Source organism: Phalacrocorax carbo, chromosome 2 (genome assembly GCF_963921805.1).
Source record: "Phalacrocorax carbo chromosome 2, bPhaCar2.1, whole genome shotgun sequence".
NCBI classification, from domain to species: domain Eukaryota; kingdom Metazoa; phylum Chordata; class Aves; order Suliformes; family Phalacrocoracidae; genus Phalacrocorax; species Phalacrocorax carbo.
In genome coordinates this window covers 27,205,811-27,349,989 of record NC_087514.1, presented here as the reverse complement: position 1 = coordinate 27,349,989, position 144,179 = coordinate 27,205,811, and the positions used below count along the sequence as shown (strand labels likewise).

Sequence of the window (144,179 nt, the reverse complement as noted above, 5' to 3'; positions counted from 1 at the left end):
TTTTGCGTGATAAGAGGCACAAGGAGAAAGATGGCCATAAACAAAATAATTTTCTTGATAAATAAATAATGACTTGTTCCTGGGTCAAGAGGCTCAAAAGGTTAAATATATTGAAAACGAAAATGAAAATAAACTGATAAACATTAAGATAAGACAAACGCTGAATAAACAGCTTTTCAGCATGCAAATTTCCACTGTAACCACTCTATAGGTGTCAGAGTGTTTAACCCAAGTTAATTCTCTCTAATTTTCTACGTGCCTGTTCTCAGCTTGCAAAATCCAGGTAATGGGAGACCACTGCAGCCCTCTTTCTTTCAATTTGTGAGTAACCAGGAAAAAGAGCCTGGTCATCCTCCAGAGAGGTTGGGTTCTGAACAATATTGCAACCTGGCAATAATGAAATACCTTCATCCTCTTTAGTGTTTGCACTTGACAGTGAAATTCAAAAACTCTCCATTGCTGGAACCTGGAAATCTCAGTGTGCTTCAATATCAATCACCACTGCTGTCCCAAGAACAGCTTTTGGAGGAAACACAGGCAAAGTCTGCCTGTCCCCTCTCCTGTGCCTGAGCAATATGGGGCAGTGAAATCTTACAGGGTAAGGGAAAGAGCAGGACTGCAAAGACAGCTTGGACTCTGTCAGAAATTCTCTTTTACCAACATTTTTTTTTCAGTTCCCTTGGTTCTGCTTAGAAAAATACTACTTTCCCTCACATTTATCTCCATCTTCCTCTCCTTTTAAATAATTGCAGGAAGGAGGTTAAGCAACCTACCCTGAGGGAACCCCTAAATCAAAGGTTACCTTCAGGGCTATTTCTTTAAATTTATTTCCATAAAAATATACAATGGAAACAAGATATCTATTCTGCAACATAGAGGAAGGGAGAGCTGCAGCCGTATGAGCTCAGAGACCTGGCATGATGCAGGCTTCAGAGGGAAACCACCCCCCCCCAACCCTCACTCCAGAGCACTGAGGAAGAAATGAGCCCCTCCCTGCTCCCCCAAGTCCTGCCTGTGTTCAGCTTTGCAGGAGCTGGCAGGAGCATCGCTGTGGGCTTCTGCAGAGCCAGAACTTCTGCCCAGGATATGAGATTCAGCACAGCGCTGTTAAACACATCCTGAAAATCTGCCACTTCTGATGAAAAAAATGTTGGAGGTGGTTTCTCCCTTCTCCTCCGCAGTGGAGGGAAGCTCTTTGCACCATTTGTAATCCAAATATCTTCTTCAAACAAAATATTTCCCTCATGAAGCATCTCAGCCAAAAATCTGGAGGAAGCCTTGGTACAACTTTCCCTCTGAGATGACAGTCCTTACTGGAAAAATAAGAGAGTGTAATTCTGTGACTGGGGAAGACCTTGACATCAGCAATGTGGGATGCCAGAGTGGTGAAGGGAAAATATTAGTTGAAATGCTATTGTTTCTAAAATAAAAACTGGTCTTTGTACTTATTAGCCTTTTTTAAAGAACTGAAGAAGCACTCAGATTTTTTTTACGTATACATATGTGTAGCTAGATAGATAGATAACTTACACAAATATATTATGTATGTTAGGTATTAAAAGCCTAAACAGAATCATAGAATCATTAAGGTTGGAAAAGACCTCTAGAATCATCAAGTCCAACTGTCAACCCAATGCTACCATGCTTCCTAACTCATGCCCTGAAGTGCCACACCTACACATCTTTTAAATACCTCCAGGGATGGCGACTCTACCACCTCTCTGGGCAGCCTGTGCCAATGCCTGACCACCCTTTCAGTAAAGAAATTTTTCCTAATATCCAATCTAAACCTCCCCTGACGCAACTTGAAGCATTTTCCTCTCGTTCTATTGCTAATATCTTGGCACAAGATGCTGTAGAAGTTTGTTGATTTTACCCAGAAACAGTAGACTAAGATCCTTGAGGGCATGGAATTTTCTTCTCAGTCATACAAAGTTTAGCACAAGGAGTCCTGGATAATACCAGAGATTCCTGGGCAGCACAGTGGTATAAAAGATAGCAGCTTACCCTTCTTGTCCCAGTCCACTTCTTCCTATCACTTGGGCTGGTAAAGGCATTCCCATCTTTTCTTCCTAGTTACTTCTCAAAGCTTTTCTGCTCTTGCATTCAGATAAACATGTCATCAAACTAATGAAGAGAATTTGCAGTGCTTTGGAAACCCAACTCCATTGGGCTCTCCGCTTATGGTTGTCATACAGACAGCTGCTTGTCCTTTTCTAACTGAGGTGGTCACACTCAAGAGACAACAAATACAAATGTTGAAGCTTTCCACCCCTTCTGAAGTAAGAATTTCTCTAAGTCTGCTGGCCTGTGAGCAGCAGAACTAGCAGAGCCTTTTGTCCTAAACACATATGCCCAACAACCCACACTTACTCTCATAATGACCACAGACCTTCCCACAATACCCCCAGTTCCTCGTTCAAGTCCTCCCAGTTATTACCAGGTCCCATACCCATCAGCTGGATGAATCAGTAGTAGTTTATGTGGTGGCTTTTTGTGAAATAGGCATGCAGGAATTTGTTGAGGAATACAGCTCTGTTATTTTGCTGGTCAGCTACAGAGCACATAGCTGCTGGGCTTACGCTCCAGACACACTCTGGAGGTATTAATTTTGGCTGTCCTCTTCTACCTGCTTGGTGATTTTCATAGATTTGGTGCATTCCTATCTTTGAATTCAATTTTGGTAGAAATTGGTAAATGGGTTCGAAAAGTCAGGGGAGAGGAGAGGACTGAGATTTCATGAATGCTTAGGTCCTTTCACATAAAGCTAAAACTGCCTACTCTTAAAAAACATATTTTAAAAGACATTTTATCCACCAAATTTTCCATGCAAGTGGTTAATGTGCCACAAGGAGCAGAAAATCTGGAAAAAGATGTTTTCAGACTACTTTTCTTGGGCCCAGCGTCTGTTTTTTCATTTCCACATTAAACAAAAGAGCCAGTCATATGTAGGTTAATAAAGTGAACACAAGGGAGATGTACCTCCAAATTGGAGCCAGACGATGAATAACATAGCAGGAATGTACTTAAACCTCGGTACCAGCTCGTGACAAGGTCTGCTCTCTGTCTTAGCCCTTGGATTTTGGAAAAAAGCTTCAGGAGCTAAGAGAAAAACTTTCAACCTGACAAATACTCCTTGGCTGGAAAAGGCTCCTGTTTTAATTCAGCACAGATGTGACTTTTAATTAAAGCATTATGGCTTTCCAGCTGCATGGATGATACAAACCTTTTTAAAGGAATAGATGACTCAAAATGCTTTATTTTCACTGCACCATTATGCTTGACCTTTGCTGGGGTACAATCCTAAAACCAGCTACAATGCTGTTTATGGTTACCTGTCTCTTATCCAGTCTAATCTTGGGAGAAACAGGGCAGACTGACTCCTGATATATGAGAAAATAGAATAGCTCATATCTCCTGGCTGGGACCCAGCACTTTGCAGGATTAGGTGCTGGGTGAGTATAGATGCCAATGGTAAACAAGGAGGAAAAAAACTAAATGGACTAGGCAGCTAACACCAAAGAAATACTGGGTCACATTAGCACAGAGTCACTAGATAAGGCTGAAAACTAGGTCAATGTGAGGAACGCTGGGAGCTTTTTCTACAGCAGTCATTCTCCAGAAATTAAGCTGGATCTAAGGGCTGGCTGTTTGGCTCACATTCAGACACCTGCTTCATGCAGGCACAGGGGTAAATTGTAAACTTAATTTCTTCCCTTTATTTCATGTCTTAAGTCTACTGGGCAAGAGACAAGACAGATACTTGTGTAACAAGCTTTTTTTATATTTAGTCAGGTAGCATCATCTTCATCTCACCTAACTTCTGTCTGATCAGAAGAGAGTCTGCCTCCACAGAGCAGCATCTCTGCGGGTAATTCACCACACGTACCCTAGGATGGGATAAATCAGCTCCTAGAGAGAGCCTGTCTCTTTCCACATAAAGAAGCCCAGACTAGACAGTTTTCAGATAGCCATTAAGGTGCAGCAAATCCCACCCTTATTATATATGACCCCAGTGAGCAATTTAAAAAAAAAAAAAAGCCAGAAAAATAATGAAGATCAAGCAAATCTTTTCCATCTCATGGAACAAGCACTATTGTTCTAAACACACAACTTAAAGTTACTGTTAATTAAGCCTGTTTGGTCCATCTTCTTTCTCGCTATTGCTTCTGTATGCACATAATTCTCCTGATTTATTTCAAATTTGTTCCCCTATATGGAAGAAGAAATCAAACCCCTGTGGTCAACATTTTCTTTCAACCAACATGCCCTGGACAGACACTGCACTCGTCTGGCCCTGATTCAGCCGAGCACTTATCCATTTATTTAAGGACAGCTGAATCAAGGCCAGAGGTACCATCCTGTGCTCAGCAGTGAACTAATAAGCCAAATCCTGTGGAGTCAAGTTCGACATGCTGACAAATTCATATTTCTCAACTTGGATTCCTGGAAGCCTCCACATTACTGTAAAAATTTGAACTTCCACTGATTATACCCTTTGTACTGGAAGTGTAATATGTTACATCTTCTTACTGGCTCAGTGAAGTTTTAAAAAATATTTACCAATATTCATATACAACACCAGTACAACCAGTAATTGACCCATAAAATGTATATAATATGCAGAGCGCATGGAAATAAAAGAAATATTGTAAGAGAAATGTTTATTTCCAAGGGTAACAAGAAAAGGAAATAGGAGGACCCTGGACAACTGATGAGAAAGCCCTAATCAATTTTGTTTAAAGGGAGAAAGTTTAAAATTATTATTCTTTAGCAAATCATCCTGAATGAAATTCATCATTCTTGATTCAGATGTGTTTTTTTGACACTTTAATTATGAAGAAATTGTTCCTGAACCATACAATATGAACAGAGATGCCATAAGTTTAAGTAAAATGCTATTACCTCCTCATTTTGCAAAATTCACAGGCTCATTCAAATTAAACAGCATTTCTCTGCAATAGATGAAATGAATATTGCAAAAATGAAATTGTATGCATTGTTGAGGAACATTTTAATCATTTTATGTTTTATATACATATACATGTGTATGCGTGCACGCGTGTGTGTATATATATCAAGAATGGCATGCTGGCAACTTTGCAGTTTAATGAGTATGACTTTTTTCCATAGTAACATACCCTGTTATCTTCTTGGAAATGAGAAACATTCACTACAGCAGTATAATGAAGCAACGTTCATTAAAACAGGGTATGTAGGTAACGGATTTCTATTACTGTATCACACCACCCACTTAACTAAAATACAGAGCATGCTATGCATTCACCTAATTTTATTGCTTGTACCCTCCTGCTCCCCATTTATTATTGAGCTACCACATATATAACTCATTTGGACAAATTTGCTCCAGAATAAAGCACAACCAATCTGCTCAATACAATGTTTACCTCTTACCCCTCCTCTTTTTTTTCTTCTACCCTCCTTTCCCATTTACAGTCACAAATCATTCTTACAAGCTATGGCTGATTAGCTGTCAGTTTGCTCCCCTTTTTAAATTTCACACAAAAAAAACTTGATCTCAATTTGTATATGCTTCTGAATAATGCAGGGTGAGCAGTTACTTCAGGTATTACATAATACTCTAGCTCAATTGATAACATTTTAAGCCTGTAAATCAGGTTTTAAATTCGCATGACAAGTACAGCACATATGACATTTAAGCTAATGACTTGCTTTACAAATTTATGGACTCTTCTCATTCCTATAATGCTAGAAAAACAGGAAGCTTTTGTGCTAAAGTATTTTGATTCCAAAATGTTGCAAACTCTGTGTTTCACATTTACGGGATCTGTGTTCCTCTGCCATGCAGTAAATTTTCAGGCAGTAAAAGGGCACTGCAGAGGGTGCAAAACTTAAAAAGAGACAGACCGTAACAAGCCCTTTTCAACACTAGCCAGAAGTAAACCGGATCATTTTGCTCTATTATGTATAAAGAAAAACACCTTAAAAGAATCTTTCCTTAGGGGACAGGGCAGTCATTTGTAGAACTTGTTTTCTTGTAAGGTGTCCTTAGCTCTCTTGGCTGAGGGAGAGGAGCAAGATGACAGTTGCTGAACAGAAGTGAAAGCACAGCAACAAACCAAATGTCCCGCATTACCTCCATTCTCTATTTTCACAATCAGGGTAGATGAACGAGAAAAAAAAAAAAAAAAAAGAAAAAGAAAAAAGGAAAAAGCAATCTGGCTACACTGTAGGTAAATATGCAGATATTTTTGTCCCACTGGCATTAGGGCAGTTAGGTTTTCACTGAGTTACTTAGTTCGTTACTGTACATCCTTTGTCCAGCTCTATTAAAACACAGAACATGCATAAGTATATTATTTCAGATTACATAGTTGTGTATACACATACTGACCTGATTTATAAGAACAGTCTTCAGTAAGTACTTAACACCTTGAATCTCCAGCTCAGCTGCACTCAAATGACTTGAATTGGACTCAATTCTCACCTCAGCTTGCTCAAATATAAAATTCCCTGTTGTTCAGGAGGCTGGTGGCTAATCAAATGCCAACCAATTAATGAAAAATAAGAGGTAAGATACCAGATACATTGAAAACCACCAGCCAGCACAACAGGAAACAAAGCTGAGTGAAATTATAATTTCAGAATGCTATTATTAATTTGCAATTGAAGAAGGAAGACTAGTCTTGTGTTTAAGGACCTGTAATAGGACTTGGGATCAGATACGTGATTTGCTTCTTGGCTATGTTGAAGTCTCCCTAAATAACTTTTTACTGGGTCAATTTCTCTTCCATGACATTTTCCCATATATGACATGATGATACTCAGACCTGTTTCTCTTCCTGTCTCCCTGTCACCTCCTCACCTTCATCCACGGAAGCACTGGAACAGGAGTTGTTCTGTCCTAAATGTCTGTTACATACAGTTTCTATCCTACTAGAGATTTTCTGTCTCTATCATTATCAAAATGGAGTTTTGATTCTTTTTCATTAAAAAATCCCCACAAGGTATAGGTTAAAGAAATCTGAAATATAAAATTTTACAATACTACTGTTTCAAAGAAATTCTATTAGCATTGCTAAAGAAAAACACTATCTGAGGATTCAGTAAAACTGTATCTATCTGCTAATCATAAAACACAAATGGTATGCACATTAAGATATTACCTATATATTTCAGCACTATCTAAACTTACCATATCACAAGCTCGAAGCTTGACTCTGTAGCAATACTTTGTTCAGTAATATTGAACTGTACAAAATCTTCTGCAGAATAAATAGAAACAGATATGAATTAAACATGATTCAATTTTAAAGAAGTCTGCATATATAATTTTACTATAAAATCAATAATATTTTCTCTTTTCCTATTAAACAATATAGTCAGCATTTTTCTCTAAGCAGGGCTGTCTTTTGGTGATATTCTAGGGCTTATATTATGCAAAACATCAAACTACATGGCCCACTTCACGAATATACGTACCTTTTCTTCCAGCGTCTTCAGCAATTATAAAACTTTTTACATTTTTTTTTTTACTCTACACAGAAATGCATTAATTACATGGACAATATCCATGAGTGTTAAACCAAAAGGGGCTGAGTGACTAGACAAAAGCCTTTTCTACCTGTATCAGTTGGCCTACTGAAAGACTTACTTCCCTTCACATAAATATAAACAATAAAGGCTAAATTGAACATTATTATTTATGACAAAAATGCAGAAATGCTTGCGTACACCCATAAGAAAATGTAAATTCAAAATGTTTTAAAAATAGCTTTCCTTTACTTTAGCAGTATGTACAGCATGGCATATCTCAACACATTAAATACATTAATATATGTGTGCGTTAATAGATCAATATCCAGAACACACTTGTTCATAATGCGTTACAGATGGCTTTCCTCTAATTATTTACATATTGCTATATGGAGGCTATGATGCTTACTGCTCTGACGGTACTTTGAGTTACTGTTTTGATGACTGTATAACTTTGAAACACTTCAAGGTGATGTTGCGTTCCACTTACAAGTCCTCTCTCGTTCTTATATATGTGCTTAGCATACAAATTGGAAGATTTCTATTTACAGGTCAGACACTAAGTGAACAACAATCTGTACTGGATAATCTAAAGAATATACTAACATATATTTCATGTTGATTCTTTATATAGCTGACCAGCCAGCTTAATGGTTCAAAATTTAAGAATTATTTCTCTGCTTGCAATGTTTGTGGTGCTTTCTTAAGTCTTTGTGAATAATTATGCTCAACAACTTTTCAAAGTGTTTCAGGAATAAATCTCACACCAACCCTCTGATCTACCCTGTTCTACTGGAATGACTTAAAAAAACATTAGTGGAAGCATCATTCTTTGTAGATTAGTTCTTTCCATCCAAAATCTTATTTTTTGAAACAATAGATACTTCAGAAGAGAAAATTATATTATTTAATGCAATGGAAAAGAAAGAGCCATGCTATATTAATCTATAGTAATATAAATAACTGATTTCAACATTCAGAATAATCTTCCAAGCTTATACATTTTAAAATATACCATTTCCATTGTTTAGATATAAGTATGAAGACAATTTAGATTTACATACATTTTTCTGATTTCCTGAACAAACAATGATACAAATCAGAAGAGTGAAGCACTTTGGAAATGGTCTTGCAGGAGTGGAAGAAGAGACTTTTTTGTAGTTTAAAGGTGGAAGAAGGCTTCTGCAAAAACTTTTCCAAATTACTTTGTTCCTCTGAGTCAGTTTAATCCCTTGGAGAGAATATCTTCTGGAGTGACCTTCTTGAACTTTTGTGACCAATGCAATAAAACACTGAAAGACCTAGAGATTAGAAAAGAGAGCCTTGAAACTAAAAAGAGTGTTCCTCAGGGCTATAAGTTACACCAGCAGAGTGAGAATGAATCCCAGTGGGAAGGGAAGATCCTGTATCCCTACCATTAATTATCTGCTTCGTAATCTACTCCCATTATAATTGTAATACTTTCCAAATGCAGCTCTCCTTTCTCATGCCTGCAGCAATGCACATTGTTCCCTGTCTGACAAAACCCCCCTTTGTTTGGGAATCGCGAGCTATGTAAACTGCATAATAGTCTTTAAGAAAAGAATCGGATCTTTGTTGTGTTTATGCTATACATTTCTCTTCTGTGTTTTGTACAAATGTTTTGCCCATAGAAACTGCGTGGATGTTCCAATAGCATAACTTAAGAAACACTGATCTACATGTCTAAATGCTGCTTTATTCTGTGCACAGCTTTACCCACTGCATGTGTCTTCCTTAATTATGTTTGTTCCTCCCTGTTATTTAAAAATAAAGAAAAACAATTTTATTCTTGGGTACAATTGAGGACACCAAAGTCTTGCTCAGAATTATCCACAAGAATCATTTTGACCATAGGCAAATACAATGCATATTTTCATACATATACAGTGCATACATTTATTCCCACAGATCGTACAATTCGCCTCCACCTCATATGAAGAGCATTGTCCATTGGTACAACAGGAACTGCAAACTACACTCCCACACAGGCCGGTCAGAGCCACCAGAGTTGTATCCTCTGCTTTGCCACCTGACTATCCCATGCCACACACTGTCTAAAGCCAGAAGACAGGCTCCTGGGGGAGGGACTAAATGTTGTGGTCTCTAGTTGCAGAAGACCTCCCTGCCTTGCCAGGGTTGCTCTGGCTATGTTACTGCACACACACTGATAATGGAGTATTTCTCACAGCTTCTTGATCCCAGGCCTTGAAAAATATAGGACAAAGAAGTGTTCAGAGAAGGTAATAAGACATGAGGTGCACAACTGCAATTTCACAACAAAGTCAAACTGTATTTTATGCCTATATTCTACATGGCCATATATAGTGCACACCAGTTCTAGAAGGTTTCATCATTTGTCATTCATGTTTTTTCCTTTTCCCAAGGGTGCAAAATTACTAGAGCACTAAGACTCCCTCAGTCAGCATTGCTGAGTACAGTCTTTGCTAAAGCTTAACTCCTGAGTATATCAAGTATAATTCAGCAACGGCTCAGTTGTTAATGAAATGCAAGAAAGATCCCTAAAAAAAAGAATGAGGCCTATGGTTTATGAAAGGATTTGTGGGAATTGGGGAACAATTACCATTCACTAACATACTTGCTTTGCCAGCTGCATACATATATTCTATCCCCATGAAGACCCTAATCCACAAAGCTGAAAAAATCTTTCAGGGAAGGCCAATATTTTGAGGGGTTCATCGTTACAAAGGCAAGCAAGATAATCAAGAACTAGTCATTTATAATCAGAGCTTTTAGTAATAGACACACTGTTTTGAATCAGGAATGATTCTAAATTACTTCATAGTTATTCATTATCCTTCCTCTTCTTTGCTTTGAAATGAATTTTTTTTTAAATATTTGGGTCAGATTTTATCTTTAAGTTCTGCTGTTTAATTTTTTAATACTTTTAAAGCACAGAAGAAAAGTGGTAATAGAGTAATTATTTTACATTAAGAAACAGCAGAAGAGTAATGAAGTGGAATCACAGTGTTCAAGTCCTTCATTTACAAAACACTCTTTTATCCCAAACACCTGCATCTTTCCCCAGGCTGAGGGAGCATTTTGACTTAAAACAGAATGTTAGTAGCTCTAGTGCATTATCGCTTCGAATCACCTACAGCCAACTGTTTCTGGGTGTCAATTAATGTTATTACCACCTAATCAAATGCTACTTAATGCAAACTGTGTGCTATACCCTTGGCTTTGTATACAGCCTGGGATTCATAGTTGAAGAAAAGAAGCTGTTTGCAAAGGGCAGTTCACAGAAACCGCAAATATTACACTAGTTTCTAAGCCAGACAGAGAATTAAAAAGAATCATGTGCATTTCAAGGGGGAAGTTTTAGTGTACTTACTTTCAACATATTACATGCAAAGGCCATGCTGTCTAGAGTTTAGAGGTTTCAAAAGCATAAAGCCTTTATATTAGGTGGCACTTCCCCCCTGCTCTATAAAAAAAATTCCCAAAACTGGAGTTGAGGGCAGGGTGGACTAGCTGATCTCCAGAGGCACCTCCCAACCATAGCTGTTCTGTGATTCTCTAATAAGTAGGGTTAGCCTTCCAGAAGTGGGCATGGAATTATGATACAGAACTAGCTATGGTGCACAACCTTGTACCTTCTCACAGTCATGTGAGTGGTATCTCACATACTAAATCCAGGGTATCTTCTGTTTAACCTTCATCTTCCTGAGAACACACCTTAATCAACAGATTGTAATCTAAGGTGACATCTTCTGAATTCCTCCTATCTTGTTTGTAATCATTAGTGCAATATCCACAGTAAGAGACCAGACATACAGAGTGTGGGCCTCCTGTGCTCAGTAGAAAGCCCAGACACAGAAACATTAGCCTTTGCTACAATTATGATATCATATGAAATTCCAAAATATGCACTTCAACATGTTTTGGAAGTTGGGGAATTTAGTATTTCTTCCCTGGATGATGCCAGGACCACTGAGCCTCCTTGTTCTTTCATCCCGGTAACTGCCAACCTCTCACCTCCAGATCCTATAAAGGCTGGCATTTACAGCTGTCTCTTGGGGGCCTGCTGATAGAGCATGACGTCCCTGCAAATGAACAAGGAGGAAGCTAAACCCTTTTCCCTTAGGGTTGGACTCCAGTTGCTGACACCCTGAGTAAAGAAAACAGAGCACCAGCTCTCCCCACAGGCATGAGCATTGGTGACAGCATGAATTAGACCACCACATCAGAGCTCACTAAAGAGAACATGGGCAAACCTGACCCTGTAAATCCTGGTGGGGCAAAATCTGTGGTAGCCATATGACACAATGAGCTAATCCAGCTGTTTACTTCCTTTTCCCAGTCCAAATTCATTCAAAAGTTCTGACAAAAATTTCTCACAACCTTACTGCCATATTCTTTGTTCTGCCAGAGGAACAGTAAAGCCAGCATAAAAATACCAAGTCTAAACTCTGGACTGAATGCTTTGGTTAATTCAACAGAAATGTTCACATATGTTTGATCCGGATCATATTCTGTACCATGCACCCACAACCTTCTTGCAAAGGGGAGTAAATGCTTCTCACGTTCCCTGTGGACACCATCCTATCAACCTGCTTTGGTCAGGATTTTTTGGTTCAGTGTAACAGTATGCTTCTCCACCTCTGATGCAATATCATAACATCTTGCACACAAAAGTACCAGAATACAGACTGAACTCTTCCAAAACCTCCTCAGCAAACCATTAAATTTGGACGGGAGCTAGGCCTGTATAATGTGTTGGGTTAGTTTTAATCCTGTCACACAATATGTGATAGCTATCTGATACATTATTTGAGACCATGCCAAAACACACTTGAGAAATAAGTTATCTTACAAATGATTTCTGAAGAATTTCTTTTCTATTGTAATTAAAAGCCCACTTTATATACACTAGGCATCTTATTTCCTTAATTATTTTCAAACAGTTCCTGAATGGTTTATGCATTCATCCCCAAACACACCAGTCTGTATTTCCCACTGGAATATAACATATGCTGAAAATTAATTATTTGAGTATCCAAATGACAAATATTCTTTTCCAATATCTATTTGCTGACCAAACTTTCCATTATGCATTAAGCATGGCTAGGGAAGTTACCTATTATAAGAAAAGAGCAATGAGGTAACACAGACAAAGACTAATTTATGGTATGAAATGGTCATACAGCCAGATCTGTGCTACAAGTTGCATGCTATGTATGGCTTGAGTACAGAACCCTTCAGGCCATACAACTGCAACATTTCCACTTGACATCGCTGCCTAGGGCTCTCCGGCAGGAAGGGCAATGTCCACCACTAGACCTCACTGGAGCTCCAAGTCTTGCAGAATCTTATCTCCAGGCTGTGTTTGATACAGTCTGTCATGCCCATACCCTGACTGCTGCCATCCTCTAGGTCTCTGTGGTCGTCTTTGCTTACCTTTGCAAGCCACCTTGAGCAATTTCTCTCAGCTGGTCACAGCTACGCCCTAAGTTTTAACGTCTACTGCTTCAATTCTTCTCTTTGGTATTAGTTTCCAGTGAAATATAGACACAACCATCTACACTTAAACAAAACCATCGTTACTCTCTTCTGAACAAATGCCAAAAGCTTTAAAATTAATAGCGTTCAATCCTTGAGTAACACCTTTCTTCGAACTTGAACATGGCAAAGAAACACTTTCAGCTTTCAGTTTTAATAATTTGGATTTTATTTCTGTATTGTGCATGGCAACAATCTCAATAAAGCAGGAAAAAAATTTTATTACATAATTTCTTGGATTTGTAACAAATCAAATCCTGTTTGGTAAATCTTCATGTATCTCTCAGGAATCCTAAAATAAACTTTGAATTGCACAGAAATAAATTAATTTTAGTTTTAACCAAGAGAAAGACAATATAAATCTGGGGTTTTTGTGTGCTCCAAACTCATATCTAATTCCCAGTCTAACTGCATGAGGTCAGTGCCTTGACTCTAACCTTCAAAGAAGATAACAGATAAAGTCATTGCCATGTTAATAACTGCTTTCAACTCAGAAACCACCGAGGTAGCTGCTCTTCTATGTGCTAAAGCTCACTGTAAATGGTTGTGACCATAATGAAGGCTTTTGAAATTTGGAGGTAATATATCTGAAGTGAAGGAAGCTGTGAAAACAACTCCTAGAAACAGGTCAGAAAAATGCAAAGTGCAACTATTTTGGAATATAACTCCGTATTCAAGGCCTTCTTGACTTGAACGTGTTTTTGCTGTAACTTTTCCCAATGATTTAAGAGGTACAAGTGTAAAAAAACTTTGTCCCAGAAAAACATAACCAGACAGTCAGACTGGGAAAAAAGGGAAAGAGTAAGAGAGGTGTTTTAAATGCCAGTGTTTTGAATGACCAATAAGTTAGTAATGCAAACTGCAGAGCAAAGTTTCAAAATTTTCAAGCCTTCTGAAGTTTTGGGTTTTGGTTGTGGTTTGATGTGTGGGGTGTTTTTTTTTGTTTGTTTGGTTTGGTTTGGTTTTTTTTTTAAGGTTCTAGTTGCAACCTATGGAGGAATTATAGGCTTGCTGTAACTATAAATAAATTCTAAATGTCACTTCTAAAAAAGAACACAACTAGCTACTTTTAAAGTGATATAAAAGACAAGTCCATGAAAAAAAAAGTTATATCTTGATGTAATAAAATGTTGGCTGCAGAGTTTCTTAAGAGAATGCTCAAACACAAACAAAAGTTGCTCAGGAGATGGATTTGTTTTAATGAGCTTCCAGGAACGTTTATGACATATCTACCCCAGTGACCACAGGTGGATGTCCCTGCTGGTAACACTCGGCTGCTCCTGAATAAAACAAGAGAGAGCAAACAAACAGAAGAGACAAAAGAAAAAAAGAAGATATTTATGTCAGGATACACTTAATGGACACCTGCACTTCACAGGCCTGGATGCCTATTTACCACCTTCTTCCCTCCAGATAAATATCTACTAAGAAATTACTCCTCTTCCTGTATCACTGACAAATTAAAAAGAAACTCTTGAACAGTGCTTGGAGGCAAACTACGCACAGGTTAATTTTCCTTTTTTTGTATGCCAGGAAAATAATCATCACGGGACCACCTAATTAAAAAGAACCCGACCCTTTGTCTGCAGTCATGCTTGTTGCTTCATAACAGAATGACTATCTGGACATGGAGAGTGCAGTTAAACAGAGCTTCCAACTTCAGTGGTCCAGCTGGTTGGGATCAGAGAACCCTAACAGTTATCCATCAGAAAATCACCAGTATAAACTTCAAACTGGCCACAGTGAGAGAAATCACAAGGTATTATTACATATGGGAGAAAAGTCTCAACATCCTTTGCTTTACTGCCAATTTAGGAACTTGGCCCATTTGTCCAGATCTGCCTTCCTTCCTCTCCTCATCTGCAATGAGGATTTATGCATGGGCATGCTGGGCCTGTGCAAGGCATTTATAAGCCCAAAACAAGCTACCCAAAGAGGCTAGTAGCCTATGATCAATCCTTGGCACTTTGCGGCCTGGATGCAAGCTATATTTTCAGTCCACATGCCACAGATAATGGGGGCTGTCACGTACAAACTCCCCATCCCAAGAGTGCTCAAGAGCTAATTCCACAGAGAGTGTAGAAGAGCAGCCAAATAAGCAATGCATTCTAGATACTGTTCAAAAAAAGTTCCTTTCAGAGCATGGAAAACAATCACTCTCCATTGCACACTGAAAACCAACTGGTAGCAGTTCAGCAAGGTGAGGCTGTAAGTTCCTTCAGAGCTGCCCAGACCAGAAGCTGAAATTCTGTCATGTCCAGCACACTGCTGTTCACAGGCTGAAATCTGTCCCTAGGACAGTGTGCCATGCTGTCCATCAAATGCTTGTGTAAGCCACCAGTGCCCTTCTGGTATGAAAAATATGGATGCCAACAGAGGACAACCTGTTTTTCAAAGATGCTCACCCAAGGACTGACAGGAATCTGGAATAGCTGAAAAATGAAGTTTAAAGGCTAGAGGTAGCAGTCACCTTATTCAAATTTACTTAGGTGTTTAATCTAAATTAGCCACCTTAGCATATCCAGGAGGCTCATCCCACTGAGCTTGCAGTCCTGACCATAGGCTGGGATGGCAGTTCCTCGGGAGATGACTGTTCCTGTTCAATGAACGTAAACGGAAATTAGACACCAGTTTGGAATAGCCATGGAGTGTCAGACTGTTTAGACTTGTTTTAGATTAAGAGAGTTGCATTTAGGCACTCAAATGTGCATGTCCTAAACTGAATCCTGCCCTGAATTCTAGCCAGCCTAGGAAAATATTTTCTTCATGGGTTGAGGAGAAGCTACACCTGGACTAATCTTCTCTGAGTTCTGCAATCAAGCAGAACTCTGTGCAGTCATTTTTTAGCTCCTGAATAATCCAAATTGGTCATTTTCAGATTTTCAACTTTTACAAGCAAAGAGCAACTCACAGCACAATCATAGAGCAGATCTTCCTCAGTTGTTAAACTCTTATTGCTTTTTATTTTTCCTTTAAAATATCCCAGAGGAAATAATTTCTTTCTAGAAATATTAGTGCTCTTTCCTTCATTCTTTCTGTTCATTTCAGTGCCTTCTTTACTTTCTGCTACACCATAAATGATAGTGGTTTTGATTTGTCTTCTCTCTCTCCTTGTTTCATAGCCTCAGATGGCTCCTTTTATAAGTCGTTACACAATCTTCTGCTGCGTTGCCCTGGATCTGAAGAAAACAGACCTTGTATTCTTTATTTTAAATGCTATACAAGGAGCAAAGGGATGAAAATTCTATGTGCAAAAGAGTCTTCACTCAGATTTCTATATTCTAACTAGTGAACATGCATTTTCTGCATTGTCAAACTTTGGCTACATAGTCAGAACACAATATTTAGGGAAAACAGCAGTACTGGTATTATTGCATTAACGTCAAAACAAATGTTCCATGCTCTGATGGCAAGAAAGTCAGTCCATCACCAAGGGTCAACTGCTTTTGCTAAACATGGCTTAGTTGTCATTAAAACAAATACACTGTTGTGACAAAAGCATCATAGGAATTATGCTCTGTGCCCCTTACAAAAGGAGCCTTGACATGCTACAACAAAACTAGACCTTCAGTACAAAAGGCCAAAAGCTTCAAATACTCTGTGTATGACAGAAGAGAACAGGAGAGGTCAAAGTGCACCTCCTGGTGTCTTATGTCCTCATAATAGCAGCTAGTGAAAAAATGGATTATTCTAGGAAATGGACCATATACTATAAAGGCAGAAAAGCGGCTCTCAATGTTCTTTGCCAGCCTGACCAGGGGAAATGCTGACCCCACGTCCCCGGTGTGTGAGTGGAAGGGTACCCAAGCTGCTTCACAGTCAACTTGGGACACCCACTGTGCCCTCCCCAGCATCCCAACTCTGACAGGGCCTAAACTCCAGCACTATTGGGAGGCATATTCAAGAATGTGGGATTCTGTCTCATTTGGAAAGCATGAATTTGCAGATTCTTTCAAACATATTGCAAGATGTTTATCTCACAATGTGTTGATACCAGAAAGATACCCACTACACTGTAGTCTTCATAAACAAAACAATCTATTGCCTCAAACTGAAAGTAAGACAGTAATTCGATAGAGAAATTTATAGACAACATGCAACACTTGAAACCATTTTAAAGACTGCACTTATAGTCCCCCTTGGGTTAAAACCTTTCTAACACATCGGGGAGAATCAAGCAAACAAAGTCTATATTTTTGCATAGAGTGTTTTATGTTCAATACTTCAATATTTATGTGTGGCGTTATTTACCCTACACAAAAATATAAGCTTTGTGTCTTTCATTTGTTCAACACTTCAGAATTACTAATACCCACGGGTTTATTACACCCACAGGTTTATTTCTCTGACAATCCTTACCTCAGAAAAATGAAATTTTTACATTTTAAATTAAAGCTAACTCTAATTTGCAATTGTAATGTACTGTAAGAGATTATTATACAGTATGCGTGCCAAAGGAGCTGCCTTATGCTGGTAAGGTACACTATAGTAAGGGCTGCTGTGAATGAATGTGACACATGAGAACAGGGGGAAAAATAAATCAAGTAACTCAGGTTAGTAACTATAACAACTCCACTCTGCTAAAGTAATTTCAGACATGGCTGATAATCTCTGGAACCCACTAGTCTCTCCAACCTGGCAACAAAACATCACTCTCACACTCTCACCTGCAAAACAAACAATGTCTTTGTAACTATGCAGAAAAAGTTATGTCCCCAGGGTATCTGCCTTTTTTGATTGCTTTGGTATTAGCTCTTCTGTTTTAGAACATTTTTTCAAGGAATCTTTATGGATATATTGCATAAACAGAAAATCCACAGTGCATCAGTTACAAATGTGCACCTTCCTATTCAGCCTAGATCTATTCCGGGTGTTGATGTCAATGTTCCCTATTCCAAAAAGACACTCTGAAACGAAGATGTTAATGCTCTTCCCAGATCTCTCCGAATTGCTAGCCTGCTAAGCTACCTTTGTTTAGTTCCACTCCCTTGCAAGGAAGCCCCTGCTCCATCACCATCTTCCTCTTCCTTCACAGGTAGAAGCAGGATACCAGCTGTAGCTTGGCTATACCATCTCCAGGACTCAATTCTATATTGTGATTAGTGAAACAAGGAAAGATTCACTCAGGATGATGCTGTACTACCTTATAAAGAGCTGCCTGATACATTTCAAGCCTAAACTACTTGTTCCCCACATCCCAGAGATCACTTCCACAGCCCAGCTACAGGACACAGAAGGTGATAAATCTTCAGAGTCCTACCATTTCTCAAGGTGTAGCTTGTTGTCAGTGCAGCAGGAACAACAGAGCTCATGCTGTTTGACAGTTTTGGTGTCCTGTAGAAAGGGACTGCACATCCCTCACGAACAACCATGTTCATGAACAACTAGGTTCATAGGATTTGTGGTCTGAAATGGGCCAGATGTTCCCACAGAACACTTTGAGAGGTCAGAGGCACTGGTTATGTGCACTGTCTGGCCCTTTATTAGAACTCACACCTACAAATGTGATACTCTTCTACATGAAGGTCCAGAAGGAGGATCTGGGGAACTATAGGCCTGTCAGTCTGACATCGGTGCCAGGGAAGGTCATGGAGCAGATCATCTTGAGGGCCATCACACTCATATACAGGACAGCCACCTGATCAGGCCCAGTCAGCATGGGTTTATGAGACAGGTCCTGCTTGACTAATCTGATCTCCTTCTGTGACAAGTTGACCCACCTAGTGGATGAGGGAAAGCCTGTGGATATTGTCTACATAGACTTTAGTAAAGCCTTTCACACTGTTTCCCACAAATTCTCCTGGAGAAACTGGCTGCTCATGGCTTGGATGGGTGTACTCTTCACTGGGTAAAAAACTGGCTGGATGGCCAAGCCCAGAGAGTTGTGGTGAACAGAGCTAAATCCAGTTGGTGACTGGTCAAAAGTGGTGTTCCTCAGGGCTTGGTACTGGGGCCAGTTCCATTTAATATCTTCATCAATGATCTGGATGAGGGGATCAAGTGCACCCTCAGTAAGTTTGCAGATGACACCAAGTTGGGTGGGAGTGTTGATCTGCTTGAGGGTAGGAAGGCTCTGCAGAGGGACCTGAACAGGCTGGATCGATGGGCTGAGGCCAACTGTACGAGGTTCAACGAGGCTCAGTGCTGGTCCTGCACTTGGGTCACAACAACCCCATGCAACGCTACAGGCTTGGGGAAGAGTGGCTGGAAAGCTGCCTGGTAGAAAAGGACCTGGGGGTGTTGGTCAACAGTTGGCTGAATATGAGCCAACAGTGTGCCCAGGTGGCCAAGGAGGCCAACAGCATCCTGGCTTGTATCAGGAATAGTGTGGCCAGCAGGACTAGGGCAGTGGTCGTGCCCCTGTACTCAGCACTGGTGAGGCCGCACCTCGACTACTGTGTTCAGTTTTGGGCCCCTCAGTACGACAAAGACATTGAGTTGCTGGAGTGTGTCAAAAGAAGGGCAACGAAGCTGATGAAGGGTCTGGAGAACAAGTTTGGTGAGGAACAGCTGAGGGAACTGGGGCTGTTTAGCCTGGAGAAAAGGAGGCTCAGGGGAGACCTTATCACTCTCTACAACCACCTGAAAGGAGGCTGTAGTGAGGTGGGTGTTGGCCTCTTTCACCAAGTGACAAGCAATGGGACAAGAAGAAGCAGCCTCAGGCTGTGTCAGGGGAGGTTTAGGTTGGATATTAGGAAAAATTTCTTCACTGAAAGGGTTGTGAAGCATTGGCACAGGCTACCCAGAGAGGTGTTGGAGTCACCAACCCTGAAGGTATTTAAAAGATGTGCAGATGTGGTGCTCAGGGACATGGTTTAGTGGTGGACATAGCAATGTTAGATTAACAGTTGGACTCAATGACCTTAAAGGTTTTTTCCAACCTAAAGTATTCTATGATTCTAAGAGTGTCTTAAAAAGGCATGTATGAAAACAGATCCCTTTGCCATCCTGTCTCAGCCTGTTTGACAGCCAGTGACTGTGGCATGCGAATTACTCTCCCTGATGTGGTCTATCAAGTGTTTCCTGCTTAAAACCAATAAGCTGTGAGAGTGTTACTTGTTCTCCCACCTCTCACTTTTTTTAATTTTCATTGCAAACACAGCTTATTTACACTCTGTCTCTTTTAAAAATCAAGTGTCAACCGAGTGCTAAACTGCTGCTATTTGCCAATGTTTCATTAACACCTTATTAGCTTCCAACAGCTGAAGGTGACTGGACCCTCACCTCTGTTTATTTCCTCAAAGTAACAGTTAACTGAAGCATCAGGATAGAGGCACCCCTGTAAATATGCCTGAAAACAAATATGCATGCAGAATATAATCATGCACAACTTCAGCCAGATCTGCTAACAGACACATCTTGTTAATTTTATGCACAGTCACATACTATCAGGTTTGGAGCTCAGATTCTTATTAGAGAAGATAATAAAGATCTCTATGTGCTTTTTTCCTCTTGTCTATATCAGAAACTGGCTAAAACAGAAATACAAACCCTGTACAAATTATGCCACTAGTAGTTTGTCATTTCAGTTTAAATACCAGGTAGGAAGGTGTGATCCTCTTGTCATGTAAATCAGCACAGCTCCACTGACTCCCATAAAGCTAAACCTCCAGCATGTATGTACACATTCTTCTGTACTGAATCCCAGTCCACATATGTATAACTGTAAAAGGAGGGGTGGGGGGGGGAAGAAAAACCTTAGAAATTACTCCCACAGCAGGAAGACCAGAAACATCCTCCTTCAGAGGGATCTCTGAGGGATTAAAACCTTTCTTTAGCTTTCCCCTATTCCCCTGCCCTAGTGTCCTTAGTTTTTTTTCCTTTCCCTATTCTCATCTACTTTGAAAGAAATGGGACAGGACAGCTGAGATATATGTTTGGTATCTCCCTCTCTTCCTGTTTTTCATTTTATAAAAAATCTTTTCTGATGTTTTTTCTCTCACACTTTCAGACCAGCATTCTGCACACCTGGAAAAAGGAGACAGCTTGGTGGAAGGCAATTAATAGAGATTTCTACTACCCTGTCCCATCAGGAGGGCCTTTTGAACTACAGGTTTTGCTAACGCTAGATGAGCTGGAACTCTTCTGGTTGTTCTCCAGTTCATACTTCTATTTTTGATGGACCATTGATTTCTACAAACACATTGCACTTGTATTAATACTGGGAGCTTGGTTATCAGAGGGCTAGTTACCACTCTTCAACATCCAAACGGGAAAAATTCAGATGTTTCCAATGACCTAAAAAGGGGAATATCTCTTCCATCATAATAGGCATTCAAGAAGAACTTGAACTAATCTTTTCTGATTTTGGTAATAATTCTCATATCAACAATAAAATTTTTATAGTGTTCTTCATGCATATAATGAAAAAATTGTTTTCTGAAATATTGTCTGAAAATCTGACAAATCACAGAGAAGCTAAGGTGGAAAGAATAAAAAGAAAGGAATTGGCAGGTATTTGGAACAGAAGTACAAAGAATCATATGGGTGATTAAAAAAAATGAATAAAGTAAATAGGATGTTGGTACCGCTAATAAAAGTACTGTACCCAGGTCATTGCAAGGCTGGAACCTTGAATTATTCTTCTCATCTCAAAATACTGTGTTGAACTAGAACGCTTTAAAAATAATTGCTAACTCATAACTTGAGCATTCTTGTAGCTTATCTGATATATTCAATGTCGTTTTGCATCCACCCAGGAACACTCCCAGGTTTTACTAGTTTTGGTATAGGTTAGTGGATAAATTTTAATCTGTTATTCTTTTAGTGTTCACTCTGTTTATTCTTATTGTTATACACAGAGTTCTGTTCAAAGATTTTAAAAGGTCTGCAGGGCAGTATATTTTACTTGAGGAATGGAATCAATGCTTTGCTCTCAATTCTGTCTCTGCAAGTACATTGGACCAGATTTTGGTCTCATTAGCACCAATATAAATCTGGAATAGTTCCACTAGTCTCTGTAATGTTACTCCCAATACATGCTGATTTAACTGAGATCACAGGCTGGTCCATTGACCTAAGTGGTGTCAGTGGGGATGTATTGAGAAGAAAATTTGATCTACTAAATTCAAATCCTTGAGGTGTTGTTCTAGCAGCCAAGTTATTTAGAAAGAAAATACTGAACTTGAATGTTGACCCTCCATCCCAGCTGGATCTCCATGTAAACTGTGCTCCTGCTGTAGCATTTTAAATAGATCAGCAATTTACATTTTAAACAGATCAGCAATTCAAGTTAGTGAGATGCCAGAATGTAGGTAGCATGGAGGGGGCAGAACTTACTGCTACCTGAAATTTCATCAGCGTTCAACAGTGTAACTCTCCATACCTTTTCTGAGAGCAGGGACTGGATGGGGTGTAAGGATTCAACTACTGCACATCTCTTCCCAGAGACAGCGGAAGTGGCTGTTATGTAAAGAATGGGCAGACACAGACATGACATCCCAGATCTTGACCAGACCTTGACTGGCCATAGCAGGTGGGCTCAGGCCCGAATCTTACTGGGGAGAAACTGCCAAGGAAACAGTCCAGACAACTATGGGAGACAGAGCCATGTTCTCGTCTGGTGTGATTTGCTAGTACAGCTGTGGCCCAAAAGTCTAATCCAGAAAGTGGGATAACCTGAGGTGAGCAAAGCATACAGAGCAGGGACGCAATGACCCTGCTGCTGATGCTGGGCCCCAAGCCGACACAGGCTCATGGGTCAGAGAGCCCAATCATGATCTGGTTGCCTCTTGGCTGCCATGCACAAGCACAAGATGATGGCTTTGTGCTCCATTTCTTGCTCCTTTAAATGCCCAAATATTTCTGAGAACAGGAGGTGTTTGTTCCCTGGAGCTCTGGGGTCTAAAATGGATATAGGTGCCTCTAGGGTTAAGCTGCAATGGCCTGTAGGTTTTTAAATCATATGCTTGGATTTTAGCACCAAAGTAGGTGGTCTGAATCTCACCAAAGATAAATTATTGGCAGTGAGAGTAATGCGTAAACATAGGAAAATGTAAATGGAATGGCCAATGTAAATCTGTATGACTATGTGGCGTTTTCCTCTGAAGGCCCTGGCTAAAGCCAGTCTATGTTACACAACAGCTCATCATGCCCTGCCAGACAGAGATCTGTCCTTATGTCTTCCTGTGGAGCCACACAAAAACAACAGAGTCAGTTGTCAATGAGGGCCCAACCTGTGCTCCTTACAACAGGCTTGTGGGATTATTTGATGGTTGGACTTGATGATCCTAGAGCTCTTTTCCAACTTTAATAACTGTATGATTCTATGATTTTATTTGGGAGTTAGAAGCAGCCAGTTCTTCTGAACCAGTTGTGGGAAAACATAAGACTGACACAGAGTGAGACTTTAATGAGATATTTGTTTGTTTGTGGCTTTTTTCTTTGCTTCCTCATTTATTTGTCTCTCCCTTCAGGTATTTAACCATTGCTTCTGGGCACTGAAAGGACGTTGAGCTACATTATCCCCACCTTTGACCTTCAGTGCTGATCTTTCTCAGAACACAATGGATGATTTTTGGGTGATAAAATGATGCTGCAGTTCTCAAGGCTGGGATCATTTCCCTCTCAAGAAACGGTGAACCCTCAGTCCTAAGTTCATCTTCATCTATTGCTTCACATGCACAAACAGCCTTTCATTGCTGTCTCCAATTAAAGGCATATAAAACAGGCATACAAACCCTGTCCCTGTGGTACTGGGTCTCGCTGTCCTTTGCTGAAGGAATACCATTGCATTTTATCTGCCTGCCTCACGCCCTGACACACAGCATACAGCAGTGTCACGCACTTCAGAGTCTGCCTTAAAAAGCATCTGCGCCGATCACAACACAATTATTCTTAATCCCTCCAGCTCTGATATTTGTTCACCTCATGCCAAGAGGAAGAATAAGGGGCAGTTGCTTGGGATAAACACGAATGACTGTGGGAGATCCCCTCAGGAGCAGCTCTGTCACCGAGGACGTTTGCCTCACTGACAGCCCCGCTCAGCCTGTCGGCTTGGCTGCTGCTCTCCGCAAGAGAAATGGCAGCATTTCAGGCTGTTAAAGGTGTGATTGATGGGTGCTGTCGGTCCTTACCTGTCAGCCCATCACACTGACAGGAGTGAGATCCCCCCAAGGGAGACAATACAGCCCACCCATCCTGTTCAGTGAGACCCGAATGTCCTGCTGCAGCACTCCTGGCAGGTGGTAATCTGCTCAGCAGGGTTGTGGAAGGGCAGGCGAAGCTGGGAGCTCTGTTTTTGCTGGCAAGGGCAGTGACATCTCTCTCAGAAATACCTGGAGACACCAGAGCAGGGCTGCAAGTGCAGCCGAGGCTGGCTGGCTGCTGCAGAGGGCTGGTTCAGCCCGGGGTTAGGACGGATCCTGCTGCCGTAGCTGCAGCTGTGTGGACGTCAGTGGGAGAAACTTGTGGGATGCTGGCACGACTCCACAGCTTTGCATGTGCAACACTAAACACGTGCAGAGGGTTTGCAGTATCTGCTCCTGAGCCCAAGGGATGACAGAGGTGATACAACCATTTAGCTCTGCTTGGAGGAATCCCCCATGGATGCACACGGCAGTGCTGCCACAGGTAGGTGTGAATTCCTCACCCTGCAGGAGCGAGGCTCAACTTCATCTGACTGTTCGTCTGGTTTTGCATCAACCTAAATAAAAGTATCCAGTCAGAATAACAAATCACCCTAGGAACCAGGGATTTTTTTTCTGTTTTGTGTTTGCCAGCAGGAGATTTAAGGCTGTTTTTCAATTTTGCATTTCAAAGATGATCTTTTCATCCACAAGAGCATCTAAATCAAACCTCAGCCCATTCAGCCAGTGTCAACACAAGAAAGCAACAGCAAGAAAATCCAGTTACGTTTCAGCAGTCCCTTTCCTGTCTTGCTGTCCCCTTCTCCTCCCCACCCTCTGCCCTTCCAGGCTGGTAGTGGTTAACCTTTGTGCGTCTTGACCTTGACGTGCCTCTCCCTGCATCTGGCTTACAGCAGCACCAGGGCTCTTGGGCCAGGAAACCCCAGTGGGGCTGTCCAAAGCCCTCTGACGTCAGTGGAAAGGCTCCCACTGACTTCAGGGGAGGCTGCATCAGGCCCAGGTTGAAGGAGAGCCATCTTTACTTCAAAACTTTTACTTGACAGTTCATGACAGTACTTGACTGGCCACGCATTAAGACTTTTGGGGACTTGCTGCAGCGCCTGCAAGACAAGCGCTGACGCCACTGCTGGATCGCTCCTTTCATCTGTGCGTCTCACAGCTTCCCTTTCCCCTCCAAATCAAAGGCAGCGACTGCAGCTGCACAGACCAGCGAGTCTGTTTAGTTTCTGTGGGCCAACAGCCACCAGCTGTAGAGGCTGCTCTGCTTTTTGCTGGATGGGAGCTTTTAATTCCAATAGACAATGTGTACAAATATTTCCCATATCAAAATTGTTCCATATCTTCCTAAGTTAATTAAATGCTAATTTTCTAATGAGGTGACAACAATGGCAACAACCTGTTATCAGCATGCTAGCTAGTGCCCGTAACCACTGGGTGAACACAGAACCCTTGTGCTGTTATTAAACTGCATTCCTATATTAATTAATTAATTTTGCAGCTGTATTATTCTGAAGCTGGACACAAATGTGGATATTAATTAAATGAAAAGAACATTTACATTATTAGGAGATTGCAGAGGTGCTTTGTGGTATTTATTATTTCACAGTGTTGTTATAGAAACCTCTCATGCGTTTTCATGCCCACTGCATGCTAGTTTAGCGAGAAATGGTGGAAGAAAAACTCAGGATAAAAAGTGCTGTTCAATATATGTTGAGCATAAATTAAGGTATAAAAATTTCCTGAGTTGTGCAATAAGAGTGAAAAAGCCACTCAGAGTTCAGATTGAAGGGTGGCCATATATCTGTCACATCTTTGTACTCAGAAAAGGACTTAGGTGCTTAAAACCAGCAGAGGTGGAATTTATGTGCTTACATCCAAAACAGATATTCTGCTGTCTACGCCAGGTTTCCAAACCCTCCCTGACCCCAGCTGCCAGAACAAAAGCTCCCCAGACATCTTGAATTCTGGTGATACCCAAGAGCTCTTCAGTTCTAAAAAGCTCAAGTTTCCCAACATGCAGTTCAAGCACCAGCTTAGTTGGGATCCAAAATATATGTTCCTCTGTTTATCTTCCCCGAGGGCTGGTTTGAGCACTCTGAAAATTCCTACCAAACAGCTCTGAAATTGGATTTACATAAAACACAATGGCAGCTATCAATTTCTTTTGAAATAAGGCTGCTGGAGTCCTCCTCTTTTCTAAGCTACTGCAGTATTTGAACAGGATATGAGAGATACAGTTCAATGCCTCACTCTGCCTGGTCAGAGCTCATTCCTCCTAGAGTGATACACTCTGGCAGGATCTTCATCTCCTTGGAAGTCAGTGTGAGATTTTCTCATCCCTTCTCACAGAAAAGGAGTAATTTCCATCAGGACTGTGATTTAGAGATGTGACAGCTGCCCCACCTTTGACAGAGATGGTTTAGGAACCTACCATCAAAAGAGCATTCAGATGGCGGGGAAAGGGACAAGTCTTCATGATGGCACAGAAATTCAAAAGCTTATTAAAGAGCCATTCAAAAATGGGAAGGGCATGGGATTTCAGATGGGCTCCTGGCATCCACATCTCTGTGTTCTCTGATCAGTTAAGGCAGCGTGCTCCACCCTTGTGCACCTGCATGTGCTGTTCACGAGCCCTGGATACCCAGCCACGGATCAGGGAGTGAGAAATTGCACACTGCAATGCTAGAGTGTTGCAGTGGGTAAAACCTTCGTTGGTCTTGAATCCTCTTAAACCGTGAGGTTTGTATTTGGGAACTTCCAAATATTTTTCTCCCATCACCCAGCATGTTCCAGAGGCACAAAGGACAGACTTTTTTCCCCTACTGTTGGAGAACACGCTATGTTAACAATGACCGATACAGATTTTATTAGGAATTAATTGTATGCACCATGTTTAGATAATCAGGTAGCAGATTTCCATGTAGAGCATTTTACAGCCATTCTTCAAATGGTATGAATCTTGTCACAATGAGCAACAGGTGAGATGCACCTGTAAACCATTTCTCTGAGTGCTTCACACAATCAGTGTAATGATGTCCTACAACTGAATAATAAAGTCAGGAAAATGAATCTGCAATGTGAAATTCATGTTCAAAACTGTTTAAAACAATTTGTTTACTGAATTCAGACAAAAACCCCCAAACTGTTTTCATTACATTTAGTGCTGGCAGAGCTAAGGCAAAAAATACAACACTGATAATCAACTAATGATAAAAAGACAAATACCGTTGCTGTATTCGTGTTCTTCTTTCTACTCCAAATGTGGATTAAATAAATTCTTATTATTTACTTCTAGCAGTTGACCATGATCATGATAATAATAATAATTACAATAATAAAATAGTTTACATTTTAATAGGATGCTTCTTTCCAAATCATTCTACAAACTTTGTAAAATGATGTGGTGGGACAATTTTATACAGTTATTGAAATGCAGCCACCTCTGGGGTGAATCACGACACCTGCTTAAGCAAGGATAATATCATTCTGTGTGACAGATTAGAATCAGGAGAAGGGAGAGGTACTATAACTAAGTCATAATGAAAGGGAAATAATTTCAGCTGAGGTTTGCATGAAAACCAAAGCTAAAAGCCCTTAGCTTTTGAGAAGAGTTCTACAGTGTTTAGTTATTATTAGGTTCTTGAGATTTGCCTCATCCTAATGGCAAAATCTTAAACTGTACAGCTACCCCAACACCATGCTGCAGGAACGGAGAACCTGCCAGTGATGGGACAGCACTGCAGCTTCCTAATGGCTCTGAAATGTTTTCTGAGCAAGTCTTGCGATGAAGCCTGCCGGCACCAGGCAGTGAATGAAGTGAACCGCTTTTTAAGATGCCTATATTTATCCCAACCTGTCACTTTTATCATAATGAATTTAGTATTATTCAGTGAGGTGGATTTAATTAAAATATTTTAAAGTATTTAAATTATTAATGATTTAATAATTAGAAAGAAGTGTTTTAATCCAGGACTGAATAATGTATACAACTATTCAATTTATTTTTTGGAAATGAGGGTCTAGGCTTATTCTTTTCCCTATATTTTCAATTCAGAACTATTCAGAAGTTGCAGTTCTGCCATTCTGGCTTCCTGCAAAATATAGCGAGTACAAAAAAAATCTTGTTTAATGCAGTCCAAGAAAACACATGTGTGTGGGAGACAGAAAGTGATACAGTCTCCTAAAGTTCTGCTAAAATCTCAGTGGTGGTTAGAGATACAGCTGTGTGAAAAACATCAGGAAAAAACAAGTCACAAGTCATAAACAAAAAGGAATAATTACACCAGAGCAAATTTAGAATCTTTACACCAAAACTTGAATTACTTTGAACATGCCCACAGAGTCTTTCTCAGTGCAATATTTGTGCATATTCACATTTCATACAGCAACAAACACGGGCTATCCTGGGAGCAGCTGGGGATAGCCCTTCAGAGATCACGGGGCCACAAACTCGAGCACATGCAGAAGTTTATATTGCCACGGCGTGAAGTGGGTCAGTGTGTTACCCGACAGGTGATTGTAAAAGCCGCCTGTGGTCCCACTGTGGGCAGGGAGCAGACGGCCTGGAGGGCAGCAGCCCTTCGGAGGCACATGCACACTTCTGCGACTCCAGACTGCCTTCTGCCCTCCAGAGACTGCTGATGTGGGCAGTTTTTCCCTGTACATTCAGGATCAGCCAAGAATCAACCCTAAACCAGACCGATTCCTAAATTCCCGTCATTTCTGACTGGAGTTGGATTTAGACACTGTCCCTGGAGGGCTGATGCAGTAGCAGGGAGCACCACCAGCCACCCTGCCCTGCAGGGACTCAGGACTCCCAGAGCAGGCAATACCACTGGGAGAAGAGTGTCACGAGGGCATAACCATGAACAGACTTCTGCCTTCAACACAAGCTGCCCTGCCGGAGGCGTTGCACCCACCTCTATGAGCAAGAGCGATCTGTGCCAGCTGCAGTGAATCAAGGCACTATCTGCGTGGGCTTTTTTTTTATTTTAATGCAGCTGCCATATATCCAAAAAACAAGTCATTAAGAACATTACAGTATTAGTCAAATCAACTTTGTTTTTCAGAGGGATGAAAGCCAGTGACATAATTCACAAACAGTGGGTGTTGGTGGGTGGCAGTATTACGCAGAGGTTTTCAAGCTCTTTTCTCCTGTGTGAGCAAATTTTCATTCCTGGAGAGACATCCTGTGTAACTGCGGTTGAAGAGTCACACAAGGTTTGTTTTTCCCAAGCTCCCAGGCAGAGTGAGCTGGCTGAAGGCTTGGGCTTAGGATGGTGAGGCACTGCTGCTCCTTTGGGCCACAGCACTGCTGTGGATTTGAGGCTCTGGAAGAAGAGGCTGCTCCGCTTGCTGGTTGCTGTCCTCACTTCAGGACCTTCACAGCCTTCCACATCACTGGCTATCCGTCTACCGGGACACAGGCAGCCCAAAGCATTTTCCACTGTGCTTTCCAAAGAGGAACAACAGTGTTTTTCCTGGACTACTTTATTCCAGTTCTACCTCCAAGGATGGCTGTGATGTCTGCCTCTAAATGATTAAGACTAGCATATAGTAGAGATTTTACAGAATCTCCTGTTTTTCATGCTCATTAGCCTGCCAACTCCAGCTCTCAGCCTATGCTAAGGTCAAGGAACACTTTGTGAGAGGAGCAACATAAGACAAAATCTCTCACACATGTGACAGTCTCTGTATTCCTCAAGACTTCTGAGACACAGGAGAACTTGACAGGGCAAGAATATGTTGCTGGTGCATCTGGTTTTGATATTTGGCTGTGAGGCACGTAATAGTGAGGTATCCATATAAGCTATGATTGAATTAACTGAGAGCTTTATTTCTGCAGCTCTCTAAACTGGGGTAGTTAGGTAGCCTGGTGTTCTGTAATCCTGTTTTACTTAATTAAAGTATTCCTGTTGGCTGGGTGGAAGGATGTGCTACCCTGTTACTAGCACATGATGAAAGGAGACACACATCATTAGTGTACATGACTGCTTCCTCAGACCCCATCAGAGCTAGGGCCACTGTAGTTTCTCTGGAACAGAATTAAAATATTTCTCATTGAAATTTGTTGTGTGTTTTTTTTTTTTTTTCTCTCATATTCAGCTGCATAGATTTCCCCATTACAAGTATTAAACTGTTTGGTTATCCGTAATGTGCCTAGATTTTTGTGAATGTCCATTTACAAATGAGCCCCTGCTGCTAGGTTAACGTTTTAGCACTTGCAGTTCCTATAATCTTGAGTTGTTAATGAATTCACCAACTTTTCATCATCCGTAGCATGAGAGGTACTTCTCATGATCTCAACTCTTACTCCTGAAGAGTAAGATTGCACTGGGGTCCTCTCATAAGTTTTCTTGGGTTTGTGCCACTGGAGGAGGGAGCGCATAAGAAGAAGCATCTGGCAGTACATCTGCATCCAGTCCCTGCTGACATCCTGAGATCCGTCTGTCTGGGCTCACTCCTCCCTTTGTACAGAGCTTGACATATCTGGTACCTGACTGCCAGACAACCTCAGCAAATACTTCTCTCTCAAAGGGAGGCTCAGTCACTTTTTCAGTGTCTTCATCTTGTGTTATCTCATTGCTCACCTGATGGAAGAGTATGCAGTCCCCTTTCAAACTGCTCGTGGCTCTCTGGAAGGAGTCTGCTGAAAAGCCTTGATCTGAGCAAACTGGAAGGCCTGATCTAGGTGCAAAGATCGAAATCAGCGTTCTCCACACCAGTGACCCTGAAGTTCTAATTCTTTACAAAGGACATGAAAACTAAGATGGTAACTGAGATAAATGTTGGTGAGTGGGTGTGACAGATCTGTTCCTCAAGGCTTTGCAATGAAGCAGCAAGGAAGTGTTGCAGGCCCCCAGGCCAGCTCCATAGTTAGCTGATCAGCTGAAAGTCAATTATATTTTTTTTCTGTTGTTCTACATCACTTTGCATTATACATACATACCCTCTGGTAGACGCTTTCAAAGCACCTGAATAACTCAATACTTAACAAGTATACTTTAATTTTCTTGTTTATGTTCTGGGAAATACAAGATGATTTTTCATTCTGAGTTGGCAATGGCGATCCCCAAACTAGTGAGCTGTGGAATAGGGGAAATGATAGCTTTGTGGAAACTACTCTAGAGATCTGTACTGTAAGGAATGATGAATATATGACAGAGGAGTGAGGCCTACTTTTATCTTTCATAAATGTGCAATGTCATGAAAACTTCCTTTCTGTATTTGTATTATCTTTTAAATTTAACACGTTTTATGTCTACGCACAGTTCCTGTGCTGCAGGAATGATTCTTGTTTCCAAATGCCCTTGCTCACAGGCAGCATTTTTTCTTTATTCTATCTGTGTATTTTACATAAGGATGTGTAAACCAGAAGTTATCTTCTTCTGTACATAGCAATTCATTTAGTAAGAGACACCTTTTCTGTGTGTAAGAGCATAACATAGCAGAAACACTTGCCCCCGTGAGTTTGAGGGTGCAACAATCACAAGCAAAGTAGATTGTCTCAGATGCGTTGCTTCTCCATCACCCCGTAACACTGACATAGTCCAGTAACAGCAGTGTGTATAGGACAGGTTGAATAATGCATGTGAAGAGTCTCTTAAGCATTTATTTTGTTCTTTTCAGTTGTCCTTCATCCATTACCCGCTCCATCATGATACTGAAATTTCCTAATACAGAAGGTAAAATTCATTGGCAAGGAAAAATTTCAAAACCATTGCTCTTGTTAGAGCGATAGATTTGATATTTCTGTGGAGAATTTACCAAATTTCAGCATCACAGTTTTTGGAAAAAGCTATACAACTAATTCCTATTTTGCGGCAACCCTTAACCAAAGGGAGGTAATTATCATTCTGTAACATTTCAGATGAGAAGCCACATTTGTCCAAAGTGTATCACCCACAAACAAAGCCACTTTTCTATTAATTAGAAACAGCTGATGACTGGTTTATGAGAAAAAAAAGTCTGATGTATTCTCATGATTAACACAATCATGTTTATAACTTGTCTTATTTTAAGGTGAACTCACAAGCCTTCATATATAAGGGCAAGGACTGTCAAATGGCATTCGCAAGAAGACAGCAATTTTTAAAAGGCCGCTCTTCAAAATAAAAATCTATATAGTGCACTGGGAAAATTTCCCCCACATATATTGCCTAACCTTTTATCAATTTGTGGCTTTGGTAATGATCTGAAGAAGCCGCTCTACTCTATTCTCTGTTCAGCACATCCCGTTATTACTGGAGCAGCAGAGACACAGTGGCACAAAGGTAAAGTGCTGCCTGTGAAGGGCAGCTCCAGAACGGCTACGATTAATGAACAGATAAACACAAACACGATTGTCTGCCATTTAAGAAGGAACAGTCACGAGCTCATTAGGGTAGTGAGAACCCATGATACCACTGTTAAAACAGCCCTGCTTTAAGTATACAACCCCAGCACCTCAGCTCATCTTTTAAATGAGAAGCCGAAGGAAGTAATCAAAAAGGAAGCATGCAAAAACCTGACTTTCAATGTGCAGGCTGCTCTGAAGCCTCCTCTGGCAGGAAAGGCTAAATAAAGCTGCCCTGAATTCAGGATTTGCTGTCCTTCCCAGAGAGCCAGGCGAGAGCAGGGGAGATGGCAGGTCACTCCCCCGACCCTCCTTGCGAAAGGATAATGTCTACAGCTTTCCTACCAAAAGCAGTAGACATGAATGAGCATGGCATTCTTTGACTGGAAAGCAGTGCCATACACACTAAGGGAAATAACTCTGCAGAAACAAGTTTCAAAAGGACAACGAAAGACAATTTTTCTGGCACCTCCCTGAGAACCTAGTAAACAAAAGTAAAATGACTGAACATCTCAGCTTCTATTTATTTGTGGTAACAAATCAGGCACCAGTGATGGTAGGAGACTCACCCTGTAGGTTAAGCTCTGCTCTGTACTTTTTTGTAGCCTGTCCAAAGCAATCCAGGTCTGCAGTCCCACTCTGAACACCAGCAGCTCCCCACTGAGCAGGGGTGATACTTTCGGAGTGCAGAATCAGCAAAAGGGCTCCCCTGCCATTTCCCTCCCAGTCCCTCCCCTCTGCTGATGGTATCACAGAGGAAGAAGGTGTCCCTAAGAAAAGGGGACATTGCTAGCACCAATCCATTTACAATTAACACAATAACAGACACACAAAGCTACGCTAGCTTGGCATAATTTGACTTTTTTTATACATGAAGACAACAGCAATTATCCTGATTTATGCTTTGTGTAGATCCCCCAAACCCTGTTTATTCCTTACTTAAATAAATGAACTATTGATCCAATGAGAAGCTGCTTCGTTTCAAACATCTTTACCTCCTCCTGGCCCTTTTTTTGCCCTATGAAAAATAAATTGAGGTAGCTGTGATTTGATATTGGATTTAGCTTTTCTTCCACCCTCTTCTTGAGCAACATGGTGAGCTGTGAAGTGGTGTTCTCCTGGAATAAATGGCCTTTTTACTTCTGTTTTCTTCCACTCCTGTTCCTGGAGGAACTCCGATAGGAGAATGACATCAGTTTGTCACCAAACTCTGTACTCACCTCCTGTGGCTTCAGTCTTTGAAATTCCTACAATTTCTTTGTGAAATGGCAAACTCCCAAAGATCTATATGCTGCTCAGTCTTTCCAAGGTTCAGCAAAATGAAGGTCTTTGGAGCTCACATTTATAACTGCCTTGAACAAACACCTTTTAGGAAGTATTTGGGCAAGGCATGATCTGTGCTGCAGGGCTGTCAGCTTATTTCTGCTTTTTTAGTGATTCAGAATAAGACAACAGAATCAAGCCTATTGTTTGACTAGTCATGTATTTATTTATGGCTTTAACATGCAAAACCAGTATAACAATTATAGAAGTTAGAAAAAATATAGCACTGAAAAAAGTATTCATGCAGAATGAGGCTTCTACTTGAACTATCCTCCACAATCACCAGTTAGTTGATTTGTCCCAATATTTATAGTTCATCATTACAACTGCCAAAACTGGCAACCACCAGGGTTGTTGTCTCAATTAAGGACAGTAAACAGATTGTCCCATTTTTTAAATGAAAAAAATCTAAAATGTAATACTTCACAGTTTAACATGTTTATTCATTTAAACGAGCTAAAAAATAGTGGTGTGACATCTGCTTGAGAGACACTGGTACCTAACATTTTGGCTGTCTCCCCACCAATTTGGTTGTGATTAAGGGGGGATAAAAGGAAGAGCAGAGGATTCTGTCAATTAAATGCACTGATGAACTACAAAAAGTATTTTTCCACTCTTGGAAAAGTGTAGAAATACATCTACAAAAGAATGTATTACAGCAAACCAAGAGGATGATGAGGAAAAGTGTTGCAAAATATCTCCATCGGCTCTTTAAGGGAAAAATACTGTAAGCATAAGATCACAGACAATCTTTGCCAGTTTATTCATCTCATGGACTCATTTCCCAAAGTGCAGGCATAATCCACTACAAAATCTTTTAAGAAGCGGTTCCAACACCACATTTCTGCTGTCTTATTGATGTGCCATATTGTTATTTTCTTAGTCATAAGCACCACTAATTATTATGCTACTGTAAGTAAAACTTGAAATGTGATCAAGATCTGTAGTATCTTCTTTGTTGGCACTCTAACTTGCCTAGTCTGCACTTCAAGTACAGTCCTTTGCTGAGAATTGTCCTGAATGCTTTTGACCTTCACCAACTGGCTCAGTTGTGCTTATAGGCACAATCCCATATCAAAGCAAAATGAATCAACGCTCTAGTGGGAGCTGCTAGCAGCATTTTCTTCCCTGAAAGGGCAGCATTCAAAACTTGGCCCTAAGTCAGCAGATAAGCCTCTTCCATGGTAGCAATTTTCATGGAAGTGGGATGAGAGGTTTTGCAGAGCTTTCACTGTGCCTTCATTTAGTAGGGTTGTTTAAAAAACGTTTGTTTTCAAACATAACTTGTCAGGTCAACTACTCTAGATGACACCTAAACAGATGAGTTTGCTCATGTTGCGTATGTTCACAGTTATGTGTTGTGGCACAACCTCACAGTCTACATGTCATCCCTGCTACAGCTGGTCTGATGCATGGAAGGAGCTATGACAGATCCTGAATCACATGATGTCTGTATGATATGCAACAGTGAACCTTAAATAAAGCGTTCTTCAAGAAAAGTTTAAATATATCTCTAGGGTCCATTAGGGAAATGCTTAACATGCCTCCTAAGTTTCCAGTAAAATATATTTATGGACTCTAGGAAGTAGAGTTAAAGCCTTTCCTTGGCAATGTTCACCAGCAGCCCTAGTAAAACTACTATATTGAGGCTTCTGTCCTGAGATGGTCTACATGCTGGTTCTGCTTTTGCAAGATCAAAGGGAAAAGGAAAACTGCTGAGGGAAGATTTAGTGAGCAAATTGACTGCTGGAAGGCTGTCACACCTTCCTAGCCAGACTCTTCCAGATGGGACATCCGCTCCCACCCACGGCGCAAGGACTTGGTGCAGGCATCTCCTCCACAACCTCTGCTGGAAAGAAATTCAGTTTACTCCACAAGCAGAGGGCAGCAACAATACTGATATCTACCCTTTCCCTACAGGTGAATATACTTGGAAAAACCTGCCCCCTTAAGCCAGGGCTGCTGTGTAAACAGTTTGATCAGCAATCTTTCTTTGAAACAAGCATATAGAAGTATTACTTTTATAATAAAGTCAATCTGTCTGAAGTTGACTGGAGCTACAAGGAACACCTTTGTCTGCAGAAAGAGATCTGCTCTATTGGTATTGGGTAGGATGCCAAAGGAAGTTCTCTTTATTGTCTTTTAAGTATTCATAGGCTATGCTCAGTTTTAATATGAGTTTAGGGGCTAGAACTGCCTAGAATAATCCAGATAATCTAAAACTGGTATCACTGCTCACATTTTAATATTGTGCTGTGTAGATTGCTTTAATGTCCTTTCAAATGTATACATAATTCAGTGTGACACATCCAACATTAATAAGAGCACAAAAATAGTAAAAATACATTTATTATTGAAATAGACACTGAGCAACTCATACAAAGATAAGTGGTCTAAAAACCAAGAGGCATTCAATCTCAGATATAATTAAGGGCAAAATAAGCCACGTTTGCAAGATTAAAATCAGTCTCTACTTTAAAATATCAGGCATGGACAATGTAGCACGCCAGAAAGCAGAAATAACTTCAGGTCAGATTCTGCTTTTCCCTTGGAGTAAATGAGCTGTAATTTCAGTGAACTCAGGGGAATCATAAATTAGTAAGCTCAGAATCAGACCTCATTGTGAATAATGTTGTGCTTGTGCCTTTTGGAAAACCAAGGATGAATAATTTTATGAAAAGTGGGAGCTTTTAGCTTTAAAAAACTATTGACATAGTCCCGTTAGAAATTATTGTACTGATAAGAGAAAAAAGTGTATTTGCTGCAAAATTTGCAATGTATTTCTGTGCACACTGAACAAAAGTCTATCCAGCATATCTAAGCGAAAGGAAATTTTCTTGTTACATGAGAATATCTCTCATGTAAATGAAAACGCCTAATCTAAACGAACCCAACAGACAAACTATGGCACTTGTGGGCAATATGGACTGATAAGCCACAGATCAGGGAAGCTGCTTCAATCAAACATATACGTGCTTCAGATTTTGTCTATGAGTCATAATTATGGGAAATGCAATCTTCCTTTTCTCGGAACTTCATAAATCTGACAGTAAGAATAGCTTGCTTTTTCATGTAACTCATTCAGAAAGCAAGTTACGAGACAACCTGCATGAAGAGGATAACTACACATCATTCCCAGGCCACACATCACCCAGAAGAGCTACGTGCAGACGTTAAAAAAACAATCCTTCCAGCACTTTATGGAACAAGAAAATTGCTCATGCAGAGTAACAGAAGAGGTCTGCAGCTTCTGTGACATGTGGTGTGGCACTGGTGAAGCGAAAGGCATGTCACATCCAAGGAGACAGCTTGTGATATGCTTTTTTCTCCACTGAAAGTCGGGCCATGTGTCAGACAATGCTTCACCATAAATGCAACATGTTGCTAAGCATTTGGTCATGTGTGTGAGCCTTAGTGGACTATAAGCCATTGGAATGCATAAATGTTAGGATTTTGTGTTGGTAACAGTCATAATTAGAAAATGAGAAATATTTGCACATACATGTTTATGCTTCTCTCATATTTTTCTTGGAAGACTGCTATACTCTGAATTTCTAGAGGAGTTCTTTTGCATTGTACAAAGTGAATGAGGAGTATGACAGGTAAGAAGTAGATCCTTAGAGACTCGTAATGTATATGGTCATAGTTACTATATGGTTTAAAAATTAACTGCATTGATCTAAGTTCCTTAAGTGGTGATAATGGGGCTGTGTCAATTTAAAATGAATATATTTTCCATTATAATATTTGCTATGATTTGTATCCCTTTGTCTTCAAAATCACTATAAGAAATCTTAGCCAGGCATTTCTGGAACAAGTCCATAAATATCTCAGTTGCAACTAAACCTAATGTTCAGCCCTGAAACTGGTATCAAAGATAAAGCCAAGCTAGTTTGCTACAGAATTTCAGAATTATGACAACTTTTCTGGAAGCCAGTCTGCCTAACTCCCTTGCCACATTCAGCACCAAGAGCTCTATATTTTTCTGGGTGTCAAAGTGAATCTGAACTAGAGAAAGACTGACCATATTTTTAAAAGGAACAAAACTGAACCTTTACAACCACAAGCTCAGATACATGCCAAACCCAAAGCAGAACAGGATAAAGCCAGAATTTTACAGCTCCCTGCAGCTGCTTTGACATACCAACTTCTTCAAGTGGCTTCTGGTTAACAAAGGGATGAGAACTGTTATCTACAGCGCATATTCTGAAAGGTACTTTGCAAGAACTGAAGGATGTCATGAGGCCAAGATTTTTCCAATTATTAGTATACACGAAAAAAAGGTTTCTTAATACTTACAACTTCTGACATTAGTCTGATGATTAAAATGACTGTATAACTGGAAAGCAATTTTTTACAACATCCCCATAATAAGTAGAGCAAGTTGATACCACAACCAGCAGGAACAGTATAATTAAAATACAATTTTGACTGTATATTAACAATAGAGCAATACACTAATTAAAACCAACATCGACTGAACTTTCTATTTACACTAGTTCAGACAGCACAGGAGGCAAAGAACTGTGTTTCAGAGGCATATGCGAATGTTAGAGCTTCTGTCATCCAGGTGCCATTTCTGACAGAACACATGTGTGCTGAACAGTTGGCAAAAGAATGAAAAAGATTACTGCAGATATATGGGCACACAGAATCTGGGATGACATAAAATTAAGTCCATATAGGAGGTGACAGACTGCTTCTAAAAAGATATTTTCTCCTACAGTTTCTTCCATCTTTGTGCGTGCGCGTGTGCACACATGCACAAGAAAGATTAAAAGGGAGAGAAAGGATGAGGGTTTTTGGATATATTTTAAATACAAACCAAGAAAAGACTTTTTATTTGGTATTTCTGCTTTCTTTTGGGAAAGGAAAAGGAAACTAATTTGTCTATTAGGAAGCTTTGATTCCTAAATTTAGTCAAGGCAGACTCTCCTCCTGTGAAGTCAGCATCAATACCCATGATAATAATAGCACCTGTCTTTTAACATCAAAGTTCTCTGCCTGAGAAAAAAATAATGTAAACAATAAACTTCATGTATTGTACTGCTGCTCCCGGCTTTGGCGTTAACCAAAAACACCTGCCAGGCACGAGTTTCCTCTTATTTTGGAGATCTGGAATGTAAAAGTGACTGACGTATTGCAAAACTTTCTTATGAATTTGGACTGCACGAAATGGCATCATTTACTGTCTCACAGTGAAGGGACTGTGTGTTCCTACGTAGTCTTGTTAAGCTGAAGAAATGTTGATGATAGACTCATTGCATCTGCTAGTTTTCATCTGGATCCAGATCAAGGTCAACCTCGTTGGAAATGTTAAGATAAAAGAAAGCATAGAAAGCCAACAAAAACACCAGTATAGCTGCAAGGACAAGGGCAACTTCCTGTAGAAATAAGAGAAAACAAAACAAAACAAAACAAAACACCTGTTAGAAATAGTATAATATTTTCAGATAAATCAGGAATAAATATTATTTCCATTCCATAATGTTCATCAATATAACATCAGACATATATAATTGCATAAGGTATTGACGCTTTGATGATTTCTTCTTTGTGATTACCATTTCAGAATGTTATAAAATCCATTCACTTAATAAAGATTTTAGCAAGTCTGATACACTGCCAGAAATAGGATATTTGGCTTAAAGATCTTTGGTCTGACCTAGAAATAGGAGCTTTACATCCTTTTATTATGCTATTCCTTCTTTTTTAAAAGAAAAGACAGAATTCACAAACCACAGTTTTGAACACAAATTTAAGTTATGAATTTACACTGTGAATTTTGATGTTTTCTAGCAATATGTTACTGCTTTTTGCCAACAAATTTGTAATTTTTTAATGAAGCAAACACAGTATGGTGGAAGTCAATGAAAATTGCTACCTCTACCTCCCAACCTCCTGGCATGCATTACAATATGGAGCTACAAAATCCGTCAGAATTGGACGAAACTTTTCTTCCTTCCTCTCTGCAATAAGGCAAAAAAAAGCACAACAATTTGCACTTGCACTTGCCTCTTTTCCCATAAAATATTGCAACTTGCTGCATCTTCCTTAATTAACATAAAAGAGTCTTCCAAAGCATACATGATTTATAGCAGCTTTCAGAAGCAGAAAAATGTTTTTGTACTACACGTCATACTCATTATGTGGCTGCCTATCATCATATTCTATCTTAAGGCTGGACCCTGTTAAGCTCCAATTTTAGATCTCAGATACAATAAATCATAGTATGATTATCCTCTTTATAACACTACCTCTTTCAAAGTCCAAGTATTTCACATTTTTAAGTTTTTATTTTCCTGAAAAGCACAGAACACTTCCTGTAGTGTTGACTCTCATTTTGCTAGACAATGAAGGAAGAAATACACATTGGAGAAAAATCCTTATGGTCCTTCAGCTCACAGAAAGTGCCACTTCCACAGCTAATAACATGCACGGCTCCCTTCCGTATCATCATGATGTATTTTTAAACTCATGCACTGAGGTGCGCAAAAGGAACAGGTTAGTTTGTACTCCCCAAAACTGTTTTCCCTCTAAAAAAAAAAGAAGCAACAACCACCCCTCCAAATCTCAGCTTCATGTTGATCTACAAACCATCTGCATCAGAGCGATCCAGCTGTATACTTAAAAGGAGGGAAGAAAAACAGTTTAATGACTTTATAACAAGATATAACTTTATATCTGAATTGGTACAGAAGATACCACATCAAATCTACTCCGCTGGTGGGACAGAAAGGAGGTGCCCACAGCACAACCAGACAGTCAGCCACCTTCTACTGTCCAAGGAGAGCATCTGACCCTCTTTGGTGTAAGATACATTGTGTCCTCTAAATGAGGCCAGGTGCATTCTTCCTTAAAAATGCCTATTTCTCCCCTTAGACTAGAAGGGGAATGGAGATGAAACCTCTGATGTGGAGACCTGCACTGTAGGTTTAATTCCATCCAGTATCTCTAGATTGGTGGTGGCTTTGTGACCAACCTTGTGTCCACTGCCATGAAGGAGTTAAAACTTTGCTAGCTTCATTTTTTGAAGTCTAGCCTATAATCTGGCATTCTTCTATAGAACAGCATTTCATTTGCATTTACATGAATGCATTATATAGTTTATCAGAATGTTGGATCAATAATTCAACATATGCCATCTAATAAACTTTGAAATACTACTGCCTAGTTGGCGTATGCTCTATAGGAGTCTTTGTTCTATAGAAACCTTTGCTTTACATTTTATATGGATGATTAATTGAGATGTACTTTATATTTATTTTACCACATTAAAATTGCTCCTGTAAATTTGCTGAGGCTGTTTGCTGCGGATTTCAACTACATTTTCTTCTTAGAATTATAGCATCCTCTGAACCTCATCCTCCTGATTTCATATGATTTGATTAAAAAAAAGAAAGTACATCTAATTCACTAATATATTAAAGGAAAGTGATTTTTGCTTTGTTGCAGTTGCAACATGTCAGCATCTCACAAAAGGGCATGGCAGCATCAGACAGGTTTCATTTATTTCCTTGTATCCACAGCTGTGCTCCCAGACCCATCTGGCCACACAGCTACTAATCTTAAGAGGATGTAATAAACAAGTGACATACAACTGCAAGCTCCATCTGCTCAGGAGAGTGGACAACAAAACCGTACAATGCAGGCACCATTCACACTTGACACAGAGAGCAAATTCATTCCAGTATTAAAAAGTTTTTTCCCTTGTTTGGATGCCACGCTTGCCATGCTTTCTGCTTCACAATGGGTTCACCTTTCCTCTCCCTTCTTCCCAGGCTCCCTTATGAAACGCTGTGGTAGCAGCAGCAAAATTCTGGGGAGTGCTTGCATTAAAGATTTTTTTGCTAGGAAGTGGGACTGGGAAAATCTTGATTTTTATTCTCAGGCTGCCCAGTATCTGCATTGATGGGAGTAGTTCTTTAATTCCTCTGCCTAACTTTTACAGTGAATAACACTGAGATGACAATACTACCCTCCTTACACAGGCATTAGGAACTGGGTGGCTGGATGAGTATTTATTAACCCTGGGAATGAAAAGCCTTATTGAAATTCCAGGTTTGTGAATTATGCAAGAACCTTAATTTTGAGTTACTGAAGAAGGCAGAGTAACAAAAATCTAAAATAAACGGCCTAACAAAGGACACCTGGCTCTCAGCTAGGGATATGCAGTCTCTTAAGAATTGCATCCAGTTTATGAACTTTTATAAACATAAATTTTGCAATGTAAATAGCAAATGAGATGCTACAACACTATACTGTCTTTGCAACAACAGTATATATTGTCATTATAATTTGTTTTATACTTATCAGGCTTTGCTATTTGTATTTTAAGCCATGCATAGAAATGAAATGTTAGAATACTCCTCGCTTGGCATATATAGTTTCCTTTCTTTTGCACTTTATGGATCATCCCCATCATCCCTCTGCCAAATCCATTTACTCAGAGGATTTCACCATGAATAATTAACCAATATAGAAAAAGTCCTATAGAAATAAACTTAAAATGATCACAGGGCTTTTTCTCCTTTTTTTCTTTTATAACACAGTACAGAATGCTAGGAAATAACACCCCTGCTCTCAAATCCCAAAGAACAGTCAAAGAAGCCTTTAAAAAGGAAGAGAATTTTCTATTATATTCTCTTATATTTAGAATAATGTCTGTAGAACCCTACTGATTTCAGCTTGGTGAAGTTTTCAAGAAACTTTTTGATAAACACATGCCATTACAGCATAACAAAGATTTAATTCTCCCATCATTTCTTGTCAATTTTATGTCTCTCATGCCAAAATACTTAGATAATGTCCTCAGATTCACCCTGATGGAGCAAAGTTGCAGAGTTGGGACCTAAATAAGATTAATCAGGAGATGAAAAAATAGGGGTAAGGAAAAAATGTTGGCTATAGTAACACAAATCTGGACACTGTGTATGGCAGCATCATATCCTACACATACAGAGAAATCTCATACTTTCAAGAAATTTTGGATTTTTAACATATTTTTTATTGTCTTCCAAAGAGAATCGTACCTATTTTAAGCTGAAACCAGCTTAAAACTAGGTGAAAGAGTACCACAAATTGCTGTCTTTGACATGCTAAACTATCCCTGGCTATTTCTGAAAAGAGATGACAAGAAAATCATGCTGACCAAGGACACCTGTAAAAATAAAACAAACATACATAGACTTGACAATCAGCCTTTTTATTCCACATAATTTCCAACTGGAAGACTTTATAAGGACATTCACTGTGACCATTTTTTAGGGCTTCAACAAAATCATATTTAAAAATGGATGTTTACTTCCTTAATGCAGCACATTCTACATTTAATACAAGGTAACAAAAGTAATTTATAAACTTTTATAAATAATTTTTACGTTATAAATTTTTAATTGTAAAAATTTTAGATGGAACAAAGATCATTATTGTCTCAAATAATGAGAACAAGGTACTATTACAGAGTCATCTAAAGGGCCTGGCTATATGATCACAAAGCAACAGGTTTCATTTTAATATAGCTAAATGCAAGATAATGTATACAGGTATCACAGATGTGGATAGTACTTACAAAGTGGAGGACTCTGCCTTGAAAAACTGTGGCTCTAAAAAGCCTTTGGATTTAAGGGGTAACCGCTCCCTTAGTGTGATCTCTAGAAGTGCAAAGGTGGAGGGACTTCCAGTAGGGAGACGACTGGTATTTATTTTATCATAGAGAAGAATGAGAGGTAGTTTGGTTAAAGCATATAACTATATATGCCATACACCTGTATTTAAGTAAGGCACTTCGCAGTGTGAGGCCTTTTTATCTTGTTTACAAGAACCTCTCAAGGTCCAGCGACAGTTAGATAAGCTCAGTTTTGAAATAAGATGCCATTTCCTAGGAGCAAGAATGACTGAACATTCCAGTTACCCCTTTGGAAAAATATGGACTTCCATGGCTGTGCCTCTTTTGCGGTCAGATCTCTCAAGAAAAAGTACATTTTTATTTAGCTATTAGGAAGAATACTTCAACCTGGGCTTGTGTGAAACAGAGGTCCCGGCTGCCAGCCTTGGAGTTGGCAAACTCAGCCCTCCAGACGGCGCCCCTCCTGCAGGGCCCTGGGAAGACTGGGCTTACTTACATGGTCAGTGTTATGTTCTGAACCCCTAAAGTACCAGATTGCTAAAAGTAATGGCACCTCATGCTTCAGTGCTTCAGGCTTTTCTATGTAACATCAAAAGAAATTTTCGTCTTTTTTGGGAAATTTTCCTCCAACTGTATTGATTTAATTTCTGGGATTTGAGGTCTTGTTGTTGTCAACAGTCCTTTGAAGTGTTAGGGATTGGTAGTAAGGAGAGATCAAAGAGATGGACCACTGCTCCGAGATGGTACAGAAAATGCTCCTAACCTCCTGCTTGGTACGTCTTGTTCACCTGGCCAAACCACCATGATTACATGGTACTTACGTGTACAGGTCAGGCCAGGGTCAGATGGGAGCCATCCGATTTTGTTTTTCTCTTTGTACTGGTTTTTTCCCCTCCCTTCCGTTTCAAGGTCAGGGATCAAAGTCTGACTACTGGGATCACTGGGAATATCACGCTTTGTTCACTGGTGGCACATTAAGATGCCCTGCTCTTTATGTGAGGCATTTAAGTTGGTTTGAAGACCCAGTATTTTGGCCATTATAAAGTGCTTGGACTTCCTAGAAAGTATTTGGACGAAATTTTATGATCTGTAGCATACAGAGGGCCAGATCAAATGATCTAATAGTCCCTTGTGGCCTTAATTTCTGCAGAGCTATGAAACAATATTCCCAACTTATCTTGGCAAATGTGGTTCACTAACTTAGCGGATTATGAACAGCATGAAACCAGAGAATACCCTTTGCCAAAATACACTAGGAATGTCTTGTTATCTATTCATACATAACTTGTTCCAGATGAGATAAACTCTCGCTAGTGAGCTAGCTAGCTACACAATAGATTAAGTAGATATGCAAAAGAATGACAGACAGTAAGCTCTCACTTTTTTAGGAAACAATTTTTCCTTAGCTCAATCCATGTAGTATGCTGCTAATAATTCTCTATGGAGTGGTATTCTGCAGTCGATTATGTCTTTGCAAGTGGGTGTAAAATACTACTGTTCAGATTTGCGCCTACCTTTCAACAAGAGAGAAAACTTCATCATCTATCCCATGGATTAATTCTCGCAGCCTGTGAAAACAATCTCTCCCCAAGAGCTCCCATTAGTTTTGGCCTCTGCATACCAAACCCCAGCTATCTGGGGCTGAGCTTCACATTCCTCAATGCATTTTTTGCCTGCCGCCCTCCCGCTCGCACCTCTTCCTCACCCACTGAGAGCAGAGTTAGCACCGATGTTGCAGACCCCTTGCTGCTCCACCTGGTAAGGACGAGCAGGTGGGCTTGCACCAGCATGAGCCCCCCACAGGGGGCAACAAAGCAACCACACGGAGAAGGTTCAGAGGCTCCCTTTTTGGTACCGCTACAAAGAATTTTGTCTTATCCAAACACCAGGAGACATACAGCACACTGCTTTCTCTCCGAGTTGTTTTTCGAGACAGGGGTCCTGCTTTTCCAAGAGACACCATATATTTTTGCACTGTCTGCATTCGTGTCACATATACAAACAGAGCCAGCACAATAGCTCTGCTACAATATTTAACTTTTAAACATGTTTAAAGAGCAAATATTACACACCAAATAATATCATGGTCACCCTGCTTGAACTAACTTTTGATAGTTATTAGTGCTTAGCTGCTTCTCTGACATTATCAACACAGATAAAATCTCTCTTTGGGGAAATTAAAAAGTACTAAATGCCAGTGACTGAAAGAAACTTTGTTACTTTAAACCCTGCATTAAAATGACAAGGCAATCAAAGTTTGACAAGACAAGCTAATTAGTATGCCAGCGATGAAATGTGAAGGATCTCCAGGGGATTGGTTCTGAAAAGTTTTATGTCGTTTATAGGGCCTTTTTTTTTAAGCGAATGTTGTCAGCTCTCATGGTGAAATACGCAACAGTTGAATTTCATTGTCTTCATAGAAATTAAGGACTAAAATTCCTTCACTGTTTTCCAGTCTTCTTGTTTTTTTCCCCTAAATACTACATCAAGCCTTAGTTTACAGCCAGGAATATAGGCTCTTCAGGATACTAGTGCAAAACAACTCTAGAGGTATCAATGAGCACTAAAAATCCTGTTCTAAGTGGCAGTACGGTACTTATTCTGTTAGTTATTCCACAGAATTATAAAAATATTCCTTTCCCAGAGAGCTTGTACTTTTACATATATGATAAGGATATCCTTCCTCTACAATATTTTTATTAACTGTAACGTAGTTTTTTATAAGAAAATGTTAATATAATTTGAAATGCTGCATACTGCATCATGTAATGAAACCTGGAAAAACAAATAAAATATATGGTAAATACACATATGTCTGTGTTTTCTCAAAGACTTACAAAAACTTTGGACATTTCTATTTAATGCTTACTTATTACATCGCACTGTAGTGACACCACTATACCAGCTACAGTGAAGAAAATTAACTCTATCCCAGCCAAAACCATGACATTCCTCAACACAAACTGAAGTTGATCAACTGTCACAGCACAGAATCAGGACCTACATCATATAAAAAGGTTAAAATCCCAGCCTTTGGAAGGTGAATCATGTTGCCTATCACCATCAGAAAACTTTGTTAGTATGAAGTGACAACTGTGATGATACCTTCCTGAAGGAAAATCTGAGGCACACTCAAAAGCTCTGAATATTAGGAAACAATTAAAGGAATGCACACTCAAGCCTCAAAATAGTTTCATGAATGTACATCACCTGATGGGGCCTCAACCCTGCTGACTCTTCTGACAGCCACAGACATGAGGAGCAGTTTAACACCTTGCTGTCACACTAAGCAGGAGACTTCAAGAAATTCTTATTTCAAAATTTATCCAGAAGACAGCAGAGGAGTATCTGGGATAGGTGTGGAGGATGAAGGTAGGAAGATTGCTCTTGGACAGCTGGAGGAGCTTAAATATGGACTGAGAAAAACAAGCCCTGCCTGAGGGGAGAGGTTAGGGCTTCACAACTAAGCAGCCTCTCCTGGGGTAGGGAGGGCCATTTCCCTGCAGACACTCCAGGCGTATCCACTGCCCATGGTGAAGCTCTGCTGAACTGGAGGGATAGAGCAGGGTGAAGAGTTGTCACTGGGAGACGCAAGAGGTGCAAGTTTACCCTGAGACATTAAATATGCCTTGTTTCCGTGCTGAGCACTGCAGGGTCTGACAGTAGAAGTGAAGAGTTTTATTCTACAGGGATTGCCCATATCCTGGTAGAAGTATTGTAACATTTAGTAAGCCTGAGGTTGTTGGCATTAAGCAGGCTCAGTGAGAAGGGTGCATACGAAGGCCCTGCTTTCCTTTCCTCGCAAGCATATCCTTGGAGGGAAAGGTGCCCAACTTGCCTTCCCTTTTGCTTCAGCTCTGTCAGCTTTTCTCAGCAATTAGGAAGCAAAGCAAATGACTGTGATCTTTTGGGGGGTGATCTACAGTCATATTTTAAGGTACAGGCATGCAAAAAATATTACGGCCAGAAGACATTTTAAAGAATTTTTCTTTTTTTTTAAGGCAGAGGCAGAATTGCAAACCTGAGACATTGCACACTGCAACTAGCAGAATCCAAAATCACAACATCCCACGACCTGGGGAGGACGTGTGTGCCTTGATGGCAAAACTCGTTCTTATCTAGAAGTCAGCTGGTTTGCTGTAACATGCAGGAACACATTTGTACAGAATAAACTGTTCTTGATTTCTTTACTCACTAATACTTGATTCTTCATTATACGCGTGATTACACATGTTTTTCTATCCTCCCACATTTTTATGTAAGAATTACTTAAGAAAATAAAGAAAGAGAACAGGTTTTGAAGGACCAAGGTTCATATTTTTCTCACTTGTGAAAGACATGCAAAAAACTTGCACATTTTAAAAGAACTAGGCTGTACACTACAAGTCTCAAAGTAGAACATCACTTTTAAAAGGTCACGTCATTGAGAGTAAAATGAAAAGAAAAAGTAAAATTTAATAAGAAAGGAGGAAAAAACATTGAACTCAAAAGGTTAATAATCTATCCTTTAAACAAAAAAGGCAATCTACTTTTTCTCATTAAAACCTGACACACAGCACTAACTGAGGAGATTATGTTGTGAAAACATACTGCATCGCACGGTAATGCTTGATCGAGATCAGCAATCAGGAGCAAAAAGAAAGCACTGTTTCGTGATTATAATAGCAAATTCTGGAAGACAACCAAATACATCATCTGGCAGCTCAACAGCTGTTACAGCTTGGTAGTAATACCTTGGCATTTGCTATAAGCTATAACTTGAAAAAATTGATTTCTCATCTGCCAGAAACAAGAAAATGTTCTCCTTTTAACATTTCTGAAGTTTCTTTCACTAGAACACCCAGGTATTTGATCCACTTTTTTATTTTGCTCAGGTTTTACCCTTGCTGCTAAGCTAACTGTACACCAATTTGATTCAAAAATATGTTTGAGGGAAAAATACCAGATGCAACTTAAATAAACAACGTACATTCAGATAAATCCCATTTTGATGGCACACTGGGTAGTAGAGAGCACAAAATATTCCTAATTGTCCTCCTTGCTCCTATTCACAGCCGTGATCAAATAGTCAATATTATACTTCATACCTGCCTGAAAAAGGGACATTTCAGAAAAAAAGTTCACTACCTTTCCATGTGTTTTGCCGTTAGTTAAGCCTTCTTTTTCCGAGTCAGAGGCAGTACACAAGGGTGTTGAGAGAAGATAATAATGCTCAGAATTTACAATACTTAACAAACCCACTCTTTAAATTACTCCTGGGTATAAGATAGGAAGAGGAAGAAGGAAGATGTTTATTGTAATTTTTATATCTACATGAAATCATTAAAGCATTTGTTCTGTGTGTAGAGAGGCTCCCTGAAAAGATCAATTTTCTAACCATACAGTACTTTATTGACCTTAAAGTAAGTATGCATCATAACAAGGACATGGACTACTTAAAATCTTTTAGCATTTCAACTATTCTAGTTATTTTAGGGTTAAGTAAAAGCAATCCCTCATAAATATTTTAGATTCTGGCATTCCATTTAGATTTTGAAGTGTCATAATATCTCTCAGAAATCAATATTCACACAGTACATCTATGGGGAAAAGAAACAACATATACACAAAGGTGGTATAAGCTATCAAAAAGATCTCTACCTTTACGCCTAGTGCAGTTTTCTTGGCCTCTGCTTTTAATCTTGTAGCTCTTAACATAGGCCTGGTTTTCTTATAATCTTGTTTTCCTAAAGTAGAAAAGTACATTTAATGAAAATTATGCAAAAAGAAGATAAAGAATGTTTGCAGTTACTTCAGTTGAAAAGTCAGATCTAACATTTTTAAAACATCCCACAGTCCAGCACTTTAAGCAGGAGGTACTCTATAACACAGGAGCCTGACGCAGGGAACAACTGTCCTTAACACAGACAATGACAGCAACAAGCAAGAGGTGACAAATCAGCGCAGACGTATTACTCCAGAGAGACATCAAAATACACGTACGGACAGCCATCCACTAGTACAATGATTATTAAATTGTTCAGTAAGCATCAGACAGCAAATAAGTAGATTAAAGGTGGATGACGTTTTTGCCTCACATTTCAATCAAACCAAAATTTTCATTACAATTTTTGTTGATTAGTCATCTCTAATGCATATATAAATGTGTAATACAAGACATTGTGGTGAGTGTAAATGTTTCATCATTCTGCACCGGAACACTATTTGCAAGTAGCAGAACTGAGAGACATGAAAGTCAGTCCAAGTAAGCGCTAATAAAACCATTGCTTCACACCATCTGCTTGTAGAAACATGTTACACAAAATCTCCTGTAAGTGTCTTATATGGACTTTTTAAAAGTTACAGGGACTACCCCTTGCAGTCACAGAGTGCTGCCAAGTGCTTGGTTACTTTGAGTCCATATGAACTGAGTTCAGAGGAGGGCATGCAAGTATTTAGAAATTGTATAAATCATTTATCTCAACTTGATAATAAAGCATAAAACGCTTATCTCAGGGATATTTTTGCTATCTGAAGGGCCCGTTACTGCTGTATTATGTACTATTGACCACAGCTTCTTTAAGTCAACAGAAGTAAGGTACAAATACAGCCACAAAAGGAGAAGAAGGAAAAGAGGAATCTCTGAAGAAACTGCTCAGAGGGGTAGAGTCTCAGGACAGCTGCTTTGGCTTCTCAAAAAAGTCCTTTCCATTTTTCCCCTAACGTGTACATGCCTTTTTGTCTTTTTTTGCCTTTTTCCAAAGCTGAGCTACAATGCTTAAAGCTGAAATCTTTGGCCATTTTTTACCACTATTTTTACCTAGTTTTACATTTAGCTGTCATCACTGTTACATTAAAATAATGTAACCTTTTCTCTAAAACTGTGTCCAGTAGTTTTCTGCATGCAACACTCCCATTTGCTCAACCAGATGTGGTCTTACATTCATAACCAGTAGTGCAAGCTTCTCATTTTATGGTCACCTTCAAAACTGGGATATTATAGTGCAGTGGTGAAATTCTGAAACGTGAACTGGAAGAGAAAGGTCTTCTCCAGTGATACACTGGATTCATGGAAACACACCTCTACCTTTGTCCACTCTTTCTATCACTCTGCTCATATGCAATACAGACCTCCTCTCTGTAGCATATTGTGGTTGCTGAACTCGCATTTCAGATGTGCTTTCATTGTATAATCTCTCCTCAACCCTAGGGATTATGCATTGTGAAGGTCTCCGTATTACCCTTTGGTCAGATATTATTCATAAAAGACCTGAAATAACTTAGAAAATACTAAGAGACAAAAGGAAAAACCAACTGAAACCATGTCTATTGGAAAATAAACCAAAAATCCCACATACATCCATGGAACCTTCTTAGAGGAGAGAGTGAAGAAAAGATGACTATTTATGTCTGATGCTCCACTATCTTAATCCAGTTGATGCATCTCATTTGCAGGACAGGACCATTGCACCATTATTTTTCAGAAGTCAATGATATCCAATAATAGGATGCATCAGGAGTACAGTAATTTTTTTGAACAGTTAGGGAAAGAATTCTGTGAACCACCAAAATGGCTAAGTCATGAGATGAAGCCAGCCAGAAAGAGAATGTGTTTCTTCTCCCTAAAGTACTGTAGTCTACTTTTGCTATGAAATAGTTAAAGGGCTGTCAGAATTTCCATTAAAAATTGCAGGAGTTTGTAACTCATAAAAATTCACTCCAGGCCAAAATTTGGCAGACATGTACCCCAGCCTTGAATTTTTTTGTTTGTTTGTTGGGAGCCAACTTTCAATAAAGTGATGCAGCTGTTCTTACTCGTGAACAAACTATAGAAATTTATCCATCTGAGATGTTTTAAGCATGACAGATACCTTTGTTTAGAAGTATATGACTGACAAGGACTAAGTTCAATTTCAGTTCTCATAATTCAGGTTTGCTGCTCTCCTGTCTGTGGTAAATAAAGCAGGATAGTCAGAGGTTTCCCTTCCGGTGATGCAATGGCATTAGATAATGAAAACTAGAAAGCTTTGTAAGGCCAGTAAGACACGGGAAACAGTCAGCAACTGAAACCCACCTCCCTTTCCTCCCATTTCCCCGTCTCCCTCTTGCTCTCCAGGGCTCAACTGCGAAGGTGACACGAGCAGGGGTAAACATTGCACAGGAGACCCAGCCTATGAACTAGATCTATCGGTAGGACCCAGTCTATTCCTAGAAAAGGAAAAGCTTATTGGTGTTCTTTCCCACAGTTTCAAGCACTCTGGTACTATTTATTCCAGTATTGTGGCTATGGCTAAGACTGGATTCTACTTATCTAGAGAATACTTCCAGATTTATATTAAATCTGATATGAACAACTAACCCCCCATATATAACAAATAGGCTATTTTAATAATGACTCCAGAGCTGGTAGTTCTCCAAATCTATGCACCTGCCATTAATTTACCACTCTCCTTGCTAAATGCGATAGCCAAAAGGAAAAAAAGAAAAAAATATATGGTAGGGAAACAGTCTGAGTCCGCCAAGTGCAAAAGTTTAGAAAGGGCATCTGTGGAGTCTTCTGTAATGAAAACCAGATTCAGCAATTGTACTAAAAGACTCTCAAAGCATCTGAACTTTCTGAGGCCTTGGGAAAGACATCTGCACTACAGGACTATAAAGAACTATGAAACGCAAAGCCCCTACCACGTGAACACTGATCACTACCACCTGGAAAACAAGCAGAAATAAATAATACAGGCTCCCTATGTCCTTTTGGGTCTGCAAATTCAACCAGTTGGAATATGTACATTCACACTCCCAATGTCTTCTAGTTTTATCTCACTTTTCCTGCAAGCTTTCTTGTATATTTGTCTGTCAGAGTCATCAGCTTAAGCTGTTTCTTCTTCCCAGGAACAGACCGTCAAAGCCAGTTAAGACGGACTCATCAGACAAAGCCCCATTTGTCTGCTTTACCCAATGTCTATTCAAGACGGACACTGAGTTTTCCTGAGGGAATGTAGGAAGGCAAGAAGAACAAGCCAAAAAGAACTGGAAAACTTCCAGCCCAAATTTTGTATTACTTAAGCAAAATCCTTTCCTCTTCTACTTCTCATTATAGTTATAAAATCTTCATCTCATCTCTTCTTTCAAACTCCACTGTCGGCTTTCCTTAACATTTTTTTATAACTATTCCAATTTTCCTTTATTTTTTTACAAATTTGCCACTTCTTTCTTTACAGCTTTTCCCAAGTCCATCACTTTCTTTCCATTTTTAAGGCCCAAGATCTAGACCACGATAAGGCAACTTTTCTTACTGACTACAGCCATCATCTCCCTGCTTGCCTTGCCTCCTGCCAGTCCCTCCCAAGACCAGGTGCAAAGACCATCCACCTTTCCACTTCAGTGCCTGAAGTTGCCTTTGACCTTTGGAAGCTCTCCAGACCTCACCTTTCACCCTGCCCCTTCCTTCCATCCTTCTTGCACAATTTTTGCTGCTCCTTTGGTGGCAGAGTGACCTCAGCAGCAGCTGAACTGAGTCGTGCCCTGTTTACAGACCCTGTTTTGAAAACTTTCCACAGGTAGAAATGAAGACAATTTCACTAGCCCTAGAATTAGCAAAGGGTGACGGTAAAGGTGAAATATAGGTACTTTTTGAGCTACTAAACACAGCTGTATTGTGAGAAATGCCAAAGTGCCTCCCTTGGAGTGAATATTAGGGATTCATACAATATGCAACACGAGTTTGTTTCTCCTCGTGTAACTAGGATTAAAAATCTACAGGGTTCACAAGAATTTTTGTGACTTATCTCTACTCACTAGGGAAATTGAGATCCCATATATCTTCTATTGAATAATTTTAATAACAGATTAGAGACAACCTGATCTGGTATATTCAGTGTTCTTTTTAACTGAACCTCCAGCGACACCAGGATTACTGAATAACTTAAACTAAATAATACATATGAACTAGACAAGTTCATTAAGTTCTGGGTGACCATTTTTTTTTCCATCTAAAGAAATACTGTGCCATTACCAGGTAGCATGCATAACATTGTACTTTTGCATACATACCAACCTCTGTTATACACGTAACTGAGACGCGCTGAGCCCTATATTTAAGAAAACTGACTACATTTAAGATTGTGTTTAAAGGTGCTGTAGTTTAAGATACAACCTGAACAAATCTATAGAATAACTTCATGAGAAAACAAAATTGATTCCCAACACTTCTAGATATTTACGCTTTCATTCTAACAATAGCTCATTACTGGAATTGAATAACAGACTGAAGACTGCCTCTCTGCTTTTCAATTCATCAGGCTTTACCAGAAACAGGACTGCATCTTTGGTCTTTGTTGATGCTGCTGTCCAATCTTATTATCATATGAATATCTAGTTATTGTTTTATAAATGTTCACATTTCAGGAGCTCCCGGATTTCTTTTCTCTCAATAGACTTTACAATATCCACCTTCATTATCATCATGTGGCAGCATTGCTCTTTGCCTGCATTTGCTACTTTAAAAATTAATGCACTGCTATTTTCTGAATACTGTACTGCATAAGCTGCTTATGAGTACATTATGCTATCAAGCAAGCACATGCAGAAAAGCTTCCTAAACTGTTATTCTTTCAATGAAAATACAGCTGGTTCTGCTTCAAAGGCACTTCTTTTCACCTGCAAATGGACTTGCTCCTACACTTATTCCTTAATTCATTGTCTTTTATTTGTGTCTGCAAATCTTTAATTGCCTTTAATTAGAAAAAAGTAAATTCAGTGCTTTAATCTTGCAAATACATTCAATCATAATTCTGTCTGGGATGAATACCAAGTTCTATTCACTGACTGATCTTTATAACAAAGGTATATAAATTTATTGTCCGTTTATATAGACCACACCAATTAAGCCACAATGGAAAAGCAAATAGATAAGAGTCAAAATATTTGAAATGAGAAATGTACAATCTAAATTTAATTACTCAGACAAATTATTTGAGGATGAGTTATTTACAGCATGCCAAAAAACCTGACAGATAGTAAAATTCGCTAATCAACACTACAGATTTAAAATTCCTTTCAACACTCTCACTATAATTCATAACAACCAACAAACTGCTGTCCCAAATCTTTCTGTGCTGGTGTTATAGTCATAATCAAAACATCAGTAAGACATTTTCCATACAGTAATAATCCATTTCATACATTGAAGTATTGTTTAAGTTGTAATAAAACTACAACTACTGGGTAAATTTTAGTTACCATCAGTAGTTTAACTAAAGTGAATTAACGTAACTGATGCTGAAACCTAAAATAAAATGTATACATAGCTAGTTAGAAACTAGAGACAGGCTGTGGCAAGCTTTACTGTCAAACTGGAAGTCTGAAATCACACACCTAGTTAAGCTGAAATCAATGTTCTTATTACGATTATTGGTCTGAATTAGCAAAGGTTCCAGGATCCTTCCCACAAAATCCTACAGAACAAACACAGAACAAGAAAATGGTCCTCTGGTCTTTTTAGGGTTTCCACAGTCTGACTTCGAGCATCCCCTCCTTTTCCCATCTGTAACAGGGGGAAGGGAAAAGTTAGATCTCACTGGCAGGGGCAAAGTTCCAAAATAGAGGAAGGCTCAGTCACACTATCCTCCACAACCTCTTTCTGTGCGAGACATCGAAGGCCGCAGCCATTGCACCTAACCTCGGTGTGAGGTGACTGTTTGTTTACGTCTCTCTTTACTTCCCATAGAGAGACTTCTCCAAAGAGTGACAGCAGTCTAGGATATCCTAAAGTGCTCTCTGGCAGCGCCTACTTTACTGTTATCAACAACAGAGAGAGCCTAGGGTTGTTCAGCACCCAAGTCAGATGAGTTGGTTTCACCTCTAAGGTTAAGCAGAATGAATCTGAACCGAGGAAACTAGATCTAAAGAACAAGTGGAGAAGGAGAATCGTTTTCCTACATGATTTTATCTGGACTCTCGGATATTTGTGGACATGGGCAAATTACCTTTGAAGTAATTATCTTTAAGTATTACTAGCACTATAGGGAGAGCATCACAGAGCCATGAAGGGACTGTAAAATGCATCTAAATATCACAGCCTAGCTGGTGGTTCCCAGCAAATTCCACCCTTGCTCAGCTATGCCGTGGCAGTTCCCAAGCCAGTTAGCTATTTCTGTACTACAGAGCCACTAGTGTGAATACATACCATAATTATCACACTGCTTCTTCAGAACCGTTCCTGTGTGCCAGCTATGGTCCCTGGCACTTTAAGCTACAGACTCATAGGACAGTTTAAGTTAGAACAGGTTTCTGGAGGTCGTCTGGTCCAACCCTCCGCTCACGACAGAGCCAACTTCTAAACTGGATCCAACCTGAAAGTTAGCTTCAGTTGCTCATGGAACTAGTCTAGCTGAGCTTGTCTAGCTGAGTTTTGAGTATTTCCAAAGGCGGAGATTCCACAACCTCTCTGAGCAAACTTTTCCAACATTTGACCATCCTTCTGGTAAAAACATTTTTGTCCTACCTAATTGGAACTTCCATGTTCTAACTTGCCTCTTGTCCTACCATTGTGTACCTTTGAGAAAAGTTAGGCTTTGCCCTGTCTGTAGTCTCCTCTTAAATATTTATAGACAGCAACAACATCTCAGCTGAGCCCTCTCTTCTTAAAGCTGAACAAACCAGTTCTCTCAGCCTCTCCTTGTACATCCTCTGTTCTAGACAGTCATCTTGGCCCTTCACTAGACTCACTCTGGTATGTCCATGTCCTTCTAGTTTTCTTGGAGATACGCATGGCATTTGCCTTTTTCCAGTCATCAGGGAACAATTCCTCGGGACCAGCTAAATGGCTGACGGCACAGGGAGAATTTGGCCATGGAATCATGTTGTCTGAAATACCTTAATGTAAATGTAGTAATGTAAAGTGCACCAAAGGAATTCAGTAGGGTCCATAAACATCAAGCCAATGGACTAAAAAGTTCAAATCAGTTTGTACTTTCAACAATTCCATAACTTTACAGTAGTTTGTTTTTTAATAGGAGGGAATATATATTTTTTTCCTACATGCCCTGGGACTCCTCAAAACTGGGCTCTATCATCTTATGCACAGTGGAAGAATTTTTTCTTCAAGTGCCTGTGTTAATGCCAGGAAGTTACATGTCTGGCATGGGGAAAGCAGTGTTTTCTCAAGTGCGTTGTAACATCACGCAGAGCCATAAAGGGACATAGGCACCTAGCTTCTAAGTTGCGTGTACAGAAGTATATGATTACATATCTTTGAGAGATTTTAAACCAGTCACTGTATATTCACTGAGAAACAGAATTTCAGACCAGTGAAACTCAGCTTACACATGTCTTAAACATGCATGCCTCAGCTATAACAGTATAACTCTGAAACTAGAAGTAACTATTTAATTAGGATGTTAGAGGAACCTCAGAGAAACAAAATTCCAAAGGAATTCTAGGCCTAACCTCAGTTAAAATCAGACAGCAGATCACACACCAGTAACAGTGTTATAATCTACTTTTGAGAATTGGCACCAGAAATCTAGCTCAAGTATACAGAAACAAGACCAAGTTCTCAAGCAGTTATTACTAGGTTTTGTGCTCTTAGTGTCACACAGATGCAGTCAGTGACCATTCTTTTCCTGAGAAGCAGAGGTAAGATTTTCTTATTTTAATTGCTGTGATTCCAAATGGAGTTTTTGGAGTCCTAGGTTAACAGAAACATTTTGATATGTCTTATACGTACTCAAGAGTATGTCTGTACGCAGAAAAGGCATGAAAACCCCCCACAGCCTCTCTCTTTTTTATTCAGGTTTAATGGCAGCTCAAATCACTGACCATTTTTCAATCTTGAGAGACGGAACAGCTTGACACTAATAATACATTTGCAAAGGACACATCATCATTTAACACAACATTAAGTGCTCAGGGACAACTTTTTACTGTAGACACAATGTGCTCTGAGCACAGGGTTGACATTTAATGCTACAAAGATAATCCAACCAGTCATTCATGAGGGGTAAATTAATTTTCAAGCAACTATATTTCAGCTTTAAGCCAACAAGAAGGATGCATTAAAATGAATAAGTTCCTTTTATGCTGCATGTAAGATTAAAAACAACCCTAAATATAAAGCATCCTTAAGTGTACCAAAATTTACCCATTTAGTTATTGCTATCTTTCTGTGATTCCAAAACAGAAGTATAGTAATATGTTAAATATAATATTCTGACTGGAAACAGATTCCCTTAGAAAATCCCTCAGAATTTGCTGTGAGTTGCCATGAAAAGCAGCATTTCATTAAAGAAATGCTTTACATCTAAAATTTGTATTAGGCATACGTTGATTATAATGAGTAACTAGGAAAGTATTTAAATTAGCACCTTTTTTGATACTTTTAAGGAGTATTTAAAAAAATCTATACAAGCAATTAAGAAATGAAATTCAGAAAACTGATTATCAATAATGTACAAAACAAAAAATAACATCAACACTTCAAATCAGCTAATTAGTCAGGTAATTTCATTGTTTTCAATACCTGTAGAATATACTCAAGTAACTGCAAGACCATAAGAAAAGATCTGAAGAATAGCACTAAAAATTTTGATGCTTACTAGATACTATTTGACGGGCAGTCCTTTTTCATGCCTTTCAATGCTAAATCATCTTTTACAATCTTTTGCTCAGGCCCAATGCTTATGGCCATTAAAAAGTAATAGCTCCACGTAAAAGGAATAACTTCAACACTCATAATGGCAGTTCTTCAATTAACATTTCCAACAATCTCTTTAACGTTTCCTACTCAAATCGACAACTATGAAAACATTAAATACCTTTCTTGAAAAAAATTAACACAATTAATTTGAAACAGATCACTGGGTGGGTGTTTCGCTTCTTTTCTTCTCCACGTACATAATATATACATGCATTAATGTGCATATGTAGCACATTTTTGAGCACATTTTTAGACATTTTTATTATTTTGCTATGAAACAACTACTAGCAGTTGCACTTTCATATAAACAACCATGTTTTAGTATAAATTCCAAAAATGAGAAAAGCAAAACAAAAATACTACTGCTTAGGAGTTAAGTACACACCATTAATGCAATTAAAAGCCATATTTTTATGAAACATTTGATTAGATTATTTTTGGACAATGGAGACTATCGTACTATTTCTTTGGTGATGAGAAGTGTGAAAAAGGCAGCGTAACGTGTGGTAAGATGGACACACAGCACACAAAGAGTCTTTATGCCTTCCTGAGACAGACGGCACCCAGCTCCAATTTGGCTTACACTGATTTTATTAACTTTGTTGGCTGCAAATAGAGGAAAATGTGATATACTCCAAAAGAAGTGGAAACAGACTTATGGTCAGAACTTTCTAGGAAGATGGAGGTAGCGTGCAGTGCCATTGCCCCAGAGCTCCGCAAGCCCTAAGCATGCTCTTCTGGTCTTTGCCATTTCCATCCCTAGAGGCCTCAGACTTTTTTCAATATATCCTGTTTGAAGGTGTACTCATAGCTCACTTCATAGGGGAGAAAGCGGGCCAGGAGTGGATCCACCAGACAGAAGTTAAGGAGCAAAGACAAGAGAAGGAGAGGTGATTACATTGTTGTCACAGATCCCAACCCGGAGGACACATCCAGGAACCATGTTCCACACAGGGACTACAGAGTCAGAGAAGAACAGGTCCTTAAAAATGGAGATGGCACAGCCTCACTACCTTTCTCCCAGCACTTCACTAGGTTTGGCATGAAGTTTCCTCATGTCCAATATCTAACTCAAATCTCCCTTATCGACATCTTAGCACATTACTTTTTGTCATATCCACCACTGACTTGGAGGACAGTTGATTTATTCCTTTCTTCTTTGCAAGGCTTTTATATATTCAATGACTGCCATTACATCTCTCAAGCCTTTTGCTCTCCAGACGGAACCAGTCCTTCAGTCTTTGCTTTCTGGGCTCCTCTTGCTCTCCTCTGGAGTATTTTCTGACCTTAGTACAAAATTGAATACAGTACTTCATCTGAGGCCTTATTGGTATCTTTTATGTTTACACTCCTTACACATTCAATCACAGTCTGCCTGTGACTTTGCTCACTGTTACAAACCCTTTCCCCAAAATTATTGCCTAAGCATTTCCTACCCATATTCAGTCTTCAGTTCATTTTTATACCAAAGTTAAGAATCTTGTCCTTTTCCCTGTTGGATTATATTCTATGTTTCCAAGATATTTCATTGATTTCTCAAATTTAGTTTGAATTTTAATCTTAAACTCTCATGTCTCTACTGCCTCCCATACTGGTATGATTTGCAAACTGAATTCTTTATCCCACTTGCAATTAAAATATTGGGTCCAAGACAGACCACTATGGATCCCTCATTACACCTTTACAAACAGACAATAAACCATTAATAACTACCGAGAACAGCTTTCATACCAATTTGGTACCCATCTTGCAGTAGCTTCATATTCATGCCTCTCTAGTTTGTTTACCAGAATACATTGTCAAAAAGCCTTGACAAGGTCAAGGCATATGGCACCTCTTCCTCATCCCCATTGATAAGGTTTGCTACTCTGTCAGAGAAGAAAACTGAATTGATTTGATAAATCATGTTGGCTGTTGCTTACCTTGTTGGTGTACTGTAGGTGCGTACAAGATGATACCTGTCCCTGTCCTGAAGAGCTTACTGTGAAGGATGAGGAAGCTGCATTCAATAAGTTATGAATATTATATGTCCCATCTGTTTGCTTGTTATTGTGATGTTGGCTTTATAATTACTAGAGGTTAGCTCCAATAAAAGCTAGCCTGTGTTTAGGCAGGAAGGTAGAAAAATACTACTAATAGTTCTCCACTGAGAGCACTTAAAGACAATAAAGGAAAATATAGAGACTGATGACCAGGTCATCCAATTCAGTTGCCCACAATAAAGCATATCCATGTAACAGATGTTCCACAAAACATCTTCTCTGTTCTTAACCTCATAACTGCATAGACAGAAATTTCTCCCATTGTCTTACACAAATTACTTTCTTTTGACCTTAAACAGAACACGAAAAGCGAGGTCACAGAAGAAGTGGGACTGTGGCACCACATGGACCTGGTGTCAGCCCTTCTCCCTCCTGCACCCCTGCTCCTCCACAGGCACCCTCCCAGGAGACACAGACCTCCCTAACCAAACCTGACCAGCTGTTCTGCTGTGGGACTTTGCTTAGAGGAGGGATGGGGACAGCTAGGCCAGGAAGGGAAGGACACAACCTGTCATCCACAGCTTCCTCTTGTCTAGCTGGAACAGCAAGGTCCTGGGGGTGGCACAGAAAACCAGAGCAACTCAGGGGATGGACAAGGCCATATGAAACACAGTACAGGACTTCTACTGCAGATACTACATTGTATCTAACAGTTTCACAGTTTTCTGTTCTCACACACAATAGGAAGGCAGTATTTGAATGGTATCAGTACATCACCCAGCATTAAATCATATATCTGATTTTATGAAAAACAAAAAAAGCCTTGTGGCAAACAAAGAACAATGACAAAGTTGCGTGATGAGCCAGGGACAGAGCTTCAGAGACAGTGCAGCTCAGGAGAAGCTAGGGTCACTTCTCTCTAATGCCTGCCTTGTTGAGCTGAAAGCCCTTTTAACATTAGCCTGTGCCCTTGCTGCCAAGTTTAAAAACATTCTTTGCTTCAGATTGACTCACCGTTAATTCACCACTGGTCACAACTTGCTAAAGAAAAGCTTCCCAAGTCTGAACCAAAGGCTGGACTGGAGCTAGAACTTGTGGGTGACAGGCTAAATTTAAGGATTTAGTCCAAGTATGGGATTCATGGTGTTCACCTAGGAGCAGAGAAGCTGCAAGAGCTGAGGGGGACACCGTATATACAATCGCAGCCACATCACACCCCAAGGACAGCAGCACAGCCTGGAAAGGGAAAGAGTGGCAGAAGGAACAAAAGACATCTGAGTGAAGAGACTTGCATGAGGTCAGGCACCAGTAGAAAGGCACAGCCGTGATCCTGAATGCCTTAACTCCTGATCCAGTGTCTTATCCAGTGGATAATGCTTTTCTCAGAATTGAAAATAAATTGGATGCTGTCTGCCAAGATGCAGTAATTCTGTACTAGTAAGTCATATCATTCTGGACCAGCTGTATATTACAAGACCATCCCAAAATACAAGTTGTAATTTATTAATTCTGCCTAAGTAAAAGGTTTCCAGTAATACTGTCAGCATTTGCAGTTCTCACTTCAATGAAGCATATTGCAAAGGATGCTTTGTCAGACCTATATATCACTGTCACTCCAGGAGTCAATGCACTGACAGTCTTAGCAGAGGTGGATATCACAGGATACTGTGAAAGTGATTATGTAAGATGGAAAAGCAGGTTTTTGGAGTCTCACTCCAGCAATACAGAAATCAGAGGCTTTTAATGGAATTAGTGGAGAAGGGAACATCTCTTGTACACATCACCGTTATCCCTTGGGATCCTAACATTACTAGTGAGGAATAATCTCTCCAACTCACTCATAATTTTAGCACTCCTAAGAACTACATATCTTCAGTTCGCCCATAATTTAAACTTCTTTCCTTCAACAGAAATACCACCTGACAGGTCTTAACTAAAAGTGAATGACAGCAATAGCAGCTTACTTAAAAGTGTAAAGGAAATGCATATTTATGAGCACCCAGAGTAATGGTTTATGGACCTCAGAACTAAAGGTGTAATCATGTCTTGAAGGCATTTTAGGAGACACAATTTTACCGTCAAAAGACAAACTGGGCTACAGCCAGTGATGAGACCCGTGTTTCTGTAAGATAATAGGATAGCGGAGCTAACTTTAATATTTATCTTTGTTTTTCCAGACAAACTACAGCTTTTTCTTTTCCCTTTCTGAAGGCTCATAGAAAAGGGACGTGTGTATGCATGTAGTGTATTAAAACATGTAAAATAATGGCATCTTACTCCTGACTTCAGGCATAGACTTGCTGCCTTACAGGTGAATGTCTGGTATTCACAAATACTGCAATCTCCGCTACATAACAAAGACTAGCCAGGCTTTACTTCACACCTTCTCTTTAGGCATATAAATTTGTCAAGTAACTCAAATGCTGTATTTTTCCAATCACTTTGCCATCAGAGTGATGGTAATGAGTTTCTGAGACCTTTTGATTTTATTTCAGTGCTCTGTTGATGTTTCAATGAATAAAGTCAGTCGGTTTCAGTAACAGTCTTATTTTGAACAATAAGTTACAGATTTTGAACAATAAATTATAAGCAATTTAAATAGCGAAAGACATGTATTAGGGCAATTTATTCAAAGAAACAAGGATTGCTCCCAGCATATTTCTTTTCCAAAACTTTATTCCATAGGATGGTCTTTTAAGTACGCTACCTCTTGTAGGAAACATATGAAAGCTGGAGAGACTGCTGAGGAAAATAGTCTACCATCTGGAAAACTATTCAATTAGAGCAGATAAAGCATGGAACTGTTTTCTATTTCTGAATCTTCCATAAAATTATTCTATGACCTTCCTTGGGAAATCTTTTTTCCTTGCAAGACTTTGGTATTCATCAAAACCTCTGAGATCCTTGTCTAATGGTGCAAAAGAAGTGAAAAACACTCATAAGTGTTATCTACTAGAGATGATTCTCTGATGGCCTATATTAATTTCTTTTTAAAGATTTTAAAATTAAATTTACAAATATAATGAGAAACAATTTTAAAAAGCACCTGAAAAGTAACTGAATCTACTACTGACCCTTAAAGTCAATTTCTTGTTCATTAAAAATGCATGTTAAGTATTTATAACCCATGCACAAACTAATTTCAGTTTCTGGAATTCAAAGCACACAAAATTAAACAGAACTAAACAGAAAACTAACTTTTAGCTATGCCTGTTTCCTCACAAACTGTTAATGTTAGCACTGCTCTGATCACAAAGGTCCTATGTAACCCAACACCCATTCTGTCTTCCCTTGCTGAAGTAACCCCTCTGTGCGGGTCACCTAGTGTGGTCTAGCATGCGATACAGGACACGGAACTTCAGCCATGCACCATTAGGCGACCAGTGACTCAGTCCTAGTTCAAGTGCATCTCCAGAGGGAAAGTCCTGATCTGCAGCATCAGCAGAGAAAATCCCCCACCTCCCGTGGCGGTGGGATCCCAACAGACAGGGCAGGCATTGCTCGGGACAGATGAGGGAGGGTATTTGTAAACTACTTGAATAGTTCTCTATTAACATTTCTTGCTCCGATTGATTCCATTCTCTAACATACCAGAAAGGACACATTTATTATACATAGCATGCAGAGTGAAAAACAGTCAATGCATTTCTTTTTCAGAGTCATTTTTCAGTTCCTCACAACCTAGAGGTTTGTCTCACATTTGGAGTGCATTGTTCTTCTGAATGTCTCATTTTGTAGACAGATAGATAGAGAAACAAAGAACAAAATAAAAAGCCACACGCCCTCCCTATGGCTTGTTTTCCCATAGTTCATTTCCTCAAAAGAGACACAACTTCACTTTCAGTAGCAATGCAGTCCTTATGACAGACATGCTTTTCCTAGATCCAAGAAAAAGATCTGATTATGTCAAGTTCTAAGAATTCAGCAAAGGGATTTTGCATACACAGAATAGAGCACACTAAATTATTGAAACAAAATTACTGCAAATAACATTTGAGTGAAACATGCATGAAATGAAGATATACATTAAGTTAGTTCTTTTGGTGCAAAATCCAAAGGTGTGGCGGAAATACAATGCTAATTTAATGCTCATTTTCTAATCGTAATTTTTTTTCCTTACAATAAAAGGGGTACAGAGTGTGGCAGATGGACTCACTGACAGCTCACTCCATGGTGTGCTAGTGCTTTATTTTTTATTGTTTTTCTCCAGAGAAATATCATAGGAAAAAATTTTAGGTACCCACCTGTGTTTTTAATACAGCTACAGATACTAGCAAGTTCAAAGACAGGCCTTGAAAAGTCAAGGAATAAATATAAAGTTGTCTGCTCCTAGCATATATACCAGAATACAGAACTTTATGATTTTTTATCATTTTATGATAATGTATGCTGCTCAGAAGCCCCTTACTCTTTCAGTAGTTAAGTAAATATGGATGATAAGACTCATTGAGTAAGCTGTATGAAGTGCAGTAAATGAGGCAAGGGACCAATGGAAGATGACAAATGCATTTACGGTTAGGGTAATAGACGAGGACCAGATATCTTTTCCTCAGCCACGTTTTGGATATAACCTTGGACAAGACATTCATATTTTGATGCATCAAATGCGCAAGCAGTCCTAGACAAGTCTTCCTTCTTTTGGGTTAGGAAAAGTGCAGAGATTTAATGAGGTGTAACATGGAAAAGAATGAGGTAAGGCTGCTGCCGAGGGCAGCATCCCACACTACGATCAAATGGCAGCCTTAGTTGATATGTTCCTGTGATATGTTAGTGACCAAGAGTCCATATAAATACATGTGCCCTGATCACTTTCCACTCCAGGTGTTTACCCAACTATAACCCACTCTAGCCAATATATCGACCTATTCCAAGATTTACTGGGAACGAAGCTCTTTCAGTGTCCCCCATACTGGTGTGCACTTCCAAGATCCAAGTAATTTTATGCCGAAGGTTTCAGTAGTACTTTGTGCTGCACACCCATGTGTATTGCTTTCAAAATGCGCTAAGCTAGGTTAAAATAACTCTTGGGAAATGATTGATTTTACATATGCTGTTCAATAAATAAATACATAGGTGGAGAAGGAAAACTCCACCTAAATAAATCACTTCAGTCAGTGATGTATGCAGTGGAGACAGCCCGTATTACCATGCCCTTATTCCACAACCTTTGACACCTGCTGTAATCTGTTTCCAAACTCTTCCTATTTACTTACTGAAGAAAATGTTCACGGGTTCCTTGACAACCTACAAATACTATACGTTTCTCTTTTCTGCCCCCCTGGAGATGAGCTAATTGCTAGAAGTATTTGGTACTGTAGAAGTATTTTATTTTTCTATTGACGTTTTTGATGACAGGAATGCTTGAGTCACATCCTGTCCCTACCAGTGGGACATGATGCAACAGCTAGGGCCAGGGGGTGACATCGAAAAGTCCTGTCAAAGATGTGCAAGTGGGGATCCTCTGAGAAACTGCACACTTACTTACTCCTAGACTGTTAAATACTGCACTTCTACAATATACAGAACAAAAAGAGCAGCAACCCCAAAAAACAAACAGGAAAATATGATGCTGTGGAAATGTTTTGATAACTTCACCACATTGTGTTGAGAGCACAGGCACTGAAAAACAAAGGTTAATGTTATATTTGAAATGTGCCCCTTTTCCCTCATCTCTCTCCTTTCAGTCTGGACTTTCAGCATGAATTTCATATTCTCTTCAACAAAAAGGAAAAAGCCTGTGAAATTATGTTTTTGGTTCTCCTGAAATCCTGATTTTGGTGAAAATACTCAGTATTAATTTTTCTACAAGTAAAATTATAGTCAGAAAGTTATGGTAATCCTTGCGAATGCATTTCCTAGCTATAAATATCTCAGAAAGCTGCTCCACTTCACAGTGAAACTTTGTCCATATGGAACATATGACTAGGAAGGACTTGGTGAACTACTGAAATCCAGTACTCTGTTAGTGAAGGCACCCATAGCATTCAGTTTTGTTCAAAATTGATCATAGAAAATGATCAGTTGGAAAACAAGTTAGAGCTTTGGGTGTTTTTTTTTTTTTTCTTTAGCGCTACAAGTAGGACAAGTAGGTAAGAAAGTGCCTTCTAATTTCCAGCTATATTTCTTTATGGACAATTTATACAGAGTTCCAGATTGGATATATATGGACTGTTGTCTCTCCCAAGTTTACTCCAAGTTTACTCCCAAAACATTCACTGGGAGGAACCATAATTGTCTTAGATTGTGTTCAGCTGTGCTAAACAAGGTTTTTCTTGGTCATCCTAGTAGCTCTTTCAGCACCTCTTTCGATTAATATTTCTTAAACATGGATGAGCAAAGCAGTACTCGGTACTTCAAACGCACTGTCTCCGGTGCTCTATTTAATAGCTTTAATATTTCTTATCTCTACTTTAAATAAATACAAGGATAAACCACACTTTTTCATGACCATACTTTGGGTGATCATCAGAAACATGGGGACCTTTCCTCTAAGATTTCTGGCTGATGAATTGACAGCATTGGTATTGAGCTAGCTGGTCATCAAAATAAAGATACAACCCATGTTTTAAGATGCTGATGCAACCCACCCTGACATTCCCACATAGTGATGTATGAAAAGTACCATATAATTAGTTTTCTATTTCTTCATCTGCCCATGCAAAGGAGCATACTGAGCAGCACTGATAACACCGATAACCTTTTCTGTGGTAGGACTCTATGCAAATATTCCCAGGATTTTGGAAACAAATGAGAATAATGGCAGAGAATGTCAGAACAATTCAGGACTGAAGGGACCTCTGGAGGTTACCTACTCTAACCAGAAGCTGGACCAGGCTAACTTGGAAGTTAGATCACGTGGCTCAGGTCTTCGCACAATTCAGTTTCAAAAAATTTCCAGAGATGGAAATGCCACAACTTCTCTAGGCAACCTGTAGTGGTGTTTAGCCTCCTTTATCATGACACTTTTCCAAAATTATTGCTAAGTTAGCAACATGCACAGTTCTTTGACAGTATTCTGACAACAGACAAAAAAATCATGAAGAAACATAATAAGCCTTTGCAGTATCTAAATGTTATTCATTTTATCTTCACATTTACTGATTGGATTTTGCTCCCAGTTACAAGGATGAGCATCCAAAATAACTTTGCTAAATTCAGTAGTGTGATACCTGTCCCAAATGTCCACCACAGTAAAATCCAACCTTCCTACTCATGGCCTCTTGGCTGTAGGAATTGTTTCTCTCCAAACTAAAAACTACCTGAAACATAGCTGGATAAAGCAAAAAAGTTAACACTACTATGCTTTTTAATTTCTCTTTTTGCATCAGTGATAGAAATAAAATGGGGAAGACAATCCTCTGTGGACTACATTTTTTCTGCTTTTGCCACAGCCAAAATATTTTATACTCCTTCTCTAAAGAGTACGTGAAAGCACTTCCCTCTTTGTCCTTTTCATGACGATTACTCATTAGAATTTGATAGCTTTCTCTACACAAACACAACAGGTCATATTTGCTTTTTCCATTAAGCCATTTGGACAGAAACTCTTCCATGGAATATATGCTATGGGGTCTGTGGTTTTCCAAGCTGCCTATCAAGATACACTGAGCCTCCTGTGTTACAGACATGAGTCTCATTTTCTTGTAACTCTACCAATCGTTTCCATCTGGTATTGTACTTAACAGGTTGATTTTCTGAGACACTTCACACTATGAAGTATGTTACGGATTGTACCTTCAGTTCTATTTGATTTGCAATTTATTCAATGTTTCTCCCTGTGCAGTTCATTCCAGTTTGCACAGTCCCCACCTATTCCAGAAAAGACACAGTGGACTGCAGCCCATCTTTTCTAGAAAAGTATTTCTTCAGAGATAATCCCACTAGTCATTTCATTTCTAATGTTTGGTAGGCAAAATACACTCTACTATACCTGAATGTTATGGAAAGGACTATGCCAAAAACCCCCCCTGCATTCAGGTTTTGTTGTGCCTTCCACATGTATGGAAGACAACATCATTGTTCACTGCACTCGGTATAAAATATCTGTAAAAGTACATGGATTTAAACTATCGTAGTTATTATTTTTAAAGTAATTCGGCCAGTAGGAAATCAAAAGTGATTCTAAGAAGTCAGGGGAAGCCTACAGAGGAAGTGAATCCTTTTTACACTTGCTAATCTGTTCAATCTGCACGTTATACAGAATAAAGACTACTTTCTAGACTCGCTCGAGGTGTGGCTTAGCCTTGCACTATGTTCGACAACAATACTGGCTTATGGCACTTGTTGGCCTGAGTTTTGCCACCTGCAAGTTGACCTGCAGTGTGCCATCCTGCTTTTTGATACATATGAGCTCAGTTTGTGCATGCGGCCAGATGATGAAGCAGATCAGGGAATTGATTCAACTGAAAAACTGCCCAGCACATCTTCTTCTTCAGGCTGGATCAAAATGGCACGCATACAGCTGTGCCAATCCAGAGGATGGTATAGGATCCACTGTGACATGGGGACAGGAACAAGTAGAGAGAGGTAGGTGTTGCTAAAGGTCACTTTGTAATGTCAGACTGTATCCTCTGGCTATTTGGTTGCAGGTGTACTGATATATCATACAATATATTATTCAATGGTCTGCACCCTCCAATTGTTACAACAATCCCTGGCACAGTTCGTGCTCGGAGTAACCCTGTCCCAAGCAATTCCTACACTTGGCTCAAGAGTTAACATGGGCCTGGGACAATTTTCAATATGCAGTTTGCAAGCAGCCACTCTGTTTTAGGGAAAAAAGAGATCGACAGTAAGGTCAGGGTCATTCAATGCCAGTTGGCCTCTGTGCCAGAAAGCAGTACCAGGCTTGTTTAACCTACAAGTGCAGACATGAATCACCAGCCCAAACTTGGACTTTTCACCCATTAGAAGAGAAGCCTACAGAGGTGATCCTTAAACATCCCCACTCAATGCCAGCAAACCTCCTAGGAGGCCCCACCTGCATTCTACTTTAACTTAAGTCTTCTTCCAGCTCTTCAGTGTCAGTGACTGAAGGTCCCTCAGGCCTGTGATGTGAACCCGTTAGGTGCAAGCCAACTTCAAACCCAGGAGATGCACTACCATAATACACAGCACCGTGCCCAAGTTCATTAGCGAGGCGAAGAGGCAGGTCAAGATGAGCACTGTGCTCAAGAGGTTCACAGCTGAGGGATTTAACACACTAAGTTCAGACTTACAACAGCTTCAGTGAATCTGGACCACACTCTCATCAGTATGCTGTAACCTTGAGCTGAAGGGACCATGTCTAATGCTGAGATACTGTTTCACTCCATATGCTAGTTCATTATCCAGCTCCTCTCTGTTTTGACTGCCAACAAATAATGATGTTTTTCAACACTTCTCCACTAGGAACTGAATGCACAAACATCGCATCATAAATGCCACCCAACATCTGCCAGGCAGTTACCATCTTCCCATGACTATCACCTAGGCTGAACCTGAGCAAGTGATTTAATGACAAGCTGTGTCAAACCCTCTTACCTATCACACCTTAGATCACCCAAACCCCAATTCTTATGAACAAGAATGCCCACACGTGTTTGGTTAAAATACCATAGGAAAATTAATTCTAACAAAACCCCCATGCATACTAAAATTACTGTTACTTTGTTAATGAAAAATCAAATATCAGAATCGAGGACATCATTACTAATCTTTCCTAGAGCACCAATGCAGATATGGTGATAATGATTAGATATTCACAGAAAACAAACTAAGGAAAAGGCAGGCTTTTCCCACCTTTCCTGTTTAACAGGCAGTCACAACTCTTGAAAATATTATGATTTAATACATGAGTTATTTTAGCAAAACTCACTCGTTGGTCCCATGGTAAATAGGGTATCTCTGTAGCTGGGATGATGACGAGGACCAGATTTCAAGTAAAGTATTTCAAAGATTAAACAACATATTAGTGCTTTGCCTTATATTATCTGTAAATTTATTGACTGCAACCAGAGCATTCAATCAGGGCAGAGTATTTTATTTCCCACATTCCACTTCTCGTAGAGCTCTGCTCACTTCATGATGCTTTGCTGTACTGATCCAACTGCTTTACAAATGAAACATCTCAAAATAACTTTGAATGTGTGAATACTTTCAATAATGCTTATTTTTAATTAGCCTTTACCATGGAGTAAAAGCAAAAGCCAGTCACATGATGTTTGTGATTTCTGTAACTAATTCAAATTGAGCAACTGCCTTTTCATATTTTCATTCTAGCAGTTCAAGCTTTCTAAGATCATTCTCCCCCTGCTCTGTTACTTCATTTCCCATCCAACACTTAAAGCCTGCAAGTAATATCTAGGGCCTAGCACACAATCCCATAAATAGTTCAAGACCTCAAAAACCGCAGTGTACCCAGTTCCTAACTTTCTTCCAAAATAAGGCATAATAGACGCAAAAGCTTCCACTGAAAAAATAATTTTAATACAAACCAGTTACAGAAATCCCTGACAACGTGCAATTAATGGGCCGTGTGATAGCAATCACCAATGTGAACAAATCCATTACAAAAGCCAGATGACTCTTCTATGGTCATGCTTACCCTGAACACAGACATCTAACCTTTTTTTTAGTACCACAGCTAGGTGCAATACCTGCTGAACTACATAACGTACATGGTCACGTCCTGAAGCACAAAATACAAAAGTCCCTCCAGTTAAACCTCTTGAATTGAGCCAAGGGGACTCTATGTCTTTTCTCTTAGACCAGTGCCCCCTGCAATGCTCGCCAGACTTCTTGCTGCCTTAATTTCTGCTAGTCCAGACAGCGGAGGAGCAGCGGAGGATTAACAGACTGCCACCCTCCATTGCGGGACAATGGCTGGACAAAACTTAACTGCACCAAAAAAACAGCACTACATCTCATGGCATTTTAACTGAAGAAGTGCGGTTACAACTATGCGTTATGTCCACTTTAAACACCAGTCAAGCACATTGTGATAGATGCATGTGCACTGGGCATTTCATTCTTATGCCTTCTGTACTGCGGCCTTATAATGAAATAATAGGAAATGAGATCTGTAGTTCACTGGCCAACTCTCTTCGCATTTATATTGACATAATATTACTTACAAATATAAGCACATGCACAACAGCAGAGAATGCACATATATGAACACTGTATACATAGAAAAATTATGTCTGAGAATTTTTAGAAATGGGTGTCTAAAGTTAGATTTACAGATTCACATTGAGATATGAGCACTTTGAAGTCCACCCTTCACACATACGAGCTAAGATTTTCAAAGCCTAGTGAAAAAATTTCTAAAAATGTTAAACTGCTCTGCCTCTGAATGTAATATATACATGCTTATGTGTCTATAGTGAAATTTTTATGTATTTTGGAGAGGATGCAAAGAGGATGTTTTAGGTTGATTTTTTTTGACTGTAGAAATTAATCCACTGAAGAACGGATCAGAAGCTGAGCGTAACTACAAGCACAAATACGTACCATTGCAAGAGCCCTGTAGACACCAGATAACTTAGAGGAATTGCAAGTGCTTGAAATAACACCATGCTGAAATGCAGTTCAGCAATTGGAAACAGTGTGTCAAATTTCACTCTCATTTACACCTATAAAAAAATTCGTAGCGACTCCACTGAGTGAAATGGTGATATTGTTGATGAGATTAAAATAAGAGCAGACTATGAGCCTCCATCTGTATAGAAGTACTACACAAGTGTAGTATACGTATAGTAAAAGTAGTATAATCAAACAAGTTCAGAGAAACTCCAGGCCTTTGCCATGAAGAGGGGATGGGAGCTGAGGGTTAGATACACCACCTTCCTCCTTAGTGTCTCTGCACAGTGTGTGTACACGCTCCTGCAGCCCCCTGGCTCTGCAGCTGCCCCTCCCGTCCCTCCTCAGGCTGGGACCGCATCTGCCCAGCAAATGAAAACTAAATAATATCTGTACAAACACAAGTACATATCCAGATCTACCATCACCTTTTATGCTCTAAGCCAAGGCAATAAAATATAGCTTTACTGCTTTGGACTTTAAAATATAAGTGATCACATACTGTATGTGCTTAAAATCCATCATCAGCCTTCACCGAACATATTTAAAAACATCCCAGTCGTCACAGAATGTGGATTAAATTAGTACAGCCAGACTAGGCTTCACTTCACAGCAGTGTTTTACTCAGCTGCTCCTGCTTTAGTTTCCAAGAAGTGATGCCACTGGCACAAAACTGAAATCAAAACAGAAATCACTGACCAAAAGACCTAGTTCAATTTTTGTGACAAAGAAATTAATTCTTCATTAAAACTCCTCCCAAACAAAAGAAAAGGGACTACATGTGGTATCTGTGACTTATCACTGTCAAGTACAAAAGTCCACATAGAAAAAGGTTCCAAAACTTGCCAGCAGTCACACATAATAGCAAAAGGAGGGGGTTTTCCCTACTTCTCTTTATTACGTATTTAATAGTACATTTTTATTAGAAAAATTCAAGACAGTGAATGTAATGGTCCATACACACGCACAAAAAAAAGGGCATGCCATGCACTGGAAATGCCTATTCCTTGGGCTGTTTTTGCACTCTAAACAGTAGGTAAGGTCTCTTCCCTTTTGTCTCAACTTAGAATAGCAAGTATTTGTTTCTGTCCTTTTCCCCTCCCTACCTTTCCCCAGTAAACGGGTAACTGACATCAAATATGGGGGCGGAAAAAAAAGATGACTAATTAAAAAAATAGGTTGGAGAATTTTCATTTCGTTGACATCAGTCCTGCTACATCTTTTCTTGTCACAACGGAGAGCAATCTTCATGATGCAAATGCTGCCTTCTGGTCCCATGCCTTTTCTTAACAGACAAAAGATATAGGAACTCCTGTTTTGTGACAAATGGTGCGATTTTGAAATTTTCAGCACAAATTCAGTCCAAACATTTTTTGCTGTTGCTGCTGTTGCTGTTGTTTCAGAAATGAAATCTAAAATTTTGATGCTGATAACAAACATTTCCTGGTCCAAAACAAAACAATCACATTTCACTTCAAAGTATGTAATAAATTTCAGTTATTTCAGGCAAAGTAACACTTTTGCTTTTCTTGAGCTGAAAAGGAAGACTGTTAGTGGCCAGTTTGATTTGAGGACGTAATGGCAGTACTCAGGATAAGGAAGGCAGAGGGACATTAACTGTGTAAAAAAATAGAGGTAAACAATAATGGAAAACAGAGAAAAATCAGAGGTGGTAGAGAGTAAAGACACTACTTCTAGCGATAGGGCAAGTGGAGATAGCAATCTGCCACAAGAAAGGCTTCCCTCTGGACACAGGGAGGCAACAGGTCCAAGCTCACAACTGAGCTGGTAGCTGGAGGTGGGAACCCCAGAGACATTCTTGATGCCGCTAGTCCCCACCCATCTATCAATCCATCCATCGATCTATCGATCCATCCATCCATGCATCCATGCATCCATCCATCCATCCATCCATCCATCCATCCATCCATCCATCCATCCATCCATCCATCCATCCATCCCACCAAAGTATATTCCTTCACATTGTCAGTGCAACCATATTTGCACAAATGACTCCTGGTTTTGGAGACTGGGGCTGCCTTCCTTCATAGTCACCCAGCTGACAGCTGAGCTACTTTGTGCAGGAGGCTGGGAGGCAACAGAGCCCTGCTCTGCCCACCACGCTCATGCTGAGAGACAAGCTCTTTTCCATCTCACTGGGGCTACAGTGGGACTGTAACCCTTGGCACTAGGATCAGGTGCCTTTCTTCTGGGTGAACCTCCAGTTCCCCACACCGAGGAGTTTTAAAAAAAGGGGTGACTTTACCCACAGGGTTTTTTCTGTTAGTTTAGGTGGGCACTTCTCCCTCTCCTCCTCCGCTGCTACAGCAGGGGTCTCAGGACTTCCACCCAGTCCCCTTCACCACCCCATCATTCTGCATGTGCTATGCTGATGAGCACCACCTCCATCACCGAGCCATCGTGCTCAGCCTAGAACCCTGTGCTTTCCAAAACAAAAAGAGAATCTATTTTCATTCATAACTTTTACTCCTTCCCGGGGGAGCTTTGTTTACTCCAGAGATTCCCTGAGCTATGCCTATATAAGCTCCAGCCCCTAAAGGATCAAGCCGCCAAGTCAGAAGATACAGAGCAGACAATAAGCAGACCTTTGAGTCTACAAATTGGAGGTTGAATGATTGGCAAACAACCTCTCCTCATGAAAAATTATGCTACAGCAACACAATAGTAATGGGAGCCAAAAGTATGTCTATTCCTGATTTGTAGACCAGGTTTTAGTTATGCTATAATCCTCTCAGTATGCCTGCTTAGGATCCCGCAATCACACGAGTCATGAACACTACCCACAAATCCTTCGGCTTCCATACCGAGCAAGCAACACACCAGATGAAGAAGGATGGAAAATATACATGTGGAATTGTTCCGGGAACTTAAAGCACACATAACAGTAAACAAAGCAAATATGGTGCAAAACCTGTTGCTATTTTCACAGCATTTGCAGAGCAAAGCTGCATAAATGCAGAAAGATGCATACTGCCTCACACCTTTCTTCTGATCCCAGCAAATTAAGCACAGCAGCACAAACAGCAGCAGTGAGAAGGAAATGCTATGCAGAAGAGCTGCCCCATTTGCTCTTGCACTGCAGGTACATGTTTGGGTATGTGAGAGAGCTGAATAATGAGTGTTAAAATTACTTTTCCTCATGCCTCCTCCAGAGCCTTGGCTGCTCACAGGGAAATGAAAGGGGAGAGATTCCCTCGGCGCCATCCTCCCTCCTCCAGCCACAGTCTAAGCCTGAAAAGGTTGCTGCTGTTGTTCCCTGTCCCACTTGGGGACAGTCTTCATGAAGCCCTCGCCAGTTTGGTCTGATAACTAAAAGGCTGCCTCTGCTCCCCACAGAAAATACAGTGCTGTTGTTGGACATCAATGCACTTGCTGAACGACAGGCACTACAGATAAATTTTGGCTGATGGCAGGAGAGATGGCTGAAAGCCAGCTGACAGAGAAGAGCAGTATCAATCTCTATGCCGGGGGAATCCTCTGAAAATGCTACTGAAGCAAACAGCAACCATTAACAGCATAGTGGCAAACAAGACACGAGCAACCCTGATCTCACGGAGGAGAGAAAAAGGCAAATGATTGAACTAAAGTGATCAACATGAACTCAAACCATGGCACAGGGCAAACATGTGGTGTGCCGTATGGAAACTCAGAACAAACCAGAAAGCTTAGAACAAAATGAAATTAAAAATCTGCTTTTATTTCAAATTACTCCACTAAACATCTAACTGAAAACTGAGCTGAAGTTGACGACTCTGTGACATGTTGCTCCTTGAATACTGACATTTTCTATCAAAAAAAAAAAGGTATTAAAAACACTTCAGTCTGGTTACCTTCTATCCAGTGAGGCTAGAAAACATTAAATTGTGAGATAAAAAATAATGCCACACCATTAGTCAGCAAGAGATAACTGTTCAGCCAGCATCCATGATAATATTTTCAAGAATACAAAGATGCTGAATGCCTGGGAAGGAAGGATGGCACTCACTCCAAGCACGGATTTAGAACTTTTAACGGGTTTGATTAATTTTTTTAAGACAGGCCCCATGCAGCCTCCCTTTGCCCACTGTTTCTAGATATAACCTACCTGGGAAAGGGTGATCAAACATCCATCTCCAAAACAGATGAGGCTTCCGCCTCTGTTCTACAAACAAGAATGACCCTCCCATAAGCTACACAGTCCTGGAGCATGACAGTGTTCCGTACTCTGGGAGGCCTTCTACTGAACAGCCTCGCACTAAAGCACCCCTGCAAAAGCACCTACCTAAGCTGCCAAATCTAGGGCTTATTTGATGAATGGATTTTAAGAAAAAAAAATTTGAATTCTTCCTGTATAATTTCTAATAACTATCTGAATTAAATCAGATCATGAAGAGTTAGATCAAGAGGCATTAAAATTCATGATCTGGAGCATCACTCCTATGAGGAAAGGTTGAGAGACCTGGGACTGTTTACCCAGGAGGAGGCTCAGGGGAGACCTCAGCAATGTAAATAAATACTTGAAGGGAGGGTGCAAAGAGGACAGAGCCAGGCTTTTCTCAATGGAGCCCAGTGACAGGACCAGAGGCAATGGGCACAAGCTGAAACATGTAAGGAAAACATTTTTTACTCTGACGGTGGTCAAACACAGCACAGATTGTCCAGAGGGGTTGTGGAGTTCCCCTATTGGAGATATTCAAAAGCAATATGGACACTGTCCTGGGCAATTGGCTGTAGGTGGCCCTGCCTGAGCTAGGGGGTTGGACCAGATGACCTCCAGAGGTGCTGCCAACCTCAACCATCCTGTGATTCTGTGATAAACACTTGAATTATCATCACTTATGCAAAACTATATAAAAAGAAAAAAAACCCAAGAAGCAATGGCAAAAAATTGAAATATTTCCATATTTATTATGGCAAGAAAAGTTCTTCATTGGACAATATTTGTCAATAATACACCTATTTGTCCTATAATACACCTAAAGGCATAATGAGACTAGAGAGATAGCTCCACCAAAGCTCAGCTACCAGGCCTAAAGCTAGCCCAAAATGATTATACATAAAACTCAAACATGCCCACAACATTACAGAATAAAACCATACCCATAAATTTTCAACTCCCCCCTCTCATGTTCATTAAGTTCACTGGTGAGATCAGAGAACTTATTTTCATTGGCTATATCAGTGAATGACCAGAGTGGGAGCTGAAACAACCATCATCAGAGCAAAAGGCAGGCTGTGGACGGTCTGTTTTAGTTCTTGCTCTCTGTCCCCTAAGGAATACTACAATCACAGAAACACCTCCTAGGTTATATAGTTTATTTGCCTGCTGGTGTGAGATTCTTCCCTACGATAATTTTTAACACTTGCTTTTGCCAAGGTAAAAGCAATGTGTCGCATCTAAGGAAAATGAGCTTATTATGAGCCCCCTCAGACACTGTATTTTGTGGTACCTAATGGATCACAGTGCTCCATCATATACAGCGAAGGTGCCAAAGTCTTCAGACAACTGGCTAGCCCGAAACCGGAGAGTCAATTGCATAACAGGACCCCCCGACTGCTGGGCCCCAATACAAATACTCTCACCCCCTTGCTACAGCACAGTGTCCTCTCCACTGCTTAAGGCACAGCTGATCAGTCCTGGCATCTCACGGGTGCAAGATGTGCAACTGCAGTGCCACGCAGTAGTAACGTGCAAGAAACAGCCCAGCCTGTGAAAAAGCGGGAGGTAATTTTGTGAGTCTGATACTTAGATGCAGCTTTTCGGTCCCTTGGTGCTCCCGCAGCCCAGCCTGCTCTCCAGGGATCCCACTGGACCTCACCAGTCTCTCTCACCCTGCAGACGACTTCCAAAAACAACTCCAAATGTGAACACCTGAAGGTGTTCACAAAAGGAATACAAGCAACCCTACAGGAGGTGTCTGAAAAAGAAGTGACTGCGATGAAAAACATGCAGACAAAATGCTGATGCAATCGTCTTCTCTCCGAACACCCAGTTACACGGGATGAGTTGTCCCGAAGATGAGCTGCAGGGCTTTCACTTCTCACCAAACCCATTTGGGTGAAATATTTGTGGTGTCATCGTCTGCCGGGTAATAGTTTCCTTGCAAGGTTTTATACATGAAACCTAAATCACACTAAAGTGAAGAGCCCATCTATTTAAACATTCTTCCAGCATATCTGCTTCCCATCTGTAAAGGTACTTGGAATTTTTCAGCCATGTTTCTAACTGTCTCAGAGAATGAACCAAGTCAGCCACACAAACTGCCCAAGACTAGGAAATATAGAGCATTCCACAGCTATCTAAAACAAATAAAATATGAAATAGTCCCTTACTTTCAACTTTAAATGCAGAAAAAACATTAAAATTTATATTAAAATAATAAGGCAGCACTAAAAAAATCAAGACATCATGAAAATAAGATTGTTCACATACACCTAGCTCTTTCACCATGAGAATGTACATTATAAGCAGCCTTTTTTTCCCAGACACTTGCTGTTCTTCTGCATATTTAAACACAGATGTGGGTGCTTAGCAACTGTAAAACAAAGTCATTTACTTAAATAACTCAGTACAGATTAAGGTACTTCATTTTACATATTTACTTTTAAAATATTGTGCCTGGTTTATAATATTATTTAACACCTATAGAGGCAGAATCCTCATATATGGATTCCAAAAATAAGTCATTTACCTTTACGTTTAAGCAAAGAAACAGGGATTTGAGTCTGCTACGTAGGTATCTGTGTGGGCATACTTGTGGGCATTCGTATGTGTGCATGTATGTACTTCATATACAAGCTACCTACAAATAGAATGGGTAAGACCAGAAAAAGACCTAGGAAAATAAAAGATTTACATGTTAAAAGTATTCCATTAGTGTAAGAATAAATGCAGCTATACAATGTTATGTTCTGCACCATTCCGTGTATCGGAAGTTGTTATGAAGCAGGAAGAGTATTTTGTTTAAAATGCCCATATTTTAAACTGGAGACAAACAGGAAAATTAGGAAAGTTCCAACAGTTCAGAAACTTTGTGGAGTCACTGCACTGCAGTATTTCACTAGTATTTCCAAATACAGAACATGGACTTTTTCAAGTTACCCGAAACACTGTTTTGCTAAATGAATAAGTCAACAGCATATAAAAAATGCTTCCCTGGAGTGTGCATTATTTTGCAGCAGTCACAAGAAAAACAAAGTTTTTGAAGAGGAATAATACATTTTATTCATTTTGTTACACTAACTGGTCTGGCCAAAAATAACAGAGATTTTTAATTTTTTTTTTTAAGCACACAAACTTTTGGTCAGATCTCTTACCTATTTGTTTCCTGTACTGGTCGACAGGAGTCCTTGCTGTAGAAGCATCTTTTCTACCCATCGTTTTCAATCCAAAAATCACTGTCAGTATCAGAAAAAAAAAAAAAAAAGGCATTATTCCTAAATAGGTTACTAAGGAATTCAATGACTTGCAACATCAGAAAAAAAAACGTAACAAGCAACATTTACATGATTATACACAAAGACATGAGCCTTCCCAGAGTACAATGAGATACTGGAGTTAATCATCACTATTCTGAAGACTATTAGACAAATTCTAAACATACCTATTTTCCCATTGCATGGGTTATTAACATTACATAATGCCTGTTAGTTTGAATTAAAAAAAAAGAAAAAAAAAAAGATTTAAACTGATTGCACTGTAATTCAGCATTTGGTACCATTGAATTACATTCCTATATAATTTTTTTCTTTAGTAAACCAGGGAGTGAATGCAGTATTGTGAGCTGCTTCTATTGATGGCAAACACATTTACACCATGCCTGGGACTCTGAGGCAGGAGTAGGCATGTGTGCATCCACGGGTGTAACTGCTCAGGAAACCCACCTGCAGACGCAGCCCTCCAGCCACCCTGAGCAAAAGAGAGGAAGAGATACCTGAAACACAGCAACCTCACACTCTCCTACCTTCCCATCATGGGCTCTAGAGATCTGCGAATGAACAGAAAGTGAAGAATAAAGGTGAGAGCTGGGGCTGTGCCCTTTTAACACCTCTCAGCCAAAGTACTGAAAGTTTAAATCACCTTCAATGCATTTAGGTAACAACCACCCTGACTCTTGAACGGGCTTCTCACATTGCACAGCACAAGCAGGTGACACTAGGACTGCACGGGGAACTGCACTATCATTCATCCAGTGATACTCTTTTTGGTACTTTGGTGCTCCCACACCATCCCTGTAACTGAATAGCATCACCTGAGTAGTGTTCTAGCAAACCCCTGATATACCCGTTCAACGTGCAAAACCTTACGGTCTCTTATTCATTCCCTCACAGGGCTGCCACTCAAAAGATACAGTAAGATTCAACAAACATGCTCATTTCACCTCTTTTTCCATAGTCAAAAAATACCTGGCTTTTATGGTCACGTTTGTGCTCAAAACACTAGTTTTCAACTATTTTGGCTGGGCTGAAGACATCACCCATCACAGCAACGATAAGCCCCACTGTTTGACCATCTTTATGACACAAGCGTCCCAACAGCAACCCCTGTGCTCACAAGAGGACTGACATTTTCCAGAAGCGTCAGATTTACTGTTCGAGCGCAGAAGACAGACAACAGCCAACACTTGCCTTTTCCCAACCGGCCTCAGCGAGCACAGTGCCAAGGGCAAACTTTGGCTGAACTGCCCTGGGTAGCCACAAACCGTCTGCAGATTGAGCACATATGGCCTTGTGAGTATCTGCAAGTTTTATTTTTCTGTTAGGCATAACCAGCTGCGCTACAGCAAGACGAGCTTCCCTGGGCTCTGCCAAGGCATGCTGTCTGGGAAACGCAGCCCTCAAAGGCACTGCAATGCCAAACCATGGGCCAAACAGCATGCCAAGGCACTGCTGAATGGACTACCGCCAGCATCACAACCTTAAACGTCCACCATTATTTCCTTTATAGCTTCAAACAAGGTCTAAAGTATAGCTGCAGGGATGATTCCACCAGTTATTTGTGCATTTTAAAACCACAGTTTCTTCTTTTGCATTTAGCTGTTCTATAAGAGTTATTGGCATTTAATGTCAAATGACAAATCCAGAACAAGAGACAGAACCAGGCTCCTGAATCTAAAGTGTGGAACACAGAGTATAAAATGAACTTTGGTGCTCAAAAATCAGCAACCTTTTTTAAAGGAATTCAGGAATAATAACGAGGTATAAAAGACTGCCATTATTTTTTAATCCGAACTGAAAACTCAATTATAGTGTTCTAATGTTTCCATACATTACTTTGGTTTAATTCAGAGAATACTCCCATTTCATGTAAAACACATAAGCAGTGAACTGTAATCCACTGGGTTTTTTTTTCCCCTCTATTATGTTTCCCAGCTATTCTCTCAACCGAGTTGTATTTCTCACATAATGTTCACATCAGAATAATGAGAGTGGAAAATAAAAGTACCATTTGAACTTTCAGCTAGTTGAGGAGATGATAACAGATACATTTTACACTGCAAAACTAGTTCTTGGCTTTTTTATGCCATTGTTAGAGACTATTTTGACTCGCCTTTTGCAATTTCAATAGCCTACTAATGTTTTGTAACAAAACATCAGCTGTGAAAAATGTCTGCAGTTTTAGCAGTGCCAATAAAACAAACGAAGAAAATGCAGGCAAAAATTATTTCCCGACCTAATACGAGGCACAGAGATGCTCACGTTTGCCCATGTGGCTCAGTGTCACCGACTCCTGCATCTAGAACCTTGACTCCTCTTTGTTCTTCAAAGGGATGCAGTAATCATCATTCATTTCCACTGCTTTGATGGTTAGATAGCAAACGCCTGAGAAACCCATGGAGACATTAGCACATACAGCCGCAACGTCTAATAAGGCAGCTATTTGCATAAAAGATCAGCCACAATTTAGAATGTGTTGTGATAGATGTGGAAAGGGAATAACAGATCTATATTAGCATGTACAAAACCAAGATTGTTTTCACAATTTAATTCCTTGGGGACTGTGGCTCATCACCTTCTTTTGTAAAGAATCCTGCATTCCCTGAGGAAGCAACTTGCCACGAGCCAGAGTTAAACTAAAATATGGATTAATAACAGATAATATTTATTATTTATGAACCTTGCTGTAGGAGTGGTTTCCAACGTAACTTTCTGATCAGATTTCCATAAAGGAAAAGCCTGGAACATTTATGAGTCACGAAACAATTTGAAAAGTGTTTTCTCCCCATTTAAAATAGCAGTGGTCATCCTACAATACTTGGTTGTCTTAACTTAACTGTAAATGGAATTTGCACAGAGCTGTCTCTGGCCGTGCCTCTGCCTCCGACGTCAGCAAGTGGAGGATCTGGCCTTTCCTCTGTTTCCTTGCCAAAGGGAAGGGATAGGCAGCGCGCGGCGCTGCGTGCACCCCAAGCAGCCTTCAGGTCCCTGGAATTTTAATAAGTACATAACCATTTGAAAAACACGTAATGAATTTTGTCACTACTCTTTTTACAGGCTACTAAAAATAGGTCAAGAGTAATTCCAGATCATTTGAAGGCAACATGAACCCTCCTCGACTTTCAAGCTTTTACAAAAGATGGTTTTAAGAAAATGAAGCGAGGCCCAATGGAATGATTTTTTGTGTATTGCTATTTCAGAGATACTACAAGGTCAAAAGACATCTTTGTTTTTGTGGTTCCCTTCACTGGTTTTCACCCTCTTTCTCTTCCCCTCTAGTAATTCCCCTTTGAAGGCTTACACCCTCAGAAAAACACGACTTTTCTTTTCCTCCTCTTTTATTCATAAGCAGTGACTGATAATTAATGCACACAATAAATTGCTTATTATCACCTCCAACTGTCAATAGCATATTGTGAGATAAAACCCAGTTCTGAAGGTCCATTCAGGGTCTGACCACAGAAGCGTTTACATCCCAATTCTCTATTCTTGATGCATACGCAGCCTCTATCAACCAGAAAAAAAAAATTTAAAGCAATTACTTTAATGAAACAGAAACATACCGTGAATGACTTTAGAAATACTAATAAAAAAGTAAGTATGGGGACTATATAGCACAGAGGTTGCACTTTGTGCATTTATGGCGCAATACAAATGATTAATAACAGTGATAAGGCCTAAAATGTGAACGAGTGAACACTCAAAGATCTATGTATGTGCATGGGTACAAACCTTCTTAGCAGTGATGTTTGATAGTATGTTTGTATTCTTCAGTCATAAGGTGCCAAAATATTAATAGAGGGCACATTAAAGAAATAAAAATAGTCAATTAAATGACCAGTTTTGTAGCTGAAATATAGCTAGTCAGGTGAGAGTAAAGCAAGTAAAACTTCAGGATAGAAAAGAAACACTACAGAATGTAGAAGTACCAGGCCAAGTCTTCAGCTGTTAATTGAAAATGCCGGTGAATGCACAGTGAATATCTGCATACATGCACAAGTACCTTATCTTTAATTGCACATGGACACCTAACTTAAATCCTTCTTTTTTGTTGTTGCTGGATGCAATGCAGGTTGATAATTTGAACTCATAACCCAAATCATATGATTCAAAGCGAAAGAATTGGTTTTTTACCAGTCAATTCCATAGCTCATAGTTTAATAAATAATGGATATCAAAACCCTTACAAGTTACAGGACAGCAAAAATAGCCTTTTATCTTCCTCAGGTAAAATCCAAGGAGCACATCAGATCCTCTGCGAACATCAAGTTATTCCAAAGAACTGGTATCACTGAACTTGAAGTGCGAAGGTGTCTGCATGCAGCTTGGTTATTTTAATTGGCTTTTTTTGGTGTAACGCTGAAGTACAGTAACTAAGATCTGTCTGTACAGCAGTGGAGGAAATGCAGTGAAACACAATTACCAAAATTATAAGAATAATGTAGCTGAGTATTTTAACCATGCTTTAACCGAGAGAAATAATTAAAAAACCTTTACTACTACTACTACTACTTTAAAAAAGTTACAAACAAACCAAAAAATTTGAAAAAAAAAAGGTTTATGTTCTACTCATAAGTCTTACAGTAGTCTTCACCATTTCTCTGGAAAGTCTCTCTCAATGGATGTGACTATTATTTCAAAGGAAAGAGTATGTGCCCATGGTGCTTCTTGCAGAACCTAGCTCTACTTTCTTTGGTGATTTATTTAATTTTCCTTTAATAGAAGGTATTTAACATTTCTTCAATTAAGTTAACCTTGAAAGCAGCAGAGGTGATTTAAATTCAGTTAAATTTGGGAAAACTAATCAAAACAACAGGATCCATAACTCCAGTTGAAACAAATATTACTAAAATAATCTTAACTTTCTACACAAGGACAACAAGCACTGTAACATATCGAAGGACAATAAACACTGTAACATATCACACAATTAAAACCATCCAGGAATTGTACCTTTTATTCTGATATATGTATCAGGCTGTGTCATAGTTCACAAAACGCACATTGTTACTTCCAGCAAGTGCCCTTTGCACTCTAAGGAAAGGAGCTGCTCTGTTGTTTATTAGTTATACAGTGCCTACAAACACCATGAAATTAGCTCTAAATTTATTTAACAAAAGTAGTACACAGGTAATAGTCCATATGAATACTCAGCACGTTCTCCTTGACGTTTCAAAATCCTGAGGCAATATACTACAAAAAATGAATTTCATCAACAATCCAGATTAGTTCCACCTGATTTCAGGAAGGTGAGACACCCAAGTTACGCAGGAGGCCACCTCCGCGCCCTTTACAGTGAATGAAGAAAGAGGTGCAATGGTAAGGAATCCAAATCGCCTCTGGTAATCTTGCTTTCTTGCCATGCTCCTAAATCTCCCCTAAGTACCTAAAATGTGGTGGGACTATTTAGGACCAAATATTTGCGGTTGCTCCTCTAACAAAAAGTCTACTTACTTTTCCTAGATGCAAAATGCTTTTAAATATCTGAAGAGTTGAAAAGATTATTATTAAATGTATTCATGACAGCCAGGAAAAAAGTGAAAATTTCAAGGATTGCAAAACCTGACTAAGAGTTTTAAAAAAAACTTCATACTTACGTAAATTTAGTTTTTTAAACAAAAAAAAGGCTATTAAGAGTGTCAAAGGTTCCTTCCATACCCAGTAGAGTAGTTTGTCACAGCTTCTACGGGAAAAAGAATCAAAATATACTAGGCCAAAACTCACTTATAAAAACATTACTTACACAGAAGATATCTGTTCAGCAATTGGTGTTACACTTGTTATACAAACAGTATGACATCTTGCTGCAGAATATTCCTATTTGTAGCGATTCTGTGCACCTTACGTTTACTTTTCATCATTAGGATTTGTTATTTGTCTTCAGAACCAAATTCCCTACTCACTTCAGAGCCGAGTAGAGCTACACCATCTGTGAAACATATATTCACTTTAATATGAAGACAGATCTTCATCTGAACAAATTTAAAATTCCAAATGTTCAAAGATGAACTTTTTTTCATTTTTATGAATATGACGGCATTGGTGTGTCAAGAAAATATCCTTAAAGAAGTTCATGAAGGGAAAAAGCATACATGTGGTTCGCTTCTGCCTTGCCAGACAATTCAAAACGTAGTATTTCCCAGAGGAAAGAGTAATCTCTGCTAAAGGGAAAATTACACAGTAAATGACACCATATGTAGTATTTAAGAATAACATTCTTCAAAACAACAGAATCTGTTTAAACTTTTTTTTTAGGGGGGTAAGGGAGGGACTATGGTAAAATCAGAGGTAAAAAGGGTGGGAAAAGAACAGGCATCTAGACCACCGTAACGCCCAGAGGCACATCCACCAAAAGTGGGTACAGCCTCCATGGGAACAACCACAGATGCTGTACAAACACCTCCGTGATCTGAGAGTAAGCAGGGAGGGCACCGCCGCCACCGCCGCCGCCACCACCACCACCACGCCTGCACAAGATGGAAACGAAGCACGCATGCTCTGCCTTGCGTTCATCGAGTCAAGAGCAACGACAAGGAACAATTATTTGCTCTGTCTCAGTAATTGAAGCGGCAGCAGCGAACATTTTGCGGTTCAGTTAAATCCAGGCAGTTTTATTCCCTCTTTGATCCCCACCACACACCCCTTCAGCACTCATTTCCTTTGATGAAGTAGGGAATAATTTGAATAACAGGTATAAAGCTAGAAGTCATAGACCTTAAATTTCAAAATCAGCTAAGTCTGCCTAAGCACTTCACTTCTAATACAGTATGAAGTTACAATTCTTGAATTTAATAGAGCGCCACGTGGTTTCACTGAAATCTTAGTCCAAAACCTCAGAAGCTTTGTTTTGCCCTGCTAGGTGTTATAGCAGGGGAAGAGTGACTTCTTTCCCTTCCTTAAATCAGAAAATAACCCCTCTATTCTCCCCTCACTTTAGCTTTTGAAAGTGACAAAAATTCCATTTTTCCCAGATGTTACTCCTTTCCTGGGACTGCCAGAAGTCACAGCTTGCTGTAAGCCTGGGTGCTTTAATTATATACATTTGTTAATTCCTCATTTGTAGACTCTAAGCTTAGACTAATTTTTGACAGAAATTAAATTCTTATTTCTTCCTCAAGTGAGAAGAAATATTTAGGCAGTAATTATACACCCCTTTAGCATATCCATCTAAAGCTCCAGTTCACAACCATCCAGAGGACAGAAAGTCTATTTCATGATGTTTTCAATATTGCAAAATGGGATAACAACCTTCAGTGAGCATAAATCTTGTAACTCTTAAAGTTATGCACACACAAAAAATCTTGGGACAGTAAGCAATTCCATATTAATTTTTTTTTGTTTCTAATGTGCCTTTTTCCCCACTTGCATTATCTTGGGCCATTAAAAGTAAAAAAATCCGAGTTAATTATTTAAAAATTGAAATACTTTCCTTGAAATAATATATCAAAACAAGACAATTTGAAACTGCTGGAACGTTTCCTTTCCTCTCACCCTGTTTTTTTAAAAAATGCTTTTTAAAGTATGTTAGGCTAAGTTTCAGCTTAATTTTTTCCCCATTAATTCTAATACTAATATCCCATCTATTTTGATTCCATTTTCATTAAAATTTGTCTATCATTCGAGAAGAAAACCACCTCTCGGCAAATAGTCCATTCCTGTTTATCAGTCAACCTAACTGAAAACCAGAAGATAAAAGAGCCACAAATAAGCCACACGGGCACAAAGCCGGGAGGCAGACAAATGCGCCCTTCTGTTATATGTTTCACTGTAGGATAATACGATGTCCCATCACACATGACCTCAAGTCATAGTAATTGCTAAAACTGGTCACCACATTTATAGCCTAATGATCGCCTCCCTTCTTACCTTGAGCAAGCATGCAAAAGTTGAAAGCAGGCTACAAATGACAGCAGCAAATAACACTTCAGTACACGTAGACCTAATCGTAACACTTCAGCAAAACTGAATTATTAGTTCCATTACTAAACCTTGTGTTTGAAAGAACTTAAAAGGTAATCTTTCCATCCTGCGTTCAGAATTAATGTCGGTTTTCTCCTTTCTCTGAAACTACCGCAGCTCGATGAGTATTAAATAGACTGATCTATGAATGAAGAAAAATAGTTTTATGCTACTTTTGTCATCTCACATGCTATATTATGCATTCAGGAAAGCAACTCAGCTTAAAAAAAATATCTATTTTAGTCAGCAGGCAAAAGAAACATGAAGTGTTTTAATTTGGTGGTTTTGGCATTTATGTTTTCCCGTTTTTCAATAACTGATTAAAGACAGAATAACCTGTTAATCTTCCCCATAAAGATCAGAAGATAAAGCTGACACAGATTTCCTTAGCCTTAACACAATATATAATTTTTTGTACTTTTTTCTTTAAAATTGTCTGAGGCAAAAACCAGTGGAAAATACAGTAGATCTTAATGTTAACATATCAAATGTAAAGTTCAGCCCTACAACACTTAATAACAAGCCTAATAGTCAGGCTTAGCAAAGAGACCCGTAGATGTTAGCAGCAGCATTTTCAAAACCAAGTCCTACTCTATTGGTTTTGAAGGATTAGGCCATAATTAGGTGAAGAGTTTAACACGGCTTAAATAACATCAGCTCAGTAGTTTCCAAAGTAGTTCAAAACAATAGGACAAGCACACTCTCTGCAGATTATACCTAAACTGCTCAAGTCTTGGCTCTCCTGAAGCCTACCCAGAGATCCCATCAAAGGCAATGATTTTTAAGACAAAGTAATAGTGTATATATCATCTCTTGAGGAGCTTTATGTTCTATCTGGGCAAAAAGGGAATATAAGATCATTGACATCTATCAAAAAACTGAATCTTGAACAAAAATGGAATTAAAGGAATGGATCAAAATGAGGCTAAAACCTTTATATGTGCCAAATGAAGAAATAAGCTTTGATAGCCATCAGAAGACATGGTAAACAGTTTACTTGCCTCATTTTAAGGCAGAGCAGACAAGTGTGGAGTGCAGCTGGGAAGGCAGCAAAAAGAAAAAGAGTCAACCAGTAGAGAAGTATCGGCTGAAATAGCAGAAAGTCATGTGAATGTCTCAAGGTCCTGAGGCAACCATTTGCACAAATGTCTGCTTGGGCTTTTTTCACAGCTTTCCCCATAAGCCACAGGATGGGAGAAGACTGTGTCCCCATCTACTCCCACTGCGCCTGAACAGCGTCTGTGCATCGCAAGGAAGAAATTTTGCTGCAGGGTTCATTGTCCAGGAGAACAACAAAGGAAAGGACGACACCAAGACTAATACATTGGAAAAAAACACTCCTTTGCATGTTTCAAGTCACACAGTACACATGAAGTTATATTTGCTGTAAAAATATTAGTGAAGTACAAAATTGAACACTTTTTCATGGGTTGATGCTTTTGGAGACAGCACATTTTTAAGAACCTGTGTTCTGACATGTGAAATGTTGGCCTTCTCTGGCCTAAAAGATATCTCTTACAAGAGATTCCTATACCTCAAGCTAGTTAGGAAGGGAATGAAATAGTTACGAGACTCCTAAAAGAGATCATTTAATGCATAGCTATCAGCTTGCAAGCATTTCTTCAGAAACCCTAGCCTGAGATAAAACTGCAGACAACAACCCACTCCATTCGCTCTAATTTCCTGAGTGCGTCTCTCTAAGCACTAGGGGTTTGCACATGCCCTTGGCTAGAGTCAAAGGAGAACATATGCTTCAGCACTGCCATAAAGTTTTATTAGGAGGAGGGGGATATACCGCCTGAAATCCAGCCTTGTAGAGTGCATACAACAAAAAAACCCTACTAGAACATACAACAAATTGAGTTCACCTAAGCTAGGTTGCTAAATTTGGCTAATTTAGCTAAGTTGCTTCTGCGTTTAACTTCCGAAATACTGTCCCATGTGCTCAGCTTTACAGCCATCCCAGTTGTTTCCATACTGATTCTTTTGTTTTGATAAGGTAAGTTAATGAAAATGTATACCAATATAGTACAGGGGAAACATCTTTCCAGCTCTTCACTATTTCCAGCACTGACAGTGCTTAAGTCTGAAGGCTCAAAACCAGACAAGAGGTAAGTTTCGTCAGAGAGACATTGCCCTGAGCTTTTTCCTACAAACAGCATTCCTGCCCCTTGAAGGTCTCCTCAAGGTACAAGACACATTCTATAGAGTCCTTCTATGGTCACGATACAGAATTGAACCGAGCCTATACAATATACATTACTTGTGTGCAGTAAATGACAGAATGCAAGTGCTTTGAGTTCTTTACTCTGCATATATGGTGATGTTTTAGTATGGTACCCGCATTTAGATCATAATTTCCATGGGTCTATATAAACACGCATAAAGATAAACAGCCTCTCTTCCCATGTAGAACTGGAAGAATTCATCCAGAAGCTTTGCTTTGTAAATCATTTCAGATGTATTTCACTGAAACCATAAAGGATATTAGCAAGTGCGCTGGGACCTTTTGTTTTAAATTATTATGATCTGTTACTCTAACAGAAGTTACTAATACTGTTTAACCCCACTGGTGTACTTAAAATGAAAATACTTTGAAGCTTTTTAAATAGGTTTTGTCTCTATAATAATCATTTTTCCAGAATACCTTTTTCTTATTTAGCCTGTTGGTCTGCTGCTTCGTATATCCAGAAAGATACCAAAATAATCCAGGCTTTCAAATTATCCTATCTTTCAGAATAAAAAAGTAAACAACAATCTAAGTATGCTTTACTAACCTTTTCACTCCAAATTAAAAAAATTCATTCATAAATTAAATAGCATATGTAAAAGAATTCCACAGAAAGCAACATCCATCCTTGTTCTGACCATTTTATGATTGCAGAATCAAAAAACCGGCAAATTATTAGCTGCTGCAATTCTTTGTGGTTCCATTAAAACCATACTTAAGTTTAATCACACCAAAGTCTAACGTTGAAAAAACATATTATAGGAAGCTTTCCATGATGCATATATACAACAAAAATGAAACAATGCTTTCCAAAACTTCTGTAATGGCAATGGGAAGAAATGACAAATTCACACAGATGCAGCACAGCCTTGCCAAGGACACCCAACACTGTGTACGTAGGAGGGCCCCTGCAGCAGCCAGGTGGGACAGCCAGCTAATAGAGCTTGCTGAGGTCCAACATGGATGAGGTGAGGTAGATGTGTGGTCAGAAACATCACGGCAAGCTTGAACCCACTCTCAAGCCCACCTGCCAAAAGCAATACCATCAACAGAACTAAGTCTGTGTCTTCCAGGACCTTCATGATGCTTTCAAATTTTTCAGGACATGTTTTTCATAGAAATCTAGGTATAACTTTCTAGCACTGATATTATTCAAGGGATTCAAACAGCCCTCCTACCTCTCCCCCTACCTCTACTAGGCAGCACCAGCCCTTCTTGCCCCTGCCCTGCACTTGAATCCCCTTTGGCTACAGGTGCTTCCTCACAACCTGAAGTCTTCCCACAGTCACAGCTTTACAAGATAAAATCTTCCATGCTGCACACACACCCAGCATTCCTTCTTCATCGACACGTTTGCAGACAAATTGCATTTTAACAGGCTCATGTCCCCATGATCTCAGCTACACTTTAAACTTCATCCCGTCTTCATCAATCCAGCAATCACTGAACCATTCATAGTTTCTCACTATTGCTTTTATGGTTACAAAGAGAGAATTGACTAAAACAGCAAAAAGCATCACACCCAACACGAGCACTGGGGAAAGTCCTGACAAGCTCTCATCTGTTGACAGTGGCCTCCAGCCATTACTTCTGAGTGCTGGCAGCTCACCAGCTCTTTATCCATTTTATTGTTACTGTACAGTCCTAATTTTTAAATTAATTTTAGTTGAGTAACAGTAAATCAAGGACCTAATCAAATTTAAATGCTAGCTATACAAATAGTGTACTTTCAGTTTGACAGCCAAGACACAAAAACAAAACAAGTAATACACGGCTTCAGGTTAACTGTTTCCTTTTGGCAAGAATGCAAGTAATAACAAAACTGGTTTAGCAGTGAAGTGAGTGATGTAATTTTAATTGGAAGCACTGCAATCAGTTCCACGCACAATGGGTGCAACACTAAAACCGCCTGCTGCACAATTTCTGTGGCATACATACCACATGAAAGAAAGATCTATGTGTTTTAATATGAACTTTTAAGCATGATCACTTTCATGAGTACACAAAAGCGTGAGGTGAGAGTTTAAGTAGAGACGGTGACATGGTAAAGCCAAGTGCTGAAATATCCTCCACACCAACTTGGTACAGCAACAAGTGGAAAACATATGTAATTTAAAATATGAAGTTTAAAACACGTTCAGGGGAATCTACAGGGGAATCCCAGAAACAAGCTTTGGGTATCTGCGAGGGTTTAAGATGTTACTGACCCAGGGTGTTTAATCACCTCTCTCTTACAGGCTTCTCATCCCTGGCAAAGGGCAACAAGAGGAGGTATGTTCTGCCCCCGGGGCCCAGGAGCCCATTCCCACCCTATGCATCAGCTCAAGCCATCCAAAAAGAAAGGTGAGGGTGAGGGAAGCAAACTCCAGTGACTGAGGTGGAGGTATTGCTGGCTCTTCTGTACAGCCTGCAATCTGAGGGGTGGGGAGAAGGCGACCAGCTGGCAGCATCTTAAACCACAGCATCTAGGGCTTCCAGAGCACATCTGTCAGAGCCATTCATGAATAAATTTGAACATAAGAGTTTGTAGAATTGAGAACTTCATATGCAATGATAACAATGAAAACACAATAGATAAAAGCACAAAAAGCTACAAAGGCTGATTGATAATGTAAATGTGAGAGGGAATTATCATGGGTAAACTTAACCTTTTCTTCATTTACACCACACAGCACAGCCGGGGAGAAAACAACTGAAATTTTGAAACCTACTACATTTCCAACCCAATCTGTTTCCCCACTATAAAAAACAGTTCATAACATAAAAGGTTATTTTGTTCCATGATTTATTTTATTTCAATGGAAATACATGAGGACAAATTTGGCTTTCTGGCTAGAGGCAACCAGCTACAGGTGATGTAACCCCATCTTTTGTTTTGTTGTCTTAAGAATAGAAATAGCAGCATTAGTAGCTGACAACAAACATGTACAAAATGGTGTGCTTCAGTTTGCCCACCCGATCTTAACTTCCCTATACCATTCTCAATATTAACATAATGCTAACCTTTGCTCTTTCCCTCTCTCATACTTGCCCTTTCTGGTACAAGTGACTCCTCCACTGTAAACTTCTGCTGTCAGAACAGTCTTTCCCCATTTACTCACTTCACCAGCTCAACATCTATTCCTGGATTCCTATTTCACCCTTCCTCTCCTGAATACCTCCCATCCTTCTTTACACCTGCTGTTGGGTTTACATCGACTAATTCATCACCGTGTCTTTCCAATTCTGTCTTCGTTTTGATGGAAAAACACACTGGATGAAGGACAATGCCAAGAACAATCATAACACATGAATAAGCAGTATTCTGTTGATGTATGAATTACCAACTTAACATTGCACAGCGTCCTGGGACGCAATGACCTGTATTGTATAAAGCTTCGTTGTATCATTGCAACATGTGGTTAGAGAGGCAAAATCAAACTTAAAATTGCTAACACTGATTTTTAGTCTCGCTGCTAAAAATTGCAGAAAAAAAATGGAAAACAAAGGGATTAGCACTGTCCATTTCAAGAATGCCTGGAGTAAGTGTTTACTCAGCCCACTGAACTACAGGGGTATCTACGTGCACGTAGTGAATCAAAAGCACCTGGGGTGCCTTGACATTTTCCCATGACCTTCAAAGATAATTCTAATGAATAAAAATGTATCAGGAATCATAGGCTATAGCAGATAATTCTGGGATATTAAAGCTGCATTAATGCAAGTGCGTTTTCTTCTGCAGCAGTACCAGTGACCACCTATGTTTGCCGTTACATAAAACAGAGCTCCTTCTTAAATGGCAACCACCACAGTTTTTCGGGAACTATCTTTCCGTCTTTTCTTCTTTCCAAAGGGGGGGGGAGGGGAGAAACTTACCTGCTTATTCTGTGTGTCAAAAAATACTTCAAGACTAAAACTGATTGTTAAAGAGCCATAACATAAATTGTGTCTCATCATCTCCTCTACCAGTGACACCATGATGTTTATGTTGTACATAATACTGCAATGATATATGAGATCATCAGCTTGGTAACTAAAAACAGTTTCACTGTGTCTGTGATTGATAAACTATGGAAGTATTAAAACATTAAAAATGTTAATCTTTGTAATAATCTCCTGAAAAGTTTTTACATTAATTTAAACCATCGATCATTTTAATATTTAATCATTGCAGACTTCGTTTGAAATGATAGCCATTCACTGAAAAGCAATTCATTTTTTATTTTAAAAAATCATCAGTTTGTATGTATTTTGTAAATCTCTTCATATTTTTTTCCTCAAAAAAAAGCAAACCTGCAAGCAAATGAAAAAAATTCCACAAGAACAGAAAAATTTAAAACAGAGTTTGTGCCAGCAAACATATACTTTTGCAGTCCTGCTTCTCAGGAGTAACTGTATTACAACAGTAGTGTTGTAAGAGGGTTGCAGGATTAGGGGGACTTCTACTGTAAATGAAAATCATTAGCTTCTCTGTCTACACCTTACAACCATCTGTCCTTTGTTCTCTTTATGTATCTCATAACACGTAAACATAACAATTTACTTATGAAGAGTAAGTACTTAATAGAGAGACCCAGCTCTCCAAGATGATACTAAACTGAGTTAGTTTTTTTTTAACATGTAACTCCATTTTGTAACACTAGCCTGCTTTAGCAACACATAAAGCCTTTCCACAGTATGCCATCCTCTTCTGTAATTCACAGCTTGTCTTGCCTAATGAAAAATATAGATTAATACAGAAATATCCCAAAGGAAAACAAACCCAAGAACTTCCTAGTTATGAGAAAAATCTCATGGAAATTCTAAAATTCCAACAGCAATGAATTATTTCTAATCTTGACAGTATTGGTCTGGTTTCTTTTGAAAGAATTTTAAAACTATCAAGAAATAAATTTCACAGAAAAATCCAAGGGAAATGTCTTCACTGCACTGCAAAAGAAACCCTCATCTTGTTGACTATGTAGAGTCTACTAAAATTGGATGCTTCCTGGAGGTACTGCCATAAAGTGCATGGAGTTTAAGTTGTCCTTTAAGATTGGGCTGCAGGATTTGGCTTAAATATTTTAACCAAGTAAATCCTAGATATACACTGGGAAGTTTCACTGGTTAATATATTAGCTTACATTACTAGTCTTCGTTCTGTGTTTGTGACCAAGAGTGAGTTAAAGGATTTTCCCATAACTGCTATAAAACTCCCACACAAATTGGCTTCCTCTCCTGAAGAGGCTGCAGAGTGTAAGGACAAGAGCTATGAAGAAGTCAGGGAACTGGCAGAAGTGCATGTGGAATCTTCCAATGCATATAAGCTTGCTCTGCACATTTCAAGCTTATGAAAATAAAATAAAAAACAGTAATAAAAGCACTGCCTTTATTCTTGATTTTATGAAGAAAAGTATATATCCTGTTGCATACTATCTTTTGCTAAAGTCTCTTTTTAAGGAAAGATGTATGGAAAAATCCTATTCATTCAGTGTGATGCAGTAATTGAATTCAGGAACGCAGCTGCCTGCATCTGAAAAGGAAGGGATAGTCCTGTTTTTATGGAAGTTAATAGAAACACATACATGTGACATGTGTTTGTATAAATATCGATACAAGATTTAAAGATAATGAAAAGAGGAGCTTTACCAATGCTAACGTGAATTTCTGTTTTAGTAATTTGATTTGAAATAATATTTTAAAACCTATATATTTGAAGAGCTCCCACATCTGTGTTGAAACAACTGAGTATTTTCTATATCGCTTTTGCAGATACAAAGTACTATTTTAACAGACTAAGAACTCAACTGTAGAATATTGTTGTAATCTCTATTTGGTTAAATTAATAAACCAAATTCACAGAATTAGATGATCATCGATGTTGGAAGGGACCTTACGGTCATTTACTTGGGTTCATCTACCCCTGCTCAAACAGGTTCAGCTGGAAGACTACACAGAAACTATAAAATAAAATACAAAAAGGATTTACATATTGAAGCAAGAGTAACAGAAAAAAGTGAGTAACTGCCCTTTCCTAAAAAGTGTCAACGGTTTGCATTGGTGTGATTATTCCAAAGCCAACACTTTTTTGTTTTCTCTGCGCTCACAAGTAATGGCCTGAAGTAGACTAACATCTTCACAGCTTCCATGAAGACAGAAAATAAGTCCTAGAAGGGTAAATTGTACTAATTCATAATGAGAGACAATCACATCAACAAAAGCATCTGCCAAATTTTCCTTAGTGGGCAAGCAAGCTATTTTCTGAACAACCAAATTTGTCCCTAGCCCGTTTTGTACCAAGAGGTGAAGTGATTCAGGCAAGGAAGATGTGCCAAATGATCCTACTTTAAAAATGGTTGGTCTCCCCATACTTGTAGATTTTCTGTGCATCCCTGAAACATCACTTTCTACAATTTTCCACTACTTAAGTCATACATCAGTAGCAAAGGCTGGAAGAAAGTCAACACATCTTTATTAACAGGTACCCTTCCATTCTGATTAGCTCTTCAAGAAATGAGCCTGGTCCCCAACAGCAAAGAACTTGAGCCCTATGTAACATGTAATTGAATCACTGAGTGTGAATGCGTGTGCTGTACATACAGCCCTGTTACACCATAAGCTCTTTTAGAGGAACTTTCTGATACCATGCTCTGTCCTCATAACTATGTAGGCCGACGTAAGGCAGAGCAGTTTGAGAGCCACACAAGTAGTAGGCTGGCAGAAATCCCTGCCAACACTTTACATTTAGAAATGTTGCAGCTCCCATTTTCTGTCCAGGATTTTCTGAGCGTAAGCATGATCAGCGCGCTCTGCAGAAAACACAAAGGAGTCCAATGTACCCGGAACACATCACACCTGCAAGGTAAACACAGCCAGCTCAACAAGCCCGAGTTGTATCAGATTTACGGCACGTGCGAAGCCACGTACAGCCCTGTTACACACCACACACGCAGCAGCTCCGACACGTCCTGGCCTCGCTGTGCGCGGGGGGCCAGCCTAGTCACACACACAGAGCAGCTGCTTGTCCAGCTCCCAGACACCGGGAAACCCCATACAGATGGGGTTTCGCGCGCACGCACCCAGCCACACTGCTCTAGTGGGCAGCGTACAAGGAGATGAGTTCATGAGGGAAAGCTGTGGCGCATCCTCGCATGGAGACATGGCAGGCTCCTGTCAGCTCCCGACAGCCCGCGGGCCAAGCCTCGAACCCAGCCTTCGCCGAGGAGACCCTTTGATTGGGGGATTATTTCCCTCCACATCGGTCAGTACAGTCTGGGGACGGACCCAGCCCGGCAACGTCTGCCTGCGGGCACGGTGGAATCAGGCCAGGCAGCCGAGGAGCGCTCGGGGCTACGTGAGGTGGCACGGCCAACCCCTGCGCCGCGGGGAGCTGCCCGCTCTCGCCTCCCGGGCGCAGTACGGGCCGCATAGGAAGGGAGAGATGGGGCTTTTCCCGCCCACACCCAAAATGGCGGCCGCCCCTAACCCCTCCCGACCCCTCAGCCCACCTTCCGAGGGCGGCACCCGGGCGCCCGCGGCGCCCCCCCCGATTGGCAGCGCGCTCCGGCCAATCGCGGAGGCGAGCGCTTTCTCCCGGCCAATGGCAGCGGAGGCCCGCGGCGGACAGCGGGCCGGCCGAGCGCGCCGCCGGCGCGGACGCTCCGTGCCCGCAGGCCAATGGCGGCGCGGAAGGGGCGGTGGGCAGTGCGCCCCCGCCGCCCCGGGGCGGTTGCCGCGACAACCGCAGTCCCGGCGGTGCCGGCCGTCCCCGGCGCCCGCGGCCCCTCGCCCACCCCGGGAAGCGGCGCGGTACCTCGGGCCGAGCGGCAGAGCTCCGCCTCCTGCCTCCTTCGTCGGCGGGGCGACTTCCTGTGCTGGCGGGGCCGCCGCCGCCGCCGCCTCCTGCCCGAGCGCCCCCGCCGCCCCGCCTCCCGTTCCTGCCCGCCCCGCCGGGCAGCGGCCTGCGGCGGGCCGGGGCGTCGAGCCCGGCGGCGTCGGGCTAACCCGGCCCGGCGGCACCTGCGGCGGTGTGTAGGGGAAGGGCCTGTGCCCCGGCCCGGCGGAGGGGCGGCGGCGGCCGAGGCCCTCGCCTCCCGCCGAGGCCCCGCAGTGCCGCCGGCCTGCGCCACTCGGGGGCTCCCTGGATTTGCCAGGGGAGATGCTTTGCAGGAGGCTGAAAGTTCAGTCCTGGAGTAGTATTTCGGCATGCCCCCTCACTCCCTCTGCGCAGTTTTTGCCGCTCTTCTGCCTACCCGTATCAGCAATGTTGCTCCAAACATGTAGTGTGAAAAGCAGTTAGCTGCCTTCACATCATCATCACAGGCCCGCTTCAGTGGGAACCGGCTTCTAAGATCCTAAAACCAACACATGGGAAGTTAATAACCCTGGCAGGTAATTTTTCGCCTTGAGATGATACTAGGTCCCTTGCAACAGATAGCTCATTCACTTCCGTGCTAGAAGTAGGCCACCGACTCTTGGAACAGCTTACTGATCAGTATTTCAAGCGCACACTTCCTGCAAAATGGCAGCCAATAACCAAGTGTAACACTGCCCTGTAAGGAAAGAGACACAAATAAGTATTTGCTTTAGTTTACTTCTGCAGCTTAGAAAGTGAAAGCCATACCCAGCTGAACTTCCCCATCTTTCTTGATGACACGCATACAGAGTGGAGAAAGCCTACAGAAAAGTTGATTAAGCAGAGTTTCTGTCTGGCATACATACCAAACCACAGGGTTTTTCTCCAGTCATTTGTGTAGCAAGCTTAATGGATGGCTGAAACGAAACAGCTTTCTTAGAAATACAGCCTGTCCTGACTTCAAGCGATGAAACACAAAGCTTTCTGTGTACCTTTTCTGCCAAGAAATTTCATACTAATGGTATCTAGCTGCTTTGAATGTGGCAGTTCACTGGACACAATGTTATGTTTTCTTCCCAGGGTATCTTGTCCCCCGTAGGTCAGGGGGTGTCATAGCCACTGCGGGTACCATCTCTGATTTTTCTAGCTACTGTGTGTTCAGAATTTTCAACAATATTTTATTTCATTCATACTCTTAATGGTAAGCCAGGAACCATATACATGTAAAATATTTTAATACTTTATTTTGTTTCCTTAATTGTTTTAATACAATTCAGTTAAACCCAATTCATTATTAGGCTCATGGACACTTGAATATATTATATGCAAAGCAGCAATCATGTTCAAATCACCGTTACATGTGATTTTTGACTGCATAATCAGTCAAAATAAATAAACATTAAGGAATATTGGAATCAGTGTATCCAGCTACATGGTTCTGCATTATCTGAACCACTGCTGAGGAGATTTTCCTTGTTAGTCCTTGTAGCAAAATAGATTTAGTCCTAGTTCAGTTTTATGTAATTTCACCTAATCACAATATTTACTTCACCACCAAGTTATTCTTCTAAGAAACCTCTGTATGTCCAGCAGCCTTGATACTGAATCCATACACAAGTCATAAGGAATTATGACTTGATGAAAAGGAGCTCTACAACCGCTGAGAAATTGTCCCATTTGTAGTTTCACTGTCTTTAATTTCTTCATTCTTAATCCTCATTTTATAGGAAAAATGTTTGTTTCCCATTGCGAGGTTTCTTCTGCAGAAAAGGCATGTGTATTGGTGGAATGGTCAGAAAACCAGTTGACATTTGGGTGATAGAAAGTACTACTGACAGGCTTGCTGTGTTTTGTAGGCTAAGAAGCAGCCTGAGTGGAGTGTATGTGTCATAGGATATTTATAATCTGTCTCTTACAGGTATAAATACACAAGAGATACAATTAATAAATATATAACTATAACTGAAATGTGTATCAATCAGAGAGAATTATTTTATTGATCTTGCCACACCCATCAGTTTGGTCCCATATCCCTTGAGCAGATGAATTTAAAAATCCAAAAGTGGTGGTAAACTTACATGGTTTTATTTCACAGAATTTTGAGGGAAATGTGTTGGCTATTGTTTTCAGTGACTGTCTTTTCCTGGTTTTCCCCCCACTTTTTGTTTCTTGACAAGATCTTCAACTGACTCTGACAATTTGACAAGAGTCTGTTCCTATTTGTTCTCCTTCTATGCAGTGGTTTTCAACTTTACGATTTGTGAAAAATTTTTGAATAGAAGTTAAGCCTACTGAAAATAGGCTTCCTTTTCTTATTTATCTTTTGCAGAGCTCCTAGAAGCAGTCCCTGAGCTTCTAGAGTTCAGTAGATAAAAGGTTGGAAAATGATGCTCAACATCTTTGTTCCAAGATGACAACACAGATTAAATTAACATACAGAAGACTAATTCCCCAAAACACAACAACTTGTTTACTGTCTAACCTGATGTCTCCTCATGTATGTCTAACTACCAGTTTAAGGTCAAAGATGTGAAAGAATGTTCTTAATTATTTTTGTTTCGTTCATTTTTGCCATCATTATGAGTATGCCTTATCTCTCATCCAGGGCTGTAGCCTGAATATTGCTAATAAAGCAGTTATTAAATTGGTGCTACTATTCAGGCTATCATTAAATCTTTCAGGTAACACCTTTCTCCAGAACTTCTATAAGGTACAGTATTCCCCATCCAACCACAAAGCTAAAACCCTCTTTATGCTCCTTTCACTTCCTAACAATGTCATTTCTGGTGGCTTTGACAGCTACAGTCTTGCTCTGCTCATATCGAACCAGAACTGCTGCTGAAAGAAATAATCCCCTTAGCTCATCCCTTTGCCCATGTCACTCCCCACTTTGCATCTCTCCAGTGTATCCCATCTCTATGCCGGCTCTGTATGCACTTTGCCTTCATGCTGAAATCCTTTATTCCTATCCTGTCTTGGTTTCACTTAGCTTTCTTATGTTGCTTCTTGCCTCTGACTAACCTGGGATACTGGCTGCCACTGTGCTTTTATTCATGTTTTTTTTAAATGAACCCTGTTGTGCTTTCCCCCATGTAACACTGTTACTCTCAAATCTATCCAAAAACACAAGTACGGCAGGATAGCTACTGTAACTTGAGGCCACTGGTGTGCTCAGCCTACTCTAATCATGCTTCTCCCATATTTACCGTTTCTGTCCATTAGTTCATGTCATGTCTTACATGTCAGTTCCAATCTCTTCAGCACAGGTACCTTCCTCTTGCTCTTCACTTGGTTAGTGTTTAGCACATTCCAAAAACCTCTGCAGCATAGCCTGTAGCAGAGCAACCCCGGACAACTGTCCTTACTCCTCCTCCCTGCGGGGGTAGAAGGGACGTGGAGCCCATCCTCTCTCCTTCCAGCCTTCCAGCCGAAAATCTCAACGCAGTGTCAGTCATGATAGATGGTGCATTTTGTGACACAGACAGCCTGCCATTAGGACAAACTCATTTCAGTGAAGAGCCATCTGATGGTAATGACTTGCAGTCACAGGCTGACCTAGGCTGGCTTGAGTCAGTGTGCTGGAGGTGAAAGGTTCCATATTCCATTACCAGTACTCTGAGCCATCAAGTCTGCTCCATCCCACCCCTACTTAATCTGTATTGATAGACTTGTAGCATTTTCCTAACTGCTATCATCCATACAGATGTCTGCCGTCATTTTGTTGATATGGTCGATCAATACTACATTAAATGTTACCTTCAGTTTACCCTTAATTGTCTAAAGTAGATGTGGTATTTTCATTATTTATACAACTATGCCATTAAATTATGCATTCCAGATTAAAAGAATAAAAGACTTGTTTACATTATTATTATTGCTCTGGCATCAACTTTTGGATTTCTGTGTAAAGAAATTAATCTTCTATCAGAGGAGGAAATGGGGACTGACAAGCACTAGCTCCTGTTGCCTCTGGGACATAATTATGCTTGCAAATACAAAACTAGAAAAATCATAAGCTTAACACAGTAGACACTCTTGAAAGTTTCATCTCAGCATGAAGCTATGTTTTAATTATTTTTTTTGTCTGCATTGTTCAGAACGACAGTGCACCAACTAGAATAAGTGCTTATCCTAGTTAATTCTTCATGAGGCTTATGTCACTGGAAGATGTATTTAATTTATTTCCTTTTTCTTTTCTTAAGCCAGAACTGACTAAGTGGTTATCTATACACATTCAACCAAGGTTTTACTACTTTAGGGCCGGATCCAAAGCCTGTTGAGTCAATTGGAAACTTCAAAGGTCTTTGGAACAGGCCCTATTACAAGACAGAGGTAAGCTGTGAGTTGTTTGGGGACCTTGCAGAATAAAAAAACCCCCCTCATTTATATTTTACAATATTAACAGATTTCTTACATGGTAAAGATTGTCTGTTCTTATGAACTGAATTTGGACACTCTAATATCCCCACGCACCTTAATAATAAATTTATATATATGTATATGTGCATGTCCCAATTCCAACTTAAGATTAATAACGTTAAAATATATTATTTTTTTCCTCATACAGTCTTTGGAAATATGATTCTATGTAATACAGGTCTTACACCTGAACAACTGTCATCTGTGTTGTAGGAGAAGATTTTCATGTTTACTGATTTAATTAGATAACTATAATGATGCATTTCACATTGGGAAAAAATCACATACTTTGACAAAATTTTGGTTTATTTTTTAAAAAAAGCTAACCTGTTAAGTATCAACATAATAGCTATCTATTGTAGCATCAAAGAAAAAGCTCAGCTTCCAAGAATGAACGTGGGTTTTGCCATGCCAACATTAACCAAAGAAATGCTCTGCCTCCAATTATTAGTGTGGTCACCCGGGAGATGAAAACCAATTTACAAATTTATAAACTATTTGTAATATAGTTTGGGAGCCAGCTTCTCCATGTTGCAGGATAGCGCCCCAAATTGCTAGGTTGATACAGTTCTCCTCAGTTTCCCTCAGAAATCTCCATTTTGTACAAATAAAAAAAGTATTCCATTAAATCTGGACTTGAATGTACTTCTCTCCCATCGCAGTTGTGTGCCTTAACTGAATTATGCACTGTCCCCCTTTCTACACTACTATTCCATTAGCTAATACAGAGTTGAACACATCAGTAGGAGAAGCAAAGAGCTTTTCCTCATACGCCCAGTTACCCGACTGCAGAATCCGTAGGGCCCTCCCCTAGCAAGTGAAATCTAGTCTTTGTTTCGAGTCAGGTAGAAAGAGGAGTTGAAAACAGTTATCACTAGGTGAATACCCTTTCCCCTGGACTGCAAGGTAAAACAGGAATTTCTTCTCCATGACAAGTCCTGTCCTTGAAAAACTTTGTGAAAGATGTGATCTGAGAAGTGCCACCAGAACAAATGCTATCATGCCAGTGAAACTGGCGTGATGATGCAGCAACTCTCTGAGAGTATAGTGTCTAAGAGACAACTAAATGTTGGACTTTATTTTTATGTGAATGCCACTTAATACAGCAGTTAGAGGCTTAAGTCCCTTCGCATATTCAGCCAAAGGGGCTCTGTAAGACCCCAGCTTCATGAATCTCGATCTGTTTAATGCAACAATGGAAATTTACTGGATGCTCTGATCACTGTCTATGAAAAGCTAGCTGAGTGATCAAAATCTGGTAAAAAAGAATTCCTTAACCTTTATATGCTGTTAGAAAGAATATATACATAAAGACCTAATAGCTGGGAGTTCAAGCTTGACAAAGTGAGAATAGAAATAAGGCATACACTTTTTCTAAACATCATACTGGATTCTCCATTGAACACCTAATGAATAGGTGGGTTTTTTTCTCCCAGAAGAGGAGACCTTTTTCAGTGAAGATGTCTTATGGCTTTCGAGAAGCTGTAAAACAAACTAGGGGGTGGTAATCATCCTTATCAGCTTTACACTCTATGCTTCTACTCAGCACACTACAAATAATAATTAGTTCAGTATTTTACTTCTTATTGCTGTTTGTTATGTGGTCTCCCTTTTTTTTTTCCTACTTCATAGACTTCTCTCAACAGTTTAAATGCCTTATAGTCATTCATATCACCCATATTTGAGTGATTCAGAACCATTAATTAATCTTCATTGCAGGCCTATAAGATAAGGGGGTAGCAGCGTCACAGTTTTACAGATGGGAAGTGAGGCACAAAGAGCAGCTGGGAGGACCAGCACATCTCATTTCCATACCCGGGAAAATGGTTGAAACTACAATAGCAAATAGAACTGGATGAATGTCACGTACAGAGTAAGATACCCCATGATTTTTGTAGATGAGAGTCATACCTCCTGCATGTGTTAGAGTTCTTTGAAAGAGTCACCTAAAAATGTAGATAATGGTGACTGGTCAAAATATTATAACTGGAAAGCCAAGACAGCTAAGTTTCTACAGGATAAAAGGGTAGTTACTTCTCTTGTTAAAAACCTAGAAGAATAGGTAGAAATAACCGCTCTGTTTTCATACCAATGGAAGAGTGGCATATTCACAATGATCTGTCCGTGATTCCTGCTGATCAATATAGTCCTAAATGACTCAGTATTAGTGCAACAAAATGTTCTGATTGTACAAAATAATTAAAAGCAATCAAAAGTAAAAATTCAAATATTAGCAGAAACATTCCCTGATATTCAGGGATTGCTTTTTAAAACGGCTGATGAAATCCAGCACATACACATACACCATGGGAAAAATAACTATCCATACAAATGACGGACAATAACACTGTCATCAGTAGACTTGCTGAGGGTACACTGTGCCCCATCATCCAGATCATTAATGAAGGTGTTAAACAGGACTGGACCCAGTATTGACCCTTGGGGTACCCTGCTAGTTACTGTTCTCCAACTAGACTTTGTGCCACTGATCACCACCCTCTGGGTCCCACCATTCAGCCAGTTTTCAAAACATCTCACTGCTCATCCTCTTCAACCAAAGGTGTATCTTGTTCATGTGGGGGACTTCAACTTACCAGATGTCTGCTGGAAATACAATATAGCAGGGAGAAAACAGTCCAGGACATTCCTGGAGTGTCTGGAAGATACCTTCCTGACACAGCTGGTGAGTGAGCCAACTAGGGAAGGTGCTGTGCTGAACCTGTTGTTTGTGAACAGAGAAGGTTTTGTGGGTGTGTGACAGTTGGAGACCATTTTAGACATAGCAATCATGAAATTATAGTTTTCAATTACTGGAGAAATAAGGAGTGGGGTCAGCAGAACTGCCACCTTGGGCTTCAGGAGGGCAGACTTTGACCTATTTAGGAGACTGGTTGACAGAGTCCCTTGAGAGGCAGTCCTGAAGGGCAGCGGAGTCCAGGAAGGCTGGACATTATTCTAGAAGGAAATATTAAAGGTGCAGAGGCAGGCTGTCCCTATGTGCTGTAAGATGAGTCAGTGGGGAAGAAGACCAGCCTGGATGAACAGAGACATTTGGCTGGAACTCAGGAAAAATAAAGGAGAATTTATGACCTTTGGAAGAAGTGGCAGGCAACTCAGGAGGACTACAAGGATGTCATGATGTTATGCAAGGAAAAAATTACAAGGACCAAAGCCCAACTAGAACTTAATCTGGCTACTGCTATAAAAGACAATAAAAAATATTTCTATAAATGCATTAGCAACAAAAAGAGGGCTGAAAATCGACATCCTTGAATGCGGGGGGAAACCTAGTGACAAAGGATAAGGAAAAAGCTGAGGTACTTAATGTCTTCTTTGCCTCAGTCTTGAATAGTAAGGCCAGTTGTTCTCTGGGTACCCAACCCCTGAGCTGGAAGACAGGGAAGGGGAGCAGAATGAAGCCCCCATAATCCAAGGGGAGATGGTTAGTGACATGCTACACCACCTAGACGCACACAAGTCTATGGGGCCAGATGGGATCCACCCACGTGTACTGAGGGAGCTGGTGGAAGTGCTAACCAAGCCACTTTCAGTCATTTATCAGCAGTCCTAGCTAACCAGGGAGCTCCTACTTGACTGGAGGTTAGCAAACGTGACAGCCATCTACAAGAAGGGCCAGAAGGAGGATCTGGGGAACTATAGGCCTGTCAGTCTAACATCAGTGCCAGGGAAGGTTATGGAGCAGATCATCTTGAAGGCCATCACACGCACATACAGACAGCCACCTGATCAGGCCCAGTCAGCATGGATTTCTGAAAGACAGGTCCTGCTTGACTAATCTGATCTCCTTCTGTGACAAGGTGACCCACCTAGTGGATGAGGGAAAGCCTGTGGATATTGTCTACATAGACTTTAGTAAAGCCTTTGACACCGTTTCCCACAAATTCTCCTGGAGAAGCTGGCTGCTCATGGCTTGGATGGGTGTACTCTTCACTGGGTAAAAAACTGGCTGGATGGCCAAGCCCAGAGAGTTGTGGTGAACAGAGCTAAATCCAGTTGGTGACTGGTCAAAAGTGGTGTTCCTCAGGGCTTGGTACTGGGGCCAGTTCCATCTAATATCTTCATCAATGATCTGGATGAGGGGATCAAGTGCACCCTCAGTAAGTTTGCAGATGACACCAAGTTGGGTGGGACTGTTGATCTGCTTGAGGGTAGGAAGGCTCTGCAGAGGGACCTGAACAGGCTGGATCGATGGGCTGAGGCCAACTGTACGAGGTTCAACGAGGCTCAGTGCTGGTCCTGCACTTGGGTCACAACAACCCCATGCAATGCTACAGGCTTGGGGAAGAGTGGCTGGAAAGCTGCCTGGTAGAAAAGGACCTGGGGGTGTTGGTCAACAGTTGGCTGAATATGAGCCAGCAGCGTGCCCAGGTGGCCAAGGAGGCCAACAGCATCCTGGCTTGTATCAGGAATAGTGTGGCCAGCAGGACTAGGGCAGTGGTCGTGCCCCTGTACTCAGCACTGGTGAGGCCGCACCTCGACTACTGTGTTCAGTTTTGGGCCCCTCAGTACGACAAAGACATTGAGTTGCTGGAGTGTGTCAAAAGAAGGGCAATGAAGCTGATGAAGGGTCTGGAGAACAAGTTTGGTGAGGAACAGCTGAGAGAACTGGGGCTGTTTAGCCTGGAGAAAAGGAGGCTGAGGGGAGACCTTATCACTGTCTACAACTACCTGAAAGGAGGTTATAGGTGGGTGGGTGTTGGCCTCTTTCACCAAGTGACAAGCAATGGGACAAGAGGAAGTGGCCTCAGGCTGTGTCAGGGGAGGTTTAGGTTGCATATTAGGAAAAATTTCTTTACTGAAAGGGTTGTCAAGCATTGGCACAGGCTGCCCAGGGAAGTGGTTGAGTCACCAACCCTGGAGGTATTTAAAAGAAGTGCAGATGTGGTGCTCAGGGACTTGTTTAATGGTGGACTTGGTAGTGCTAGGTTAACAGTTGGACTTGATCTTAAAGGTCTTTTCCAGCCTAAATCATTCTATATTTCTATTCTATTCTATCTTCCTTGCTCCAGCCTTTTCCGTAGACCTTTTGGACCTTGCTAGTAAAAACTGAGGCAAAGAAGGCCTTCAGTACCTCAGCCTTCACCAAGTCCTGTGTAACCAGAGCCGCTGTCTCATTGAGCAATGGGCCCACATTTTCCCTAGTCTTCCATTTGTCCCCTAAACATACTTATATATTAGATTTACCCAGAACTGTACTTTGATGCCAAGGTCATGGCAAGTGCCCATAATATTATATCATATACCCTCTAACCTTATAGAACAGTGTGGGTACAAGCAGGCTACCTGTTAGTAACCATTCCTGGTGGATGATGGCTCGTGCTTCAGGAAGGTTGAACCATGCTGGGGAATAGTTCGGGAGGGAGCTAGGCCGCATAGGCCAATACTGTGTTGGGGGCTGTTGTAGCTATTCAGTAGCACAGGTGATCAAATGCAAGCGCCCAGTATCAGGGTTCTGCTAACGACACAAACTTAGTGAGCTCTTACTGTTCAAGAAAGAAATCCTAGGGTCGCTGTAGATCTCTGAAAATATCAACTCAGTGTTTAGCAGAGATCCAGAAATCAGAGTAGGATATTCAGTGTTGTTTAGAATGGAACCAAGAACAAAAGAGAAGTCATCATTATACCATAGTGTGCAACAATGTGTTTGCATCTTGAATACTGCACCTTGTCACCCTGTCTCAGGAAAGGCACATAAAACCAGAAAACATTACAGGATGATCAGATTTGGCTGTTTTATAAGAAAAGATTAAACTGATTAAAGCTTTTCATCCTGGAAAAGAGATAACATGAGAAAGGGATACAAAGTCATTACTTGCAGAGAGAGTGTAAATAGAAGAGAGCAAGTTTAATACAGAGGTGCTTGCTGGACTGTGGACATGCTTCTTTGCTTTGCCTTATCTGGGATGATCAGTGGAACCAGTTATCTCCTCTGCTTTGCCCATTACATACAGATGCAGTGGGTTTGGGTCCTGCTGGTGAGGGTAATGCCTGCTCTGCGGCTGCTGGCAGCTCCTGGCCAACCTGCCTTTTAGAGGAGCCCTGCTTTTGCTCCTTCCTCGCAGTAAATTTTTAATTTAGCCAGAAGTTCCATACCTTACTGGATGGTAAAATTCTGTATATGTATAGATTTGTATTTCAAGGGGATAAGTATGACACTCATCTCTTTTTAAAAAAAGATTTTGTGTTATTTTAATGTTACTACCATCAGAAGAGGATTTATATTGGTGGTTAAGGCTGCTTAGAAATATTTCTTCCTAGTTAATGTTTGTTTTATGTGAGAAGTGTAAGGTTTTTATATACTTCTTATATTTTATGAATGGGTAACAAGATTATTCAATTAAATGAATACGTGATGCAGACCAAAGTGAGCATGGCTCCCACAGAGCTTTTTCTTGCTCATCGTGGTAGGTTGCATGTATTTTACAGAAAGTATAGTTTGTCATGGACACGTATACAACATGAACCCAGATTCATAGTTTACAGTCAGAAGAGAAGGTTAGATCATCTGCTCTCACAATCTGTATATCCTGTGGTATTAAAACTATGCCGCTTACTGTTGTGCTGAGGTTAGCTGAGCACAGGGACATGACTATGAATGTGTTGTACATGCTGCAAAGGAGTTGTGGAAATCCAGAGATGGAGAATCAGTCGTTTTTCTGCTGCAGTTTGTTCCCACAATTAATCACCTTCATAGTTAAGATCAAAAAACAACAAATAACAGTCATAGAAAGTTGTTCCTAATTTCTCATTTGAATCTGTTTGATTCCCTCTTTTAGCCACTGGCTCTTGTTCTGTCTTTACTGTCAGAGAAGTCTTCAATATCTTTTCACTGTTAAGGTGCTTATACACTGTAATTAGACCAAAGTCTAACCTTCCTTTTAATAAACTGTACTTAATGAGATTTGGGAAGTTTTACTGAGATTTCTTACTGTTAGGAATTTCCTTCAGCTCACACATAATCTGTATAGCTGTCTACTGCAATCTAATTTTTCAAAATGCTTTTACAAATACAGATGATAGAAGTACATGAGTTATTCCAAAAATGATCCCATCAGTGACAAATTCAGAAGTAAAGCATGTCACTAACCCTGACCATTATTTTATTACATGGTTTTATATCCAACAACTGAATATGGGCTTTGTCAAAGCTTTGTTTTGGCAAACTGCATTGAGTTATTTGGAATGAGTGACCATAATAGTTTCAAATCATTTTTCTTTAGGGTAAAGCCTCCCACTTTTATAGAAGTGAAATCAGTTTAAATTCTTTGTTTGGCTTCATTAGAAAATGGTTTAATGGTTCCAGATTAGCAGCAGATTCTTAGGACTGTATACTAATTTGATCTTCAATATTATTTACTACCTGCCAACCTTTCTGATCTCATTTTTTATCAAAATGAATTTATATTTCTAGCTGGAGCTTTGGCAAAAATCTTAACGCATGTGTGGATTGCTGTCATTCCCTGCAAAACCTCAGTAGAAGTGTATCTTCAATAATAGCTACTTTTTTGGTTCACCATCTATTTCATAATCTCTGTAATGCATGCTCTGATGTTTTGTTATTAGGAAAGTCATGCTTCACCATTTCTTCCCACAAACACAATTGGACTGCCAAAATTTCCTAATTAGCTTAATAACAAATTCACAATTAGAAAGCAGGTCTTTTAGTTTGACAGCCTTTGCCTAACTGACGGGATGCATCGTGGCTACAGGCCACTGAAGTGTGGGAGTGACCTCAAGGCTGTCCTCTGGACCACATTTGCTGCTGGTCCTTTTTTGCTCTCAGGAGGGAAGACGGCGGCAGGTCCCTTGCCATGCAGCTGGCATGCTGTCCTTGGCAGGGCTGCCCCCCCAAACACCTTTTCCCTTCGGTAATGCTTGACAGAAGGTAGAAGGATCCTTCCTAGAAAGATCCTGGCATCACCTGCTAGGAAAAGCAGATGGGATTTTTACACAGCCTGAATTCAGGGATAATGTGGATGCTTTCTCTGTCAGCACTTCACTTAAGTACAGACATAACCTGTATTTCCTGGCTGGCCGTGAGTCTAAAGACGTAAGGTAATTAGTTCCTTAATTCCCCTTGACTGCAATACGGCTTTGTGAGTTTCATTCTCCCCTATGAAAGCTCTGTTTAAATGTTATCAGACCCAGAGTCTGGATGCTTAATCTTAAGCTCATAATGGTGGACAGCATTCATAGAGAACATCCCTATTCTCCTCCTTGTTTTGCAGGGGTGGAATAAGAGTAGAGCAGTAACAAGCTGGAACTCCTCAAATCTTACAAATAATTGCTGGGCACTGCTCCAGTTAACTGAAAAAATACTGAACCGAAATGATGCAGCTTTGCACTGTAACGTTTTATCCTAGCTGCCTCATATCGTGGCTCTTCCCAATGCTGCCCTGCTTTAATGGCTGCGTGGATTCTGTTTTTATTTTTTAAAAAATGAGATTTAGATCAGAATGATCTAAATATAAGCTAAAATTACCTAAAAAGGACATTTTCAGTGGTAGTGTAGCCAAAGTGAGCCATCTTTTCATTTTCATCTGCTCAGAGCATCCACTGACTCAACGTCTTTATTCCAACAAAGCATTTACCCATATGAAGGGCAGCCAGATCTGACTGGAATTGCTTCGACACATTTTGTAAATATATTATTACTAATATTGGTAATGCTAATGATACGTTGAACTGTGCACCATATAAATATACAACAAAAATATATTCTTTGCCTGACAATTTATGAAAATGAGCTTTGTGTAACTCTAATGAGCTACCCTGCAACAACAAAATAGTGGACACAGTTAGAAAGGGGGTCATTAGCTTCCAAGGAGCTGTTAAAAAATGCCAGTATCAGTTTAGGAAAAGGTATAGCAAAATAACCAATGACATAATAAGGAGCTATTTCTTCAACATAATGCGTGAAACAAGACTTAGGCAGCTGGAAATAGCTGGAATGTTCTTGGTTCAAGCCCAGCCTGTATTTATAGCTAAAAAGCTGGTTTCTCAAAAGATCGGGAATTAGAATTAACTTTCTACCAGGAAATTAGTTCCAGGATAATTGAATTCTGTAGTGATAAAGAGAGAGTACATGCAAATAATTAATTAGCAATAATTCATCATGGAGAATAAATACTTACCCTACAAAACAAGGCAAGAGGTAGCATAGATGAAAAACAGTATTATTTTTAGTTATGAATATTTTTTACATGCTTCTCTTTCATCCAGTATCTAATCTCTTCATTCTTACTGAAAATATTGCTCATTTCAGAGTTATTTGCAAAAATCCTCATTCTGCAAACATTTATGTGTATGCTTTATATTATACAATCCAGTGCTAAGTTAAGAAAAGTTCTGTTTTCTAGGGAATTCAGTTCTCAAACACTTCATTTAAAAATCAGCTTAAAATAAAAACATTTTTTGCTCCTTAACAGACTGTACATTTTGATGTTAGCAGAATAAATAATAAATTAATGTGACAGGAGGTAAGATAAGTATGAAGACTGAAATGCTACATGCACAACTCTAACACATTTTGAAAAAGGTCTGATCAAAGGCATTTTATGAACAGAAATTTTCTGTTTCCCTTTTGGGGTAAATTGTCTTTACTGTGCGAAGAGGAGTACTACTGGGAGCAGAGAATCTTGTTTTGAAATCTGTTTTCCTAGAATGAGTGCTTTACTTCTGCAGTTTCATAGCCGTTAGCCTTTTTCCAGCACTAATCATGCAAGTGATGTCATAAAAAGTAACTTTTATAAGTTTTAATCACATATATTTCAAATCTCAAATAGGCTGTTCAGACAATACACTGTTTAGAAGACCCTATTATACCATGCAGTAGTGTGTGATGAGGAGATGCTACATTTATTTTAGGAGAGAAAGAAATCTGTATTTCATTTGTTACACTGCTAACTTCACTTTAGGTAATTGCATTCAGCTTTATTATTGCCCAGAGCAATAACTGATTGTTAGTTATTGAAGTCTGAAATGATTTTCTCATTTCCCAGGGGAATCTGGAGATTTACATGGTGCACAGCAGTAACTAATAGATATAATCTGGTCATAATGTAGCCCTATAATGTGTTATTTACTTGTTGAGAACACGGATGTTGAACATTTTAACATTTCCTCAAGAAGTGTGGCAGATTTTACTCATGATATGTGAGCTTTAAGTGTCTACTACTCTTAGTTTCACAGTGGTTGAAATGCCAGCAACCGTTAAAAGGTATATAAAACACTGGAGATCACAGACCTGTACTTACTCAGCTGCACTGGAACTTGGACAGATTTTATCCTTGATTTCTACAATGTGTGCACATGAATTAAAAATAACCTACGATAAGTAAAATTTCATCATCAATAGACACTTATGAGTTCGATTTGGAATATTCTTATTGTATGAACGTAATTACACCAGGACAGAGAAAGGCTTTTATGGAGCAGAGCTCGCTTCTCTTGCTGTCCTCTGAGTTGTTTGTATCTATTTTGGTACAAGTGTATATGCAACCCTGAGTATTTTGGGTAGCTCTGTGCCTTGTTTTATGAACAACCCATGCCATTCTGCAGTCAAAGGACATTAAGGGTGTGTAGTCACAAGCAAAATGTCCCTGACTATACAGTGGAAGCAGCAGACATTTTAAAGATGGGATGAAGTTGCCTGAGCATAGGCATCTAATGCCATTTTGCATGCTGTGTTGTATTAAGGGCCTCCCCATAGGACTGCCAGATAAGGCATAGAGCCTGCAGGACATTTTGGCCTTCTGAAGCAGCTGAGTGAACTACCTTAGGGTATATCAAGTGTCTCGTGACACCCCTTTTTAGTCAACAAACTACCCTCCTGAAAGTCTGATGCATTAATTCAGTGCCCAGCACAAGGGACCCCAGCCTAACTGTAACCTTCTTTAAGGCAGTAAAATAAACCTTAAATAATAATCACTTCAAAATCTGCAGTTTTGTCATACAGATGTCTGTCTTTGAAGCCACATTCAGAATAGGGTCTTAGAGAAAGAAAAAAGAGACTGTTCTGTAAACTTGGGTTCATTCTGGCTTAGTTAAGATACTCCATTTTGAGGTTACAGTAAAATGAACTGTTAATGTTAGATAAACAAACCAATAATATGAAGTAAAGTGATCTTAGCATTATAATATATACTGGCAATGCAAGTATGTTATACATGATACTCAAGTAGACAAAATACCAACTGCTGATTGTATAATAGTGATAAACATGTTTTATTAAAGTAGGTTTTCCTTTCCATCAAATATGAATGTTTTATGAAGGTTTCAAAGTATTCCTCATGGAAACATTAAAGAATCTGTTCTTCTCTCAGTCCCCAGGGGATTTGTGACTGTTATTCACATTAAACCTAATGAGAATTACTGACATAAATACCTGGTGCATCAAGAGGCAACCAGGCTCTTAATCCTTAGCATCTTCATCATCTTTTCTGCACAGGCTCCACCTCTTTCCAAGCTGCTGCTTCTTGCATTCCTACTGCTCATTTCCTCATACAAAAAATATTCCTGCTAATGTGGGAGCACCTTCTTTAGTGTGGAAGGTTGCTCAAGGAAAATCCTCCTCCTTGACTAATCATGCTGTGTTGCTTTCTTCTTCACTAGAGACAGACCCTATACCACACAGCTAAGATCTGGATGCCATTTTAAAGTTTTATTGAGATCCTTATTGGGTGGGGAGGGAATCAGAGCCGTTTCTGCTCTCTGGATTCAGCTCCAGACTGTTTATTGTCAGGGTGGAAGATGAAAGGAAAGAGAGAAGGAAGAAAGCAGTAAAGTGAGGACTGCAGGAGAAAGAGGGGGAGAGTGAGAAAGGACAGGACGGGTCTGTGCTCTGATAAAAACAAAATACACAATTAAGAGTTCAAAGCCATTCCTTCCCAAATGGCAATCAGAAAGAGCAAAATAAATTAAATCCAAACAACACCATCCTCCCTTGAAACACCTCCCTTGAAATTCTCCCTCCCTCCCAAAACCCAGAGCAAACATCCAGACATGTGTCCTGGAGTTAAGAGTCCCTTTAAAGCCTGTGATCGCTTTTCAATGTGAGATGCTTGACGGACAGTTCCCCCTCTGTCTCAAAGCATGGTCCAGAAGGAAGGTGCTTCATTTGTCCGACTCTTCATATGCTATCCTAGCTTCACTGCCTCATCTGCACCTGCACAAGCTATAAATAAAATCACCTGAAGCAAAAAGACTGGGTTCCAGAGGGTAATCTTACATATTACACTGTGATGGATCACTGCCGATAACACATACTAAAAATGTCACATTTCACACTAAAGCCATACATCAGGTAACTCCTGCACTGGACTGTCAGCCAAGGCCACATATATAATCACTAACAGATTATGGCTTGAAATTTTTTTTAAGGATTTTAGTCAAAATTAAAATTAGTAGGTCTCTCCAAGTCTTGTAATGCCGTTAATTTTCATGTATCTTCGTTCCGATCTTCTGTGCCTCCAGTTGTGCTACATTCTCTGCTAGTTCTTTTTTCCCACGTCAGTCACCTCCGTGAAGCTGTTTCCCTCCCTTTTGTTCTTGCACTTCCATATTATAAAGAGGTCCTGTATTACAGAAACTTTCAAGCTTTTTAGTTAGCTTCTAATGATAGCTGTCACCGCAGTACTTCTGCCCTTTTGCTAATCCTGACTCCCTCACATTAGCCCTTTTAAATTATATCAGGGTATTCTTATAGGATTTTTTTGTGATAAGTTAAAAATCTATACAGAACTAGAAGATAAGCTTTTGAGAACTTGTCATACAATAGCTTACCTTGTGAGTTTACTTTCTCTAATTGCCGTCCTACTATTTCTGCTATAGCCACACATATGTGCATCTAGTTAGTTCAGAACAGCCGCTCTCAGTCTTTTAATATCAGAATCCTCTTTTCTATACTAATTATGGTGGTTCTCCACCACTCCATTATGTGTTTGTCATAGGTCTCTGTACCTGAAATTTAGGTTCTCTTCTGATGAGACCACTTCTGCAAGACTCATCAGCCATATTCCACAAGACTTAGATGAATCTGGAACAGACAATGAAAAGCTTTAGATGCTCAGGTAAACAAGAAATATTTTGTATGACAGTGAATTAGAAGACTTGGCATTTGGTGGGATCTATGCCAAGGGAATGGGAATGCCAGGGAGGAAAATATTTAAGCTAGATGACAATGTTTGTCAGATAACAGAAAGAATATGGTAATACTTTTATAAAAGAGTAATACAATGACAAAATTCACCATGGATTATTTTTATTTGATTATTAAGAAGATTTCTAACCATCTGAGAGCAGAAGGACTAGAGTAGCTTTCAATTGAAGTATTTGCAGCAAGAAATACAACCCTTTGTAAGACAGACATTAAGGAGACTGCCTGATGTGGTGCCAGGATGAAGATCTTAGTGATCTAGGGGTCTTTACTGACCTTGGTTTTTAGACCTTGAAAACTTATCTGGGAATGCTACATCCCTTTCTCAGGTACTATATAAGCAATCACCTCTGCTGTATGCCTTTAGGTTTGTGCCTTCCAGTCTACCTAAAATGCTGCTAACATTTCCTCCTCTGAATATTTCTATCTGATAAGATCAAAATCATCTTTTTGTATTTTAAATATATTAGAAAAACAGACTTAATTTAGTGATCTTTGTTATCTTAATTATTAAACAAAGTAGGAATCAAAATGCATGATCCTTGCTAATGTCTTAAAGAACTGCCTCTCTGACTTGGTAAACCTAATTTTATTGAAGCCCCAACAACCTATTGGATAAATACGCCAGTGCCGTACATATTCTCTTTGGCTTGCTACCCTTTTCCTGTTTCGACAGATTAACTCAGCAAATAAACTAAGTACACATTAACCGTATTGACTGTTAGGTGAATAACTTATCAATTATATATACCTAAGTTAGACTGCATTATCAATAAAGAAACCTATTAAAATCAACTTTTAAAATTAACTGTTTCAGTGCTTACTGCTGTTTGGCATCCTTGGACTGTGTGTTAGAGCTATGAGCAATTTTTGGCTCCTTCATTTCCAGAAGATACACTATGAGCAAAAGAGCTTTCTTTTGGAGGCAATGGAAGTTTCCACCATACTGCTGTCCATCGTAGGCTGACAAGCAGGTCTTCAGCTGCTGAACCAACTTATGCAACTAGGAGGGAAATGCTCCTCTTCCTACTGAATTCAGTTCACAGCTTCATATGATAATAGTAATTTTTGCTGCTGTTTGAATTTCTCAGAAATTGTTTTAATGTGTCCTCACATCCTGTGCCCACACCTTTCTTCTTACTAACTTTCTGAATGAAATAAGAAAAATATTCAAGTGGTTGGCTCTTTATCTGTTCATGCAAAGGACTCAGCTTTACTTCAGACCATGCCGAGACTGGTTCAAGGTTTGCACTGAAATATGACTGTGTGTTTCCTAACATGTTTCATAAGGACACCTAAGGTCAAAGCCTTTATAAGGACACGTATAATTTTCCCTAGACCTTGAGACACAAATTCTAACACCCTATCTGCTACAAAGCCTTTGGTTTTATTCGTATGGTCTTCCATTAAAATCCTCAGGACAAGATGTTTTGATGATGATGGCAGGGAAGCCACTGCAATATTCTTGTAATGCCTTACAGATCGGTAAGCTTTATTAGTAATTAGTGGTGTATTCAGCAAGGTGAGAGCCATCACTGTGGAATATGAGTGCATTCAGAGAGGAAACATCGCTGTCCCTGGGTACACGGGGTAGATATTCTGAACAAAAACACCCAGTCATACAAAGGCTATTACCTAGTTTTCCTCCCACATTTTACATCTCAGACTGCCACTTTGTTTACAGCAGAAGATTTCAGTTCTTCTGACTGTATCATTTTTAATTGACCAATTTATGAATAAAACTGAACTACACAAAAATGTTTTTCCAAGCTTTCAGGGATTATTAAGTGACCTTGTCAACTCCTGGAGGATAACAAAAACCAATGTTTTGCAGTTAAAGTGAGATTTTTTCCCTGTTGAAAATTGCTTGTTGTTTTTATTATTGTAAGAACTGGTCCACTGAACTTAGCACAGCCTCTGAGGTCTCAGTGAGAATCCTATGATTAATGAGGTAGCCATTAATGTCAGTAGATTGAACAACTGAAATCTGATTATATTAAAGTGCTTCCCAAACATTAGGGTCACATTAACAGTTTATTGAAACAAGCTGATAAAATTTAAAATGGTCATCTAATTCCCTAGGGTTCCTAATTGTTGCATGATAAATCACTCTGTAGAGAAATCTATTACAATGTTCCAAATGAGAAAATGTAATTTACTGTACCATTAGTGGGGTGTTTGAAGCACATCAGTTCTTTCGTGGGGGAGTTTTGCCAGAATAAGACAAAACTCTGTATATGGAGGTTTTTTTTTTATTTTAGGTCAAGATAATGCTTATGCCTTGAGCTGCCTAAATTATGTAAGAAAAATGACGCATCTTATGGAAACAAATCATCTGACAGTGACTTGTAAGTCTATTACCAAAGGGCCAGCATGAATGAGCGTTCATCTGTGTTTATGGTATTACTCTAGTTACAAGCACATTTCTGCAGAGATTAAAAAGTTTTCATGACTCAATTATGGTGTCTTCTTAAAGGGAAAGAATCAGTTAAAAATTCACCTGTTTCTGGTTTCAGAACCTCAGATGCTGAAACAAGTCTTAGCACAGAGGACCTAAGTTATTCATATCAATGTCTGCAGGATCAGGGTCATTCTTCACCATTTTTCTCCTTTTGGTGTCAAAAATCCCCCCCCACTCACCTGGATTTACCTCTTTCTTTTCCCAGATTTATTCATGGTATAATTTTATTACTTTCATTCTGTGCTTAGGTAGAATTTGCCTTCAGAGATTCATATATCTGTTTCATTTTGTGTGAGCAAATAACGTGGCTCTAATGCTTAAGAGTTAATAAAATTTATTCCTATGTTTGGGGGCAAAGCTGATCATTGTTGTTGTGCTTGGAGCTTTCCCAAATTTAAAGAAAACTAAAAAAGGTGTTACAAGTAGAAGGGCCTTTCACAATCACAACTGTCAAGGGCAGGTAAGCAGTTATCCCTTTGTCTCAAAACTAGGCATCAGACAAAAAAGTGAATCCGGACATTCTAGATACTAAGATATTTGCTGAAGAGTTGCTGAAGGACCAAAGACCCACTGTTAGCTTAAGTACCCTTATTTTTATTCAGTCACACCGGAGTAGAAATAGCACATGGTAAGGGACAACATTTCTGTTATGGAGGGGTAACAAGTACCCCTCAGTTGACAACAGCTAAATGATGAGCATCTCATCATGCACTAATTCAGTCTCTTGTTTGGTGGTAACCCCAGCCAGGCAGTCACAATTACCGTGCCATTAACTTGCAGCAAGAATTAAAAGTAGATTTAGTTCTCACTAAAACTTACTATTAGAGGGAGAAAACCCCTTAGCTTCTCTCTTCCTCCTTTTCATGAACAGAGTGCCAAAATACTGTAAAAATGCGTGATTGAGTGGCATAAAATGCTGATGCTTAAACCTGGCATCCTACCTATAGATACCTGAGCTTTTTTGAGATGTGTCTTTCTATCTGTGACAAAATTTTATTCACATTGCATAGGAAAAGAAAATTTGTACATGTTTCATATTCAAAAAACCCAGTGCAGGTTGTGGAGTTATTAGTACTGCTTGCAGCTTGGTAGCATCTGGGAATCTCAGCTGCATAGCAGAGTTCTGTGTGTGCAAGGAGATGCACAAGCACAGGACAAAAAAAACATGTTTCAGTAAGTTTCAGAGGATAAAAGAAGATATGGCAGATGGATGTAAGGAAGTTAAAGGGAACATTAAAACAGCAGCAGTCTCAGCATTGTTTGCTGTAGGTTTCACAGAAAAGGAGAATTCTAGGCTGGCTGTGCAGAGAATAATAAGGCACAGCTTTGTGAAAATTTGCTGTCCCAGAGAAAGCACATCTGGAAGAGGAATTGCTGCCACTGCTTCTGTTTTATACAGTGCCTCAGTGGCCAGAATAGCCTCATGGGAGGCTCAAGTGCAATTTGCCAGCCTTAGTGGTACGGAAGTCAGGTTGAAGAGGATTCTGAATCATTTTGAACAGAAAAAACTCGAGATTTTCTTAATGGAAGAGACAGGAAAAGAGATAGGGTGGCAGTTGAAGGGCAGGCTTTTTTAAGATGGGAGAATAATTATTTTTATAGTGAAAGGAAGGACCAAGATGAGATTAAGCAAAAGCAGAAAGTAAGTGGGGGCTCAGAGAAGATCAGGCAGCAGACTTAAAATACATATTTAAACAGTGGAACTCATTGCTACAAGATACTGTGGAGATAAAAAGGGATATTTTTTCAAAAAGAGATTAAACTTTTATGTAAGATAGGTTCATTATTACCTATTATAAATGACTGACCCGGAGAAACCTTCAGTTTTAGAAGTCACTAAACAATGGTGGATTTTATTTTCTTTTGCTTACCACCTGCTTATTACTTTGCTTTCAGATGTAAGGCACTAAGTCCTGAACAAAGTGAGTCACTGAAGATGGTGAACATATGAGTCTTTATATGATGCTGATGAAAATATTAGACTTTCATGGGCCCTTTTGAAACCACTGGGATGGATCTGTCTGGTCTTTCTGAGAGACTGAAGCCTGCCAGGACTTTGAGTTGGGTCTGACAGTACAAAGCACAGTTTCTTTTTAACCTCTCATATCTTCCCATGGCCTCATGGGCAGCTCTTCATTGTAACCTCCATTAATTTCTGGCCCTCCTGTTAACTTTGTTCTTTTCAGTTGATCTCTGGCCACACTGCAAAATGGGGAAGGGGAAGGGGAAGGGGAAGAAAGAAGAGTCCCAGGGACCAGTAAATTTTGCTGTGGAATACTTGTTAGAGTAATGCACTTCTTTGTTTTTGGTTTTTTTTTCTTCCTGAGATGAAGAGATAGGATGGAAAGGTGAAAGAAAATGTGTAGCGATCAGATGAAGAACTTCATCTGAAGAAGGAGAAAGCAAAGGCAAGCCAAGGAAAGGAGACAAATCAAGGAATATGAATCAGCATGTTTCTGGTTCAGGTTCAGCTGTGACTGAAGCCATACCAGTGTAGATCTGATTCAGCTCAACAAAACTTTATTATTCAGTTTGGGAAGCCCAGCATAGTTTGTATGAGTTTGGAAAATTAATGACGGAAAAATGTAGAGAGGTATGTGACAGGGACTGGGCTACATGGCAGAGCTCCTGTCAGGGAGAAGCTTGTACTTCTTTCTTCTCACCCTTGTGCATTCTCTCCTCAAGTCTGACATACGGGATGGAGCATTTGGAAAGAAGTAGAGCAGCACAACATATGAAGAACATCTGGTGCCATCACCATAACACTGGGAGTGAGGAAGAGAGAAGGTAGAAGGTTTAAGTCTCCATTGAGTGTGTCAACTTAGTAAACAGGAGGGCATTTCTGGGGTGCAAATTTGTCTTATGCCTTTACATGGAGTAATGCAGCGTACAATCAGACAAACCATTGCGCTTGAAGAAGTTCCCCTCTTACTGGAAAGAAAGTTGAAGGCACACACTCAGGCACCATCTGGGTGGTCCACCTACAGTGTGGCTGCAGGATCCTCCACCAGTTTCTCCTTTGTGCACAGATAGTGTGTGCCTGGGCCTGGTACCTCATCCAAACCTCCCTGTCATTAAAGTCACAAAGTGGACTTACAGTACTGGAGCCATACAAGGCTCCAGCAAATCAAGCCTCTGTCCTTTCTTCTTTGTGCCATACCAGTTGGTAGTTTAGGCATGCCCTTTGTGTCCTCTCTTTCCTTCTCTTTGCAAATCCACATTGGTTGAAACACAGTGTAGAGGGGACAGAAAAAACGTACCAGTGAAATACACTGGTAGAAGTGCTGAGCCCAAGCACGCACTGATGTAAGTAACGGCACACAGCTCGCTGCCTGGAGGACAGGTTTGGAGATCCAGCCACCACGCCCATCAACTCTGACCAATTTTCTCTCACTTGCTCCAAATGAGAAGTGGGAAGAGGGGACAGAAGGGCTGTGGAGCTGCCCCATGTAGCAGAAACATAGGGTTCCATTACACTAGGTTGTCATGCTGGTTACCTGAAAAGGCCTGCCTCTCAACCCAACGGACACCTCTGGGATTTGCATTATACTCACTGCATTACTGGGCATTCTGAAGAATCAGTAAGAAATAAATAAATAAGAAAATAGAGTAATAACAAACCAATAAATTAGCAGACTGTTTCTCTGACAGTGACTGATTTCCTGGAGTATCTGACATTAATTCACTGCACAGCTATTGGTTTAGGAGGCACAAAACTGTACATCACTCGCACGCTTTCTCTCCCTTTTTTTATTCTTTAGGAGTTGGCTGACTTTGAATTGAAGACCGCAGAGACACAGTGGCTGTGGATGTGCCCCCACAGAGTTTTTTTAATACACTATTTTACTGGGGAAAGGTTCTTCAGATGTAACTTGTCTGTCAATTTTTCTCTAATTATTATTATTACTGCAATCTATGAATGATATCTATGAATTTCTGTGGATCTATGATAACTATGGATTTCTAGGTTTTGGCATTAGAAACATGAATACTGCCTAATGTGCAATTCAGCTCCTCTGAAGCTGCTGAAGGGTACCATGCTGGTTTGCAGGGACTGCTTGCACACAACATGTTGCAAATTGGCCCTTTGTATGGTTGGCAGTAGAGTTTTTTGTGATACACTTTGTGTGAAATTGCCTTCTTGGTTTTGGTAAAACCCGACTGAAGTCAATAGAACTACTGCAGTGATGAATTTGGACCTTTGAATTTTGTTTATTCTAAAAAAGAAAAAAGAAAATAAAATGCCTTTATGGAATAAGAAAATATACATAGTATTTACCTGAAAGCTCTCAAAAGCTTTTTCATAAATACGTGTCGTATTTCTGTTCATGTAAATGTGTATTTGTACTTTTACAAAAAACCTACTTATTAGTAGCACAGTTAAATAAGTGTTTTGGATGTGTAGTAGGAGTTTCTTAGCTCAGGCATGATTTACCTTATCGGCTATAATGACTACCAGGATAAACGCATATTTTGCTGTAACTAAAAATGCATATTATTAATATTTTTATAATAGTTTACATTTATATAGCGCCTTTCATCCCAAATACCATAGGGTATTAGTATGTGAATAATCCCATTGAACTGATGTGAATAGTCCATTGAAACCGATGGGACTATTCACACAAGCAAGACTATTCACATGAATTAGAGCTATAGAGTCTGGCCCTCACTCTGTAATGTATTTTTTCTCCACAAAATTGACACTCACCATACATGTTAGTTTTAAATAAATTAATTGGAGAGGAGATGAAATTGCAAATGCTGCTCCTTTCAATATATTTTCAGAAATTCACATTTATGAATAAGGGTAGGAGGCCAAATAATTTAATCTCTCTGTCTCTCTCTCAAGAGTATGTTAACATGATAGTTTAGTGCAGATTTAAAATCAAGATTTCTCTTGTTAATGGCTCATCCCAAAACAACTTACTACAAATAAGGGGCTTAACCCTAGAATTTTTTACTTAAGGAAGCAGGTTTTAATCATGTTAAGAATCTTATTTCATTCAGTGGGATTACTCACATGAGTTGTGATTCCAGGACCAAGATTAAGGCTAGATAAACCAGTGGCTAATATAATTGATTGCTTTTTGGTCTATATTAAATTAATGATTTACACTGAAACAGCCACTTGAGGTATCAGATTTGGGTGACAAACACTTTCCAATGTTACTTTTCATTTCCATGTGCTACAGATGCTCAGGAGACAAACTTTTTGCAAGATTCAGGATATGTTATTTTTTACTTTACCAGCTCTAATTCAACAATGTACCAGCAGTAAAATTCTGTGAGAGAATAATTTAATTTGGCACTATTCCTTGTACAAGGATTCTTGCTCTGCTATGCTCCACGTTGCTTGTTCCTGCCTTCTCAGCCCACCCTGGGCTATGTCTACTCAAGCATTTGTGGAGCCATGCATTTATCAGGTCAAGAACTGGTCTGGCTGAAAACTAACCAAATATTATTTTGGCCAGTTTGGCTTTAATTCCTACTGTTTGCCCAGCTGAAGTCCGTGACTGCACAAATGGCTGTGCCAGCACCAGGGAGAGGGTGATGCTCCTCTTAAACTCTAAAATGGTGGAACAGCTTCCTTTAAAATTGCTCAGGTTGGTTTTCTTTTAGGCAGAATCTGAGTTAGGTGCCTTTGGAAGGTATCCCAGCACACAGAGGTAAGAGTGGTGGTATTCAGGAGAAAACAACAATGTAAGGGTTGTGTGGGCTCTTGAGAAGCTCTTAGCCACCCCTCTGTATGAGTGGCAGTCAGGGTTAAAAGGGAATTTTGGAGTCTGCCTGGTAAAGTGGGAAGTTCAGGAAGGAGATGCAGCATGGTCGTTGATAGCACAGTGGCTGAAGGAGTCACTGGGGATGCAAGAAACCTCCCTTCAGATCCCCATAGTGCCTGAGTTGAAGCATTGACCCCCTTTTTCGTGAAACTTATATGAGGTCCCTGCACATCAGCTGAGGGAGCCAGCCTCTTGCTTTTCTAGTTTGCCTTTACAGTGCAATGCAAAGCAAAAGACCTCCCACAGGAGACACTAGAGGTGACCTACCTGGAGCAGAGCACACCCTGGAAGATGGGGGACTCTCCTGTGAATGTATGAGACCAGGGCTTATGTTCACGCTCTAAAGCAGGCAGAGTGATGATAAGAAAAAGAGGAGAGCCCCATTCACCTACCAATTTAGTAAAACTAAGCATATCACTCAGCTGGACCCTAACACCTTGAGTCATGTCCAGTGAGGAGGCAGGTCTGGGAATAAGCCCTCGATGAGGGTTTGCAAGAATGATCAGTGTGGGCTTGCTGATCTCCAGATTACGGAGGGTTAGGCATACAACAGGTGAGTAAGGTTAGTTTGGACTGTCACATTGGCAGACATATTGGCATTCCTTGGTGTCTAAGGAAATGTAGGCATATCGGGATTTAGCTGCTTTTGGGAACCTCAGTTTTTCCCACAACTGAAGCTAAGTATTCCAAGTGGCTGAGCACTGCCCTAGTCCCTTTGCAGATTAGTCCTAAAATGTTAAAGAAAGTGTAATTTATTCAATATGTATGTATTATATTCCATATAAAGCCTTCTATGCCCTGGCCTAGAGGTTGTATCACCCCATCTTGAGAAAAGGTGACAGCCGTAGGAGGAGTATGAGGACAAAAATTCACTTTTCAGTTTTGTATCCATTATATGGTGTTGTTCATTAGTTCTGAATATCACATGGCCAAAAAGGGCCTTATTCTCTCTCAAAAAGCAAACATCCCCTCAAGGGCATTTACGAATCTCTGTTTGAAGGTCTAATATGAAAATGCGGCAAAGGATTTTTCAGCAAAATTTTTAAGAAAGAATATTTAATACTTTGTATTCTTAAGTATTTATTTCAAATACTTCAGATTCACTATGCTTTTAATACTAATGTCATACTTAAAATAAATCACAATGTGTACTTCCTGTGATCTTTTCAGAACGCAATAAAACAGATTGTTTTTAATGGCTGTTCCAGCAATGAAAAATATCTGTGTTAGGTGGAAACAACAAATTGATGCTTTTTCAATTCCTTTTAATGGCATGAGGATCTTTGCAACATGCTGTGAAAAATATTCTCTTAATGATAGGCCTGTGGCACAACTTAAGGAGTCATCAAGAAATAAATGCTCTGCTGTCTGGCTGGCAGCTTGGTGTCCCTTAATTGAAGTATTATAAGATTCTGTGCAGAGTAAAGCCTCCAGGGTTTTGTAGCTAAATGGCACGGACACCTCTGATGAGACATGCAGATGAAGATGTGTCAATACAATCTTCACCAATTTGCTGTAATAGCAGAGACTGATTAATTTTATAACCACGGGTGCTTCTATTAGCTAACCTAAGGAATGATTTAGACTTTATTAAGCGACTTATTTCTATCTTTTTCGAGAGACTTCTACAACATAGTTTATCTCCAAGTGCTGGACAGCAACACGTTTTCTAATAAGGATTCTAAATTTATTTTTTAGGGGGGGATCATGAGCGTGACTCAGTTACGTGCAGCTTAGTAGGGGCAAATCTTTGTGAATTGGCAAATCAACTGTACTTAGTTTAGTGTTTCTCAAAAAATAAGGTGGCTTGATATCCTGTGCAACTGAGATGGCAGCTCCTATATACATTTTTAATGTATAAAAAGGGAAATTGAAGCAACTAAATCAAAAGTATGCGGCTCTATATTTTTATCTTTTTTTGCTAGGCTATAAAAGTTTTTAAATATTTTATTATAATTTCTTATGGACATCTAACATGATTTGGTTACCCATAATCAGCCAACACTTTATATTTCAAGGCTTTCTTCAATAAAATATGAATTACGACACGGACGATGCATTTCACGATTACTCTGCGCAGTGCTGGCTGTGCAGTCACGCTGCACTTTCTCCCAGGAATAAGGAACCCAAAATTACTCTTGTACACTCTGGATGCAGCAGACAGTGAGGAAAATGGTCTTTCTTGTCTGGATGGAAAAAAACATGAATTGATTGCTGTCATCAGTTTCCTTACCCATTCAGCAGGAAGACTGATGGCCGTGTTTTTTCCATCTCAGATGCCAGCATGCCTCCCACCGCAGAAACTTTACATCCTGCATCGTACCCTACTACTGCCTCCTGACATGGGTTTGTGTCCTTATTGCTGAAGGAGAATGTTCTGGCATTCCTCCCCGTGAATGTGAAAGTCTTACTTACCAAGAATACTGAAGACAGATTGACCTTGACTTTTTATTTTTCTGTAGGTTTTTTTGTTTTGGTTTGTTTTGATCTTTTTCCAACTAGCCAGTTCTCATACAAACTAATAAAGGATATGCTGTTCACAAAAGCCAAGTCTACACATCACAGATTATAGCGATTAGCATGGGTACAGAGTAAACCACTTCCAGATCATGGGTCAAAGTTTCACTCATACACAAAGCCAGAGAAAGAAGTTACTCTTCACTCATCATGATCACAGGATCTGGACACAATATAATCCAATCTTGTGATTCTTTACTTGCAGTCTGGTTCTGGGATGGACACTTATGCGTGAAATCATCTGTTACAAGGTAGGAGAGCTGTACATACAATCTGAGGTTCATATTTTTCCCCCAACAGCAGATGTGTGAATCAGAGAGGGATTTTCTTCGCATAAGAGCTCTCTCTTAAGATATCCTCTCTGCTCCTGCTGTTGTGTTTTGATTTTTGAGTGTGTGTGATTCACAATTTTTAGATATTCACTTCTCAGTTGTGACTGAATTCATCAATGTATTTCAACATTTGTTTGTTTGAAAATTGTTCTCATTACTTGTTTCATACAGTTTCTTCTCCTTGACCAACTTATGAAATTATGAAATGGTAATAAATAATTCATCAGTAGCGAACAACAAGTTTCACTAGTTCTTCTGCATATGTGCAATTCACTTTAATAGGAAGATTCTCCAGAATCAGAGTATATTAATGCTTCATTCTTGCAGTTACATGAAAGTTCAGCCTACAAAATTTATGGGAATCCCTACTTTTTGGCTTGCCTGAGATCTTCTGAAGGTCAGATTATTTCTAAATTTGCCTCCTGTAGGCTCCATATACATTTTGCGCATGTATTTGGTGCTAGCCACATGCCAGCAGGTGTCTGATCTGGCATGGCAGATCCAGATGCTTGTCACTGCAGAAATGTTCAAAGAAATCATTCTCTAAAGGTTTGTGAGAGCCAAAGGCAACTTGCTTGTGAAGAACAGAAGCAGCATCCCTTTGGAATTCAAGCAAACATCGGTGATCACTTTTTATCATACTTGCTGTGCTTTTTTCTCTCTCCTACACCTGTAGGCTTCATTTTTTTCCCTATCTTCTAACTAGGCTCACGATCATCCCCACACTTTCAGATTTGGAGGTCAGTACTGGAGCAGCATGCAAAATCTGTCTGCTTTATGTCAAGCAAGTACATGCCAGCTATATCTAGACTGCTTCTCTCATTATTTCAGGCTTGTTCCTTCTGCAAAGGTGAAGAACAGTGCTGCTGATTCAGGTTGCATTCTTGTTAAAGTGAGTAAGAACCTGCTCTGATGCTTACATTTCTCACTGAATGTTGCTGTGGCAGTCTGTGATATCCTACCTACCAATTAATTTTGCTTTCGAAGTGAGGTTGAGGCTGATGAGAAAAGGTACTGTGGCATCTACTGAATATCCATTCCCTTGTGCTTGAACTGAGACCCTGGGCAGGGGAGACTTAGCTTAAAAATGTCTTTTTAAAGTGTATTTATATATGTGTGTCTCTGTGTGTTTGCATTTATACATTAATCACCAGAAATAATTCTTAAAAAAGAATTATGTATGGCTGGATCACTTTCCAAATTAAAACACAGGCTATCACTTCAGCTTATACTTGTAATTCAAGCAGTGCCCCTAACACCCTGCCCTCTGCATCCTCATGGAGAGGCAGGAAGGAGAGCTAAGCTCAGATAGGCTCCTTGGCACCATATTATCCTGTCCAACAAGGCTCCCTAACCCTTGAAATGGAGCTGCACCTAACACTGATTGAATCACTAAGCACTATTGATTTCAGCTTTCTAGAGAAGCCATTCATACAGCCTACAGTGTATAAAAGAGCTTCTATTCTCCTTGAAAATTATTTAATATAAATAACTAAAATAAATGTCAGTGGGAGATCTGTGAACTTATTAGGAAGAGGTAGACCTCTTGATGTGTTCCACATAGACTGAATGTGTATGCGTGTAGATTTAAATAATGATACATGTATTTTCAGTCCAAGTCTGGCACAGCAGCGGAATGGACCTCAGAGTGAGTGCAAATACATCGGACAAATTACATAATGTGCATCTGCATACGGAAACCCAGAGCCAGGCACACCCTGTCGATTAATCCTACCCCAGAGGCTCCTAAAGGTTGGAGAATGTGTGTTCATAAATGTGGACTGCATCCCCTCGTCACACAGGCAGCCCCCGGAGACCTGTTTGCACCCACCTTGGCGAGGTGTTTTTGTGTCTTCAAGCGTGACCAGAGTGGGGGAAGAAATTCTGCCTTACAGCCAGAAAGCACTGACTTGGGTCTGTCCTGCCTGTCAACTGCATGGACGTGCTGCTTTCTTTGGCCATTTAATTTGGTCACAGATTACTAATGATCCGAGCAGGTTTCCAGCGCACCCAGGAGACTTTTTACCCCTCTGTTCCCTTCTCCCTGAAGCATAAGCCTAAGCACGTTGGCGGGTGCCCAGAGGGAGAGACCCTGCACCTTCCCCAGCTTCCATCTCTGCCCACCGTGGGAGGAGGACGGCGGTGGCCACGCAGCCCCTGCTTTGCATCCGCGTGGGCCCTGCATCTCTGGATTGTGAGGAAACAAAGAGCTCCTACTTTGCAAAGTAGTAGTGCGCTGCCCCAGATTTTTTCCAGTATCTCCCAGTCTATAAATAGTCTTGTTTGTTTATACTTTCTGGAGGTAAAGGGTGGAAAATACAATACCACACTAGACCCAGGCATTTCAAGTTGACTCCAATTCATAGTCTGCTGCAGGCACTAAAAATCTCTCGATCACCTCTGACAGGCTCAGGATTGGGCAGATACTGAGGCACTAACAAAATCTAAAACTCTACATATGTGCACACACACACACATAACATTCATACAGTATATACATCTATGCAGTGCTTTAAATTTTCATACTAATATAGCATAATGCTAAATTCTAAAGTGAACCCATTAGCTTTTGCAAAATAAAAATAAAAAATATGTTCCCTGAAAATGGACAAGATTTTTTGTATTACATGTTCTTAAGGCATGACAACCATCGAAAGAGCTATTTAGTGTGTTACATGGTTTAATAAAAATAGCTTGTCTGGCAATGTCTGAAAGCTTTTGCAGCTGCGGGGGTACTTCTTGGAAATAAATTTGTGTTTACACAGGTGCAGCCATATTTAACAAAATTTTTATATGCAATGCAAACAGCTGCCTGTCTGTTTTCTTTGGCAGAGCTCTTTCCAACTGAAACAATTTGTAACAAACATATCTCTCTGTGATACCTATATAAACAATAGACAAAATTCCTGTGAATGGAAAAGGTTTTCAATAATGTGTCTTTTAGATAAACTGGAAAGCAGAAGCAGCCTGATTAGAAAAGCCTGGCCCTTCATGAAATATTTTACATTTGAGGAGACCTCGGGAATCCACCGGGGAAGTATTAAGCACTCTGTAGGATAACTCAGAGAGTTTTATCAAGTTACAGTCAAGCTGAAGGATTCTATGATCAGTAAAAGATGCTTGGCAAATTGGATATTTTCCTGAACAGCAGCACTGTAGGTACTGAGGTACACTATATTATTCAACTTTTGCCATATTTTTATACAGAATGAAGTCTTTGCCAAAATATTTAGCTCTAAGTCAATTATAATTTTTTGACTATGCTATAAATATTTTGTTATATATTTTCCGTAGTATGAAATTCTTTTTCATTCAGAAAACTATAATTTACAAGAACCTTAGTAACCCTGCACTTTTCCAAGTCTTTGCAAATACCCATGCATTTGAAAGGCTGTCCTATCACCAGCTTGCTTTCTTTCAGTCAAAATTCAGTAGATGAAAAGTCTGTGAATTTTAAATTGTGGCCTGGAGTTTGGGTTTCATAGACACCTTCCTCAGCCTTCCCTGTTCCCATCCAAAACAGCAAATAGGAAAGAAAGCTTTCTCCACTTAATTCATCCTCATGTTCAAAAGTCCTTCTGCTATTTGTTCAGGTACAAAGGTTTTCTGCTTCATTTGCAGCTAAAAATGTTAGCATTAATATTTGCTGCTATTGATTCAAATTGTGTTCAAAGATTATTGTGCACATACAGAAAATACAGCTCTAATGTTAAATATCAGTTTAACTATTTTAGCGTTGATGAGGAATAATTTTCTGTCCACAGAGGAACAGAAAACTCTCCAACAACATTATCTTCTCATTAATATTATTTTCTTTCTTTTGTAACTGTGCAGTGTAGCATGTGAACCCATGCATGTGATATACTTGATCAGTCCTTTTACTTCACCAGAGAGCGAAGTGGAGAAGGTAACAATACTTCTGGCATCCTCACTACAACAGAAACCATGTGTCTGGATAAAGATTTTAATAAATTATATATTTGTATAACTCCACTGACTTCAACAGGGGATCCAGTGGGCCTTGTGCTGCGCTTGCATTCGTGTGGAGCTGACACAGCTCCTGAATGCTCAGAATGACAAATCTGTGCTCCATTTGTTAGCATTGCCGCAACTCTGCAGAAAGCCCTTCCACAAAATGCAGTTTTGTGTACCAGCATCGTGGGGGCTTGTCATACTCTGTCCTAGGCAGCGTGCTGGAAGCATATTTTTAGTGAGGTGGATTGTTTGTCTTCTCCCTGTGGACTTGCTCCTCGGTATAACTACTGTCCAATAAACGACCTTTTCTTAAGCATATCCTGCACATTATATATTCACATATCTCCACAGGATGTATTTGCATGTACATATTATACTGCTATATAGAATGAGGCCATACATTACCGCTGGTTGAAGTTATGGCCACAGAAGAAAATTCTGTGATTGTACATTTTCTGCACTTTCTGAATCGTTCTGGCCTTCTGTTTGAACTTCAATCTATGAGCTGAGAGCCTAAAAGACATGTTAAAGGAAGTTGTGTTCCATGTGTAAAGGCTGCTTTATGTTTACATGACTGCATTAGCTGCAAGAAGCAGTCATAAAATGAAAAATCTTTGTGGGTATTTAGCTTCTCTTTCCCATCTAAACAGCATTTAAAGCATTAACTATGGTGTGATTATTTGTTTCTAATTTTAAGAGACACGCTTCTATCACCAGGCATGCCTGCACATTTGGTAATTGTGTAAGCTTTGTGGTTTTGATAGGAATAGATTTACTAAGTGAATGAGGACTACACATACCCCTTAAGCTCTTAAATTTTCAGACTGAAAGATTTCACTCCAGTGCTTTTAGTTGAACTGGACCTTAGGCTAAATTAGCAACACTACTCACTGACAGCCAAGGAGTAGGAAAATCCAGTATGTAAGTCTGCGATAGCGATCTTTTTCCTAATAAATGAACAATTAGATAAAAGAGGATATTACGTTCAAGTGAAATTAAAAACATTAATAAAAAAGAGATGGAGAAAATTTCAGCTTGATGGAGAAAATTTATTTACACAATAACTTGGGACCGTGTGCTCAAGAGCGATGATCTCACCACACGTTACAACAGAAACAGACCTGAGCCTGGGGCAGCTAACCAAAAGTGTTGAAAATGGCACTCCTTTATTTCAGTAAGTACTAACCAGTGGTTCTTAACGCTGCTGGAGACCGTTTTAAGCAAGTTGCCTAACTGACTTCTGGACCATGGCACCTTTATAAACAACCCATTCTGGTATCTCCATCAGATCCTAGCTTGCTTTCCACCAAAATTCCCTGTTAAAATGCACAACCACCACCTGTCCATTCAACCTCAGAGTAAAAAATATTTATAGGAATGTGTAATGTCTTAAAGTCTATGGAGAGTTTAAGAACCTTCTAGACAAAAAGATGCTTTCCAGAAGCAATTATTACTTAGGTAAGTAATCTCTTCATTTAAGTTACTTTAAATATACTTTATCTAAACCACTCTCACAAGACTTTTGTTCTTTCCTGTTTGAGCTTTTGTTTTAATATACTGCCTTTATGTGATATAGCCCAGGTTTGTGCAGGGACCCTAAAGGGTGAACTGAAGTGCTACAGAAGCTGAATCCTTAGTCTTGGATCTGACCATGAGGAAGTACAAAGAAGCTGAAGATAGCCAAGTTCTTGTTTAAGGCATGCAAAGTCTCTGAGAAAATCATGTCTTTGACATAGGTATGTGTGATGAAGGCTTACTACTGGGATCCTCCCCTTGAAAGGAATTCTAGGGCAACCACCATGAAAATAAAGAATCAGACTTGCAGTCAGTAATACTGAGTAGAAGTTTAACAAAGCTGAGATAATGTGCAGATATACTAAATCAGGCACTAGTATTTAAAAGATGATACTAAAAGCTATCTCAAACCCATCAGATAACTATGTTAAAGATGAATATGAACACAGCTATGAAGCTTAACTGCATTCTTTGGTATAAACTGTATCTTGAGTTATGTCTCCAGAACAAAGGCCTGTACTGCCCTATAGTGGGCGATGGATGAGGGGGCCTTATTCATTCCTTTATCATTAGTTCATAAATCACTCTTCTTCCCTTTCATGCTTTCCTCTTCCTTCCTCTCCTTGAAGGTCCAACATTAATTTAGATTGTGCTGCTGTGTGACTGCCCTGAGAAATTTCATGTATGTCTATGCATTAGCACCTAGACCGGACATTCCTGGTGGAGCAGCCTGGATGGTACTCCTGGGACACACACTTCCTTTACAGGTAGATGGTTCATTCTGCTCCAGTCTGCTGCAGTCAATAATAGTGTCATTCATTTACAAACACAAGCAAGCATTGTTACCCTGGGTGCAGAAACATGAAGTTAAGTCACTGGGAATTAATCCTCCCAAGATAATGTGGTGAAGCAGTGGTGCAAATATATTATTGCATCATTCAGATTATTCAAGCACACAGTAAAATTTTGTTGCTTGTGATAATGCTAGCTGAAATAAATTATCATACAGATACTAGGAAATAAAATGGGCCAAAGACTTTTTTCTAGTTTTCAAAGCAAGTGGCACATCTCATATCCATACCATTACATTTAATTCATACCTCCTTCTATTCCCAAAAATAAAACAAATGTGGTTTTGTCCTGCATAATCCCTGCTGGGAGCAATCCTAGTCCTGTTCAGTCTCCCTCAGCACACCTGCATATTAGCTGCTGACTGGCATGTGCCAAAACTGGATTGGAAAGTGTGCTAATAAATAGTATGGACAGCCCTGGCCATAATTATGCCATAGCCATATTTTTGCCATGGTCACCTTGCTTAGCTTCCTGGAACTGTGCTTCATCAGCTCAAAGGCATTTTGAAGGCAGTGGAATATTTTAATTTTGCTTGAGCTGAGGACTTAAATAAATCCCAGAATTCTCCCTGCTTTATAGCAAAAGTGCTTAGGTCCCAACAGACTCCAAAGGAGTTTGGTGATATTCAGAAGAATGTCATATCACATCACAAAGTCAATTTAGAAGTTATAATGAATTATATATTTTTATTAAAATGTTTTTTATAAGTACTGACCAGGAAGATACTGGGTTTTTATTTTCATTCTTGGCTGACTCTCAAAAAAGTAAGAGGCAAAAAAATCTACCACCTTTTTATTAATCATGCCTGGATTTTTCTTAGGGTGAGAATAAAGATTTCTATTCAGTACATGGCAATATCTCAAGTTCACACTGATGATTAAAAAGCGATCTAATCCTAGGACTTGAACTGTAAAATCATAGACTGGTTTGGGTTGGAAGGCGCCTTAAAGACCATCTAGTTCCAACCCCCCTGCCATGGGCAGGGACACCTTCCACTAGACCAGGTTGCTCAAAATCCTATCTAACCTGGTCTTGAACAATTCCAGGGATGGGGCACCCACAGCTTCTCTGGGCAACCTGTTCCAGTGCTTCACCACCCCCACAGTGAAGAATTTCTTCCTTACATCTAACCAAAATCTACCATCTTTCAGTTTAAAGCCATTACCCCTTGTCCTACTGCTACAGGCCCTTGTAAAAAGACACCCCTTGTCCTACTCCTACAGGCCCTTGCAAAAAGACCCTCTCCAGCTTTCTTATAGTCCATCTTCAGGTATGGCAAGGCTGCTGTAAGGTCTCCCCTTCTCTTCGTCAGGCTGAACAACCCCAACTCTCTCAGCCTGTCTTCATAGGAGAGGTGCTCCAGCCCTTTGATCATCTTCATGGCCCTTCTCTCGACCTGCTCCAACAGGTCCATGTCCTTCTTATGTTGGGGACCCCAGAGCTCAATGCAGTACTCCACATGGGGTCTCACGAGAGTGGAGCAGAGGGGGAGAACCACCTCTTCAACCTGCTGATCACGTTTCTTTTGATGCAGCCCAGGATATGGTTGGCCTTCTGGGCTGCAAGCACACATTGCCCGGTCATGTTGAGTTTCTGATCAACCAACACCCCAAGTCCTTCTCCTCAGGGCTGCTTTCAATCCATTCTCTGCCCAGCCTGTATTTGTGACTGGCCTGTAGTTCCCCGGGTCTTCCTTTTCTCCCTTTTAGAAAATGGGGGTTATGTTACCACTTTTCCAGTCAGTGGGAACTTCACTGTCTGCTACTACTTGTCAAATACGATGGCCTGTGGCTTAGCAACTTCATCTACCAGTTCCTTCAGGACCCGCGGGTGCATCTCATCAAGTCCCATGACTTGTGCACCTTCAATTCCTTAGATGGTCTTGAACCTGATCTGATTCAGTGGTCTCAAATCCGAAGTCCTGCAGAGCAAAAAACTTTTGATAGGAAGGATAAACTCTGTTTACTAAACAATACAGTCTCATTGGTCAAGTGCTTCTTGGTTGCACAAAACTCCTCAGAAATCTGCCACCTTTCATCCCTGGAGTTGTTCAAAGCTGTTCTGCAGATGACACAATTTATTTGGCTTTGTAATCAGCAGGTGCTGCAGTAAAAGCAAACTTTCTAAGGGCATCTGACCGTATTTTGTCCTTACTCTGCATAGAGCCACATAGCTAGATGGCAGACACAACCCTCTCAGCACTCCAGTCTGTTGACTTCAGACCACAAGCCAGTAACTGCAGTTATAAACCACTGTTGCCGTTGTCTTTTATTATGTAACCCAAGTTATAATGTTATTGCGTCCCCAGTCTGCCTGTGATCACCATGCCACTTCATTGTTCTGGCCTTTTCTGTTTGAAACAGATGTTTAAAAACATTTGAATAAGATATTTTAGTTTGTAGACTTCTTGTCATCATCCTGCAAATTTACAACAGTCAGCAATGTAAACATGTACTTGACAAACTCCAGCAGCTTGTAGACTTCAGAGTTCATCCACTCATTTCAGTGAGGCAGATGTTTCATTTTAATACTCTTCATACTATAGATTAGGATTATGGTTTTTTCTTTCTTTCTTTTTTCTTTTTTTTTTTTTTTTTTTTGAAAAGGGAATAAACCTGACATGCTACTAATGTCATTTCACACTGCAGGCCAGATGGCGAAAAATGCAAAGGCTGCAACTCTGTTTATGTATGGGGAAAAAAGGAATTTTGTTCCTGAAAGACTTTCAGCTCAATCATTTGTTACTTTAAACTAAACACTAGATGATGAATAAAGTAGGACTATCTGAACTTCAAAAAGGTCCTTGAGATTAAGTGCTTAACAATGTAATGCATCTGGAGGAAGAGTATTACATTATTCCTGCTAGCTGCATTGGAAAGATGTTGGGAACATTTTCACTATAGTGGCTGCCTAAGAGCAGAGTGCTTCAAGACAACATTTGGCAGTCCCTTGGAAATTTCTAGAGATATAAATCATAGTTCCATCACTTTTTTATTATTATTACTGAAAGGCAGTACTTGAGCAGAGGATTGGCAGACTGTGCTAAAATAGCTTGTTTTATCTGTCATTTCAATGTGACAAAATGGCATATTTACCAAGAATTGTGTAAAATATTTGCAAAGAAATTCAGCATTATTCCAGGTAACTTCAGTTTAGACTCTGAAACTCAAAAAGGGGAATATTTGCACTTCTCCACAGTAGGTTTGTGCTGATTTGCAGATTATCACAGAATTTATCCAGACTTTGTGATTGTGATTCTGCATGATTTTTAGAGAATGGCTGAGAAAACTCGAACTGTGCTTTGATTTGTTTATTCGTAAAGCACGTGTTCCAGAAGATATTTCAATTTGGGGATCAAACTGGCTTGCTTTGTTTTTTCCCCCAGTTCTGTAGTACAACTGTAGTACGTTTCGGATGTTGTGGTCCAGTTGCCTCATTCTGGTTAGTGGGTGGACAGGGTGGTATTTTCCATGAGATACCATTGCTCTTCAAGAATAGAAGTGGTTCTCATGCATCACTGGAGACTCTAGTCAACCCTTAGACAATGGTGGGAACAGAAGGGAAGCAAATCCCAGGAAGCAGTGCAGCATCTTAGTCAACCCTAAATCTTTGCATTTAGGACAAAGTATTTAAGTTCTTGAGTTTTTCCTTATTTTTTTGTTAAAATAATGGTGTATTTTTGCTGGTTTGGGTTTTGGTTTGTTTTGGTTTTTTAATGGGAATTTTACTTCCCCAGCTAGCTCCAGTAATTTCCAAACAAATGTGAAAGTGAAGGTTTGTCTAAGTAAGGGAAAATATCTTGTTCCTCTGTTCCATGAGGTTTTTTCCATGAGTTTCATCATAGACTCTGCATGACACCAGACTATGCCTGGAAGAAGAAACTCCTATGTAGCTTTCCTCAAATGAGTTATGTCAGATTTGTAAAGGAAGGAATTAACTATGTAAAGAAGGGGAACAACCTTTTGCAATGAAAATTGTCTGGATGAACCCAAGAAAAACTCAAATGGAAGAGCATTGACCATCCTGCGACCTCACAAAATTGCTTCCTTCACTCTTGGCTGAACACAGTGATGATATATCACAGTATGCATGAGAATCTGCCCGGATTTGTTAACATAGTAGGCCCTAGTTAAGACTGAAAAGCAAAGATAGGGTATGCACAGGCTGAATCTTTCCCTGAAACATTTGCTGGTGCTGTAAGTGCTAACCACGTGAGTATTCTCCAGGATCAAAGTGATCAGAAATAAAAAGAAAATACAGAAGAACTCAGCAGTATTTTTGACAGTTCAACTGAGTACAAAGGTAGCATCAAAGGAAATTAGTATAAATGTTTGGTTAAGTCAGGTAAAAATGAAACAACATCGGGTGCGTGTCGACAGGATGAGATTTCAATTTAGGATATTATCAAATAATACAAACTGTGCCTATTGTGGATGCAGTCCTAAAGGCCATGGTTGTCATAACAAAACACTCCTATTACTTAAGAAAACTCTTCTGCACAGATATCAATATCTAAGAGATCCAAAGTGAAACCTAATTTTAATGCAGCTTATATTTTTGTCATTCAAAACAGAGCTTAAAATTTTTAATTATAATGCATTCCAGGAGTAGACAAGGACTGAAAGCTCTGACTGAACCTTTTCAAATGCCTGAACTGTCTGAATGTGTCTGAATCTAACCCATCCTGATGCATTTTTGATTCTTGGCCAAATCCAAACTAATAAAGGGACTTACTTATCATTTTAGATACAACTGAACTTTTCATATGTGTGACTAACCTCACAAATTTTCCAGCATTCACACTGCTAGAAAGTTCTGAAGAATAAATTATCACAAAAGTTTTCTCTTGTTGCAAACTACCAAATCCTAATAAAGACTCTAACATTGTTATAGCCTCCAGCCTACACCCAAACAAGATTCAAGTATGTGCTGAACTAAGTGTGGCTAAAATTTTTGAAATGTCTGAAATACATTTTTGGATAAATCTACTGTCAATCTTCTTTTGGTCTTTTACATTATGTCTATCAAAAGTGAAATGGAGGTATTTTGATACATAGAGACTCCCTTACAGAAACAATACTCTGCAGTGTGACTAGGAAAGTCTTATAAAATCTCTCTGTGTTACTTAATTAAAAGATGATGGGCAGAAGGGGTAATAGGTTGTTTCTCAAATTTTAATGAATTTTATCATCATAATGATGATTACCAAATGTCTATATTTGCAAAAGAACAGCAGTTCATAAATATCAAATTTGTGCTATTATTAACATGCAGAATATGCCAGTTTTTATCAATATAAGAATCTGGTAATTATCACTAAAGCTATTCATTAAAATTAAGAAGTAACTAAATAAGGAATAGGAATGCCACTTATTTCTTAACATCCAAACAGCAGAAATATCTACCTATTATCCTTTTCAGGCATCTGACACTGTGACAATGGAATAGAAGGTTGTCACAGTATAATAGTCCCCAGCTGCTGGGTGAATGTGAGCCGAAACTGAGGCATTTATCAAAACTAAGCACAGGGGGAAGCTGGGAAACATCGATCCTGGGACAACACTCTGTTAAATCAGTGGTATTTCTGTTCCAGCGAGTGACTCATGGGTATGCAACTGCTCAGTCTGATGGGTGTTGGTATGACACAACAGTCCCTCTCGCCACACCACGGGGAGCTGTGTGGTGATTGGCCAGCGGGAGAAGATACCTGCAGGGGGTGCCCAGTCAGAGGGGAGCTCTGTGGGGCAGATTTCTGAGGTGTCACACAGTGTCACCCCTCCATCAGCCTCCACCTCACTCCCTGCCTCCAGGTGGTGGTCTCCAGCCCCATTGCTCATCCGACTGCTGGAGCTGGTGGGCAGGACCAAGTACAGATTACCCAGTGGTGGAAGGGTTAGGGGGGCTGCACACCTGCTCCCACCCATGCCTGGGACACCCATGGCCAAAGCTCAGCACAGGCTCCTAAGAGATGGTGCTGGATAGGGAGGCCAGTGCTTCACCTCTAGTGTGGGCCCATGCTGGACTCAAGCCTCACGGGCCCCTTGGAAGATTGTGCATTGGAAGATTGGCCAACACCCACAAGCGTGAGATGCCTGAGGGGTGAGGCTGACTTATTTTCTCCATGATTGCTTTGGCAAAAATGGATGGAAAGCTGCAAAATGACCAGGAGGAGGTCTGGCTCTGGAGGTCACAAGGGTAGGAGGTAATCAGGGAGCAGTGGAGGCTTGCAGAAGAAAAAGGGGACATGCTTTCAGTTGCCACAGTGACCTTCTGGTGGAGCTGGAGCAGGGCAGGAGAAGAAAGAGCCTGAGGCTCTGCGAGAAGGCACACCCGCACAGCACAGCCATAGAGCCAGGCAGTGGTTAGTGCACACATCCACGAAAGCAGCCTTCAAAGCCTCACTGCGAGCCAAATGAGGGCTGAGGCGGGGGAAGGGGTGTCCCTGAAAGGGACTATCCTCATGCTTATCAAGACATTAGTAGTAGCTAGTAGCCAGCAAGCCTCATCTGCACTGGACAGTAAAGATTTTGAAGGAGATCCATTCTTTCAAGGCAGTGAAGGAGGAAGTAGAAAGGGGACATTTTTTAGAGGCAAATACCAGTTACCTCTGTTTCATAAAGAGCTTTCTGCTCTCCTGGCATTGTGTTATACATCTTCAGCCTCACTCGCTGCCCCCTCCTGTGTAAAATTTACACAAGCATTGAAAGATTGTGGAATACCCAAGGAAATCATTTTTCAGTCGATTGAGTTCTTAATGGAAAAACCTCCCTGAATGCTATCTTACAAATTAGAAGATCCCCTGCTTTCTAAATAGTTCAATTGAAATCAGCTTTTGTATTTATCCTTCAGGTCATTCAGGCTCAAATGTTGTTAGCTCTGAGTCAAAAAGTCAGATTTTTAAAGGGAAAATGTCAAGTCCTTTTAGGCTTCAGCTGACCTTTTAAACCAGATTAGGGATTTGAAGCATTACACATGGATTTCTACATTATATATCACAGTATTTAACAAATGATCAAATACAACTCCCAAGAATACTATTTTTACAAGCTTGACATTTCAGGCCTTAAAGGATGTTGCTGGTCTTTCTTTTACATAAAATTACCCTGGAGAAATTCAGCCTGTTTTCTGCTCTTCCATTTCTCTTTCATAAGAGGGGAAGTTCTGTGCATTTTATTTCATGCTGATGTTCTCTCTCTGGCATTGCAAGCAGCAAAATATCATGATGAAATCCTTGAGATACGCTCAAAGTGTTTGCTATGATAAATTCACTCAGTGGGTGTCACATACAGTTAGAGTACAACTGAGGCAATTATAGATGCCAACAGGGCCCTAGGAATAGATCTGACCTTACTTTTGTGTATGGACTGTCAGATAATGCCACTAAAAACACACTAAATCTTCCTAAGAGGAGATAATAGAAACCCTCATTTGGTTCCAAATGATTCCCTCACACACGTAGGACAAAGAAAGTGGATGGCAAAGTGGGGTTGTGAATGTGAGAGGACACTCATGAGCTGAAGGAGCAAGCTCGGCCCGGTTCCCAGAGCCTGTAGACACAGTGGGAACAAGAGGAGTCCCATTCTCAGCCACTGTGGTCTGCAATAGGTCTGTGACAGAGAGTCTTAAGTCCCATGACCTGGACAGTCGTGGTCATTTGGTACTGCTAGATTATGATACTTACATAAAAGATAGAGACAAGGCAAATTTCCTTCCTGTGGGGTGTCAAGGGAGGGAGCTGCTAATTCAGAAGTATCACATCAGAGGGCTCAGCTCTGCGCTGCTGGCTGTTCAGCCCTTCTCCTGTCTTCTGAGGCCCATTACTGCTAATCATTATGCTGGAGTTTGTAGATGGACCATTTCTCTGATCATACCTGGAGGGAGACCAGCAAATTATTTCACATGAACCGAATAGGCATCAAGATAGCAATGGGGTTCAGGTTTAAAAGGCTCTGCATTAAACCACCAGACAGAACCACCAGCTCCTTCTAATTCTGTAGTGGGTACATGGTTTATCATTTGGGCATGTGGTTTGTTTTTATTTCATACCAGACTAAGACCTGCAGGTTCCCTGAAAAATTTTCCTGGTAATTTCAAGATCATGTATGAACTTAGTCTTATTATGGAGGCAGAGGCCATCTCAAGGATTTACACATAGTCCCGTTTTTATTCAAGGTCTTTCCCCAGTGACTTGACTCCAACATAGGCAAACACAATGCAAGATTCTGCTACACACTGCAGTCCAAAGGGGTGGAAGCACAAGAGTTTGTTATCAGTCAAGCATTCTCCATCCTTTGATGAGCAAAAGGAGTTAAAAGGTAAAGTATTAGTAAAAGAGCAGAGACTGCATTCAAGTTGCAGCCCTATGTTGGTAGCATTTAACACAGGTGTTTCTGTATTTACCTAATAGGCAGTTACTGTGCACAGTACAGTAATAGAGGCTTGCAGCATCTACACATTTTAAGTAAGCACAGAGCTTACCTTCTGAAACAGAATTTTAAAGTTTCAGTTGCGCAAGTTTTTGTTGTTTTGGAAGAGACTGAAGTGGTAAGTCTTGTTATACCCAGAAATCATGCTGACTTTGAGTCATTTCTGGTAATTGCTAACAATAAAGTAAACACCATTCTCTGCATAGAACAAGTGTATACCTCTGCATACTTTGATGCTTTCTGCATCGTGACACTAGTACCATCATTACAGGATCAGAATAATTCTCTTTTCCCAAGTCCTACTTGGGAAAAATCTGAGGAGAAAAATATAAAAGAAGCAATCAGCAGCTCTATGCCAGGGATACAAAATCATTGTAGTCTGAAGCTAACATGTCAGAATTGGTTAGAGCAATTATTTACAGTCCTTAATGTTAGCTTTGCTGGTGATTTCACTATTTTCAGCTCTTCTTACTGATTGGTTCAGAAGTTCTATGTTATTCAGAATAATATTTATAAGACAGAAAAAGCCATGTGTTGCTTATAGCCAGATGTAGAAAATCATGGCAACACCTAATGATAATATTACCAAAGACAACTGACAGATGCCATCTTTGTGATGCTATTGTTTTTTGTGAAATAAAATAAGCAGCTATGCAGCTGTTTTAAAATCTTTGTCAGACTTTATCAAAATCATTTACCTATCACCATATATTTGTTTCTTGTAATGGAAAATACCTGTAGTATGACAAGAAGATGAGGTTAATCTGAAGCAAATCAACATGACAGTTTTCCATTATTGGAACTCAAACAGGCTTGTCAACAGGGATGACACAGAATAACAATGCTGCTGCTGTTACACAAACAGGCATTCACAGAACAAAGTGGTTTTTGAGGTATGTTTTTCTTCTTATTTGGCAACATTATATCACGAAAATTAGGCTATTCTGTTAAAGCTCAGGAAGGCAAGCTGTTTTGAAATGACATGCTCTTCTTGAAGCTTCTGCTTTGCTCAAGTTTATCTTCTTTCCTGCCACACAAAGGAGTCTTTCACTGCTGTAGTCATTATTAGAAAGACAGAATTAAGGAGAGCTTGCCAAAAATATTTGGATTTATCAGTGTTAGTGGGGAGTACTTTGTTTCTGATACAAAAGTTATATCTACTTAATTTGTAAATTTTATAGGACAGATCTGGTCATCTGTTATTTCTTTGGAAGCAATTATACATGGAGCCTTGTTGGACCTTCCATCTGACTATAGGCACTTTTGTTTATGCCAGCCAGCTCTGCGCATTTACAATTAGAGGTTCGTTTGAGTTGTGCTGAAGTAGTTGCAAGATAAAGCTCTGACCAAAAAAAAACAAACAAAGGATATTGCCCCCTACTGCCCCCATAGCTCCCATTCAGAATGTCCTGAACTTTCTTTCTCCATTAACCAGATGTGGCAAGGAAACAACACCACAAAACTGAAATGGCTAGTTACTAATGATAACTTAATGGGTATAGTGTTACACTTTATCTCTGATTTGGAGGACATCCTGTCACAACAGAGTTCTATACTAGGTGACAAGAGTCTGTGAATTTTGCAAAGCCCAAGGGGCATCGTGTTTTTAGGGTTACCAAGCAGGAACACAGTCAGTTGGAAATACTAAGTCTGGGATGGAGAAGAAAGTTTGATAATGTTAAAACCCCCACAGTATTGGAAAATGTTGTTTGCTCCCTTTTAAAAAATGCAAAAACCTCAGCTTTTGTTTCAGAGAATCTGTCTTTTCTCTTAAGTATGCTTCAGGAATAGTTTTCAGCAAGTGAGTCCAGGAACAGCCTGAGTAGTGAGGAACTCAGCTGGGTTTCTAAAGCAACTGAATCACTGAATGTACTGGTAGAGCTACTGGTAACCAGGGGCCAGTCTTCACCACGCAACAGGGTGTGATGCAGAGGTTCCTGAACTAGTGCCAGATGCAATGGTGGGCCTGGCACCATGTCAGTGTGCACAAGCCAACCGTGGGATGGCACTTCTGATTTGCTATCTCAGCTGGCATCTGTGCAGACTGTTCAGTAGCAGCATGGACCAGGCTGCTTGGATGTCTCTAACACAGTGCCCCTTGCACTCTGTGACATACTTGTACCTGACAGTATTGTTCAGCAGTTCACACTTGATGTTACTTCCCCTTATTCTTCTACATTTTTTTCTGATTTCCTCAGTCTGAGAAGAAGCTAGTCCTCCCCTACCTGCCCCTGCTCCAAGAGCATCAGCAGAAGCAGCCCAAGTGCTGTGTTTTTCATTCTTCCTGCCCTCTGCCTGGGAACAGTCCGTTGGAATAATGACTGGGGCTTGGCTCAGGGTTTTGAGACAGCTGAGAGAGGGTGAGATAAGGTAACATACAAAGATAGAATGTTTACCGTTTCTAACCAAGAGGATGTTCCATGGCCTTACATCAGCATAAAAGCAGATGTCATATTTTTCAGAAGCACATGGTTGCTTTGCTCCCATTTATCATCTGCCTTTACCAGACTAAATTGTCTAGGACAGGAAGATCTGGCAACCATTCTCTGGGATTCACGCTGGTTTGCCACCACACCAGCTCAGTTTTTTGACGACTCCAATGTGCCCTCTCTCTTCTAATTCACTGCTTTTTTCTGGTCATCTATTTTTCCTCTCCCTCGTTTCCTTCACATAAACTGCTGCTCACACCACACACTCCAGCTAGCAGCTCAATGTTTCTGTGTCTGAGGTCTGTGCAGAGCTTCCCCCACCATCCATGGTTTTGGGCATAAAATCTTTTGTTTGCCTGAGAATGCTTTCCCTTGGCCTTCACTTCCAGTCAAAAAGGCTTTTCTTTGCTAAGTATTACTTTACATTTATATTGGGTCTATCTTCTCAGGGCACCCCAAAGCGCTTTACATACTCTATGCAGGAACCAGTGGAGGGTGACTGCACTGGGGCTCACTTGTTATTTCTGTATTCTTAGTTATAGCGCTCTGTGTCATGGAAGCTGACTTGGTGACTGACAAGGTTAATTCTGCTTTGCCTAATTCATCCCAGTAGAAAAGCCATGAAAAAGTACAGTTTAAGTGCATAGCATTTTAGAAGGAATATCAAGCACACTTCCTACACTGTTTTAATCTTCCTGTAAGGGAATATATGAGAAGCATAGTTGATAAGAAGGAGTATTTACATAATTTAGATTACTTCAGAGCACTTCATTATAATACCTAGAAAGAGTGGAAAGGACAAGCCTTTTGGAACTGGATGCCTGGGCATCAGAACCATCCTTAGTCAATGATGCAAATCAACCCTTTCAGCAGTCAAGGAGACTAGGGTTTGGGTGGTGTTCATCAGAAAAGTGTAAAATATGTGAGAAAGGAAATACTATTTTACATTTCGAAGGACACGGCTCTATTATATTTTAGACATTCAGTAAAAAAGGCACCAACAAGGTACGCAAAATGAGATGCTGCTACCATTGCTAAATCAAAAAAACACATGTTGGTATGACTGCCATCTTACAAAGACAAAATGTAGTCACATGTTTGAAGGCTTTACAGTCTTGCAACAAGAGTGGTTTCCATGCTTATGTCAGAATAGAGGATCATGTTTAAGCTTAAGAGATCAATATTTCACAGCAACAAAGGAAAA

General features: G+C 40.0%; 1 protein-coding gene across 5 annotated transcripts; it reads right to left on the bottom strand.

Annotated features, from left to right (window-relative positions):
• Positions 1-33,947: 33,947 nt before the first annotated feature.
• Positions 33,948-97,345, bottom strand: TRIQK (triple QxxK/R motif containing). Of its 5 annotated transcripts, none has more exons than XM_064442423.1 (7): positions 97,048-97,103; positions 82,481-82,594; positions 81,925-82,075; positions 81,324-81,472; positions 78,968-79,048; positions 49,073-49,158; positions 33,948-39,188 (listed from the first exon to the last, which is right to left on the bottom strand). In XM_064442423.1, exons 5-7 carry the CDS (start codon positions 79,026-79,028, stop codon positions 39,075-39,077), a joined length of 261 nt encoding a protein of 86 aa, XP_064298493.1. In that variant the 5' UTR covers positions 79,029-79,048; positions 81,324-81,472; positions 81,925-82,075; positions 82,481-82,594; positions 97,048-97,103; the 3' UTR covers positions 33,948-39,074. The 5 variants fall into 5 exon arrangements, with proteins under 5 accessions (XP_064298493.1, XP_064298489.1, XP_064298491.1 ...); XM_064442419.1 differs by having other exon boundaries at positions 81,350-81,472; XM_064442421.1 differs by lacking the exon at positions 82,481-82,594 and having other exon boundaries at positions 81,350-81,472; positions 97,048-97,130.
• Between the last annotated feature and the right edge of the window lie 46,834 nt (positions 97,346-144,179).

Bases quoted from the DNA above. Each gene is read 5' to 3' on its own strand.
- TRIQK (XM_064442421.1), bottom strand. From the start codon at position 81,386: ATGCAGGAGTCGGTGACACTGAGCCACATGGGCAAAC. The intron at 79,049-81,349 runs GTGAGCATCTCT...TGATACTGACAG, and splicing joins ACTGAGCCACATGGGCAAAC to TGATTTTTGGATTGAAAACG. The intron at 39,189-49,072 runs GTAGAGATCTTT...TTATTTCTACAG, and splicing joins AAACTGCACTAGGCGTAAAG to GAAGTTGCCCTTGTCCTTGC.